General features: G+C 47.8%; 2 protein-coding genes, 2 long non-coding RNA genes and 1 pseudogene across 6 annotated transcripts; 4 read left to right on the forward strand and 1 right to left on the reverse strand.

The window, feature by feature from the left end:
- The first annotated feature begins 4,314 nt into the window (after nucleotides 1–4,314).
- Nucleotides 4,315–23,839, forward strand: LOC140406619 (uncharacterized). The gene is made up of 2 exons (XM_072494621.1): nucleotides 4,315–4,398; nucleotides 22,291–23,839. Exon 2 carries the CDS (start codon nucleotides 22,407–22,409, stop codon nucleotides 23,694–23,696), a length of 1,290 nt encoding a protein of 429 aa, XP_072350722.1. The 5' UTR covers nucleotides 4,315–4,398; nucleotides 22,291–22,406; the 3' UTR covers nucleotides 23,697–23,839.
- LOC140406623 (uncharacterized) lies at nucleotides 18,735–37,712 on the forward strand. The gene is made up of 2 exons (XR_011939212.1): nucleotides 18,735–19,383; nucleotides 34,050–37,712. It is a non-coding gene; the product is annotated as an uncharacterized lncRNA (long non-coding RNA).
- A 1,463-nt stretch (nucleotides 37,713–39,175) lies between these two features.
- Nucleotides 39,176–46,595, reverse strand: LOC140406620 (uncharacterized; annotated as a pseudogene).
- Nucleotides 46,596–54,102: 7,507 nt separating this feature from the next.
- Nucleotides 54,103–54,842, forward strand: LOC140406622 (uncharacterized). The gene is made up of 2 exons (XR_011939211.1): nucleotides 54,103–54,229; nucleotides 54,371–54,842. It is a non-coding gene; the product is annotated as an uncharacterized lncRNA (long non-coding RNA).
- A 2,938-nt stretch (nucleotides 54,843–57,780) lies between these two features.
- On the forward strand, nucleotides 57,781–92,683 carry LOC140406621 (uncharacterized). Of its 3 annotated transcripts, none has more exons than XM_072494624.1 (4): nucleotides 57,781–58,244; nucleotides 60,755–61,700; nucleotides 85,631–86,386; nucleotides 88,339–92,683. In XM_072494624.1, exons 2-4 carry the CDS (start codon nucleotides 61,189–61,191, stop codon nucleotides 88,376–88,378), a joined length of 1,308 nt encoding a protein of 435 aa, XP_072350725.1. In that variant the 5' UTR covers nucleotides 57,781–58,244; nucleotides 60,755–61,188; the 3' UTR covers nucleotides 88,379–92,683. The 3 variants fall into 3 exon arrangements, 2 of the variants coding, with proteins under 2 accessions (XP_072350725.1, XP_072350724.1); XM_072494623.1 differs by lacking the exons at nucleotides 57,781–58,244; nucleotides 60,755–61,700 and adding exons at nucleotides 79,580–79,643; nucleotides 83,638–83,753 and having other exon boundaries at nucleotides 85,489–86,386; XR_011939210.1 differs by lacking the exons at nucleotides 57,781–58,244; nucleotides 60,755–61,700; nucleotides 85,631–86,386 and adding exons at nucleotides 79,580–79,643; nucleotides 83,638–83,753.
- The last annotated feature ends 14,317 nt before the right edge of the window (nucleotides 92,684–107,000 follow it).

The raw sequence follows: 107,000 nt of genomic DNA on the forward strand, positions 1-107,000 counted from the left end.
GCAGACTGACAATAAAATCAATGGGTCTTATTGGGGGTTTGGGGCCCCCAGCAGGTGTTTGTGAATCCTCGCCGCCCACCTGCCAGGGTTTCCTTCCTTGCCAGAGATCAGAGTCCTTATTGATGATTTGAGCCATTGCTGGAACTACATTAATTGGGAAAAAAATATTTTCATGCAGGTTAGGGGCTCCACAAAGTGTTTCCAACTCCTCCTACCCATCTCCTTAACAGGTTGACGCATTTATTTGTCTGACTCAAAGAATGGTCTCTGATCGCACCATGGTTAGCACTGCTGCCTCACGGCGCCTAGGACCCGTGTTCGATCCCGGCCCTGGATCACTGTCCATGTGGAGTTTGCACATTCTCCCCGTGTCTGCGTGTGTCTCACCTCCACAACCCAAAGATGTTCAGGGTAGGTGGATTGGTCACGCTAAATGGCATTTTAATTGGAAAAAAATAATTGGTCACTTGAAATTTATTTTAATAAAGGATGGTCTCTTTCCTAATGTTCACAATTAAAGGGGTGGGTTCCCCAGGAGATGGCTGACATTTCAGGGAACAGTAAATTAATAATGGACATAAATATGGCTAGTGTTGTTATATGTTACAGATTAGATATATTATTTATCGTTCTGTAATAAAGTACATAATTTTTTTTTCTCGCCTTGTAATATAAGACTGCAGCTACGTTATAGATTTCCAGTCATCTCTTCCCTCAGCGGGTTGTTAGTCTTTGGATTTCTCTTCCACAGGGACCAGTTGTATCTGGGGGTCATTGAATATATTGAAGCACAAGTTTGACAGATATGTTATTGACAGTGGAGTTAAGGGTAATGGAGACCAGGTAGAAAATAGAGAGAAAGCTGAGATGAGGAGGGATTTCGTCACTCGAGGATGTGGTGAAGCTTTGGAATTCTCTACCCCAGAGGAATGTGGAGCCTCTGCCATCAAGTATGTTCAAGACAAATATTGATAGGTTTCTAGATATTGAAGAGATAGAGGGATATGAATTGTGTGGGAAATGGTGTTGAGGTAGATCGGCCAAGGTTGAATGGTTGAGCAGACTCGGTGGGCCGAATGGCCTACTCTTGCTCCTATTCTAATCTCTGTGTCCTGGTCAGGAAGCAGTGAGCTGAGCTTGGATCTGTCAATCAACATGAATCAGCACCTTCAGGAGAATTGGGAGGGTGAGTATTAGATACAGCAGAGTGAGAATGGAGGGAGAGTGTGTGGGGTGGAGATTTACAGACTTTAGCGAACAAGATGTTAGGAATGGACTTTCCAATTCAATACTAATTTGATGTCAATTATCCAATGGAAGTCACTGATACATAAAGGGGTTACAGGTGCACTATTTGTTCCTGGAGATTTGTGTGTGAAGTTTATTCTGCAGCAACGGGCATCACGGTAGCACAGTGGTTAGCACTGTGGCTTCACAGTGCCAGGGTCCCAGGTTCGATTCGCCACTGGGTCACTATCTGTGCGGAGTCTGCACATTCTCCCCGTGTCTGCGTGGGTTTCCTCCGGGTGCTCCGGTTTCGTCCCACAGTCCAAACATGCAGGTCAGGTGGATTGGCCAAGCTAAATTGCCCTTTATGTCCAAAAGGATTGGGTGGGTTATGGGGATAGGGTGGGAGTGTGGGCTTAGGTGGGGTGCTCTTTCCAAAAGGGCCGGCGCAGACTCGATGGGCTGAATGGGCTCCTTCTGCACTGTAAATTCTATGTTCTATAATTGTTGTAAAAACCCATCTGGTTCACTAATGTCCTTTAGGAAATCTGCTCTCCTTACGTGGCTTGGCCTACACGTGATTCCAGATCCACAGCAATGTTGTGGTTTATTTGTAAGTGCCCTCTGAAAGAGCCTCGCAAGACATGCGGTTCAAGGGCAATTGGAATGAGCAGTAAATGCTGGACCAGTCAGTGACACCCACTTCCCATGAATGAATAAGGTTGGGCAGCACGGTGGCACAGTGGGTTAGCCCTAATGCCTCATGGCGCCGAGTTCCCAGATTCGATCCAGGCTCTGGGTCACTGTCTTTGTGGAGTTTGCACATTCTCCCCGTGCTTGCGTGGGTTTCGCCCCCACAATGCAAAGATGTGCAGGGTAGGTGGATTGGCTGCACTAAATTGCCCCTTAATTGGAAAAAATGAATTGGGGACTCTAAATTTATTCATTTTTAAAAATAAATGAACGAATAGGTTTAAGAAGGCTCACTGTTCAATTTGAAGACTAGTACAAAACTGTCTCTTTGGTTTGATTTATTGTCACGAGTACCAAGAAACAGTGAAAAGTATTGTTCTGCATACAGTCCAGATAGATTGTTCCATACATGAAAAAACAAAGTGCGGATCTTGGCAGTTTGCTCAGTTTACAAAATAATTGAATGGCTTTGTAGACGTAGATTAATATTTTAATCACTACAAAACATATCTACTTGTAATGTATGCTCATATTGTCATGTGAGAGTACCTTTAAGAAATGGATGTTTAAGCAATGTACCTTTAAGAAAACAGTGATGTCAGAGAGTGGGTGGAGCTGAGCTCAGTTCAGCCATTCTGAAGTTTCAATTTGAAAAAGAGCTTGGGTGTGTGTCTATGTTTTGCAGTGTGCTGGATCTGCTGTGATCTCTGCCATGAAAGACTATCTCTGGATCATTTGGGTGATTTAAACTCATAATAGTAAAGCCTTTAACCTGATGTGTTTCTGTTTTAAGGTATTAAGTCTCATGGATGTTGAAAGGGATAACTGAAGGATTATTTAGTGTAATATTTTTGGGGTTATCTTTGAAGTAAGGGGTGTTAAGAGATCCAATGTTTATTTAAGAGGTTAAGTTGAGTTCATGGAATAAACATTTGTTTTGTGTTAAAAACTACGTGTCCATAATTGTAATATCACACCTGGAGAACAGGCCGTGTGCTCGGAAAAGCAACAAACACATTAAAGGGGGAGGTTGGTTGAACTCCATGATACATTTTGGGGTTCTGAAAACACCTCACCCATAACAATAGACAGACACAAACGATACTGTCACTGAATTAGAGGAAATGGCAGGGATTTAACAACCACATTTTTGAAAGATGCGACCTTAATGATGGAGAAACAGGAAAAGCCAGTCGGGGAGATGAGGAAATCCAGGCTCAGTGCCGATTTGCTGTCACCCCTCCTTTCTTATACATGAACGGTATTTAGGCTGCAGAACGTTTCACACCAAAACACAGAGGGGTCAAATATAAGCAACACATAATTTGGAATTATCTTCCATATAACGATATTTGACTTTATTCAAAAGCTGTCTGCGATGAATCTCAACAAAGTAAGAAGTCTGACATCAGGTTAAAGTCCAACAGGTTTGTTAAGAATCACTAGCTTTCAGAGCACTGCTCCTTCCTCCTTTAACCTGGTGTTGTAAGACTTCTTACTGTGCTCACCCCAGTTCAATGCCGGCATCTCCATATCCGAACTTATGACTGTACACAGAATACTTTTCACTGTATTTCAGTACATGTGACAATAAAACAAATACAATACAAACAAGTCTTGTTTACCCATCCCCTGTGCTCACTTTCCTTTTAAGAAGTACCAAAAGTTGAAATTTCCCATTCTTCGTTTCCTATAGTTGTGATCATCCTGATCTCTGTAGTCTCCTCACACACCCTTCAAGATCTCTGCACTAATTTAATTCTGCCACTACAGCATTCCTGATTTATTCGGTCCACCATTACTGGCCTTTTGTCATTTGACTAGGCCACAAGCTCTGGAATTTCCTCCTTCAAACTCTCCGACTCTCTCACTCACTTTCCTCCATCATGAAATGAAAAATGAAAATCGCTTATTGTCACAAGTAGGCTTCAAATGAAGTTACTGTGAAAAGCCCCTAGTCGCCACATTCCGGCGCCTGTTCGGGGAGGCTGGTACGGGAAGATTCTCCTTAAGATTCTCCTTTAAAGCTAATATCTCCCCCATGTTGCTCAGTGTCAATTGTTATTTTATAACGTTTCTCTGAGATGTGTTAAATTGCTTGATTTTGTCAAGGCACAATAAATACGAATTATTGTCACTGCCCTGGACATGTATCATTGTTCTGCCTCATAAATGAGAATTTGTAACTCAGAGTGAAACAGTGTGTCATGGTGAAACATTCCAAACATATTGCCCTCAACAATGATGGCGACTGAGCATGCGCTCCGCTGCTGCCCTCAATAAAGATGGTGGCTTGCGGTTCGCTACTCCTGCCCCCAATAGAGATGTTGGATGCGCGCGCGCGCATTCATGCTAGTGCCCCAAGAACGTTGACGATTGCGCATGCGCAGCCCCGCTAGTGCGCGCTAGAGAGATGGCCGCTATTTAGTCTCGTCTGTGAGAAAGCTGCAGGCCCCGCTCAGGTCCCCCCCGATACCGGTAGGTTATTTTTCAGGATTTTCGGTTTATATAACATGTTTAAGAAGTGTGTCCAACGACGCGCCTAATTGAGCTCTCCCTCGGTCCGGCCATTCCCACCTTTACGGATTATGGATCCGAGAAAGAACGCCGCCATTATTCGCACTGCGCATGCTTCACTCGGCCCAGTCCCGCCTCCTCGTTCACTCCGATTGGCTGGAGGACCAGACAATTCTGACCGGCCTTTCGAATCCACCCCTTCACCCTATTGGTCAGGAGCTGCCGTCAATCATTGCCCTGGCATTGTGAGGTATCAAGTGAGAGGTCAGTGTCGGGAGGCGGGGTTTACAAATCCTCAGTGCGGCCCGAGAGCCGAATGTGAAACAATGAATGAAAATCGCTTATTGTCACAAGTAGGCTTCAAATGAAGTTACTGTGAAAAGCCCCTAGTCGCCACATTCCGGCGCCTGTTCGGGGAGGCTGGTACGGGAATTGAACCGTGCTGCTGGCCTGCCTTGGTCTACTTTCAAAGCCAGCGATTTAGCCCAGTGTGCTGAACCAGCCCCTATGGACTTTCTCCACTCTCACTATCCGCCGCTTCCGGCTCCTCTCCGCAAACAACCTCATCGAGATCAGGGGGGGAGACACTGACCCAGTAACAATGTCACTGCATTAGTGGAAAAGTCTAATGTAACCCCTCCTGTTCAAAAAGTAGGAAACTAGTTAGTTGATGCCTGTTGTTGGGAGACTGTTGGAATCCATTATTGAGGAAGTAGTAATTGGACTTTTGGAAAGCCAAACCGCAATCCATCAGAGTCAGTGTGGTTTTGTAAAGGGTACATCGTGTTTGACTCATTTGTTGGAGTTCTTGGAAGATGTAACAAGCCAGGCGGAGAATGGGGGTACTGTAGATGTGTTTGGACTTCCAGAATACATTTGATGAGATGGAATTTAACATGCATAAGTGTGAGGTTATCCATTTTGGTCAGAGGAATAAAAAGGCAATTTATTATCTAAATGGAGAGAAACTTTAGAGGACATTGGTTGGGTGTTGAATAACTATTTCACATCTGTCTCCAGCCAAGAGAATGAGGAGGTAGACATGGAACTCAGGGAGAGAGACTGAGAGGTTCTTGAACGAATCGACAGAGGGAGTGACAAGGCATTGGAAGTGTTGGCAGGCTTAAAAGTGGACAAATCTCCAGGTCTGGATGAATTGTGTCCCAGGATGCTGTGGGAGGTGAGATTGCAGGGGCCCTGACCCAAATTTTTAATTGCTCTTTGGCGACGAGGTAGGTGCTAGAGGACTGCAGATCAGCTAATATGATCCCACTATTTAAGAAAGGTTGTAGAGATAAGCCAGGGAACTAAGTACCAGTGAGTCTCGCGTCAGTGGTAGGGAACCTATCGGAGAAAATTCAGGAGAGAATCTATCTCCACTTGGAGAGGCAAGGTTTGATCAGGAATAGTCAGCATGGCTTTGTCAGCGGGAGGTCATGCCTGACAAATTTTGATTGATTGATTGGCACCAGGTATGTCCATGGTGGTAGTGATGTAGTTTACATAGATTTCAGCGGACTTCCGGTTGCAGCGATGCACTGCTAAGCCGCACGTTTCAGCAGCTCCCGTTCTAACGGACTTTTGGGCTCTTTTCGGGAGCCCCAACGGAAATTTTTTCAGACCAAACCCAGTGTGGGGTGATGAAGGAAGGTGTCCCCCCGGGTGTGTATGGAAAGGACCAGTGGCAGTGGCCAGATTGCGAAGGATCCTCTGGAGCAGCGGCAGAGAAGAGTAGGAAGAAGCAAGATGGCGGCGGATGGAGCCCAGACGACATGGGGCACGGACCAGCAGGAATTCCTCCGACGGTGTGTGGAGGAACTAAAGAAGGAGGTGCAGGCACCGATGTTATTGGCAATCGATGGGCTAAAAGAAACACAAAAGGCCCAGGCGATAGAGCTCCGTGGGGTGAAGGCAAAGGCAGCCGAAAACGAGGATGAGATACAGGGCCTTGTGGTAAAAATGGAGACGCATGAGGCGCTACATAAGAGGTGTATCGAAAGGCTCGAAGTCCTGGAGAACAGCTCGAGGAGGAAGAACCTCCGGATTCTAGGTCTCCCCGAAGGAATGGAGGGAGCTGACGTTGTGGCTTATGTGAGCACGATGCTCCATACGCTAATGGGAGCTGAGGCCCCCTCGGGCCCCCTGGAGGTGGAAGGGGCTCACCGGGTCCTTGTGAGAAGACCAAAGGCTGGAGAACTACCAAGGCCGATAGTGGTGAGATTTCACCACTTCACGGACAGGAGTAGCAGGTGGGAGAATGCGGTGAGACGAGTGTATCAGGACTGGAGCGCGGAGGTGGCGAGAAGGAGGGCGAGCTTTAATAGGGCCAAGGCGGTGCTTCAGTGGAAGAAAATAAAATTTGGGATGCTGCAGCCGGCGCGATTGTGGGTCACGCACCAGGGCCAGCACTACTACTTTGAAACGTCGGATGAGGCATGGACCTTCATCCAAGAAGAGAAACTGGACTAGAACTGAGGGACTGAGGTTGGGGGGGGAGACAACGAGGTTGATGTACAGAAGTGTAAATTGGTGAATGGGAGGTTTATAGTATCGAGACGATAGACGGGCAATTTTTCTCCTCTTGATGGGGGGAACACTGAGAAATGTGGGCGCCGGTGGAAAAAGGGACTGAGAGGGGGGATGGGGAATGGGGGCGCTGCGCCATGGGGGGCGGGGCCGATCCAGGAAAGTGCAGGGTTTTTCCCACGCTATGGAGATGATGGCGGGAAGATAGGCGCAGGAAGGAAGAGAGTTCCACGCACGGGGGTCAAGGAGAGAACGGGGGAAGCCGGGGTCAGTTAGAGTTAGCTGACTTTCGGAAGCATCATGGGGGGAGAAAGATGGGGATTTAAAGGGGGGGGGGGTGGATCAACTGGGTTGCTGCTGCTGAGAGCGAAGGGGAGCTGGCAAGAGAAGAGGTGGTCAGGATGGGAAGGCGCCGCCTGGGGGACGGGTGGGTGCACGGGACCCGGACGGGGGGCTGGCCTAGAACAGGGGATGGCTCGTCGGCGGGGGGGGGGGGGGGGGAGACATCCGGCTGATCACGTGGAATGTGAGAGGCCTAAATGGGCCGATTAAGAGGGTCCGAGTGTTCGCGCACTTAAAAAGAATGAAGGCAGATGTGGTCATGCTTCAGGAGACGCATCTGAAGGTGGCGGATCAGGTTAGGTTAAGGAAAGGATGAGTGGGACAGGTGTTCCACTCCGGGTTGGATGCAAAAAATAGGGGGGTGGCGATATTGGTGGGGAAACTGGTGTCGTTTGAGGCTAGGAATATAGTGGTGGATAACGGGGGTAGATACGTGATGGTGAGTGGTAGATTGCAGGGAAAGGAGGTCGTGCTGGTAAATGTATATGTCCCGAACTGGGATGACGTGAGATTTATGAAGCGGATGCTGGGACGTATCCCGGACCTGGAGGTGGGAAGCCTGGTAATGGGGGGGGGGGGATTTCAATACTGTGCTGGAATCAGGGCTAGACCGGTCTAGATCCAGGACCGGAAGAAGGCCAGCAGCGGCCAAGGTGCTTAGGGGGTTCATGGAGCAAATGGGGGGAGTGGATCCGTAGAGATTTGCTAGGCCGCTGGCCAAAGAGTTCTCCTTTTTCTCCCATGTCCACAAGGTATACTCCCGAATAGATTTCTTTGTTTTGAGCAGGGCACTGATCTCGAAGGTGGCAGGAACGGAGTACTCGGCCATAGCCGTATCAGACCATGCCCCGCACTGGGTGGAGCTGGAATTAGGGGAGGACAGGGAGCAGTGCCCACTCTGGCGACTGGATGTGGGATTATTGGTGGATGAGGCGGTCTGTGGAAGGGTGCGGGGATGTATTGAGAGGTACCTGGAGGCCAATGATGATGGTGAGATCCAGGTGGGGGTAGAATGGGAAGCACTGAAGGCGGTGGTTAGGGGAGAGTTGATCTCCATTAGGGCTTACAAGGAGAAACAAGAGGGCAAAGAAAGGGAGAGATTAGTGGGGGAGATTTTGAGGGTGGATAAAAGATATGCGGAGGCCCCGGACGAAGGACTATATAGAGAGAGGCGAAGACTTCAGACGGAGTTTGAACTGCTGACCACAGGAAAGGCAGAGGCACCGTGGAGGAAGGCACAGGGGATGAGATACGAGTATGGGGGAAAGGCGAGCCGGCTGCTGGCCCACCAACTTCGCAAGAGGATAGCGTCGAGGGAAATTGGGGGAGTTAGGGATGAAATGGGAACTACGGAGCGGAGAGCAGGGAAGGTAAATGAGGTGTTTAAGACCTTTTATGAGAGGCTATATAAGTCCCAACCCCCGGAGGGAAAAGAGGGAATGCAACAGTTTCTAGACCAACTAAGGTTCCCGAGGGTGGAGGAGCAGGAGGTGGCAGGTCTGGGGGTGCCAATTGAGGTGGATGAGGTGACTAAAGGGCTGGGGAATATGCAGGCAGGGAAGGCCCCGGGACCAGACGGGTTCCCGGTGGAATTTTACAGGAAATATGCGGACTTGTTGGCCCCGCTGCGGGCGAGAACCTTTAACGAGGCCAGAGAAGGGGGGACTCTACCCCCGACAATGTCGGAGGCGACGATATCACTAATCCTGAAGCGGGATAAAGATCCGCTGCAATGCGGGTCATCTAGGCCTATCTCACTCCTGAATGTAGACGCCAAGCTGCTGGCAAAAGTGCTGGCGACGAGGATCGAGGATTGTGTCCCGGGGGTGGTGCATGAAGACCAGACAGGGTTTGTAAAGGGGAGACAACTGAATGTCTACGTGCGACGGCTGTTGGGGGTGATAATGATGCCCCCAGCGGAGGGGTAGGCAGAGATAATGGTGGCGATGGATGCTGAGAAGGCATTCGATAGGGTAGAGTGCGAGTATCTATGTGAGGTGTTGAGGAGGTTTGGGTTCGGAGAGGGGTTTGTCAGTTGGGTCAGACTCCTATATGGGGCCCCAGTGGCAAGTGTAGTCACAAACCGGCAAAGATCGGAGTATTTTCGGTTACACAGGGGAACAAGGCAGAGGTGCCCCCTGTCCCCATTACTGTTCGCGTTGGCAATTGAACCACTGGCCATAGCGTCGGGCAGGCCGCGGCGGGACGGCGGGGAGGCACAGGTGGGCGGCTGGGGGCCCAGGAAGTGGAGGCGGTGGCGCCGGCGGACGATCCAGAGCAGGCGGCAGTCGCAGGCCAGCGGGTTCAGGCCGAGGCCCAGGCTCTGGAGGGAGGCCAGCGAGCGGAAGGCAGCAGCCGGCAAGCTGGCCAACTGATTGGCCGTGACGTCCAGCAGCCGGAGGTAGATGAGGCCGCGGAAGGCGGCGTCATGGATGACGCGCAGACGGCCGCCTACCAATCGCAGCTCCTCCAGGCGGGTCACATGCTGCTGCAGCGCTCCGCGGATGGCACCGATCGGATTGTGGGAGAGGTTGAGGAAGCGCAGGTAGGCCTGAGCCCTCAGGCTGGCATAGGGGACAGCGCTGAGGTTGCAACGGGTGACCAAGAGCCAGACCAAATTGAGGCCCAGGAGGCAATCGGGGCCTAGTTGAGCCAGCGAGGCCCAGGAGTCGATTTCCAGCAGACGGTGGCGGGAGAGGTCCTGGAAGGGGCGGCCGGGCAGGGCGGCGGCCTTGGGGAAGGCCAGCAGGCGGAGGGCGGTCAGGTTGAGGAGGGGGGAGAGGGCAGGACCGGGTGGCCAGGTCAGCGCGGCACCGCGGACGGTGAGTTGGTTGAGGCCGCTGAGGCCGGCCCAGGCTCGCGGGCCAGCCCAGGCCAGCTCAGGGGAGCCCAGGCTGAGGGTGCGCAGGGCGGCCAAGCCGCGGAAGGTGTGGTCGCCGAGCAGCAGCAGCGGGTTGCCAGCCAGCTCCAGGCTGCGCAGGGCGGCCAGGCCGCGGAGGGTTCCGGGCTGCAGGTAGCGCAGGAGGTTGTGGCCGAGGCCCAGGCGCTGCAGCCGCTCCAGGCCGCCCAGGGCGCCGGCCTCCAGCTCCCGCAGCCGGTTGTGGCCCAATTCCAGCTCCTCCAGCCGGCGGCTCAGGCCCCGTCCCGGGCCCCAGTCCAGCCGCTCCAGCCGGTTGTCGCTCAGGTCCAGCGCCCGCGTGCCAGCCGGGATCCCCCGCGGCAGCGACTCCAGCCCCCGGGACGAGCAGCTCACCATCCGGTTCGGGCTCCAGCAGAGGCAGTCGGAGGGGCAGCCGAGCCCCGTGCCCAGAGGGAGGAGCAGGGGGAGGAGAGGAGGTCTCACCGCCAGCAACAGCGTCCTGCCTCACGGCCTGTAAAACAAACACAACAGGGGGTTAGTGAGGTGAGCTGGACCCCAGACACGCACCCACACACAGGACACCTCCCCCACACACAGGACACCTCCCACACACACAGGACACCTCCCCACACACAGGACACCTCCCCCACACACAGGACACCTCCCCCACACACAGGACACCTCCCCCACACACAGGACACCTCCCCCACACACAGGACACCTCTCCCACACACAGGACACCTCTCTCACACACAGGACACCTCTCCCACACACAGGACACCTCTCCCACACACAGGACACCTCCCCCAGACACCCTCCCCCCAGACACACACCCACACACAGGACACCTCCCTATACACAGGACACCTCCCCATACACAGGACACCTCCCAGACACACACCCACACACAGGACACCTCCCCGCACACAGGACACCTCCCCCACACACAGGACACCTCCCCACACACAGGACACCTCCCCAGACACACACCCACACACAGGACACCTCCCCGCACACAGGACACCTCCCCCACACACAGGACACCTCCCCAGACACACACCCACACACAGGACACTTCCCCCACACACAGGACACCTCCCCACACACAGGACTCCTCCCCCAGACACGCACCCACACACAGGACACCTCCTCCAGACACACACCCCACACAGGACATTGCCCCCAGACACACACCCACACACTGGACACCCCCGCAGACACACACCCACACACAGGACACCTCCCCCTCACACAGGACACCCCACCCCACACACACACACACAGGACACCTCCCCCCAGACACACACCCACAGGACATCTCTTCCCCCCCTCCCTGCCCCCACACACAGGATAGGACCCTCCACACACACAGATACAGGATGCTCCTCCTCCCCTCAGATACACAGTCCTGCGGACACAGGAACCCCTTTCCCCAGACACCCTCAGGAACCCCCTCACACACAGGATCCCCGGTGTCCCAAACACCGCCAACACCTCGCCTTTGGACCACTTATTCAACAGTCTCTCCATCCCAGGTTGTCTTCCCCACCCCCTCTCCAAAGATGTGCAGGATGGGTGGGAGTGGGCCTAGATTCGGGTTCTCTTTCACAGGGTCGGTGCAGAACCAATAGGCTGAATGGCCTCTCTCTGCACTGTAGGGATTCTGCGGATCGACTCTTTTCCCCCAGACCCCATCATGCTGGGGGGGCGGGGGGGATCTCAGTAACTTCCTCTCGTAGAAGGATGGGTGAGTAAATTTGCAGATGACACTAAAGTCGGTGGAGTTGTGGACAGTGCGGAAGGATGTTACAAGTTACAGAGGGACATAGATATGCTGCAGCGCTGGGCTGAGAGGTGGCAAATGCAGTTTAATGCAGAAAAGTGTAAGGTGATTCATTTTGGAAGGAATAACAGGAAGACAGAGTACTGGGCTAATGGTAAGATTCTTGGCAGTGTGGATGAGCAGAGAGATCTCGGTGTCCATGTACATAGATCCCTGAAAGTTGCCACCCAGGTTGAGAGGGTTGTTAAGAAGGCGTACGGTGTGTTAGCTTTTATTGGTCGAGGGATTGAGTTTCGGAGCCATGAGGTCATGTTGCAGCTGTACAAATCTCTGGTGCGGCCGCATTTGGAGTATTGCGTGCAGTTCTGGTCGCCGCATTATAGGAAGGATGTGGAAGCATTGGAAAGGGTGTAGAGGAGATTTACCAGGATGTTGCCTGGTATGGAGGGAAGATCTTACGAGGGAAGGCTGAGGGACTGAGGTTGTTTTCGTTAGAGAGAAGAAGGTTAAGAGGTGACTTAATTGAGGCATATAAGATGATCAGAGGATTGGATAGGGTGGACAGTGAGAGCCTTTTTCCTCGGATGGTGATGTCTAGCACGAGGGGACATAGCTTTAAATTGAGGGGAGATAGATATAGGACAGATGTCAGAGGTAGGTTCTTTACGCAGAGAGTAGTAAGGGCGTGGAATGCCCTGCCTGCAACAGTAGTGGACTCGCCAACACTAAGGGCATTCAAATGGTCATTGGATAGACATATGGATGCTAAGGGAATAGTGTAGATGGGCTTTAGAGTGGTTTCACAGGTTGGCGCAACATCGAGGGCCAAAGAGCCTGTACTGCGCTGTAATGTTCTATATTCCCCGAGGCCTCTAGGACCCCCCTCCTCCTCTGAAATGGATCCTCTCCGGAATCCTCCCCCTCCCCCCCCCCCCCCACCCCACAGCCGTCCCCATGACACAGCCTTGTCCACCTTCCCTCTCAGATCCCCTCCACTACCCTCCACAACATCCCCCCCCCCCTCCACATCATCATCCCCTCTTGTTGCTTCACCTCGCTCCCACAAACGCCTTTGTGTCCTTCCCAAATTTCTATGCAAGGTCGGGCTTCGGGGTACAGAGAGAGATGGGAGGGGTTGAATATATTTGACTGAAAATCGTGATTACCTCATTAGCTTCATATTTATGGCGAAGAGCTTGAGGGTCTTCTTCGGTCCTGTTTCTGCTGACAGTCCGGGAGCAGCTTTCGCTATACAAGGAGCTACTGTCGGTTGTCAGCTTGTTTTAATGCTGCTGGGATCTGGTTACAGGTTACACACCAGCTGTAGCCTGTGGCTCAGGTTCCGGACGAGGGGCTTGATCGGGTTTCAACATAAACATTGTTCCTCCTGAATATTTAAACATTTGACATGGATAACACAGGTGCAGAAAGAGAAAACACTGGTTCAAAGTGTGAAAAGCTGGAGTGTGACCCACATTGATCTACACAGAGCAACGTGCTAGACAGGGAGTAAAGCTCCATCCTTCTACACTGTCCCCATCAAACACTCCCAGGACAGGTACAGCACGGGGTTAGATACAGAGTAAAGCTCCATCCTTCTACACTGTCCCCATCAAACACTCCCAGGACAGGTACAGCACGGGGTTAGATACAGAATGAAGCTCCCTCTACACTGTCCCCATCAAGCACTCCCAGGACAGGTACAGCACGGGGTTAGATACAGAATGAAGCTCCCTCCACACTGTCCCCATCAAACACTCCCAGGACAGGTACAGCACGGGGTTAGATACAGAGTAAAGCTCCCTCCCTCCACACTGTCCCCATCAAACACTCCCAGGACAGGTACAGCACGGGGTTAGATACAGAGTAAATCTCCCTCTACACTGTCCTCATCAAACACTCCCAGGACGGGTACAGCACGAGGTTAGATACACAGTAAAGCTCCCTCTACATGACGAATGTGATATAAAATAGTTAATTTAGAGATATTAGTCAATGTAATGTAGAGGTAGGCCAGTCTAATCCTGGTGAGTTCACAGACAAAGGATTTCAGACCGCATGGCAAAGCAAAGGAAGAGGTGTGTCCACCAAAGGAGGAGAAAAGGATGCTGGGTAATAGGGGCCAGAGGAAGGGATTGGAAGTGAGCCAATCAGAATATATCAACAGGTCAGGAGGGATATAGGATGACCTTTGGGCATCGTGTATGTGAAACTTGATGCCAATTGAATGTATCAGTACAGACTCCATTTGTTCTACATCCTCACTTGATTCCAGAAGTTTACGAAGCAGGATGTGCTTCGTGCTCCTGAGAATTGAGGAAAGCTTGCAAGCTAAATAAAATAACTAATGCTGTACCTGCAAATCCATCTCGACTTTTATTGAGGCCAGACTGACGGGTAAAGAAACTTGGGATTTGACATACACTCTCCCCAGCAAACACTCCCAGGACAGGTACAGCACGGGGTTAGATACAGAGTAAAGCTCCCTCCCTCCACACTGTCCCCATCAAACACTCCCAGGACAGGTACAGCACGGGGTTAGATACAGAGTAAAGCTCCCTCTACACTGTCCCCAGCAAACACTCCCAGGACAGGTACAGCACGGGGTTAGATACAGAATAAAGCTCCCTCCCTCCACACTGTCCCCATCAAACACTCCCAGGACAGGTACAGCACGGCGTTAGATACAGAGTAAAGCCCCCTCTACACTCTCCCCATCAAACACTCCCAGGACAGGTACAGCACGGGGTTAGATACAGAGTAAAGCCCCCTCTACACTGTCCTCAACACTCCCAGGACAGGTACATAGGAAAGGGGCAGGCCATTCAGCCCATTGAGCGTGCTCTGCTCTACAATATCATGGCTGATCAACCACTTCCATGGAAAAATAATTCCAAGTGAAAATGGTTCTCTGAAAATTAACTCGGTTCACTGGTTAATGATTTTCCGCACACAGAGCCACTGGTTAATGATTTGCCGCACACACAGCCACTGGTTAATGATTTCCCGCACACAGAGCCACTGGTTAATGATTTGCCGCACACACAGCCACTGGTTAATGATTTCCTGCACACACAGCCACTGGTTAATGATTTCCTGCACATACAGACACTGGTTAATGATTTGCCGCACACAGAGCCACTGGTTAATGATTTCCCACACACACAGCCACTGGTTAATGATTTGCCGCACACAGAGCCACTGGTTAATGATTTGCCGCACACACAGCCACTGGCTAATGATTTGCCGCACACACAGCCAATGGTTAATGATTTGCCGCACACAGAGCCACTGGTTAATGATTTCCCACACACAGAGCCACTGGCTAATGATTTGCCGCGCACACAGCCACTGGTTAATGATTTCCCACACACACAGCCACGAGTTAATGATTTGCCGCACACAGAGCCACTGGTTAATGATTTGCCGCACACAGAGCCACTGGTTAATGATTTGCCGCACACACAGCCACTGGCTAATGATTTGCCGCACACCGAACCACTGGTTAATGATTTGCTGCACACAGAGCCACTGGTTAATGATTTGCCGCACACAGAGCCACTGGTTAATGATTTCCCGCACAGAGCCACTGGTTAATGATTTCCCGCACACAGAGCCACTGGTTAATGATTTGCCGCACACAGAGCCACTGGTTATTGATTTGCCGCACACACAGCCACTGGTTAATGATTTGCCGCACACAGAGCCACTGGTTAATGATTTCCCGCACAGAGCCACTGGTTAATGATTTGCCGCACACAGAGCCACTGGTTAATGATTTCCCGCACACAGAGCCACTGGTTAATGATTTCCCGCACAGAGCCACTGGTTAATGATTTCCCACTCCGATTTCCGGCTGAGTTTGGTGTTATTGAGTGGAGACGAGCTTAATATACCTCCCCACGGGCCGATTTGAAAGGCAGGCCAGCTTTGGGGGCTTCCTTGATGTGTGGTTTGCGGCAAGGTCCCCATCGGTTCTGTTCCCCGAGGGAAAGGCATATGGCTGGTCCCAAGGGTGCTCCTTTCCCGGGGACACGGTTCAGATTCACTCCCTTACTCTCTGGCGGGCGCCTTAGTTTCCTGTGGAATATATGAAGAACATCTAAAGCTCATCATTTAAATATTTCACTGAGGACCAGAACTATGTAAGGAATGACTAGGCCTGTATTATTGCAGAGCTGTTAAGAAAGTCAGTAAAAGACAATCTGTTGCTGGGAGTTTGATTCTCTGGTGTCTGAAACCACAAGATTCAATGTTTAGAGGCAACAAGATGAACAAGGAAACACATCAAGGCCCAAAACTCCAGCTGGATATTCACAGGAGAAAGTCTGTTATCAAACACCTTGAATGGACAGAACAGAGAAAGATCCCAACTGTAAGAAACTCTCGAATCATTTGTAAATATCTTTCAAATGCTGACAGGTTGCAGCTGTCAGTTTCCATCACATTGAAGGTTAGAGAATGGGTATTCTAGAACTAAAAAACATGAGTTAGATCACAGCTAGAGCACTGAGTACAGTTCTGGTCACCACATTCCAGTACAATCACATTCTTCCTGGAGAGAGTATGGAAGAGGTTTTTCTGGATGTTTCCAGAATTAGGGAATTTTAACAAGAGGAACGATTGGATCGATTGTTTTCTGTGGAACAGAGGAGGCTGAGTGGACATTTAATTGAGGTGTGTAACATTATGAGGGTCCCAGATATAGTGGATCAGACGGCAGAAGGACCTATTACATTAACAGACAGGTCAGTAACCTGGGGGCAGAGTTTTAAGTATCTGTTGGAAGGATTAGAGGGGAATTGAGGATTTTCTTCACCCGGGGTGGTGGGGATCTGGAACTCTGTCTGAAAGGGAGGTAGAGACAGAAACCCTCATCGTATTAAAGACACCCCGATGTGGAGTTTGTGTGATCTGCAGGTTACAGACCAAGGGGTGGAAAGTGGGATTAGACTGGATAAGGAATTTTCAGCCAACACAGACACAATGGCTGAATGGCCTCCTCTGTGCTGTAAATGTCTCGGATTCTGTGATGACAAGTGGTCCTCGAGTTTTTATCCAGGACAGACCTCAGCGCAGTCAGTTCCGCCAAGTGTTGATGTGATGGATCAAGAGGTGTCAGGTGCCAGGAGCAGTGATTCAAATGGAAATATCAGTAAATCCTTATATAGTTTATTTGTATGTGGTTCCATTTTAATAACTTCTCCTGAATGTGACCCTCACCCAGGTTTCATAGATTATCATAGAATTTACAGTGCAGAAGGAGGCCATTCGGTCCATCGAGTCTGCACCGGCTCTTGGCTTACAAACATGCATTTCAGGCTCTGAGCCTGCCTGAGTCTTGGCTTGTCCATTTTACCCGCTAGGCTGTGCGAGTTTTCCTGTAACTAGTTGGAAGTGGCCATCGCAGATGGCTACTAATCCCAGCTGGGCTCCCACATTAAACCTCCCTATGAACCTGAGATCATAAACATTATTGCTAAATCACACCAAGTTTCATTCATCCATCACACCTGTGGTCACAGCCCTAGAAAGGCTCCCAGTTAAGAAGCAGATACATTTAAAAATACTTGTTTTCAAATTTCTCAGTCCCTTCTCTATCTCTCTGTAATCTCCTTCATGCTCTTGTCTCTCTCTCTCTCTCTCTCGCTCTGTAATCTTGCCGGCTCGTTGGTCTCGGGGTAAGATTCTCGCTTCGGGGTCTGTGATACATGAAAATGTGAGAGGTCGCGCGTTCAAATCCCGTACAACCCCTTTGATGTTATGAGGCTGTTTAGCACAGGGCTAAATCGCTGGCTTTGAAAGCAGACCAAGGCAGGCCAGCAGCACGGTTCAATTCCCGTAACAGCCTCCCCAAACAGGCGCCGGAATGTGGCGACTAGGGGCTTTTCACAGTAACTTCATTGAAGTCTACTTGTGACAATAAGTGATTTTCATTTCATTTCCTCCATGCTCTTATCTCTCCCAATCTGCTCCAGCCTCATAACCACCAAGGTCTCTGTACTCCTCTCCTTCTGGCTTCCTGGGCATTCCAGATTTTAATCACTCCATGTTTGGCATCCATGCCTCGAGCTAAGGTCACAAACTCTGGAACTTCCTCCCCAAACCTTGTGACCTCTCTATCTTCCTGTCCTCTTTTCAGCTACTTACTAAATCCTACCTCTGACCATCTGCCCTGCCCTCTTATCTCCTTACATGACTGTTTCAAATATTGCTTTTTAACCCACCTATGGAGCACCTCAAAATGGTCCATTACATGAAGGGCGCTATATAAATACGCAGTGTTATTGATTTTAACATGTATCACTGTTCATTCATCATCACTGGGTGAATAACCTGTAACTCCAGCATTGTGGGAGCACCTTCACCACACAGACTGCAGCGGTTCAAGAAGGTCAAACATCATCTTCTCCACAGGTAACTGGGGATGGGGAATATTTGCTGCTGCTCTTGTTGGTGAAAGGACAGGGGAGTGAGAGGAGCTGATTGGCTCTGGCAGAGAGAGCCAGCACAAACAGGACGGGCTGAATGGCCTCAATCTGCATTGTAACCATTCAATGATTCACTGATAAAGAAGCAATGCTGGAGACCAGGGAACAACCTCTGGAACCAATGGCCAACCTGATACAAAGCAGCTCTTCATTGATCCGAGAGCTGCGGCCCCGCTCGGTGTAAACGGGAGGAGGGGGGGGAATCCGCTGTTTATTCCCGGGGTTTCCAGAGCCTCTCCATCCACCCTCCCCCTTTACCCATAGTGGACCTGTCTGCCTATCACCCGCACTGCGCATGCTTCACTCACAGTGCAGCCCTACCCCTCACTCACTACCATTGGCTGGAAGACCAGCTGTTCCCGTCTGGTCTTCCAGACCCATCCCCTCTATTCCTATTGGTCCGGAGCTGCCGCCAATCACTCCCCGAGCATTGTGACGGTTCGGGCTGTGACCGGCGCATCCGCAGTTCAGGTTGTCGCTGATGGTGCGTGGGGCGGGAAAGAAACAATCAAGCAACTTTCAGGACTGGAGCCGGTGGGTGGCCGGGGAGCAATAGAAGCTGCGGAGTGAGCCGGGAGGCTTCATAAATACCCCGTGGAGGCTTCAACTCCCGAGGAAAATGTTAACGGTCCCGTCTTAAACTGCACCAAACAGAGTGAGAGCTGAGCGGTGACAGGCCCGGAATACCGGCCGCCATCTTTATAGAGGACAAGGAGCCGCAGGGCGCATGCGCTGTGAGCCTGGACCGGATGCCAACTCTCCCGGATTGACTGACTGGAGTCTCCAGCATTTCATTTTAATCATTTGTGGGAGTCACTGGCTGGGCCAACATTTATTGCCCATCCCTAATTTCCCTCAAACCGAGTGGCTTGCTCGGCCATCTCGGAGGACATTTAAAGAATCAACCACATAGCTGTGGTTTGGAATCGTGTCGGCCAGACCAGGTAAGGATGGCAGATTTTCTTTTCTGTTCATTCACGGGATGTGGGTGTCGCTGGCTGGGCCAGCATTCACTGACCATCCCTAATCGCCCTTGAACTGAGGGCATCTCAAAGAGCATTTTAAGAGTCAGCCAGCTGACTGTGGATCTGGAGTCACATGTAGGCCAGACCAGGTAAGGATAGAAGATTTCCTTCACTGAAGGACATGAGTGAACCAGATGGGTCTTTGCAACAATCGACAATGGTTTCATGGTTATCAGTATACTTTCAATGAATTCAAATGTTACCTTCTGTCTTGGTGAGATTGATGCCCGGGTCTCTGTATATTCATTAGGGCAGTAAAAAAGATTTTTGAGTCACTGAAAAAATTATGCGCCCCCTCGTGCCTGCACCTTACACACAAACTAGGAGTCGGCCCCTCGAGCCTACACACAATCTAGGAGTCGGCCCCTCGTGCCTGCACCTTACACACAAATTAGGAGTCGGCCCCTCGAGCCTGCTCCTGACACACAAACTAGGAGTCGGCCCCTCGAGCCTGCTCCTTACACACAAACTAGGAGTCGGCCCTTCGAGCCTGCTCCTTACACACAAACTAGGAGTCGGCCCCTCGAGCCTGCACCTTACATACCAACTGGGAGTCGTCGCCTGGGGTCTGCTCCAGTATTCAATAAGTTTAGGGCTGATCTAATTTTTTTTTTTAAATGTAGAGTACCCAATTCTTTTCTTTTCCCAATTAAAATGCAATTTTACTGGCTAATCTACCTACCCGGCACATCTTTGGGTTGTGAGGGTGAGACCCACGCAGGCATGGGGGAATGTGCAAACTCTGCTGGACAGTGACTCAGGGCTGGGATCAGACCCGGGTCCTCGGTGCCATGAGTCAGCAGTGCTAACCACTGCGCCATCGTGCTGCCCCATTGGCTGATCTCATTTTAACCTCAACTCCACATTCCGGCCAACACCGATAACCTTTCACCCCCTTGCTTATCAAGAATCTATCCAGCTCTGCCTTAAAAATATCCAAGGACACTGCTTCCACTGCCTTTTAAAGATGTGTTCCAAAGTCATAGAATCTCTACAGTGCAGACTGACCCCATTCAGCCCATCGAGTCCGCATCGACCCTCCGAAAAAGCTCCCCACCCCACCCTCATAATCCCTCCCAACTTGCACATTGTTGGAGACTAAGGCCCATTTAAGCATGGCCAATCCACCGAACTTGCAGACCTTTGAATTGTGGGAGGAAATCGGATCACCCGGAGGAAACCCACACAGACACAGGGCAGCACGGTAGCATTGTGGATAGCACAATTGCTTCTCAGTGCCAGGGTCCCAGGTTCGATTCCGGCTTGGGTCACTGTCTGTGCGGAGTCTGCACATCCTCCCAGTGTGTGCGTGGGTTTCCTCCGGGTGCTCCGGTTTCCTCCCACAGTCCAAAGATGTGCAGGTTAGGTGGATTGGCCATGATAAATTGCCCTTAGTGTCCAAAATTGCCCTTAGTGTTGGGTGGGGTTACTGGGTTATGGGGATAGGGTGGAGGTGTTGATCTTGGGTAGGGTGCTCTTTCCAAGAGCTGGTGCAGACTCAATGGGCCGAATGGCCTCCTGCACTGTAAATTCTATGAATGTGTAAACTCCACACAGTCACCCAGGGTTGGAATTGAACCCAGGACCAAAGAGAAAATGCAGGAAAATCTCAGCAGGTCTGGCAGCATCAGTGGGGAGAGAAAGGAGATCACATTTTGACCCTTTGTCAAAGCTAAAAATCATAGCAAGTGGGAGATATGATATTTATACTGTAGGTGAGGGAATGAAAGATGAGACATATACTGGGTCCCTGGTGCTGTGAGGCAGCAGTGCTAACCACTGTGCCACACCCTGTCCTATCCTCAAGAGAAAAAATATCCTTATCCCCAGCTGAAATGGGTGACCCTTTATTTTGCAACAGCGACCCCCTTGTTCCAAATTCTCCCACAAGAGGAAACACCCTCTCCACATCCACCCTGTCAAAACCCCTCAGCATCTTATATAGTTCAATCCAGGTTTTACCCTAAACTTTAAATCTGTGTCCCGACTGCTTGTACGATCAGTGAATAGAAACAGAGTATATTTGTCCACCCGATGGAAACCTGGCATAATCTTGTGCGTGAATCAAATCAGCCCTCAACCTCCTTTGCTGGAACCATTCTGGTAAATCTCCTCTGCACCTTCTCCAAGAATCTTCACATTCTTCCTGAAGAGTGGTGACCAGAGCTTTATAAAGATTTATAGAATAGAATTAGAACCATAGAATTCCCACAGTGCAGAAGGGGGTCATTCGGCCCATCAAGTCTGCGACTCTCTGAAAGATCACCCTGCCTAGGCCCACACCCCTACCCTGTCCCTGTAAACCCATAGCCCCACCTAACCTGCACATTCCTGGACACTAACCGTTATTTATCAAAGCCAATCCACCTAACTTGCCCTTCTTCAGACTGTGGGAGGAAACCTGAGCACCGGGTGGAAACCCATGCAGACACTGGGAGAAAGTGCAAGCTCCACACACACAGTTGCCAAGGCCGGAATTGAACCCGGGTCCCTGGCACTGTGAGGCAGCAGTGCTAATCACTGTGTCACCGGAAGCCTGGCTTCCCTGTTTCTGAATCAATATTACTGTTTATGAAGCTCAAGATCGAATTTGCTTTGCCATTTATTCTCTTCAATATGTCTTGTAGATATACAAAATCCCTCTTCGCCTCTTTCTCTTTCCTCCCAAAGGGGCCAGTTGGGTTTTTGTGACAATCCAGCAGTTTTCATGGTCACTTTTTCCCAGTGCCGGCCCCACAAATGACCAGATTCATTCAGCTCAATTTCACAACCTGCCTTTGTGTTTTGTGGGTTCTCTCTCACTCCCTATTTTCTGTTTTCAATCAGTTTCACAGGGTGTTCGAAGGGGAGTATTCAAAGTCCGGAAATTCAAACCAAGCATCACATCAGGACCTGACAGAGTCCTCAATTTATCATATCCTGAATATCATCGTACTTTGAACATGGAAGAAAAAAGCATTGTTCACAGTGCGGGGAAACCGTACTCGTGTTGTGTGTGTGGACGAAGATTCAGTCAATCATCAGGCCTCGCAAGCCACAAATGCAGTCAGACTGAGGAGAAACCGTGGAAATGTGCAGACTGTGGGAAAGGATTCCCTTCCCCATCCCAGCTGGAAACTCATCGACGCAGTCACACTGGGGAGAGACCATTCACCTGCTCCAAGTGTGGGAAGGGATTCATTCAGTCATCCCACCTGCAGACACACCAGAGAGTTCACACTGGGGTGAGGTCATTCACCTGCTCTAAGTGTGGGAAGGGATTCACTCGGTCATCCAACCTGCTGAGTCACCAGCGAGTTCACACCGATGAGAGACCGTTCCAATGCCCAGACTGCGGGAAGTGCTATAAAAGTTCTGGGGAACTGATGCGCCATCAACGTGTTCACACTGACAAGAGACTGTTTAGATGCTCTCACTGCGGGACTGGGTTCAGACAATCATCTCACCTCACTGTACATCAGCGAATTCACACTGGGGAGAGACCATTCACCTGCTCAGAGTGTGGGAAGGGATTCACTCGGTTATCCACCCTGCTGAGTCACCAGCGAGTTCACACCGATGAGAGACCATTCCAATGCCCAGATTGCGGGAAGTGCTATAAAAGTTCTGGGGAACTGATGCGCCATCAACGTGTTCACACTGACAAGAGACTGTTTAGATGCTCTCACTGCGGGACTGAGTTCAGACGATCATCTCACCTCACTGTCCATCAGCAAACTCACACTGGGGAGAGGGCATTCACCTGCTCCAAGTGTGGGAAGGGATTCACTCGGTCATCCGACCTGCTGAGTCACCAGCGAATTCACACGGATGAGAGACCGTTTCAATGTCCAGACTGTGGGAAGTGCTATAAAAGTTCTGGGGAACTGATGCGCCATCAACGTGTTCACACTGACGAGAGACCGTTCAGGTGCTCTCACTGCGGGACTGGGTTCAGAGACTCATTTTACCTCAATGTACATCAGCGAGTTCACACTGGGGAGAGGCCATTCACCTGCACCCAGTGTGGGAAGGGATTCACTCGTGCATCTACTCTGTCCATACACCAGCGAGTTCACACCGATGAGAGACCGTTCCAATGTCCAGACTGCGGGAAATGCTATAAAAGTTCTGGGGAACTGATGCGCCATCAACGTGTTCACACTGACAAGAGACCGTTCGCCTGCTCCAAGTGGGGGAAGGGATTCACCGCTTCATCCCTCCTGCTGAGACACCAACGAGGCCACAAGTGACGACTGCAATTGAATTTTGCTGTTCCTCACATTCAGGACTGAACCATATTCATTTGGGTTTCTTTCTGCTGATCACAAACTCCAGCCCATTTACAGGGGCTAAGATTCTGGCTAAAAGTCAAATAAATTAGATTTGCATGAAATACGCAGTGTGTTGAAACTTTTTAATATCTCATCCACAAGTTAGTTCCTTTTGAAGTACTCTCGCTTTTCCCTGTCTCTTCCATCCTCACCTCCAACAAGAAGTGTGAGGAGCTTGTGGAGCTTCTTTGTGACTGAGATTGAGTAAATCCGATCAGCTGCCTCTGCTGCTTCCCTCCCACGAGCCCACCGGACCAAAGTGTCTCTAAATTTCATCCTTTCCCAAGCCCTGAACCCACATCTTTCTCTAGTTTCTCTCCCATCTCCCCTCATGCCCTCTCAGAGCTCATCTTGTCCATGAGACCCAACTTCAGCTCCATTGATGCGATTCATACTGAGCTACCGATCAGCCAACTGCCCTGTGTCCATGGATATTGTCAACATTTCTCTCTCTTCAGGTACTGTCCCTCTGTCCTTCAAATCTGCCATCATCACCCCCTCCTCAATAAAACAAACCCTTGACCCGGCCATCCTTATAAATTACTGCCCCATCTTCAACCTCCGTCTCCTCTCCAAACTCTTTGAACATGTTGTCACCTCCCAAATCCTTGCCCATCTTTCCCAGAACTCCCATGTTTGAATCCCTTCAATGAGGTCTCTGCCTTGTTACAGTAGTGAAATACAAGAGACAAACAGAATCTCACCAAGAGAGAAGACTGACAATCCGGGAGCTTGGCTGCAAGGGTAGCACAGTGGGTAACCCTGTTGATTCACAGCACCAGGGACCCGGGTTCGATTCCCGACTTGGGTCACTGTCTGTGTGGAGTCTGCAAGTTCTCCCCGTATCTGCGCAAATTTCCTCCGGGTGCTCTGCTTTCCTCCCACATCCAAAGATGTGCAGGTTAGGTGGACTGATTATGCTAAATTGCCCTTTGTGTCCAAAAAGGTTAGGTGGGGTTACTGGGTTACGGGATAGGATGGAGGTGTGGGCTTAAGTAGGATGCTCTTTCCAAGGGCTGGTACAGACCCGATAGGCCGAATGGCCTCCTGCACTGTAAATTCTCTGATTCTATGATGTGAGATTGGCCTTTCTGAGCTCCAGCCAGGTGATGTTAAACACTCAGGCTGGAAAGACAAAAATCTACAACGTGTTTAAAACAGCTGATTTATTTCACCAATATCGAGAATGTTAAACTCCAGTCCCTTAGAGGTTATTACCATCAGAAACAAACTCCAACTATCAGAGTAAAAACCTGAAAGTTCTGGTCCAGGGAGAGGCCATTTGGCCCATTGTGTGTGTGCTGGCTGAAGTGGAGCTATTCAGCTTAATCCCATTTTGCAGATCTCAGTCGATTGCCCTGTATCCCTCAATTGGATATCCAAGACTTTTATTTTAAAGTGATCCGGATTTCTGCTTCTATGACCCTATCAGATAGCGAGTTCTAGACTCCCACCACTGAAATGATGACCTCCTAGAAGGCTTAGCTTTTGGACTTCCGGTTGCGGCTATGCGGAGCTAAGTCGCACGTTCGGCAGCTCCCGACAGAAACGGACTTTTGCACTCTTTTTAGAGCCCCCAGCGGCATTTGTTCGACGGTTCCCAGTGTGGGAAGGTGATAGTAACATTTCCCCGGCACTGTGTGGATTGGACCAGGAGTGGAGCGGTGAAAAAAGTAGTTTTGGAGTAGCGAAAAGTGCGAGGGAGGAAATTCAAAATGGCGGGGGGTGGAGACCAGGCAGCGTGGTCGCAGGAACAGCAGGAGTTTCTCCAGCGCTGCTTCACGGAATTGAAGGCAGAGCTGTTGGAGCCGATGAAGATTTCGATAGACAAGCTGCTCGAGACCCAGAAGGCCCAAGGGTCGGCGATCCGGGAGGTGCAGCAAAAGGCTTGGAGAACGAGGACGAGATCTTGGGCCTGATGGTGAAGGTGGAGGCGCACGAGGCGATGCATAAGAAATGGCAGGAGAAGTTCGAGGACATGGAGAACCGGTCGAGGAGGAAGAACCTGTGGATTCTGGGTCTCCCGGAGGGAGTGGAGGGGTCGGATGTTGGAGCATACGTGGTCACAATGCTGAACACGTTGATGGGTGCGTGGGCCTTCCCGGGGCCCCTGGAGCTGGAGGGGGCCCACCGAGTCCTGGCCAGGAGGCCCAAGCCCAACTAGCCACCGCGGGGGGTGCTGGTGCGTTTCCACCGCTTCGTGGACAGGGAGTGCGTCCTAATGTGGGCAAAGAAGGAGCGGAGCAGCAGGTGGGAGAATGCAGAGGTCCGGATATACCAGGACTGGAGCGAGGAGGTGGTCAAGAAGAGGGCCGGGTACAATCGGGCTAAGGTGGCTCTGCATCGGAAGGGGGTGAAATTTGGAATGTTGCAGCCGGTGCGACTGTGGGTCACTTTCAAGGACCTCCACCACTACTTTGAGACGCCGGAGGAGGCGTGGACCTTTATCCAGGCCGAAAAGTTGGACTCGGATTGAGGGTCGGTTGCGAGGGGATGTTGGGAGGGGATTGATGTGATTGTTGTGTTTTGGGGGGATGTTTTGTTCTGTTTGGTCCTGTTTTTTTTTTTGGGTGCTGGGTGGGGTAGGGTGAAATGGTTTGTAGTGGGGGTTTGGTGAGAGTGTGGACGTCGGTGGTTGGAAGAGGGGGCCCCATTGGGCGGGAGGCGAGAGGGTAGGCCCGAGGTGGGGGAGCTGGGATCAGGCTGCGAAAAGGAGCTGCGCCAGAGGTGGCGGGGCCGGCTTGGTGGAAAGCGCGGGCTTTTTCCCGCGCTAGGGAAGGAAGGGGGCGGGGTGGGAGTGGGGGAGGGGTGGTGCTGGAGAGGAGCGCCCGCTGATGGACAGGAGGAGGGGGGGAGATTCTCACACAGGGGGGTCGATGGAGTGACGGAGCGGCTGGAGTCAGCAGGTGTCAGCTGACTTACGGGAGTGCTATGGGGGAGCAACGTAGCTCAGGGGGGATCTAGCTTGGGGAGTGGGAGGGGGGGGGAGAAACTGGGTTGCTGCTGCATTGGCCAAAGGGGAACTGGAGACTGAAGAGCGAGTCGGGGCAGGGGTCTGCCGCTGGGGGGAACGGAGAGTGCGGGAGGCGCGGGCACGTGGCTGGCCTAGAAAGCGAGATGGCTAATCGGTAGGGGGGGGGGTGCAGCCCCCTGATCCGGCTGATAACTTGGAATGTGAGAGGCCTGAACGGCCATTCAAGAGGGCCCGTGTGTTCGCGCACCTGAAGCGACTGAAGGCAGATGTGGTCATGCTCCAGGAGTCGCATTTGAGGGTGGCAGACCAGGTTAGGCTGAGAAAGGGGCGGGTAGAACAGGTTTTCCATTTGGGGTTGGATGCAAAGAATCTAGGGGTGGTGATATTGGTGGGGAAGCGGGTGTCGTTTGAGGCGCCGAGCATCGTGGCAGACAATGGAGGTAGGTACGTGATGGTGAGTGGTAAGTTCCAGGGGGTGCGGGTGGTCTTGGTGAATGTGTATGTCCCGAATTGGGACGATGCTGGATTTATGCGGCACATGTTGGGCCGGATTCCGGACCTGGAGGCAGGGAGCTTGATAATGGGGGGGGGGGGGGATTTTAATACAGTATTGGATCCAGCATTGGACCGCTCTAGGTCCAGGACGGGTAAGAGGCCGGCGGCGGCCAAGGTGTTGAGGGGGTTTATGGACCAGATGGGAGGAGTGGACCCATGGAGGTTTGTTAGGCCTGGGGCCAGGGAATTCTCTTTCTTTTCCCACGTCCATAAAGCCTACTCCTGGATTGACTACTTCGTTTTGAGCAGGGCGCTGATCCTGAGGGTGGAGGACATGGAGTATTCGGCCATAGCCACCTCAGACCATGCCCCGCACTGGGTGGAGCTCGAGCTAGGGGAGGAGAGGGACCAGCGCCCGCTGTGGCGCCTGGAGGTGGGTTTGCTGGCGGATGAGGAGGTGAGCGGGCGGATCTGGGGGTGCATTGAAAGATACCTAGAGGTTAACAATATTGGTGAGTTGCAGGTAGGGGTGGTCTGGGAGGTGCTGAAGGCGGTGATTAGGGGAGAGCTAATCTCCACTCGGGCCCACAAGGAGGGGAAGGAGATGAGGGAGAGGTTGGTGGGGGAGATTTTAAGGGTAGATGGGAGGTATGCAGAGGTCCCCGAGGAGGGACTACTCCAGCAGCGACGAAGCCTCCAGGCCGAGTTCGACCTGTTGACTACCAAGAAGGCGGAGGTGCAGTGGAGGAAGGCGCAAGGGGCGGTGTATGAATACGGGGAGAAGGCTAGCCGGATGTTGGCACACCAGCTTCGGAAGCGGGTGGCAGCGAGGGAGATTGGGGGAGTTAGGGATAAAGGGGGGAACACGATGCGGAGTGCGGTGGGAATAAATGGGGTATTTAGAGACTTTAATGAGGGGCTGTATAGGTCTGAGCCCCCGACGGAGGAGGGGGGGATGCGTCGTTTTCTGGACCGGCTGAGGTTCCCGAGGGTAGAGGAGGGGCAGGTGGCGGGGCTTGGGGCAGCGGTAGGGTTGGAGGAGCTGACTAGGGCTGGGGAGTATGCAGGCGGGGAAGGCACCGGGGCCAGATGGGTTCCCGGTGAAATTTTACAGGAAGTATATGGACCTGTTGGGCCCACTACTAGTGAGGACTTTAAATGAGGTGGGGGGGGGGGGGGTCGGGGTCCTACCCCCGAAGATGTCCAGGGCGCTGATCTTGAAGCGGGACAGGGACCCTTTACAGTGTGGGTCGTATAGGCCAATCTCGCTCCTCAACGTGGATGCGAAGGTGTTGGCTACCAGATTTGAGGACTGTGTCCCGGGGGTGATCCAGGAGGACCAGACGGGTTTCGTGAAGGGAAGGCAGCTAAACACCAATTGAGCCTTTGGCGATAGCTCTGAGGGAGTCCAGGAACTGGAGGGGGCTGGTGTGGAGGGAAGGGGGAGGGGGGTGGGGGGGGGGGGGGGGGGGGGGGCGGGGAACACCGGGTATCCCTGTATGCAGACCTGTTACTGTATGTGGAGGACCTGGTGGGGGTGATGCCGGAGGTGATGCGGATCCTCAGGGAGTTTGGGGACTTTTCCAGGTATAAGCTCAACATGGGGAAGAGTGAGCTATTCGTGATATACCCAGGGGACCAGGGAAGGGGGATAGACGAGCTTCCACTGAAGAGGGCGGAAAGGAGTTTTCGGTACCTAGGGATCCAGGTGGCTAGGAGCTGGGAGGTCCTACACAAGCTCAACTTGAAGAGGCTGGTGGGGCACATGGAGGAGGAGTTTGAAAGGTGGGATATGCTGCCACTCTCTCTGGCGGGTAGGGTACAGTCGGTGAAGATGACGGTGCTCCCGTGGTTCCTTTTTATATTCCAGTGCCTCCCCATCCTGATCCCTAAGGCCATTTTTAAGCGGGTCAGCAGGAGCATCATGGGATTCGTGGGCGAAAAAGACCCCGCGGGTGAGAAGGATGTTTCTGGAACGGAGCAGGGACAGAGGAGGACTAGCGTTTCCTAATCTGTGTGGGTACTACTGGGCTGCCAATGTGGCGATGATTCGCAAGTGGGTAATGGAGGGGGAGGGGGCGGCGTGGAAGAGGCTGGAGATGGCGTCCTGTGTGGGCACGAGCCTGAGAGCGCTGGTGACGGCACCGCTGCCGCTCCCGCCGACAAGGTACACCACGAGCCTACTGGTGGCGGCGACCCTCAAAATTTGGGGGCAGTGGAGACGCCACAGGGGGGAGGCAGAGGCTTTGGTGTGGTCCCCGATCCGAGAGAACCATCGGTTTGTCCCGGGGAGGATGGATGGAGTGTTGCTGAGCTGGCACAGGGCAGGTATTAGAAGGATGGGGGACCTGTTTATAGATGGGATGTTTGCGAGCCATGGGGCGTTGGAGGAAAAATTCGGGCTCCCCCCTGGAAATGCCTTCAGGTACATGCAGGTAAGGGCGTTTGTAAGACGGCCGATGAGGGAATTCCCACTGCTGCCAGCACGTAGGATCCAGGATAGGGTGCTCTCGGGGCGGGGGGGGGGGGGGGGGGGGGGGGGGTTGGAGAAGGCAAGGTCTCGGCGATCTACCAGGAGATGCAGGAGGAGGAGGAGGCCTCGGTGGAGGAGCTGAAAGGTAAATGGGAGGAGTAGCTGGGGGAGGAGATAGACGAGGGTACGTGGGCAGACGCCCTGGGTAGGGTAAATTCTTCCTCTTGCGCCAGGCTTAGCCTGATACAATTTAAGGTTCTGCACAGGGCGCACATGACTGGGGCAAGGCTGAGTCAGTTTTGTTGAGTAGAGGACTGGTGTGTGAGGTGTTCGGGGAGCCCAGCAAATCACGCCCACATGTTCTGGGCGTGCCCAGCGCTGGATGGGTTCTGGAGGGGCGAGGACGGTGTCTAAGGTGGTGAATACCCAGGTTAAGCCGAGTTGGGGGGCTCTCACTATTTGGGGTATCGGACTCTTGAGGGTTCTACCATTCACTGTATATTCCCTACCTGCATTAGACCTTCCAAAATGCATTACCTCACATTTGTCCGGATTAAGCTCCATCTGCCATCTCTCTGCCGAAGTCTCCAACCGATCTATATCCTGCAGAATCCTCTGACAATCCACATCGCTATCCACAATTCCACCAACTTTGTGTCGTCTGCAAACTTACTATTCAAACCAATTACGTTGTCCTCCAAAATCATTTGTATATACTGCAAACAACACAGGTCCCAGCACTGATCCCTACGGAACACCACTAGTCATAGCCATCCATTCAGAAAAGCACCCTTCTACTGCTACCCTCTGTCTTCTATGACCGAGCCAGTGCCACACCGATCTTATCAGTTCACCTCTGATCTTGTGTGACTTCACCTTCTGTACCAGTCTGCCAAGGGGCTTACTACCTTCATCAATCATCTCCATCACTTCCTCGAAAAACCCGATCAAGTTAGTGAGACACGACCTCCCCTTCACAAACCGTGCTGCCTATCACTAATACGTCCACATGCTTCGAAATGGGAGCAAATCCTGTCTCGGAAGAATCGTCATAACATTCAAGGCTAGGGGCCAAGTGCTGGCAAATGGAATCAGGTCGGTCAGGTGTTTTGCTTGTGTCGGTGCAGACTCAATGGGCAGAAGAGCCTCTTCACTGTTGCTGATGATGCAAAGTTAGATGGCATGGACAGCCTAGATGATGGCATAAAATTGCAAGGAGATATTGAGACTAGGTGATGGGCAAAATTGTGGCAAATGGAATTCAATGTAATCAAGTGTGAGGTTATCTGTTTTGAATCAAAAAAGAATAGAACAGAGTACTTTCTAAATGGAAAGAGGTTAAGTACAGTGGATGGCAAAGAGTCTGGGGGATTTAGTTGCATAGATCACTCAACTGCCAGGAACAAGTGCAGAAAATAATCAAAAAGGCGAATGGAATGCTGGCATTTACATAGAATCAGAGAATATACAGTGCAGAAGGAGGCCATTCGGACCATCAAATCTGCACCGGCCCTTGGAAAGAGCACCGTACTTAAGCACACACCTCCTATCTGCACCTAACCTTTTGGATACTCGGGCAATTTAGCATGGCCAATCCACCTAACCTGCCCATCTCTGGACAGTGGAAGGAAACCGGAGCACCCAGAGGAAACCCACGCAGACACGGGGAGGAAGTAAACCCTCGACACAAGACAGTCACCCGAGGCTGGAATTGAACCTAGGACCCTGGAGCTGTGAGATAGCAGTGCTAACCACTCTGCTACCATGCTGCCCCATCTGGAGGATTGGCGTATAAAGACTCAGAGGTTATGCTGCAGCTGTACAAGACCCCACTTGGAGTACTGAGAGCAGGTCTGGGCACCACACCTTAGGAAGGATATTTTGGCCCTGGAGTGAGTGCAACACAGGTTTACTAAGATGATACCGTACAATACCTGGACAGGGGTTAAGTTACGAGGAGAGATTACAATTAGGCCTGTTTTCGCTAGAATTTAGATGTTTAATGTGTGATTTGATTGAAGTATTTAAGATATTAATAGGAAAAGACAGGGTCGATGAAGATAAACTATTTCCACTGGTTGGAGAGTCTAAAACTGGGGATCATTGTCTAAAAATCAGGGCTAGACCGTTCAGAAGAGACGTTGGGAAGAACTTCTTCACACACAGGGTGCGAGAGGTTTGGAACTCTCTCCCACAAACAGCAGGTGAAGCAGGATCGGTTGTTAAGTTTAAATCTGAGGTAGAGTTTTGTTAAGCAGATATTCAGGGATATGGAGTTAGGTCACAGATCAGCCTTGATCTCACTAAATGGCAGGACAGACTCGAGGGGCTGAATGGCCTACTCCTGTCCCAATGTGTATTTTTGTGATTCTGAAATTCAGACAACACCATGACGGAAAGAATCCGGATTGGAACCTGAGTTAGTCCGAGCTGCAAACCATCCCTCCAGATCCTTGCCCTTTGTGGTTTTAATGAAGGCCAAGGCATTAGTTGGATTATTGAAAGACTTGACGGAGTTGTTGGATACCATTTTTCGGGTCTCAGGATAAAGCATCACGTAATTCACTCCCCACGGCCTTGAGCTATCTTTGAACTTCATCGAAGCCTCGACGCTTCGTTTGTGTTGCTGCCGAAAAGTCCTTGAAGAAGTAAATCCTCACTCCTTCCTGGTGCCAGGTGCCACCTCGCCGTTCCCTCTCCAGGACATTCTCTCAAGTTGAGGAAGTGAATGATTACAGGCCTGGGATGAAAACTATCCCTCAGCCTCAAAGACCGATGCACCCTTTCTAATTTGGAACGGCCAGGCTTCACATCCAGCATGAGAAATGGTGGCAGTCGATCCTCGAAGAACCTAACGGGAGCCTTATCCTCCACACTAAATGGACAGAAAATAACAATTTATGGGCAGCACTGTAGCACAGTGGTTGGCACAGTTGCTTCAAAGCTCCAGTGTCCCAGGTTCGCTTCCCAGCTTGGGTCACTGTGCGGAGTCTGCACGTTCTCCCCGTGTCTGTGTGGGTTTCCTCCAGGTGCTCTGGTTTCCTCCCACAGTCCAAAGATGTGCAGGTTAGGTGGATTGGCCATGATAAATTGCCCTTAGTGCCCAAATAAAAGGTTAGGTGGGGTTACTGGGTTACGGGGATGGGGTGGAGGTATGGGCTTGGGTGGGGTGCTGTTTCCAAGGCACAGACTCGATGGGCCGAGTGGCCTCTTTCTGCACTGTAAATTCTATGTTGACCATCGGACAGGCCGATGACTCGGATGTTCTTTCTCCGACCCTCGGTTCTCCAAGACCTCCGCCACGCCACTCGGCTGGAGGATTGAATTCTTGCCTCCGTCGAGGAGACATCTTGCTGAATGTTCAGGATTCTCTCCTCCGGATCGTCGAGCCTCTTCATGGCATTTTGCAGCTGGTCCTCATGAGGACACAGATATTGAGTCAGCACACTCAGCCTCTGGTCAGTAATACGGATAATGTCGGCAGTTATCATTTTCGCCGCCTCCCAGAGAGCGCGGGGTCGAGAGACCTCCTGAGGGTCAGGCCGCCATGTTGAAAAGGCTGCTCCATTCCCGCTGAATCCACCTGCGCTGTTTTATTAATGATCTAACCAAACCGAACCCTGAAGTCTTCCAGGGACACGATTACAAATAATGAATTCAAGAATTAGGCAGCTGAGTGCCAGGCAATCAGGATAAGTGTCAGATTATAAATTAGTGGCACCAGAACCTGCGGAAAAGCAGCTACTCCCGCACCCGTAGCACATGCCTGACACCCCGGCACACACAGATTTCTGATTGAGGGTGTCGAGCGTGGGGAACAGGCAGGTAAATGGAGAGACAGCTGAGATGAGAAGGGATTTCTTTATTCGAGGACGTGGTGAAGCTTTGGAATTCTCTCCCCCCGAGGATTCTGGAGATTCAGTCATCAAGTATTTTCAAGACACAGACTGATCGGTTTCTAGATATTGAAGATGTCGAGGGACATGGGGATAGTGTCGGAAAACGGTGCTGAGGTAGATTAGCCAATGATCCCATTGAATGGTTCAGGTTCGATGGCCCGAATGGCCGACTGCAGCTCATATTTGTTATGATCTCCTGGACAGGAAGCTGTGAGCATGGATCTGTCAATCAACCTGAATCAGCACCTTCAGGAGAATTGTGAGGGTGAATATTAGATACAGCAGAGTGAGAATGGAGGGAGTGTGTGGGATGGAGATTTACAGCTTTTGGAAAACGAGAGAGGAAATAATGTTCCATAGGAACTAAAATTGTCTGTTCTGAGTTTCTATCTTGTACTAACAGTGATCAATTTTATGAATTGTTTTTCCAGGATATTAGATGAGGAGGAATTACAGACAGAAATCTCAAAAGTCACGTCTCAAGCTGACAGTCACTCGATTCCCTGGAACCTGAATATCATCAGCCTGTGAATCTAGAAGGAGAAATGTTTACCCAAACTGTCAGCTAGAGATTTCATACATCAGTGTGACTGGAAAAGCACGAAGACCCATACAATACACACCCGAGTGAGAGAGTTCCAGTGAACTGACTGTGGAAAGATCTTTAACCAGTTACACTGCCTGAAAAAATATCACAACATTCACAGTGAGGAGAGACAGTGCACGTGTTCTGTGTGTGATCAAGGCTTCAATGAACCTGGTGACACAAGGTGACCCGCACTATGGAGAAACCATGGAAATGTGGGGACAGGGAAGGGATTAAAAGCTCCATCTGTGCTGGACATTCATCAACGCAGTCACACTGGAGAGAAGCCATTCACCTGCTCTGACTGTGGGAAGGGGTTCAGTGATTCATCCAACCTGCTGATGCACCAGCGAGTTCACACCGGGGTGAGGCCATACACCTGCTGTGATTGTGGGAAGGGATTCAGTCGATCATCCAACCTGCAGTCACAGCAGCGAGTTCACACTGGTGAGAGGCCATTCACCTGCTCTGAATGTGGGAAGACGTTCACTCTGTTATCCCATTTGCAGACACACCAGAGAGTTCACACGGGGAGAAGCCATTCACCTGCTCCCAGTGTGACAAAGGATTTACTAATTCATCCAATCTACAGAAACACCAACGGGTTCACACCAGGGAGAGACCATTCACCTGTTCTGTTTGTGGGAAGGGATTCACACAGCCAGCCAACCTGAAGACACATCAACGAGTTCACAAGCGATTATTGGGGGCGGATTCTGCTGTTAATCACATCCACGACTGACATTCTGACAGTTGAAGTGGGAGGGTTTCTTTCTGCTGGACTGGCTGGTCTCCCAACTTTGCTTCTAGTGGGCTAATGCTGAGCCCAGGAGAGCACATTTCCACTGAAATGATCCACGAACTGATGAAGGACATTTATTTCATCCTGAATAGTGGTGTATTTTCCTACCAGTTTAGGTGGATCTAACAAATACATTTGTCTCTGTTGCATTGAGTCTACAGCACAGGGCCAGGCCGGTCGGATCAATTGGTCTAAGTCAGTATTTCTGCCCCACATGAGTCTCCACCCACCCCTCTATATTTCCCCCCATCAGTATCTCCTAATCGTTCTCCCTCATGTATGTATCTAGCTTTACGTTCAATGTATTCATGCTGTTCACCTCAAGAACTCGCTGTGGTAGTGAGTTCCCTGCTTTTTAATTTTATCCCTCTGGATTGGAACCCTGTATATGGGCCCCGCTCTTTAGGAAAGATGTGAAGTTCTCGAGAGGGTGCATAGGAGATTTAAGAGAGTGGTCCCAGGGATGAGGGACTTCAGTGAGTTGGAGAGACTGAAGCAGCGGAAATTGTTATTTTGAGGTCAGGAGATCAGAGAAGGCCCTTCAGCCTATTGATTCCCTTTTGACTCCCTGGAGCAAACTAGTCAGTCCCATTACCCCAATCTATCCCTGTGGCCCTGCAAGTTTATTCCCTAAATGCCCATTCAGTTTCTGTTTGAAATTTTCCATTGTCTTCATTCCCACCCCCCTCACAGGCAGTGAGTTCCAGGTCATTACCACTCGCTACATCAAAATATTCTCCCTCACATTCCCCCTGCATCTCTTACCCAAAACCTAAAATCTGTGTCCCCCTCATCCTTGTCCCTTCAGCTAATTGGAACAGCTTTTCTTTATCCATCTTATCTAAACCTGTTCTAATCTTGTCCACCTCTATCAATTCTCCATTCAACCTCCTTGATGAATCTGTGTCTGTTCGGAACCCTGGATATCAGTTATCCCTTCTCAGTTCCCAAATAGCAAAGGTCAAGTCTGTGCTTTTTGGCAAAGTCCCCTGGAACTTTATTTTGTCAGCTGTAGTGCCCACTGGTAACTTTATTTTCAATACAACATTTAGAGAGTTCTGACTAGCCCTTTCTCAAGCTAGTCAGATTGATTGTCTTTAGTGAATACAATAGTTGATTTTTAAAATACAGGTCGTGGTAATTCTTCAAATCATAATGCACAGGATAAAATGACAGTGATTTAAACAAAAGAAAGATGGCAATTTTGCAAAAGCAGCAAGGAATTAGGTTTTAGAAAAAGATAGATTGATTCCGGAATGAGTTTTTCCATCCCGGGTAAGTTATTCTGAAAGAGATTATTATCTTAAGGTCTTGCCTTCTTTTCACCCCTGATTGGCTTTAACTAATTTATAATTCAGTCAAACTGTCTGCCTTCAATTTTAAGAGATATATGTATTTAAATATATTGGGTGCCAATTTCTCATTCCATCCCCTGCCAATTTTCCAACTTATCCACACCTGCATCTAGATATTATTGGAGAAACACCGTTTTCGCTCAGAAATGATCAGTCCGAGGCTGACTGATGCTATAGGGACGGAACTACCAGTTCTTTACTGTATAACAATGGGACCTTTTAGCTAGTTGACGTCACTGTTCTTACAACCTTAAACAAGTCTCAAGCAACTTGCAAAATGTAAAACCTGAGAAAGAAATTAGAGACTGTTATCTGGATTAACCCTTAGTGGGTTCCCAGCTATTTGTTGCACTGAGGTAATGCCTAATATGATTATAGTTAATTTCTTCTCAATGAGTTCTCATATAAACCTCTTATATCTGACAAGAAGTCAATTTCTATAACTCCTTTACTCCCAAGGTAACAACCCCAGCCCGACAGCGACCATGAAGGACAAACAGAATATGTTAATGTCTGAAATCAATTGGAAATGTTTAATGTCTCTTTTAAAGATATTGTGAATATATTGTCCTGGACAATAAATGAATTGGAATACTGTCCCTCGGGTACGTCCGAATGGAATATATCAATCTGGTATCCACCTATGTTCTAGTGAAAGTCTGGAATGTGTAGATGGGATGAATAAGTTGATCACTTTCTCTTGGAAATATTTACATCCTTGCCCATGAACTTTGTTTTAGAGAAGTCCAGCCACGACATCAAATATCAGCACTTTCACAGGGGGAGATCAGAAAGACAGACTCACTTTAGTCTTTTCATCAGCACATCTGAGAGTTAAGAATGTGTGACATGATTTTAGGATACCATAGATAGAATTTACAGTGCAGAAGGAGGCCATTCGGACCATCGAGTCTGCACCGGCTCATGGAAAGAGCATCCTACCCAAGGTCCACACCTCCACCCTATCCCCATAACCCAGTAGCCCCACCCAACATTAAGGGCAATTTTGGACCGGTGTGAGTGTGCAGATGTGATTTGTTACATGTGAAAAATAGCAAGTGTAAATTCATGGTGAAACGGGCTGAAGACCGATCGCAAACACACACACAGCTACTTGAGACACAGCAGGAGATGAAATGGTGAATGTGTCCAAGGGATTGAGACAATATTGTGACATCATCAAGGCATTGACATACTCCAGAGAGAAACGGACTTTAAAACAACCAATGGAGATGGTGTTTCTACCCAGAATGCAATGGTAATGCTGCTACACTTTGATACTACTGCTCAGACATTAGACTGTGTCAGCTCTTATTGACACTGAATAAAATCTAACCACTGCCACCAATAAGGACTATCACTGAATCATTTCAGAGTTTGGGAAAGTGGGGGTGCTAAGGGTCAATACAAATTAGGAGTTGACCATTCGGCCCCTCGATCCTGCTCCATCACTCAATGAAATCAGGGCTAATCTGATTGTGGTCTCAACTCCACTTTCCTTCCTCCACCCTTTCACTCCCTTGTCAATCAAGAATCGATCAAATTCAGCCTTAAAGCAGATTCAATGGCCCTGCCTCCACCACTCACTGGGGAAGAAAGATTAACAGACCCACAGCCATCAGGGGAAAAACAATCCTGATCGATATTTTAAATGGGAGACCCCTTATTTGTAAATGGTATCCCCTCGTTCTAGCCTCTGCCACAAGGGGAAACATCCTCTCAGCATTCTCTCTATCAATTCCACTCAGCGTCTCTTAACATCATCTCTCATTCTTCTAAATTGCAATGGATACAGGGCCAACCTGTCAAACCTTTCCTCAGAGGATAACCCCCTCAATCCAGGAATCTGGAGAGTCAACCTTCTCTCTACTGCTTCTAATGCACTTATCTCATTTCTGAAATAAGGAGACCCATACTGTACACAGTGCTTGAAATATGGTTTCACTAAAGACCTTGTACAACTGCAGCAAAACATCCCTATTTTATATTCCATTTCCTTTGCAATAAACAATAATATTCCATTGACCTTCCTAATCACTTGCTGTACATGCAGACTAACTTGGGATCAGGCACCCCCGATCCCTCTGTACCTCAGAGTTTTGCAATCTCTCCATTTAAATAATATTGTTTTATTTTATACTTTCTGACAAAGTGGACAATTCATATTTTCCAAAGTTATACTCCAACTGTCAGTTTTTTTACCCACTCACTTAACCTGTTCGTAGTTCTTTGCAGAGTCCTTAAATCCACTTCACAAATTACTTTCCTACCGGTCTTTGAGGCATCAGAAAATTTAGCCACCAGACAATCAATCCCGTCATCCAGCACATTCATACAGATTGTAAATGGTTGAGAGCCCAGCACTGATCCTGGTGACATTCCACTTGTCACATCATACCCACCCACAAATGACCCATTTATACCTACTTGCTGCTTCCTGTTCGCTAACCAATCCTCTATCCATGCTGATATGTTGCCCCCAAACCACGAGCTCTTATTTTGTGTAATAACCTTTGATGTGGCACCTTGGGAAATACCTTCTGGAAATCCAGATAAAGCACATCTACAGGTTCCCCTTTATTGACATCCCTTGTTACTTCCTCAGAGAACCTTGATAAATTAGTCAGTCACAACTGACTTCCTGAACTCCATTTTCAAACACTGTCAAAGAAAATTCAAATTTCCTCTACCCCTCTGGCTCCTTTGCCAACTACCTTAGAGGGACTCACTTTCTGTTAAAGAGCCTGTCAACCCCTCTCACCCACTTACCCGAAAGTGAACAAATTTAATCAGGAAAAGTCCAACCAATTCAAATATTTTCCTGTTCAAAGTTTATTGATGAAACAGAACGTGGTTAAAAAAAACTAACAGAAAATTACTTGAGGATCAAAGAAAACACAAGTAACAGGATGTTCACAATGTTCTGGTCCCAAATGGTCCTCTTTGGCTCCTCTGTACCGTGTTCCTGTGACTCCTGCTTTGGACACTGGGGCACTGAATCCTGGGGGTCACATCACCGTCAGCCCCGGTGACCCTCGCCCTTGAACCCTGATTGGTTGGAGGTGTAGTTCCCAGTCAGTCCTCCAACACCTTCCGGTCTCTATTAGCGACACCCATGGCAGTTTCCCAACTGGGACACAGGCCCTGTTATTCTCAGCTAAATTCAGCCCTCAGCTCCATCACCTGGCTGTCATTGACACGAGCAATAGAGACAGAAAGGTGCCCGAGGCTCAAATAGGAAATCAAAACTTGTGGATTAGGATCTCCATAAAGGTCAGCAACTTCATATAAAAAATCAAATTCCCAGTCCACAAATTGAAGGACCACACGACGGGACTTCAAGTTTTATGACTTTTAGTACAACAAACAAACTAGAAGCTACTTTAACTCGAAAACCTATACATTAAACTATAAAACAGAACTTTGCCCTTTTGCACAATCTAAAATCACACTCCACAAATATAGTTACTCTGTCCTGGAAGTCAAAACTTAATTGTCTCAGAATCTGTCCAAAGTGATGATTCATTCCCGAGGATTTACTTCAGTTCTTCAACCAAGACACTGAGAAACAAAGGGAGAATAGAATAGAATGTTAATTGGCAAAATACATAAAAATGGACTGTTAAACCTTCTGTGGCTACGTAAAAAGGAAATGTTTGGCTCAGACAAAAGGTTTGTCCGTTACCGATAGAGTCAAGAGAATGTAGAATGTGAAATAGAGATCTCGACAGCCACCTCGTTCAACACTCTGGGATGTAGATCAGCAGCTTTTGGGGATTTATTCACTTTAAAGCGCATTAATTTCTCCAGTACTACATTTTCACCAATACTAATGTCTGCCAGTCCCTTGGTTCTCTGGTGTTTTGGGGACAATTTCTGTATCTTCCTCTGTGAAGACAGACACACATTTCTCTGCCATTTCCTCATTCCCCATTATGAACTCTCCTGACTCTGCCTGGAATGGACCCACATTGGTCTTTGCTAATCTTTTCCTTTTCACATTCCTGTAGAAGCTATTCCAGTCGGTTTTTATGTTTCTCGCCAGTTTGCTCTCATCAGTTTCTTGGTCCTCCTTTGCTGAATTCTAATGGATCTCATGGAATCTTTAACTTTTCTTGGTAACCAAGGTTACATCACTTTTCCTGTTGGATTTTTGTTCCTTAAAGGAATCTATATTTGTTGTATATATGTGAAATAAAAGTCACAAAATCCCAGAGGACCATAGGCTGCTCTCCCCTTTGACAGAGAGAGAGCTGACTGGAGGTGATTTAACCCGAGGGTCAGCACACCTCAGGCGAGGGGCCTGGTTGAGAAGGCGGGGCCTTCATGAATAAACCCAGCCAGTACAGGGGTTGAATCCTCACTGTAAGCCTTGCTCTGCATCACAAACCAGTCGTGCAGCCAACTGAGCTAACCGACCCCCTGATAAATATGTAATAATTCCTTAAATATTAGGCATTCCCTGTACCAATCAGTTTCCCAGTCCACCTCTGACAACTTGCCCCTCATACCGTGTTGTTTTCCTCTGTGAGGAACACCCAGATAAATTAAACAAAAGAACCTTGTAACCACCAGGGCCCATCTCCACGGTAACGTGGCATGCTCTAGGGGGTCTGAAATAGAAATGGAAACTAAATATCTTCACACTTCCAAACACCCTTTCACTCTGTGATCCTTGTACAATTCGAAGCCAGGTATTAGCAACAAGGCTCAAAGAGTATCAGCCCATTGGAGGCAAAGTTGTGAGATCGGCCTGTCCAGCAGAAAGAAACCCTCTGACCATCCCCACTGACCACCTGTCAGAATGAACAAAATGCAGTCCTGGATGTTGGGCAGAAACAATAACAGCAGAATCCAACCCCTGTAATCGATTGTGAAATTGTTGGTGTCACAGCAGGTGTGGTGAAACATGCAATCCCGTCTCACAGTGAGAGGTGGACGGCCTCTCCCCAGTGTGAACTCGCTGGTGTGTCCGCAGGTTGGATAATTGAGTAAATCCCTTCCCACACCGAGAGCAGGTGAATGGCTTCTCCCCAGTGTGAACGCGCTGGTGTGTCTGTAGTTTGGATACTCGAGTAAATCCTTTCCCACACTGAGAGCAGGTGAATGGCTTCTCCCCAGTGTGAATTCGCTGGTGTCTACGCAGGTTGGATGAATCACTGAATCCCTTTCCACACTGAGAGCAGGTGAATGGCCTCTCCCCAGTGTGAACTCGCTGGTGTGTCTGTAGTTTGGATACTCAAGTAAATCCTTTCCCACACTGAGAGCAGGTGAATGGCCTTTCCCCAGTGTGAACTCGCTGGTGTGTCCGCAGGTTCGATGAATCACTGAATTCCTTCCCACACTGAGAGCAGGTGAATGGCCTCTCCCCGGTGTGAACTCGCTGGTGTGTCTGCAGGTTGGATACCTCAGTAAATCCCTTCCCACACTGAGAGCAGGTGAATGGCCTCTCCCCAGTGTGAACTCGCTGGTGTGACTGCAGGGTGGATAATTGAGTAAATCCCTTCCCACACTGAGGGCAGGTGAACGGTCTCTCCCCAGTGTGAACTCGCTGGTGTGTCTGCAGGTTGGATAATTGAGTAAATCCTTTCCCACACTGAGAGCAGGTGAACGGTCTCTCCCCAGTGTGAACTCGCTGGTGTTTCCGCAGGTCGGATAACTGAGTGAATCCTTTCCCACACTGAGAGCAGGTGAACGGCCTCTCTCCAGTGTGACTACGTTGATGAGTTTCCATCTTTGACGGGGCTTTAAATCCCTTCCCACAGTACCCACATTTCCACGGTTTCTCCATGTTTTGGGTCTCTTCGTGTCTCTCTAGGCGGGACAATCAGTTGAAGCCTTGTCCAGAGACACAACACGTGTACGGTCTCTCCCCACTCTGAATGTTCTTATGTTTCTCAGGCTGCGTAACTGGTTGAAGCTTTTTCCACAGTCAGTTCACTGGAACACTCTCACTCGGGTGTGTGTTGTGTGGGTCTCGGTGCTTTTCCAGTCACATTGATGTTTAAAATCTTTAGCTGACAGTTCGGGCAAACATTTCACCTTCTAGATTCAAAGGCCGATGATATTCAGGTTAAAAGGAATCGAGTGACTGTCAGATCGAGACATAACATTTGAGATTTCTGTCTGTAATTCCTCCTCGTCTAATATCCTGTAAAAACAATTTACAAAATTCTTCAGTGTCAGTACAGGATAGAAACTCAGAACAGACAATTCTATTTTCTATGTCACATTTTTTCCTCTCTCTTATTCCCCCAAAGCTGTAAATCACCATCCCACACACTCTCCCTCCATTCTCACTCTGCTGTATCTAATATTCACCCTCCCTATTCTCCTGAAGGTGCTGATTCAGGCTGATTGATAGATCCAAGCTCACAGCTTCCTGTCCAGGAGATCACAACAAATATGAGCTGCAGTATGCCATTCGGCCCATCGAGCCTGAACCATTCAATGGGATCATTGGCTGATCTACCACAACACCGTTTTCCCACATTATCCCTCATTTCACAGTGGTTAGCACTATTGCTTCACAGAACCAGGTTCCCAGGTTCGATACCCGGCTTGGGTCACTGTGTGTGCGGAGTCTGCACGTTCTCCCCGTGTGTGCGTGGGTTTCCTCCGGGTGCTCCGGTTTCCTCCCACAGTCCAAAGATGTGCAGGTTAGGTGGATTGGCCATGCTAAATTGCCCTTAGTGTCCAAAAAGATTAGGTGGGGTTACTGGGTTACGGGGATCGGGTGGAGGATTGAGTTTAAGTAGGGTGCTCTTTCCAAGGGCGGTGCAGACTCGACGGGCCAAATGGACTCCTTCTGCACTGTAAATCCTCTGGGGTACAGAATTTCAAAGCTTCACCACATCCTCGAGAAAATAAATCCCTCCTCATCTCAGCTTTCTCTTCATTTACCTGCCAGTTCCCCATAACCCTCGGCACGTTCATCGATCAGAAATCTGTCTGTGCCGGGGTGTTGGGCATGTGGTGCGGGAGTAGCTGCTTTTCCGCAGGTTCTGGTGCCACTCACCTATAATCTGATCTTTAAATTAATATTGTTATCATGTCCCTGGAAGACGTCAGGGTTCAGTTTAGTAGGATTCTGCCAAATAAAGTGAAGAAATCTGTTGACAAAACAGCGCAGGTGGATTCAGCGGGGGTGGAGCCACCTTTTCAACATAGCGGCCTGACCCTCGGGAGGTCTCTCGACCCCGCGCTCTCTGGGGCTCTCATGGAAGCGGCGAAAATGATGACTGCCGGCATTATCCGTGTTACTGACCAGAGGTGGAGTGTGCTGACTCAATATCTGTGAGCTCATGAGGACCAGCGGCAAAACACCATGAAGAGGCTCGATGATACTGGCAGCACGGTGGCGCAGTGGATAGCACTGCTGCCTCACGGCGCCGAGGTCCCAGGTTCTATCCCAGCTCTGGGTCACTGTCCGTGTGGAGTTTGCACATTCTCCCCGTGTTTGCGTGGGTTTCGCATCCACAACCCAAAGATGTGCAGGCTAGGTGGATTGGCCACACTAAATTGCCCCTTAATTGGAAAAAATGAATTGGGTACTCAAAATTTATTTTTTTTAAAGAAAAAAAAAGAGACTTGATGAAGCGGAGGAGAGAATCCTGAACGTTCAGCAAGATGCCTCTGTCAAAATGCAATCCTTTGAAGACCAACCAAGTGGCTTTCGGAGGTCCTGGAGGACTTGGAGGACCGAGGGTCGGAGAAAGAACATACGAGTCGTCGGCCTGTCAGAAGATGTGGAGGCTAAGGCTCCCGTTAGGTTATTCGAGGACTGGCTGCCATGTTGGGTGCCATGGTAGCACAGTGGCTAACACTGTTGCTTCACAGCGTCAGGGACCCAGGTTCAATTCCCAGTCTGTCTGTGCAGAGTCTGCACATTCTCCCTGTGACTATGTGGGTTTCCTCCGGGTGCTCCGGTCTCCTCCCAGTGGTTGGAGGACTTCCACAAGTCCCAAAAGACGTGTTTGTGGGAGGAATGGGACATTCAGTGTGCCCGAACAGGCGCCGGAGTGTGGTGACTAGGGGATTTTCACAATAACTTAATTGCAGTGTTAATGTCAGCCTACTTGTGACAATAATAAAGATTATTATGAATGCGCTGAAGGGCCTATTTCCGTGCTGTAAAACTCTCTGACTCTAAAGATAGCGGTGGTAGAGGGAGCGAGGGAATGACATTATAGAGAAACTGCCAAAGCCACAACATTCATAAGAACATAAGAACTAGGAGCAGGAGTAGGCCTTCTGGCACCTCGAGCCTGCACCACCATTCAATGAGATCATGGCTGATCTTTTGTGGACTCAGCTCCACTTTCCGGCCCGAACACCAGAACCCTTAATCCCTTTATTCTTCAAAAAAACTATCTATCTTTATCTTAAAAACATTGAATGAAGGAGCCTCTACTGCTTCACTGGGCAAGGAATTCCATAGATTCACAACCCTTTGGGTGAAGAAGTTCCTCCTAAACTCAGTCCTAAATCTACTTCCCCTTATTTTGAGGCTATACCCCCTAGTTCTGCTTTCACCCGCCAGTGGAAACAACCTGCCCGCATCTATCCTATCTATTCCCTTCATAATCTTATATGTTTCTAGAAGATCCCCCCTCATCCTTCTAACTTCCAACGAGTACAGTCCCAGTCTACTCAACCTCTCCTCGTAATCCAACCCCTTCAGCTCTGGGATTAACCTAGTGAATCTCCTCTGCACACACTCCAGTGCCAGTACGTCCTTTCTCAAGTAAGGAGACCAAAACTGAACACAATACTCTAGGTGTGGCCACACAAACACCTTATACAATTGCAGCAGAACCGCCCTAGTCTTAAACTCCATCCCTCTAGCAATGAAGGACAAAATTCCATTTGCCTTCTTAATCACCTGTTGCACCTGAAAACCAACTTTTTGCGACTCAAGCACTAGCACACCCAGGTCTCTCTGCACAGCAGCATGTTTTAATATTTTATCATTTAAATAATAATCCCTTTTGCTGTTATTCCTACCAAAATGGATAACCTCACATTTGTTAACATTGTATTCCATCTGCCAGACCCTAGCCCATTCACTTAGCCTATCCAAATCCCTCTGCAGACTTCCAGTATCCTCTGCACTTTTTGCTTTACCACTTATCTTAGTGTCGTCTGCAAACTTAGACACATTGCCGTTGGTCCCCAACTCCAAATCATCTATGCAAATTGTGAACAGTTGTGGGCCCAACAATGATCCCTGAGGGACACCAGTAGCTACTGATTGCCAACCAGAGAAACACCCATTAACCCCCACTCTTTGCTTTCTATTAATTAACCAATCCTCTATCCATGCTACTACTTTCCCCTGAATGCCATGCATCTTTATCTTGTGCAACAACCTTTTGTGTGGCACCTTGTCAAAGGCTTTCTGGAAATCCAGATATACCACATCCATTGGCTCCCCGTTATCTACCGCGCTGTTAATGTCCTCAAACAATTCCACTAAATTAGTTAGGCACGACCTGCCCTTTATGAACCCATGCTGCGTCTGCCCAATGGGACAATTTCCATCCAGATGCCTCGCCATTTCTTCCTTGATGATAGATTCCAGCATCTTCCCTACTACCGAAGTTAAGCTCACTGGCCTATAATTACCTGCTTTCTGCCTACCTCCTTTTTTAAGCAGTGGTGTCACATTTGCTAATTTCCAATCCGCCGGGACCACCCCAGAGTCTAGTGAATTTGGTAAATTATCACTAGTGCATTTGCAATTTCCCTAGCCATCTCTTTTAGCACTCTGGGATGCATTCCATCAGGTCCAGGAGACTTGGCTACCTTTAGCCCCATTAGCTTGCCCATCACGACCTCCTTGGTGAAAACAATCCTCTCAAGGTCCACACCTGTCATAGCCTCATTTCCATCAGTCACTGGCATGTTATTTGTGTCTTCCACTGTGAAGACCGACCCAAAAAACCTGTTCAGTTCCTCAGCCATTTCCTCATCTCCCATTATTAAATCTCCCTTCTCATCCTCTAAAGGACCAATATTTATCTTAGCCACTCTTTCACCAGCTGCAGCTTTCACCACCAGCTCTGAGGACACACCTTAGCTCCCTTTCCAATCTGAAAGCAGCCTGAGCTGGATTTACATTCCCCTTAATTGATCATTGCTGGGTGATAATCCTGTACTTCCTCACCTCACACCACTGTGACAGCACCTTCACTACACAGACTGCAGCAACTGACCAAACATCACCTTCCCAGTTATTCCTGAAGGCACCGCCTTCCCAACCTGGCCCCTTGCCTGAGGTGCGGTGATCCTCAGGTCACATCACCGCCGGTCAGCTCTCTCCCGGGACCAGGCCCTGTTTCACAGCCGCCATCTTGGGGAAACAGAGCGCATGCGCTGGCGTCTTGGTGACGCAACAGCTTATTGGGGGGGGGGGGGGGGGGGCGGGGGGTGGGAACAAGGTTTCTGATCCCAGCTGGGTCCCAGTGCCGGTTAACTTGTTTTTAAAAAGTTTCTCCCACGCCTGGGCTGAAGCTGATGTTTGTGGCCTGGGGGTCCCGTGGAGCATGTAGACATTCAGTGTGAGAGGCTGCAGCCTCTGTATAGCTACCTGAAGGGGTTATACAGCGTTTGATTATAATTCGTGCTCCTTTCCACTCCATTATCAGGATGTTTGTGTGATATTTTCTTACCCTCTGGGTGATTTTTCTTTATTTAAAATACATTTCAGCAGCAGGCTTGCTGGTGATTTTTAAACCGAAGATGGTTATTTATTGTCACACAATTTCCCTGGATGTTTGAACATCTCAGTCTCTCGTCTCTTTCACACTCACTGACACATGCACAGAAATTAGGTACAGATCAAGTTGAAGCTGTAATGATGAAAATGGAATGGAGACTGCAGTCTTTATATCTCTGCAGGTCTACTGTCTTCTTGTTGAGCAGGTCCTTTAGTTGGAGTGAAGCGTGTTTAGAAACAAATAATTCTCATGAGTCTCTGAAGCTTCTTGTAGGTGAATAGCCAGGAGGTTGGTTCTCAGGTGGCCTTAGAAGCTGGAATAAGTACAGTACTGTGGCTGCAGTGGGAGACATTCAGCGCTGCTGTTTCAGCTGGTTCCTGGTACTTCAGGTGCTTCTCACACACACATTTGCTTTGTTCAGGGTTTATTATACTGCATCCCTGACTATTAACTGCAGGGTTAAAACTCAGACCCAGAACACCGCGATACAATAGCAGTTTACGATGCTCACTCACGCTTATCTCTGCCCCAATTCGAGCTCATTCTCCTGTGTTCAATATGACACTTGGAGACCAACAGTCCCGAGATTTCATATTCCTCAAATGCTGGTTCATCCTGACACAACGAGACATTTAAGCTTCACAGGTGGCTGCAAAGTTTCCTTACTCAGATCCGTGTTAACTAAATATTGGTCACAGAATCGAATGTTGCCCACAGTTTAATGTCCATAATAACCTGTTAAGTTGCAGCCATCTTGGCAGAGTTTGTGGATCTTACAGTCTATAATATCTAGTATCCTTGTGCTGAGCGTGACATCTTGAATCTACTCTTGGGTCTGATTAAAACAGTGCATTGTCGCTGGGTGGGATCGGAGGCATGGTAGCACAGTGTATAGCACTGCTGCTTCACAGCTCCAGGGTCCCAGGTTCGATTCCCAGCTTGGGTCACTGTCTGTGGAGTCTGCACGTTCTCCCCGTGTCTGCGTGGGTTTTCCTCTGGGTGCTCCGGTTTCCTCCCACATGTCCCGAAACGTGCTGTTAGGTAATATGGACATTCTGAATTCTCCCTCTGTGTACCCAAACAGGCACCGGAATGTAGCGTCTAGGGGTCTTTCACAGTCACTGGCACTGTTTATTTAAAAAATTAAAAATATTTTTTTTATTCTCCTCCTTTTTCACATTTTCTCCCAAACTTACACCCACCAACAATAAACAATAATCAGTAACAAATATGTCAATCCCCATATCAATAACAACGATCCCATCCTCCCACCAAACCCCAAACATTAGCCCGCATGTTCACACAAACAAATGACAAAAAGGAATTAGGAATCACCCATAGTCGCCATTAACACACACACACACACCCTCCCCCCAACCCTCCCACCCACCCGCCCCAACTAATGTTCTATGTTATATGCTTCTTGAAAGTGCATAATGAATAATGCCCATGAATTGTAGAACCCCTTCATCCTTCCCCTCACTTCAAACTTAACCTTCTCAAGAGTCAAGAATTCCAATAGGTCCCCCGTCACGCCAGGGCACAGGGTGGAGTGGTTGATCTCCAACCTATCAGGATCTGCCTTCGGGCGAGCAACAAGGCGAAGGCTACAACATCTGCCTCCGCACGCGTTTCCAACCCTGGGTGGTCTGACACCCCGAATAGGGGCCAGTTTCACGTGCACCACTTTAGAAATTATCCTAAAATCCTCCTTCCAATAATCCTCTAGCTTTGGACAGGACCAAAACATATGAACATGATTAGCAGCCCCCCCCCTCCCCCCGCCCGCCCGCAACGTTCACACACATCTTCTACTCCTTCAAAGAATTGGCTCATCCTCGCCCTCGTGAGGTGTGCTCTGTATACCACCTTCAGCTGTACCAGCCCCAAACTTACGCATGAGGTGGAGGCATTCACTCTCCGGAGCACCTCACACCAGAACCCCTCCTCCATATGCTCGCCCAACTCTTCCTCCCACTTTGCTTTGATCCCTTCCAGTGGTGCCTTCTCCTCTTCCAAAATAGCTCTGTAAACTGCCGACACTACCTCCTTCTCCAGTCCCCCTGTCATCGGCACCTCCTCCAGCAATGTGGAGACCTGCTCCACCGGGAAGCTCTGTATCTCCTTTCTGGCAAAATCCCGAACAAGCATGTATCTAAACATTTCCCCTTGCTCCAGCCCATACTTCGCTTCCAGCTCCTTCAAACTTGCAAACCGACCCCTAAGAAACAAATCTTTTGGTGTCTTAATCCCCTTCGCCACCCATTTCCGAAAATTTCCATCCCACTTCCCTGGCTCAAATCTGTGGTTTCCCTGAATCGGCATTTCCCTTGACCCTGCCCCCAACCCGAAGTGTTGGCAAAACTGCCTCCAAATTCTCAATGAAGCTATTATTACGGGACTCCCTGAGTATTTCCCCGGGGCCATCGGGAGCGGCGCTGATGCTAGTGCTTTCAATCCTGACACACTGCACAAACTGTCCTCCATTCGTCCGTTCTGATCCACTGGGAATCAACCCCACTGACCCAGCTCCGCACCTTCTCCACATTCACCGCCCAGTAGTAATACATCAGGTTCGGAAGACCCAAACCCCCTGCCTGCCTTCCCCTCTGTAGCAGCACCTTTCTAACTCTGGCCACCTTCCCTCCCCATATGAACAAAGTAATCCTTCCCTCAATCTCTTTGAAAAAAGCTTTTGGCAGGAAAATCGGCAGGCATTGAAAAATAAACAGAAATCCCACAAGGGAAAACAACCTCCTAAGAAGCTCTCTGAGAATCTTTCATGTCTCGATTCGGCTGCCTTCATTCCTCTAAACTCCAATAAGTACAACCCAGCCTACTTACCCTCTCCCCATAAGAAAATCCCTCCATACTCGGGATCAACCTCGTGATCCTTCTCTGGACTGCCTTCAAAACCAATTGTCTTCCTTAGATAAGGGCACCAAAACTATTCAAAGTATACCAGGTGCAGTCTAACTAATGCCTTGTATAGTTTTAGCTCGACTTCCCCATGTTTATATTCTATTCCCTTTGAAATAAATGTCAACATTCAATTTGTCTCCATATTACCTGCAGAACTTGCTTTGTGTGGTTTCTGCACGAGGACCCCCAATTCCCCCGTTCCTTTAGCTTTCTACAGTCTTTCTCCATCTAAATAATATTCCGTTATGTTCTTCCTCCTACCAAAGTGTCTAACCTCACATTTTCCTACATTATGTTCCATCTGCCAAGTTTTTACTCAGTAAGTTACGCTGTCTCTGTCCCTCTGTGGATATTCTGTAATCCTCACCACTTGCCTTTCTATTTTTGTATCTGCAGCCATGGCAATAGTACATTCACTTATTAAACACAGTTTTGAAATTCATGTATATCACATCTACTGGTCCCCCTCTCTCTCGCCTTCTCGTTATCACCTCAAAGAATTGCAATAAATTTGTCAGGCATGATTTACCCTTCACGAAGCCGGGCAGACCCAGCTTGATTCCACTCTGTATGCTTAAATGCTCAGCTGTTAATGTCCCTGGCCTATAGTTACCTGTTTTTGATTCCCTCCCTTTTCAATAAGGGTGTTACATTGGCAGTTTCCCAATCCTCTTGGGGTAAGGTGGGAGGAGCCTGGAGTGGAGTTTGTACACCAGCACAGAACAGGCCTGTTTCCCTGCTGTACACTTTCTGAAACTTTCGAATCCAATAACCGTAAATTCTCAGGGTAAAGGCTTGTGTCCACCTCAGCTCCGAGCTGGGAAACCGGACAGATCCCAAACAAATGGAAACCTTTAAAATCCAACAAAAACACATTTCTCCCACATCTAACCCGCGGTTCCATTGTCTCCGGAATTCCCCATTTTATTGACATTTATTGTACATTTTCTGCCGATCCCAATCCGCGGGAACCGTCCGTCTCTGTCCTCCTGCCCTCGGCTGAAGACGTCTCCGCTCAGAGATTCGTCTCCCTCAGCTGCTTAGTGAGAGGTTTCTCCCCCCGAGAGATCTTCGTCAAGTGGACCGTCAATGACAAGCAGGTGAATCCCGGGAACTACAAGAACACCGAGGTGATGGCGGAGAACGGCAATAGCTCCTTCTTCATGTACAGCCTGTTATCCATTGCAGCGGAGGAGTGGGCCAGCGGCGCTTCTTACTCCTGTGTGGTGGGACATGAAGCCATCCCCTTGAAGATCATCAACAGAACGGTTGATAAATCCAGCGGTAACCCCAGTTTTGTGAACATTTCCCTCGCTCTGATGGACACCGTTAATTCATGTCAATAATGAGTATCTATTGGTTATATTTGCAACTAAAATAAAAATAATAAAGGTGTTTTCCTCCAATTGTGATTTAAATGCACAGCCACTTAATTAATGGAGCTTCCACTTTGCTAAGGTCAGATCTGTTCAATGAGACCCGGATTTCTACAGGTCTGGTCCCCAAGTCTCATACAACCAGTGCTCCCAGCTCAGATACACCCTGGGTTAGAGACAGAGCAAAACTCATTCATTCCAGGATTCAGCAAAATATCTTCATTGACTTTCCTCCCGCTGAGGAGAAATCGGATACTTTCCCATTTCAGACAAACAAACACATCATATTTAGATCTCGGTGTTCCTGCTTCTCTCATTGTCCATCCCATTAAAATTAATGTCAGCTTTAAGTTGCTGCATCACACCCACTGGGAACTGAATTGAGGGTCACACAGAAACACAGACCAATAATCCCTAGTCAAAGAGAGGGGAAAGGGAAATTGTTAATCCACTGTCTCCCCACTTCCCCAACAAAGAGAGGTGGGTGGGCATTATTTAATCCACTGTACCCACACTTCCCCAACAAAGAGAGCAAAGGGGCAATACTGACCCATTTTACCTCCACTTTCCCGACCAAAAGAGGAGGAAGGTGATGAGTGAACTTTCTGTATCTCCACCTCCAGCAGGGAGAACCCAAAGGCAATTTGCTGAGCTGACCAGAGAGAGGGACATTATTAACTCAATATCTTCCCAGTCCCCAAGCAGGGAGTTTGGAAGTAAACGGTTCTCTAGACTAAGAACTCAGTTACTGACATTACAAGACGGCACTTAGCTTACTGGCTGAAGGGTTTAAAAGGCCATAATGATAAAGATGTCTGAAAGTATCTATTTGTGCAACATAATTGTTTTAGCACTCTTGTTCGTCCTATCAGTATGCTAAAACCGATTCCCCATAATCCAAACCCAGACTGGTGATTGAATTCGCCCTGGGTTTTCACTGTTCTCTCCTGAGGCACCTCCTTGTATTTTTGCATTCGGTCACCTGATGTCAGCTTGCAACTCACAGAAAACACATTTATAAGCAGAAAGTTCAACATATTCTACATCGGTATCAATAATACCCACAAATGGCAACGCTACAGGCATCTGATACAAATACACAGACAGATTAAGACACAAACACTACACATACATGCACACAGACCCACACACGCTCACACGTAGACACAAACACACACATAGACACACATAGAAACACATGCATAAACATACACCCAGGCATAACGAACCACACATATTTTGACACAAAAACACACGCAAAAATTCACAAACATGCACCTAAACACAAGAAAGCACATGTTTATACACACGTGCACATACACACACACATCCACACACACAAGCGGGTACACAAATGTACACAGACACATACAACCACATGTCCACACAGATACACAAACATATGAAACGAGACAAGCAGATTGACAGAAGAATATGGAACACAAATATAACCAATAACATATACATTAGCAGAATTTCACGATGACAGAAATATTTCCATTCAAACAGAGACAATAATCCACGTTAGCACACTAATCAGGTGGACACATATTAGCATACACTTACACTCATTAACACGAACACACATGAATACACAGAGAGTCATCAATACACATCAATAGATAGTTATAAACAACCATCAACGCTCAAATAGCACTGCTGCCTCACAGCGCCAGAAACCCGGGTTCAATTCCAGCCTTGGGGGATTGTCGGTGTGGAGTTTCCACATTGTCCCGTGTCCGTGTTTCCTCCGCGTGCTCCGGTTTCCTCCCACAGTCCAAGGATGTGCAGGTTAGGTGGATTGGCCATGCTATATTACCCCTTAGTGCCCACAACGTTAGGTGGGGTTACGAGGTTCTGGAGATAGGGCAGGGGCAGGCGTCCAGGTAGAGTGCTCTTTCGGAGGGTCGGTGCAGACTGAATGGGCCGAATGGCCTCGTTCGGAACAGTAGGGATTTTACGATAATGATTCTATGATGAAACACACGCATCAACAAACACACAAACGCATTTATCCAGACACAAACATTAAGACACTGACATGCATGTTGAACGTATAAAGACACATTAACACTTTCATTACTGGGCAGTGAAGTATAAACTTATATACAGTAGGGATTAATATATAAACATAGACTTCAACACACAAACACACACAATAAAACACTCATACATACAGATTAACAGAAGATAAACAAAGTTCACAGACAGGCGCTGACACACAAATACACAGATCAATACTCATTGACACATGAACACACAATGACACTTACAAAGACATCGGGACACACAAAAGAAGAGTAAAGCAAAACACGAATTTCGCATCTACACAGACACAAAAGATAAAGAACAAACACAAACGGCAGGCAATGGCGGCACGGTGGCATAGTGGTTAGCACTGCTGCCTCACGCCACCATGGACCTGGGGTTGATCCCGCTCCTGGGTCTCTGTCCCAGTGGAGTTTCTCCGTGACCCGTGGGTCTCACCCCACAACCCAAAGATGTGCAGGAGAGGTGGATTGGCCACGCTACCTTGCCCCTTACTTGGAAGAAACAAGTCACAGAGATCGATTTCTGAGTGTCACAAACTCAACAGTAGATATGCAATGACAAATATATTAAAGAATGAATTAGCAGCGGGAGAAAATGAAGCGAGAATATTAAAAATATATCCTGGATTAATAAACAATCTGATTATATTTATTTGCTCTATCCTCGTAGATACCACAGACCACACCTGGACTGAAGACTATGAGGATGATAACGGGAACATCTGGACAACCGCTTCCACATTCATCACCCTGTTCTTCCTGAGCATGTCCTACAGCGCTGCAGTCACTCTGGTGAAGGTGAGAAGATTCAATCCACTCACACTTCAAACTGACAGAAGCCCGTTTCAAAAATCTCTAAATGTTTGATTGATTAAAAACTCTAACATCAATGTCCCAGATTATAAACATCTGCTTCGTAATTTTCTCTCTCTTTTGCAGATCAAATGATCGGTTGACTTTCGGACGCTGTAGATTTTCCTCAACTGTTTATTGTGATGTGCGTGTGACACAAATACAATACCTCCTCTTGGTGACTCTCACAGTAAAATTCTCTCAGTTTATTATTCTGCATCTGTAACTGAGACAATCATGGACAGTATTTCTGTTTTTCAGTTTGAAATGTACGAGGTAATTTTGGCTGTAATGTAATTGTAGCTAATAATTTCTCTCAATGTCATGTCTAAATAAGTAACTTATCTCGTACCTTATTTACAACAGTTGCCTTCCCTTTATGTTGAGCTCCTGTTCTCTCTTTCTGATGTCTGTTACAGTTGTACATACATTTGGCAGCTCAGAGGGCATGTGTTCTGTTCTCAGTGTGACCCTCAATCGTTATGTTCCCTTTTGTTAATTCAAAATAAGCTTTTCTGTAATATTTTCTCTGAAATTGTAATAAATATTGAATGAAAAATTAAGAAAATAAGACTTTGCCGAACTCCTTTCTCTCAGGTCCTTCGGGAGCGCTCCATTTCCCCGATTATATAGTTTTCTCCCCTTTCCCAGACAGATATTTCTCACCAGTCCCGTCTGGGATGTTACTGAACTCATGGCCCCTCAGTGAAAGCGCCACTGCGCCACCAAGCGGCCCATCCGGGTAAAGCCAACTTCACCTTTGCCTTATTTTGGTAAACTCCAGAGACAGAATGCCAGCTAAAGAATTCCAGATTCACTGCCCTCTGAGAGAAGAAATGTCTCCTCATCTCGGTCCTAAATTTGAGATCCCTTACTCTGAGATTATGCCCTTTGGTCTTAGACTCTCCCACAAGAGGAAACAAGATGATTTTTCAGGCTGTGTAACTGGTTAAAGCTCTTTCCACAGTCAGTTCACTGGATCACTCCCACTCAGGTGTGTGTGTGTCTCGGGGCTTTTCCAGTCACACTGATGTTTGAAATATCTTCCCACAGTCAGAACAGACAAGCACATTGACAGTTTGTGATATTTAGATCCTAATGAATTGAGTGACTGTCAGATCTCGATGTTATATTTGGTTCGAGTTGCCAGGCTGCCAATCCTCCCGTTCTAATGCCTGAAAAAGAAGTTTACAAAAATTATCATTTTAAGAATAGGATAGAAATTCACAACAGATCATTCTAGTTTCTATCGAACCTTCTTTCCTCTCTTGCTTTTCCCAAGCATGTGGTCCAGTCAAAATAAAAGACCCAAATCAGCTAGAAGTCCCAACAAAAGTGTTGGGAACCTTCCTAACTGAACCAGAATATTGTTCCCAGTGTCTCTGAAACACTCTGTCCGCTGAGGTGTCCACTGGTTGTGGAAGGTGTCAAACATTCTGGTGGATAGCGCATGCTCCCTCTGCAGGGCCATTGGGAATAGACAAGACCACAGAACAGCGGTCGGCAGCCAGAGTAACCACCCATCCGCCTCCATAATAATATTAATAATAATCTTTATTGTCACAAGTAGCCTTACATTAACACTGCAATGAAGTTACTGTGAAAAGTCCCTAGCCACCACACTCCGGCGCATATTTGGGTACATAGAGGGGGAATTCAGAATGTCCAATTCACCCAACAGCATGTCTTTCGGGACTTGTGGAAGGAAACCGGAGCACCCGGAGGAAACCCACAGGGAGAACTTGCAGACTCCACACAGACAGTGATCCAAGCTTGGCATCGAACCTGGGACCTTGGAGTTGTGAAGCAACAGTGCTAACAGTGCAGGGGCTGTTTAGCACAGGGCTAAATCACTGGCTCTGAAAGCAGACCAAGGCAGGCCAGCAGCGCGGTTCAATTCCAGTACCAGCCTCCCCGAACAGGTACTGGAATGTGGCGACTAGGGGCTTTTCACAGCAACTTCATTTGAAGCCTACTTGTGACAATAAGTGATTTTCGTTTTAATTTCATTACCACTGTGCTACCGTCCCGCCCACACCACCCAGCTACAATGCACTGTTTTAATAACACCCAAGAGTAGATTCAGGATGTCACGCTCAGCACAAGGATACTAGATATTATAGACTGTAAGATCCACAAACTTTGTCATGATGGCTGCAACTTAACAGGTTATTATGGACATTAAACTGTGGGTAATATTCGATTCTGTGACCAATATTTAATTAAACACGGTCCCGAATAAGGAAACTTTGCAGCCACCTGCGAAGTTTAAATGTCTCGTTGTGTCAGGATGAACCAGCATTTGAGGAGCATGAAATCTCTGGACTGTCGGTCTCCAAGAGCCATATTGAACACCGGAGAATGAGCTCGAATTTGGACAGAGATAAGCGTGAGTGAGCATCGTAAACTGCTATTGTATCGGGTGTTCTGGGTCTCAGAGTTTTAACCCTGCAGTTAATTGTCAGGGATGCAGTATAATAAACCCTGAACAAAGCAAATGTGTGTGTGAGAAGCACCTGACGCACCAGGAACCTGCTGAACCAGCAGAGCTGAATGTTTTCCAGTGCAGCCACAGTACTGTACTTATTCCAGCTTCCAAGTCCACCTGAGAACCAACCTCCGAGCTATTCATCTACAAGAAGCTTCAGAGACTCATGAGAATTATTTGTTTCTAAAAACGCTTCACTCCAACTAAAGGATTAGCTCAATAACAAGACAACAGACCTGCAGCAATATAAAGACTGCAGTCTACATTCCATTTTCATCATTACAGCTTCAACTTGATCTGTATCTAATTTCTGTTCATGTGTCAGTGAGTGTGAATAAGACAGACTGAGATGTTCAAACATCCAGGGAAATTGTGTGACAATAAATAACCATCTTCGGTTTAAAAATCACCAGTCAGCCTGCTGCTGAAATGTATTTTAAATAAAGAAAGATCACTCTGAGGGTAAGAAAATATCACACAAACATCCCGATAATGAACTGGAAAGGATCATGAAATGTAATCAAACGCTGTATAACCGCCTTCAGGTAACTATACAGAGGCTGCAGCCTCTCACACTGAATGTCTACGTGATCCACAGACACCTCCAGGCCACAAACATCAAATTCAGTTTGGGAGTGGGTGAAATTTTTTGGAACCTGTTTACCAAAGACCAACTCTGCAGGCGCTAGGACCCGGCTGGAGAACAGAAACCTTCAGGCCCCGCCTACTAACTGTTGCATCGCCAAGACGCTAGCGCATGCGCTCTGCTTCCCCAAGATGGCGGCTGTGAACCAGGGCCTGGTCCCGGGAGAGAGCTGACCGGCGGTGATGTGACCTGAGGATCACCACACCTCAGGCAAGGGGCCAGGTTGGGATGGCGGTGCCTTCAGGAATAACTGGGAAGGTGATGTTTGGTCAGTTGCTGCAGTCTGTGTAGTGAAGGTGCTGTCACAGTGGTGTGAGGTGAGGAAGTACAGGATTATCACCCAGCAATGATCAATTAAGGGGAATGTAAATCCAGCTCAGGCTGCTTTCAGATTGGAAAGGGAGCTAAGGTGTGTCCTCAGAGCTGGTGAATGTTGTGGCTTTGGCACTTTCTCTGTAAAGTCCTTCTCGTTCATTCCCTCTCTTTACAGCACGGATAGAGGCCATTTGGCCCATTCATAATAATCTTTATTATTGTCACAAGTAGGCTTACATTAACACTGCAATGAAGTTACTGTGAAAATCCCCCAGTCGCCACACTCCGGCGCCTGTTCGGGCACACAGAGGGAGAATTCAGAATGTCCAATTCACCTACTAAGCTCATCGTTCGGGACTTGTGGGAGGAAACCGGAGCACCCAGAGGAAACACACGCAGACACAGGGAGAATGAGCAGACTCCACACAGACAGCGAACCAAGCTCGGAATCGAACCTGGATCCCTGGTGCTGTGAAGCAGCAGTGCTAACCACTATGCTACCGTGCCGCCCAGTAAGTTTATTAGATTACTAGCTCTGGATGAATTGTGTCCCAGGATGCTGTTGGAGGCGAGTGAGAGATTGCAGAGACTCGGACCCAAAGTTTTAACCACAAATTAGGCCTGTTTTTGCTGGAATTTAGACATTTAAGGTGTGATCTAATTGATGTATTTAAGATATTAACAGGGAAAGACAGGGTAGATAAAGATCAACTATTTCCACTGGTTGGAGATTCTAAAATTAGGGATCATTGTCTAAAAATTAGGGCTAGACCGTTCTGGAGAGATGTTCGGAAGAACATCTTCACACACAGGGTGGGAGAGGTTTGGAACTCTCTCCCACACACAGCAGGTGAAGCTGGATCAGTTGTTAAGTTTAAATCGGAGGTAGAGTTTTGTTAAGCAAAGATATTCAGGGATATGGAGTTAGGTCACAGATCAGCCATGATCTCACTAAATGGCAGGACAGATGCGAGGGGATGAATGGCCTACTCCTGTCCCTGTGTGTATTTCTGTGATTCTGAAATTCAGACAACGATACCATGATAGGGCGAAGAGTCCTGATTAGCACCTGAGTTAGTTCGAGCTGCAAACCATCCCTTCAGATCCTTGCCCTTCATGGATTTCATGAAGGCCAAGGTAATAGTTGGATTATTGAAAGACTTGACGGAGTTGTTGGATACCATTTTTCGGGTCTCAGGATAACGCACAACGTAATTCACGCCGCACAGCCTTGCGTTGCCTTTGAACCTCATCGAGGCCTCGACGCTTCGTTTGTGTTGCTGCCGAAATTCCTGGAAGAAGTAAATCCTCACTCCTTCCTGCAGCCAGGTTCCACCTCATCGTTCCCTCTCCAGGACATTCTCTCAAGTTGTGGAAGCGAATGATTACAGGCCTGGGATGAAAACTATCCCTCGGCCTCAAAGACCGATGCTCCCTTTCTAATTTGGAACGCCCAGGCTTCACATCCAGCTCGAGAAAACGTGGCAGTCAATCCTCTAAGAACCTAACGGGAGTCTTACTCTCCACACTAAATGGACAGAAAATATCATAATTTATGGGCAGCACAGTAGCACAGTGGTAGATCCAGGGTCCCAGGTTCGATTCCCAGCTTGGGTCACTATCTGTGCGGAGTCTGCACATTCTCCCCGTGTCTGCGTGGGTTTCCGCCGGGTGCTCAAGTTTCCTCGCACAGTCCAAAGATGTGCAGGTTCGGTGGATTGGCCACGATAAATTGCCCTCCGTGCCCAAATAAAAGGTTAGGTGGGGTTACGGGGATGGGGTGGAGGTATGGGCTTGGGTGGGGTGCTGTTTCCAAGGCGCAGACTCGATGGGCCGAGTGGCCTCCTGCACTGTAAATTCTATGATGACCATCTGACAGGCCAATGACTCAGATGTTCTTTCTCCGAACCTCAGTTCTCCAGGACCTCCGCCAGCCACTCGGCTGGTTTTCAAAGGATTGAATTCGACGGAAGCATCTTGCTGAATGTTCAGGATTCTCTCCTCCGGACCATCGAGCCTCTTCATGGCGTTTTGGAGCTGGGCCTCATGAGCTCACAGATATTGAGTCAGCACACTCCGCCTCTGGTCAGTAACACGGATAATGTTGACAGTCATCATTTTTGCCGCCTCCCAGAGAGCCCCAGAGAGCGTGGGGTCGAGAGACCTCCTAGCGGTCGAGAGACCTCCTGAGGGTCAGGCCGCCATGTTGAAAAGGCGGCTCCATTCCCACTGAATCCACCTGTGCTGTTTTATCAATGCATTTCTTCACTTTTTCCAGCATAATCCTACCAATCCGAACCCTGAAATCTTCCAGGGACACGATAACGAATATGAATTCAAGGATTAGGTAGATGAGTGCCAGGCAATCAGGATAAGTGTCAGATTGTAGGTTAGTGGCACCAGAACCTGTGGAAAAGCAGCTACTCCCGCACCTGTATCGCATGCCTGACACCTCCCCACTCCCAGTCAGAAATCTGATTGATGAGGATGTTGAGTGTTATGCGGAACTTGCAGGTAAATGGAGAGAAAGCTGAGATGAGAAGGGATTTCTTTACTCGACGATGTGGTGAAGATTTGGTATTCTCTATCCCCGAGGATTCTGGAGCTTCAGTCATCAAATATTTTCAAGACACAGACTGATCGGTTTCTAGATATTGAAGATGTCGAGGGATATGAGGGATAGTGTGGGAAAACGGTGCTGAGGTAGATTAGCCAATGGTCCCATTGAATGGATCAGGCTCGATGGGCCGAATGGTCGACTGCAGCTCACATTTGTTATGATCTCCTGGACAGGAAGCTGTGAGCTTGGATTTGTTAATCAACCTGAATCAGCACCTTCAGGAGAATTAGGAGGGTCAATATGAGATACAGCAGAGTGAGATTGGAGGGAATGTGTGGTATGGACATTTACAGCTTTCGGGGAATAAGAGAGAGGAAAAAAAGTGACATAGAAACTAGAATTGTCTGTTCTGAGTTTCTATCCTGTACTGACAGTGATGAATTTTGGAAATTGTTTTTACAGGATATTAGACGAGGAGGAATTACAGACAGAAATCTCAAACATTACGTCTCGATCTGACAGTCACTTCTTTCCTTAGAACCTGGATATCATCGGGCTTTGAATCTAGAAGGAGAAATGTTTCCCCGAACAGTCAGCTAAATATTTCAACCATCAGTGTGACAGGAAAAGCACCGAGACCCACACAACACACACCCGAGTGAGAGAGTTCCAGTGAACTGACTGTGGAAACATCAGTGTGACTGGAAAAACACCAAGACCCACACAACACACACCCGAGTGGGGGTGTTCCAGTGAACTGACTGAGGAAAGAGCTTTAACCAGTGACACAATCTGAAAAACATCACAATATTCAGAGCGGGGAGGGACCGTACTCGTGTTGTGGACGAGGCTTCAACTGATTGTCCTGCCTGGAGAGACGTCAGGAGACCCAAAACATGGAGAAACCGTGGAAATGTGGGGACTGTGGGAAGGGATTCAAAGCCCCATCTCTGCTGGAGCTTCATCGACGCAGTCACACTGGAGAGAGGCCATTCAGCTGCTCTCAGTGTGGGAAGGGATTCACTCAGTTATCTCACCTGCAGACACACCAGCGAGTTCACACTGGGGAGAGGCCATTCACCTGCTCTCAGTGTGGGAAAGGATTTGCACATTTATCCACCCTGCAGTCACACCAGCGAGTTCACACTGGGGACAAGCCATTCACCTGCTCTCAGTGTGGGAAGGGATTCACTCGGTTATCTCACCTGCAGACACACCAGCGAGTTCACACTGGGGAGAGGCCATTCACCTGCTCTCAGTGTGGGAAGGGATTCACTCAGTTATCTCACCTGCAGATACACCAGCGAGTTCACACTGGGGAGAGGCCATTCACCTGCTCTCAGTGTGGGAAAGGATTTACTCTATTATCCAACCGGCGGAGACACCAGCGAGTTCACACTGGGGAGAGGCCATCCACTTCTCAATGTGAGACGTGATTGCATGTTTCATTGGACTTGCTGTGACACCAACAATTTCATAATCGATTACAGGGCTTGGATTCTGCTGTTATTGTTTCTGCTCTACACCCAGGACTGCATTTTGTTAATTCTGACAGGTGGTCAGTGGGATGGTCGGAGGGTTTCTTTATGCTGGACTGGCCGGTCTCACCACCTTGCCTCCAGTGGGCTGATTCTCTTTGAGCCTGGTTGCTAAAACCTGGCTTCAAAATTGCACAAGGATCACAGAGTGAAAGGATGTTTGGAAGTTTGAAGATATTTAGTTTCCATTTCTGTTTCAAACCCCCCAAAGCATGCTTCGTTGCCATGGAGATGGGCCCTGGTGGTTACATGGTTACTTTGTTTAAGTTATCTGGGTGTCCCTGACAGAAGGAAACTATCAGGTTATCAGCGTCAAGTTGCCTGAGGTGGACTAGGAAACTGATTGGTACAGGGAATACCTAATATTTAAGGAATTATTACATATTTATCAGGGGTCGGTTAGCTCAGTTGGCTGCACGGCTGGTTTGTGTTGCAGAGCAAGGCCAACAAAGAGGATTCAACTCCCATACTGGCTGAGTTTATTCATGAAGGCCTCGCCTTCTCAACCAGGCCCCTTGCCTGAGGTGTGTTGACCCTCAGGTTAAATCACCTCCAGTCAGCTCTCTCTCTGTCAAAGGTGAGAGCAGCTTATGGACCTCTGGGATTTTTGCAACTTTTATTTCACATATACACAACAAATATAGATTCCTTTCAGGAACAAAAATCCAACAGGAAAAGTGATGCAACCGTGACTAACAAGAAAAGTTAAAGATTCCATGAGATCCATTAGAATTCAGCAAAGGAGGACCAAGAAACTGATGAGAGCAAACTGGCGAGAAACATAAAAACCGACTGGAAAAGCTTCTGCAGGAATGTGAAAAGGAAAAGATTAGCAAAGACCAATGTGGGTCCATTTCAGGCAGAGACAGGAGAGTTTAGAATGGGGAATGAGGAAATGCAGAGAAACTAAACAATGTCTGTCTTCACAGAGGAAGATACAGAAATTGTCCCCAAAACACCAGAGAACCAAGGGACTGGTGGAGATGAGTATTGGTGAAGAAGTTGTACTGGAGAAATGAATGGGGTTATAGAACAATACAGCGCAGTACAGGCCCTTCGGTCCACGATGTTGCACCGAAACAAAAGTCTTCTAACCTACACTATACCTTTATCATCCATATGTTTATCCAATAAACTTTTAAATGCCCTCAATGTTGGCGAGTTCACTACTGTAGCAGGTAGGGCATTCCACGGCCTCACTACTCTTTGCGTAAAGAACCTACCTCTGACCTCTGTCCTATATCTATTACCCCTCAGTTTAAAGCTATGTCCCCTCGTGCCAGCCATTTCCATCCGCGGGAGAAGGCTCTCACTGTCCACCCTATCCAACCCCCTGATCATTTTGTATGCCTCTATTAAGTCTCCTCTTAACCTTCTTCTCTCCAACGAAAACAACCTCAAGTCCATCAGCCTTTCCTCATAAGATTTTCCCTCCATACCAGGCAACATCCTGGTAAATCTCCTCTGCACCCGCTCCAAAGCCTCCACGTCCTTCCTATAATGTGGTGACCAGAACTGTACGCAATACTCCAAATGCGGCCGTACCAGAGTTCTGTACAGCTGCAACTTGACCTCCTGACTCCGGAACTCAATCCCTCTACCAATAAAGGCCAACACTCCATAGGCCTTCTTCACAACCCTATCAACCTGGGTGGCAACTTTCAGGGATCTATGCACATGGACACCTAGATCCCTCTGCTCATCCACACTTTCAAGAACTTTACCATTAGCCAAATATTCCACATTCCTGTTATTCCTTCCAAAGTGAATCACCTCACACTTCTCTACATTAAACTCCATTTGCCACCTCTCAGCCCAGCTCTGCAGCTTATCTATATCCCTCTGTAACCTGCTACATCCTTCCACACTATCGACAACACCACCGACTTTAGTATCGTCTGCAAATTTACTCACCCACCCTTCTGCACCTTCCTCTAGGTCATTGATAAAAATGACAAACAGCAACGGCCCCAGAACAGATCCTTGTGGTACTCCACTTGTGACTGAACTCCATTCTGAACATTTCCCATCAACCACCACCCTCTGTCTTCTTTCAGCTAGCCAATTTCTGATCCACATCTCTCAATCACCCTCAATCCCCAGCCTCCGTATTTTCTGCAATAGCCTACCGTGGGGAACCTTATCAAACGCTTTGCTGAAATCCATATACACCACATCAACTGCTCTACCCTCGTCTACCTGTTCAGTCACCTTCTCAAAGAACTCGATAAGGTTTGTGAGGCATGACCTACCCTTCACAAAGCCATGCTGACTATCCCTGATCATATTATTCCTATCTAAATGATTATAAATCTTGTCTCTTATAATCCCCTCCAAGACTTTACCCACTACAGACGTGAGGCTCACCGGTCTATAGTTGCCGGGGTTGTCTCTGCTCCCCTTTTTGAACAAAGGGACCACATTTGCTATCCTCCAGTCCTCTGGCACTATTCCTGTAGCCAATGATGACATAAAAATCAAAGCCAATGGTCCAGCAATCTCTTCCCTGGCCTCCCAGAGAATCCTAGGATAAATCCCATCAGGTCCCGGGGACTTATCTATTTTCAGCCTGTCCAGAATTGCCAACACCTCTTCCCTACGTACCTCAATGCCATCTAATCTATTTACCTGGAGCTCAGCATTCTCTTCCACAACATTATCTTTTTCCTGAGTGAATACTGACGAAAAATATTCATTTAGTATCTCGCCTATCTCTTCAGACTCTACACACAACTTCCCATCCCTGTCCTTGACTGGTCCTACTCTTTCCCTAGTCATTCGCTTATTCCTGACATACCTATAGAAAGCTTTTGGGTTTTCCTTGATCCTTCCTGCCAAATACTTTTCATGTCCCCTCCTTGCTCGTCTTAGCTCTCTCTTTAGATCCTTCCTAGCTACCTTGTAACTATCCATCGCCCCTACTGAAACTTCACACCTCATCTTCACATAGGCCTCCTTCTTCCTCTTAACAAGAGATTCCACTTCTTTGTTAAACCACGGTTCCCTCGCTCGGCACCTTCCTCCCTGTCTGACCGGTACATACTTATCAAGAACACGCAGTAGCTGATCCTTGAACAAGCTCCACTTATCCAGTGTGTCCAACACTTGCAGCCTACTTCTCCACCTTATCCCCCCCAAGTCACGTCTAATGGCATCATAATTTCCCTTCCCCCAGCTATAACTCTTGCCCTGCGGTGTCTACTTATCCCTTTCCATCCTTAACGTAAACGTCACCGAATTGTGGTCACTGTCCCCAAAGTGCTCTCCTACCTCCAAATCCAACACCTGGCCTGGTTCATTACCCAAAACCAAATCCAACGTGGCCTCGCCTCTTGTTGGCCTGTCAACAAACTGTGTCAGGAAACCCTCCTGCACACACTGTACAAAAAAACGACCCAATTAATGTACTCAAACTATATCTTTTCCAGTCAATATTTGGAAAGTTAAAGTCTCCCATAATAACTACCCTGTTACTTTCGCTCTTATCCAGGATCATCCTCGCCACCCTTTCCTCTACATCCCTAGAACTATTTGGAGGCCTATAGAAGACTCCCAACAGTGTGACCTCTCCTTTCCTGTTTCTAACCTCAGCCCATACTACCTCGGAAGATGAGTCCCCATCTAGCATCCTCTCCGCCACCGTAATACTGCTCTTGACTAGCAGCGCCACACCTCCCCCTCTTTTGCCTCCTTCTCTGAGCTTACTAAAACACCAAACCCCGGAACCTGCAACATCCATTCCTGTCCCTGCTCTATCCATGTCTCCGAAATGGCCACAACATCGAAGTCCCAGGTACCAACCCATGCTGCCAGTTCCCCTACCTTATTTCGTATACTCCTGGCATTGAAGTAGACACACTTCAAACCACCTACCTGAACACTGGCCCCCTCCTGCGACGTCAAATCTGAGCTCCTGACCTCTATACTCTCATTCTCCCTTACCCTAAAACTACAATCCAGGTTCCCATGCCCCTGCTGCATTAGTTTAAACCCCCCCATAGAGCACTAACAAATCTCCCCCCCCCAGGATATTTGTGCCCCTCAGGTTCAGATGTAGACCATCCTGTCTGTAGAGGTCCCACCTTCCCCAGAAAGAGCCCCAGTTATCCAGGGGTTGAAAGTGAATAAATCCCCAAAAGCTGATGATCTACATCCCAGAGTGTTCAACGAGGTGGCTGGAGAGATCTCTATTTCTCATTCTAAATTCTCCTGACTCTATCTGGAACAGACAAACCTTTGTCTGAGCCAAACGTTTCCTTTTTATGTAGCCACAGAAGCTTTAACAGTCAATCTTTATGTATTTTGCCAATTCACATTCTATTCTATTCTCCCTTTGTTTCTCAGTGTCTTGGTTGAAGTACTGAAGTAAATCCTCGGGCAATGAATCATCACTTTGAACAGGTTCTGAGACAATTAAATTTCGACTTCCAAGACAGATTAACTATAATCGTGGAGTGTGATTGTCGGTTATGTAAAAGGGGAAAGTTCTATTTTATAGTTTATGTGTAGGTTTCCAAGTTAAAGTAGCTTCTAGTTTGTTTGTTTGTTGTATTAAAAGTCATAAAACTTGAAGTCCCGTTGTGTGATCCTTTAATTTGTTGACTGGGGATTTGAATTTTTTATAAGAAGTTGCTGAACTTTATGGGGGTCCAAATCCACAAGTTTTGTCTTCCTATTTGACCCTCTGGCACCTTTCTGTCTCTATTGCTCATGTCACTGACAGCCAGTTGATGGAGCTGAGGGCTGAATTTAGCTGAGAATGACGGGACCTGTGCCACATTGGGAAACTGCCACATTGGGTGTCGCTAATAGAGACAGGAAGGTGCTGGAGGACCGGCTGGGAACTGCACCAACAACCAATCGGGGTTCAGGGGCGAGGGTGACCGGTGCTGATGGTGATGTTACCCCCCGGGTTCAGTGCCCCCTTGTCCAAAGTGGGGAGTCATGGGAACAGGGTACAGAGGAGTCGAAGGGAAACCATTTGGGACCAGAATATTGTTAACATTCTGTTACTCTGGTTATCTTTGATCCTCAAGTAATTTTCTGTTAGTTTTTTTTAACCATGTTCTATTTCGTCAATAATCTTTTAACAGGAAAATATTTGAATTTGTTGGACATTTCCTGATTAAATCTGTTCACTTTCAGGAAAGTGGGTGAGAGGTTAACAGAAAATGAGTCCCTCTAAGGTAATTGGCAAAGGAGCCGGAGGGGTAGAGGGGATTTGAATTTTCTTTTGACAGTGTTTGAAAATGGGTTCAGGGAATCAATCGTGACTGACTAATTTATCAATGTTCTCTGAGGAAGTAACAAGGGATGTCAATAAAGGAGAACCTGTAGATGTGCTTTGTCTGGATTTGCAGAAGGTATTTCCCAAGGAGCCACATCAAAGATTATTACACAAAATATGAGCTCATGGTGTGGGGGCAACACATCAGCATGGATAGAGGATTGGTTAGCTAACAGGAAGCAGCCAGTAGGTATAAATGGGTCATTTCTGGGTGGGTAAGATGTGACAAGTGGAATGTCACCAGGATCAGTGCTGGGCTCTCACCCATTTACAATCTATATGAATGTGTTGGATGACGGGATTGAATGGCGGCTAAATTTTCTGATGCTTAAAGACGGGTATGAAAGTAATTTGTGAGGTGGATTTAAGGAGTCTGCAAAGGACTACAAATATGTTAAGTGAGTGGGCAAATGACAAATGGAGCATAACTTTGGAAAATGTGAATTGTCCACCTTGTCAGGAAGTGTAAATAAAACTATTATTTAAATGGAGGGAGATTGCAGAACTCTGAGGTACAGAGGGATCCCGGTGCCCGATCCCAAGTTAGTCTGCAGGTACAGCAAGTGATTCGGAAGGTCAGTGGAATATTGTTTATTGCAAAGGAAATCTAATATAAATGTAGGGATGTTTTGCTGCAGTTGTATAGAGTCAGAGAGGTTTACAGCATGAAAACTGGCCCTTCGGCCCAACTTGTCCATGCCGCCCAGTTTTTACCACTGAGCTTGTCCAAATTGCCCGCATTTGGCCCATAACCCTCTATACCCAGCTTTCCCATAGAACTGTCTGATACTCGCAAGCCTCTGTATGAAAAAAATTCCCCTCTGTACTCTTTTATATCTCTCCCCTCTCAATTTAAACCTATGCCCTCTAGTTCTAGACTCCTCTACCTTTGGGAAAAGATGTTGACTATCTACCTTATCTATGCCCCTCATTATTTTACAGACCTCTGTAAGATCACCCTTAAGCCTTCTATTCTCCAGGGAAAAAAGTCCTAGTCTATCCAGCCTCTCATAACTCAAACCATCAAGTCCTGATCGCATCCGAGTAAATCTTTTCTGCGCTCTTTCTAGTTTAATAATATCCTTTCTATAATAGGACCAGAAATGTACACGGTGCTCTAAATGTGGCCATACCAATGTCTTGTACAAGTTCAGCCAGACGTCCCAACTCCTGTATTCAATGTTCTCACCAATGAAACCAAGTATGCCGAATGCCTTCTTCATCACCCTGTCCACATCTGACTCCACTTTCAAGGAGCTATGAACCTGTACTCCTCGATCTCTTTGTTCTTTCACTCTCCCCAACTCCCTCCCATTAACTGAGTAGGTCCTGCCCCGATTCGATCAACCAAAATGTATCACCTCACATTTATCTAAATTTAATTCCCATCTGCCATTCATCGGCCCACTGGCCCAATTGATCAAGTTCTGATGCAATCCTAAATAACATTCTTCACTGAATCTTGGTGTCATTTGCAAACTTACTAACCATGCCTCCTACATTCTCCTCCAAATCATTAATTTCAATAACAAATAACAGTGGACCCAGCACTGATCCCTGAGGCACATCGCTGGTCACAGGCCTCCAGTTGGAAAAACAACCTTCTACAACTTGGCTTCTGTCGCCAAGCCAATTTTGTATCCAATTTGCTACCTCATCCTGGATCCCGTGAGATTTAACCTTGTGCAACAACCTACCATGCAGTACCTTGTCAAAGGCCTTGCTAAGGTCCATGTAGACAAGGTCGACTGCACTGCTCTCATCTACCTTGTTGGATACCCCTTTAAAAAACTCAACCAAATTTGTGAGGCATGATTTTCCACTCACAAAGCCACGCTGGCTGTCCCTAAGCAGTCCTTGCCTCTCTAAATGCCGGTTGATCCTGTCTCTCAGAATACCTTCCACCAACTTACCCACCACAGACGTGAGGCTCACAAGTCTGTAGTTCCCAGGCTTTTCCCTCTGGCCTTTCTTAAACAAAGGCACAACATTTGCTACCCTCCAATCTTCCGGCACTTCACCTGTGGCTGTCGACGATTCAAATATCTCTGCTAGGGGACCCGCAATTCCACCCCCCCCCCCCTAGCCTCCCACAACGTCCTGGGATACATTTCATCAGTTTCCAGGGATTTACCTACCTGGATGTGCTTTAAGCTTGATCTAACCCCATTCCCCCACTCCACTTTGTGGGTAATCTGCGATCCCAAAACCAAATTTTAACAGTCCCAGCTCGCCATACCTTCCATACTGTCTCTCCTATCCTTGGCATCCAGGAATGGTTTTGAAAATGAAATGAAAATGAAAATCGCTTATTGTCACGAGTAGGCTTCAATGAAGTTACTGTGAAAAGCCCCTAGTCGCCACATTCCGGTGCCTGTTCGGGGAGGCTGGTACGGTAATTGAGCCTTGCTGCTGGCCTGCCTTGGTCTGCTTTAAAAGCCAGCGATTTAGCCCAGCGTGCTAAACCAGCCGCTTGGTTTTGCTAACCTGCCTGTGTATCTGCACCTGGCAGTGTTTGAGGATAGAGGGGAACTGGAGCTTTACTCCGTATCTAACCCCGTGTTGTACCTGTCCTGGGAGTGGTTGATGGGGGTCAGTGGAGAGGCAGCTTTACTCAGTATCTAACTCTTGTGTTGTACCTGTGCTGGGAGTGTTTGATGGGGTCAGTCTATAAGGAGATTTTTTCTGAATCTAACCTCGTGCTGCACCTGGCCTGGGAGTGTTTGATGATAAAGTGTAACTGAAGCTTGAATCTGCATCTAACTCTGTGTTGTACCTGTCCAGGGAGTGTTTGGTGGGGACAGTACAGAGGAGGATATACATTGTATCTAACCTTGTGTTATACCTATTGTGGGAGTGTTTGATGGGGACAGCATTGAGGGAGATTTACTCTGTATCTAACACCATTTTGTGTCTGCCTTGGGAGTGTTTCATGGGGCAATGTAGAGGGAGCTGTGCTGTAACTGATTGGAGAATGGTTCAAGCTGGCACTTGGTACTCAGCTTTTCCAGTACAGACACCCTTCACTTTAAAAATAACATTTCATTCAGAGCTAAGAGAAACCATCACCGGTACGTCCACTGTCGTCACCCCCCCCCCCCCCCCCCCCCAGTCCGTCCCGTCCCCCCCTTCCCACAAACACAAACATCCCGCAGGCCCAGAGGGACAGTGAGGGTCTTGAACATTGTTGTACAGTCTGATTGATATTTCATATGAGCCTTTTTCAGTTCCATAGAATCACTATGGTGCAGAAGGAGGCCATTTGGCCCATCAAGTCTGCACCAACCCTCCAATGCGGCACCCCACTCGGGACCACTCCTCCACCCTATCCCCAGAACCTCACCTAACCTTTGGCCACTCAGGGGAAATCTTTTAGAATGGCCAATCCACCTAACCTGTGCATCGTTGGACTGTGGGAGGAAACCGGAGCACCCGGAAGGAACCCACGCAGACAAGGGAGGAAGTGCAAACTTTACACAGTCACCCAAGGCTGGAATCGAACCCCCCACCCTCTGATCTACAGTCAGCCTTTGTTCGAATGAAAAGAGCCCCAGTTTCTCTAATCTCTCCTGGTAACTAAAGCCTCTCTTCCCTGGGATCTTAGAGTCTTAGAAAATACAGCACAGAACAGGCCCTTCGGCCCACGATATTGTGCCGAACCTTTGTCCTAGATTAATCATAGATTATCATTGAATTTACAGTGCAGGAGGAGGCCATTCGGCCCTTTGAGTCTGCACCGGCTCCTGGAAAGAGCACCCTACCCAAACTCAACACCTCCACCCAACACCAAGGGCAATTTTGGACATTAAGGGCAATTTATCATTGGCCAATTCACCTAACCTGCACATCTTTGGACTGTGGGAGGAAACCGGAGCACCCGGAGGAAACCCACGCACAGGGAGGACGTGCAGACTCCGCACAGACAGTGACCCAAGCCGGAATCGAACCTGGGACCCTGGAGCTGTGAAGCATTGTGCTATCCACAATGCTACCATGCTGCCCTTGAGAACAAATAAATCTACACTATATCATTTTACCATAATCCATGTACCTATCCAATAGCTGCTTGAAGGTCCCTAATGTTTCCGACTCAACTACTTCCACAGGCAGTGCATTCCATGCCCCCACTACTCTCTGGGTAAAGAACCTACCTCTGATATCCCTCCTATATCTTCCACCTTTCACCTTAAATTTATGTCCCCTTGTAATGGTTTGTTCCACCCGGGGAAAAAGTCTCTGACTGTCTATCTATTCCCCTGATCATCTTATAAACCTCTATCAAGTCGCCCCTCATCCTTCTCCGTTCTAATGAGAAAAGGCCTAGCACCCTCAACCTTTCCTCGTAAGACCTACTCTCCATTCCAGGCAACATCCTGGTAAATTCTCTTTGCACCTTTTCCAAAGCTTCCACATCCTTCCTAAAATGAGGCGACCAGAACTGTACACAGTACTCCAAATGTGGCCTTACCAAAGTTTTGTACAGCTGCATCATCACCTCACGGCTCTTAAATTCAATCCCTCTGTTAATGAACGCGAGCACACCATAGGCCTTCTTCACAGCTCTATCCACTTGAGTGGCAACTTTCAAAGATGTATGAACATAGACCCCAAGATCTCTCTGCTCCTCCACATTGCCAAGAACTCTACCGTTAACCCTGTATTCCGCATTCATATTTATCCTTCCAAAATGGACAACCTCACACTTTTCAGGGTTAAACTCCATCTGCCACTTCTCAGCCCAGCTCTGCATCCTATCTATGTCTCTTTGCAGCCGACAACAGCCCTCCTCACTATCCACAACTCCACCAATCTCCGTATCGTCTGCAAATTTACTGACCCACCCTTCAACTCCCTCATCCAAGTCATTAATGAAAATCACAAACAGCAGAGGACCCAGAACTGATCCCTGCGGTACGCCACTGGTAACTGGGATCCAGGCTGAATATTTACCATCCACCACCACTCTCTGACTTCTATCGGTTAGCCAGTTCGTTATCCAACTGGCCAAACTTCCCACTATCCCATGCCTCCTTACTTTCTGCATAAGCCTACCATGGGGAACCTTATCAAATGCCTTACTAAAATCCATGTACACTACATCCACTGCTTTACCTTCATCCACATGCTTGGTCACCTCCTCAAAGAATTCAATAAGACTTGTAAGGCAAGACCTACCCCTCACAAATCCGTGCTGACTATCCCTAATCAAGCAGTGTCTTTCCAGATGCTCACAAATCCTATCCTTCAGTACCCTTTCCATTACTTTGCCTACCACCGAAGTAAGACTAACTGGCCCGTAATTCCCAGGGTTATCCCTAGTCCCTTTTTTGAACAGGGGCACGACATTCGCCACTCTCCAATCCCCTGGTACCACCCCTGTTGACAGTGAGGATGAAAAGATCATTGCCAACGGCTCTGCAATTTCATCTCTTGCTTCCCATAGAATCCTTGGATATATCCCGTCAGGCCCGGGGGACTTGACTATCCTCAAGTTTTTCAAAATGCCCAACACATCTTCCTTCCTAACAAGTATTTCCTCGAGCTTACCAATCTGTTTCACACTGTCCTCTCCAACAATATCGGCCCTCTCATTTGTAAATACAGAAGAAAAGTACTCGTTCAAGACCTCGCCTATCTCTTCAGACTCAATACACAAGCTCCCGCTACTGTCCTTGATCAGACCTACCCTCGCTCTAGTCATTCTCATATTTCTCACATATGTGTAAAAGGCCTTGGGGTTTTCCTTGATCCTACCCGCCAAAGATTGTTCATGCCCTCTCTTAGCTCTCCTAATCCCTTTCTTCAGTTCCCTCCTGGCTATCTTGTATCTCTCCAATGCCCTTTCTGAACCTTGTTTCCTCAGCCTTACATCAGTCTCCTTTTTCCTCTTAACAAGACATTCAACCTCTCTTGTCAACCATGGTTCCCTCACTAGACCATCTCTTCCCTGCCTGACAGGGACATACATATCAAGAACACGTAGCACCTGTTCCTTGAACAAGTTCCACATTTCACTTGGGTCCTTCCCTGCCAGCCTATGTTCCCAACTTATGCATTTCAATTCTTGTCTGACAACATCGTATTTACCCTTCCCCCAATTGTAAACCTTGCCCTGTTGCACGTACCTATCCCTCTCCATTACTAAAGTGAAAGTCACAGAATTGTGGTCACTATCTCCAAAATGCTCCCCCACTAACAAATCTATCACTTGCCCTGGTTCATTACCCAGTACTAAATCCAATATTGCCCCTCCTCTGGTCGGACAATCTACATACTGTGTTAGAAAAGCTTCCTGGACACACTGCACAAACACCACCCCATCCAAACTATTTGATCTAAAGAGTTTCCACTCAATATTTGGGAAGTTAAAGTCGCCCATGACTACTACCCTATGACTTCTGCACCTTTCCAAAATCTGTTTCCCAATCTGTTCCTCCACATCTCTGCTACTATTGGGGGGCCTATAGAAAACTCCTAACAAGGTGACTGCTCTTTTCCTATTTCTGACTTCAACCCATACTACCTCAATAGGGTGATACTCCTCGAACTGCCTTTCTGCAGCTGTTATACTATCTCTAATTAATAATGCCACCCCCCCCCCCCCACCTCTTTTACCACCCTCCCTAATCTTATTGAAACATCTATAACCAGGGACCTCCAACAACCATTTCTGCCCCTCTTCTATCCAAGTTTCCGTGATGGTCACCACATCGTAGTCCCAAGTACCGATCCATGCCTTAAGTTCACCCACCTTATTCCTGATGCTTCTTGCGTTGAAGTATACACACTTCAACCCATCTCCGTGCCTGCAAGTACTCTCCTTTGTCAGTGTTCCCTTCCCCACTGCCTCACTACATGCTTTGGCATCCTGAATATCGGCTACCTTAGTTGCTGGACTACAAATCCGGTTCCCATTCCCCTGCCAAATTAGTTTAAACCCTCCCGAAGAGTACTAGAAAACCTCCCTCCCAGGATATTGGTGCCCCTCTGGTTCAGATGCAACCCGTCCTGCTTGTACAGGTCCCACCTTCCCCAGAATGCGCTCCAATTATCCAAATACCTGAAGCCCTCCCTCCTACACCATTCCTGCAGCCACGTGTTCAACTGCACTCTCTCCCTATTCCTAGCCTCGCTATCACGTGGCACCGGCAACAAACCAGAGATGACAACTCTGTCTGTACTGGCTTTTAACTTCCAGCCTAACTCCCTAAACTTGTTTATTACCTCCACACCCCTTTTCCTACCTATGTCGTTGGTACCAATGTGCACCACGACTTCTGGCTGCTCCCCCTCCCCCTTAAGGATCCTGAAGACACGATCCGAGACATCCCTGGCCCTGGCACCCGGGAGACAACATACCTTCCGGGAGTCTCGCTCGCGACCACAGAATCTCTTATCTATTCCCCTAACCATTGAATCTCCTACAACTATTGCTTTTCTATTCTCCCCCCTTCCCTTCTGAGCCCCAGAGCCAGACTCAGTGCCAGAGACCTGGCCGCTAGGGCCTTCCCCCGGTAGGTCATCCCCCCCAACAGCATCCAAAACGGTATACTTGTTTTGAAGGGGAACGGCCACGAGGGATCCCTGCTCTGTCTGCCTGTTGGTTTTTTCCCCCCTGACTGCAACCCAGCTATTCTTGTCCTGTACCTTGGGTGTGGTTACCTCCTTGTCACTCTTCTCAATCACCCCCTCTGCCTCCCGGATGATCCGAAGTTCATCCATCTTCAGCTCCAGTTCCCTAACACGGTCTTTGAGGAGCTGAAGTTGGGTGCACTTCCCGCAGGCATAGTCAGCGGGGACACCGGTGGTATCCCTCACCACCCACATCCTACAGGAGGAGCATGCAACTGGCCTAGCCTCCATCCCTTCTTACCTGACAGAATATAGCTGCCCTGTGGACTAACTAGATCTCCTCCCTCCGACTCTGCTCCCAGTCAGCTACACTTTCTGTAAACTCCTGGCTCTCTTTGCACTCTTGGCGGAAATGTCGGAAACAAAATGAAAGGAGCACCTTACTCCCTCCTCACCTAACTCCCTCGGTCACCAAACTCTTACTATAGCACTCAAAAAGCACCAAATTCAGCACTCAGTGCAAACCTATCATCTCAGTGAATCTCTTCTACACCCTCTCCATGGCCTTGACATCCTTCCTGGTGTAAGATCCCCAAAACCTGATCTAATATTCCAACTGCAGCCGAACCAATGATTTGTCCAGGTTTACATGACCTCTGTCCTTTTGAACCCCACACCCAGAATTATAAAACCTTGGATCCCATGAGTTTTTTAAACACTTTATCAACTTGTCCTCCCACATTTAAAAGTTTGTGTATCTGAAACTCCTTTTAGGGTTTGGGAGATATTAACATAACATGGCTGAAATACATTGACATCCAGTGTCTGATATAATGTGTGTTATGGGAGAGAGAAGTTTAGTCTGAATTATAAACTCAAGCAGGCGCTTCACTGCAGACAGGTCACCATGGAAACGCTGATAAGACATTCCTTCACTGCAGAAAGGTCACCGTGGAAACGCTGATAAGACATTCCATTCCACAGAATCGACTCATTGGAAACTAATCGGATCGGGGAGAGGACAGAGTTTGTCTGTTATCAAGTCAAAAGGTAACAGGGGCATGGATGAGGTTTCAGCAGCAGTTGGGGTGGGGATGGACACAGGTGACATGGAGATTGAAATATCTGATATTAGTGATGGTGTGGATATGGGGTCAGAATCTCAACTTGGGGTCAGATCTGACCCGGAGATTATGCAGAGTGTGGTTCAGCCTCAGACAGTTCCCAGGGAGAGAGATGGACTCGGGAGTTAGGAAACGGAATTTGTAATGGTGACTGAAGACAATGGCTTTGGTCTTCCCAATTTTTAATTGGAGGAAATTTCTGCTCATCCAGTACTGGATGTGGGATAAGCAGTTTGATAATTGAGTAACAGTGGAGGAATGGAGAGGGATGGGGGTGAGGGAGAGCTGGGTCTCGTCAGTGTACATGTGAAATCTAACACGGTGCTTTTGGATGATGTCACCTACTGGAAGCGTGTTGATGAGAAAATGGAGGGGCCGAGGATAGATCCTTGGGGGACACCGAGTACAAGGAGTTGGAGAGGAAAGGGAGGTTTTGATGTGGTAGTTGCAATGATGGTGGGGTTAAATATTGTTTTAGGATGGGTGATGATGGTGCATTTAAAGATGAGCGACAGGACGAAGAGAGAGAACTATGAACAATATCACACAACATGGAGAAGGTGAATGGTCAGCAGTTTTGTGAGAATGTGGTTAAATAGTAATAATCAAACAATCTTTATTAGTGTCACAAGTAGGCTGACATTAATACTGCAATGAAGTTACTGTGAAAAACCCCTAGTCACCACACTCCGGTGCCTGTTCGGGTACACAGAGGGAGAATTCAGAATGTCCAAGTCACCTAACAAACACGTCTTTCGGGACTTGTGGGAGGAAACAGGAACACCCTGGGAGCAGACACGGGGAGAACGTGCAGACTCCGCACCGACAGTGACCCAAGCCGGGAATCGAACCCAGGACCCTGGCACAGGAGCCAGGTCTAATGGAGAAGATGAGCTCTGATGAAGATAGAGGGTAGGAGAGAAACTGGAGAAAGAGGAGTTCAGAGCTCAGACCAGGTGGAATTTTCGAGACAGTTTGGCCCATTGGTAGAGAGGAAAGCAGCAGAGGCAGCTCATCAGATTGTCTCAATCTCAGTGAGAAAGAAGCTTCATGAACCACACACTTGAGGTGAGGATGGAGGAGACGGGGCGAGGGAGAGACCTTCAAACAGAACTAACTTGTGATGGGATGTTAAAAGATTCGACACACTTGTGTTAAATAATTGACTTTTATCCAGAATATTATCCCTTATAACTGGATTAGAGTTTATAAATATGAGTCCATCCCGAGTCCAATGAACATGCTTCAGTCCTGGATGTGATTAACAGCAAAATCCAATCACATCAGTTACTTGTGAACCCACTGGTGTCTCAGCAGGTTGCCTGAGTGAATGAATCCCTTTCCACACTGGGAGCAGGTGAATGGCCTCTCCCCAGTGTGAATCCGCTGGTGTAGAGTGAGTTGAGATAATCGTCTGAACCAAGTCCCACAGTCGGAGCACCTGAATAGTTTCTCGTCAGTGTGAACATGTTGATGGGACACCAGTTCCCGAGAACTTTTAAAGCACTTCCCGCATTTAAAAGGTCTCTCATCATTGTGAATCGGCTGGTGTGTCAGCAGTTGGGATGACTGAGTGAATCCATGCCCACACTCTGGACAAGTGAAAGGCCTTTCCCCAGTGTGAACTCACTGGTGCATCAACAGGCTGTATGACTGAGTGAATCCACGCCCACACTCTGGGCAGGTGAAAGGCTTCTCTCCAGTGTGAATGTGTCGATGGGTTGCCAGGTCAGATGGGTAATTGAACGCTTTGCCACGGTCCCCACACTTCCATGGTTTCTCCCTGCTGTGACTGCGCTTGTGTTTTGACAGACCAGATAATTGGCTGAAGCTTCGTCCACACACAAAACACGTGTCCGGTTTCTCCCCACTGTGAATTGTGCTATTTCCTTCCATGTTCAAAATCTGATGATATTCAGGTTCCGATCAGTTATACAACAGTCAGATTTTGATGTGGTGTTTGGTTGGAGTTTCCCAATTGCACATCCTTCCCTGCTGATACCCTGTGAAATTGAGTTAAAACAAACAAAAGGGAGAGAGAGATCCCACAAAAACACAAAGGCAGGTTGTGAAATTGTGCTGAATCAATCTGGTAACTTGTGGGGCCGGCACTGGGAAAGTGACTACGAAAACTGTTGAACCTTTTGTGAAAAGTGAACTAGTTTGTTAATGTCCTTTAGGGAAGGGAACCTGCCACCCGGTCTGAGCCCACACAAGATTTGGGCCTCTGCAAGAACACAAGAAATAGGAGCAGAAGTAGACCATTTGGCCCTTCGAACCTGCTCTGCCATTGAACACATTTGTGGCTGATCTCAGTCTTCAATTCCACTTTCCCGTTAGCTCCCTTTGTCCTTTGACTTCCTGAGAGACTAAAAATCTCACCATCTCAGCCTTATATATATTCACTGATGGTCACAGTAACTTCATTGCAATGTTAATGTAAGCTTACTTGGGACAATAATGATTATTATTAACATCCACAACCCTCTGGGCTAGAGAATTTAATATGAGAAACAGAGTGAGAGAAAGAGAGCGAGTAGTGGGGGAGAGAGAAAATCAAAAAGATTGATGGAAAGGGAGAGAGTGAGAAAGGAGTGAGGGTAACAGCAAGCAATGGACCAACAACTGAATCACAATTTGACAGAATCTCCTGAACCCTTAACCTCCACCACCTGGATGGAGCAGGACAGCAGATGTATGTGAACATCACCACCTGCAAGTTCCTTTCCAAGACACACACTGTTGAACTTGTCTGACATCTAGTGCCGGATGAGCAGAACTTTCCTCCATTTAAATATTGATAAGACTGAACCCATTCCCTTTCATCCCTGCTACAAACTCCAGTCCCTTGCCACCAATTCCATCCCTGTCCAATGTCTGAGGCTGAAGCAGACTGTTCACAACCATGGTGAAATATTTCACCCCTCGATGAGCTCTTGACCACAGATCCACACCATCACCAAGATTGCCAATTTCCACCTCAGGAACACAGCTCGACTCCACCTTTGTCTCTGTTCATCTGCTGCAGAAACCTTCATCCATTCTTCTGTTACCACTTAACCAAATTATTCCAACGCACTCGCAGCCGGACTGCAACATTAAACAACCCCCTCCATCCCATCCCAAACTCTGCTACCCATGTGCATACTCACACCAGCCCCTGTGCCCACTGATCTGCAAATGCTTCCTTTTAAAAGGCACACAGTTTAAATTTCTCATTCTTTTCCTCCATGATAATGATCATCCTGATCACTGTAATCTCCCCCACACACACCCCTTTGAGATCGCTGCACTCATTTAATTCCAGCCACTTGAGAATTCCTGATTTTAATCTCTCCACCATTACTGAGTTGCCAAGGCCTCAATTTCAGGAATTTCCTCCTTAAAACTCTCCGACTCTCCGACTCAATTTCCTCCATTAAGATTCTCCTTAAAATCTAATATCTCCTCATGTGGCTCAGTGTCAATTGTTATTTTGTAACGTTTCTCTGAGTCTCAAAAGTTATATTCTGTTCAAGTCACAATATAAATTCGAATTACTGTCACTGCCCTCGGCATATATTCTGCCCCATAAATAAGAATTTGTAACTCAGTGTGAAAGTCTGTCATGAAGACACATTACAAAAATGTTGCCCCCAACAATGATGGCGACTGAGCCTGCGCTCTGCTGCTCGTGCCCCAAGAAAGATGGTGGGTGCGGGCGCGCGTGCGCACTACTGCCAGTGAGCCAAATAACGAAGGCGCATGCGCACCGCTGCCAGTACCAAATAAAGATGGCGGGTGCATAGTCTGGTCTGTAATAAAGCTGCAGCCTCCGCTCAGATCCTCAGGTACCGGTGGTTTATTTTGTCAGATCAGTTTATATAACATGTTTACGAAGCGTGCCTAACAACCCGCATGATCCAGCTCTCCTTCCGTCCTGCCATTCCCACCTTCACGGATTGTGGATCCGAGAAAGAAACTTCTGCGTCGCCAGTAATCACACTGCGCATGCTTCACTCGGCCCAGTCCCGCCCCTGATTCACTCCGATTGGCTGGAGCACCAGTCACTTCTGCCCCCTCCCGGACCCGTCCACTCTTCTCCTATTGGTCGCGTGATGCCGTCAATCATTGTCCGGGAATTATGAGGTGTCAGGTGAGAGGTCAGTGTTGGGGGCGGGGTTTACAAATCCCGAGTGCGGCCCCAGAGCTGAACAATGAACATTCTCCACTCTCACTGTCCGCCACTTCCGGCTTCTCTGCACAAACAACCTCACAGAGACCAGGGGGGAGACACTGACCCAGTGACAATGTCACTGCATTAGTCACCCAGAGAGACAGGAAAATGTTCTGGGGACATTACATTAATAAAATCTGGAATTTAAAGTTCGTTTCAGTGATGGTGACTGAGGGTCACTGAGAAAATCTCCAATGTCACTGGATTAGGTCAAAAAGGCAGAAAGTAGGAAACTAGTTAGTTTAAAGTCTGTTGTTGGAAAACTGTTAGAATCTATTATTGAGGAAGCAGTATCTGGACATTTGGAAAGTCAAACTGCAATCCATCAGAGTCAGTGTGGTTTTGTGAAGGGTATATCGTGTTTGACTCATTTCTTGCAGTTCTTGGAAGATGTAACAAGTCAAGTGGATAATGGGGTCCTGTAGATGTATTTGGACTCCCAGAATTCATTTGATAAGGTGTCACACAAAAGGTAATAAGGTAAAATCCCACGGGGTTGAGAGATAATATATTAGCTTGTATAGAGGATTGGCTAACCAACAGACAACAGAGAGTGGGGTTAGATTTATTGACACATGTACTGAAGAAAAAGTTTTTACGCAGAGGGTGGTGAGGGTCTGGAATGCACTGCCTCGGAGGGTGGTAGAGACGGTTGTCTCACATCCTCTAAAAAAAGTACCTGGATGAAGACTGGCACGTCATAACATTGAAGGCTATGAGCCAAGTGCTGATAAATGGGATTAGGTAGGTGGGTCATGTTTATCATGTGATAGTGCAAACTCGATGGACCGAAGGGCCTCTTCTGCACTGTGAAATAAATGAAATGAAAATTGCTTGTCACAAGTAGGCTTCAAATGAAGTTACTGTGAAAGGCCCCTAGTCGCCACATTCTGGCACTTGTTCGGGGAGGCTGGTAACGGAATTGAACCGTGCTGCTGGCCTGCCCAGTGTGCTAAACCAGCACCTCTGTGTTGCTGATGATACAAAGTTCGGTGGCATCATAGAGTAACTCCCACTTAACTCTTGCATTAAATTGCAAGAAGATATTGACAGACAAGGTGAATGGGCAAGATTGTGGTAATGTAAACAAGTGTGAGGTTATCTGTTTGGAACCAAAAAAGGTTAGAACTGAGTACTTTCTAAATGGAAAGAGGTTAAGTATAGTGGATGTCCAAAGAGATTTGGAGTTCATAGAATCTACAGCACGGAGACTGGCCCTTCAGCCCAAACTGGTCCATGCCAATCAAAAAGCTCATCTAAGCCAATCCCATTTGCCTGTATTTGGCCCACATCCCTCTGAACCTTGCCTATCCATGTATCTGTCCAAATGCCTTTTCAATGTTGTCAATGTCCCTGCCTCAACTACTTCCTCCGGCAGCTCATTCCGTACTATCCTCTGTGTAAAACCGTTGCTCCTTAGGTTCCCATTAATTCTTTCCCCTCTGAACTTAAACCAAAGCCCTCTAGTTCTTGATTCCCCAACACTGAGAAAAAGACTGAGTGTATTCACCCTGTCCATGCCTCTCATGATCTTATACATCTCGATAAGATCACCCCTCAGTCTCCTACGCTCCAAAGATAAAGGTCCTGGCCTGTCCAATCTCTCCCTTTCACTCAGTCTCTTGAGTCCTGGCAATATCCTTGTAAATCTCTTCTTCACTCTCTCCAGTTTAATAACATCTTTCCCACAGCAAGGCGACCAAAACTGAACACAATACTCCAGGTGCGACCTCACCCACGTCCTGTACAACTGCAACATAACTTCCCAACTTGTATACTCAGTGCCCTGACTGATGAAGGTCAGCACGCCAAAAGCCGTCTTCAGAGAATTTATAGTGCAGAAGGAGGCTATTCGGCCCATCGAGTCTGCACCGGCCCTTACAAAAAGCACCCTACTCAAGCCCATTTATCTACCCTATCCCCGTAACCCAGTAACTCCCACTTAACCTTTTTTTTGGACACTAAGGGCAATTTAGCAAGGCCAGTCCACCGAACCCGCACATCTTTAGACTGTGGGAGGAAACTAGAGAACACAAGCAGACACGGGGAGAACGTGCATACTCTGCACAGACAGTGACCCAGCTGGGAATCGAACTGGGGACCCTGGAGCTGTGAAGCAACTGTGATAACCACTGTGCTACCGTGCTGCCCTATCTACCTGTGACTCCACCTTTAGAGAACCGTGCACCTGAACTCCAAGATCCTTCTGTTCCATGATACACCCTCAGGCCCTACCATTCACTGTGAAAGTCCTACCTTGATTTCTGAAATGCAATTCCTCACACTTATCTGTATTGAATTCCATTTGCCATTTCTCGGCCCACTTTCCCAGCTGATCAAGAGCCTGCTGCAATTTTTGATAACTTTCCTCACTGCTGACAATACCACCTATTTTAGTGTCATCTGCAAACTTACTGATCATGTCATAGATGTCATAGAATTTACCATGCAGAAGGAGGCCATTCGGCCCATCGAGTCTGCACCAGCTCTTGGAAAGAGCACCCCGCCCAAGGTCAACACCCCCACCCTATCCCCATAACCCAGTAATCCCACCCATCACGACGGGCAATTTTGGACACTAAGGGCAATTTATCATGGCCAATCCACCTAACCTGCACATCTTTGGACTGTGGGAGGAAACCGGAGCACCCGGAGGAAACCCACACACACACGGGGAGGATGTGCAGACTCCGCACAGACAGTGACCCAAGCCCCAACAGCACGGTAGCATTGTGGACAGCACAATTGCTTCACAGCTCCAGGGTCCCAGGTTCGATTCCGGCTTGGGTCACTGTCTGTGCGGAGTCTGCACATCCTCCCCGTGTGTGCGTGGGTTTCCTCCCACAGTCCAAAGCTGTGCAGGTTAGGTGGATTGGCCATGATAAATTGCCCTTAGTGCCCAAAATTGCCCTTAGTGTTGGGTGGGGTTACTGGGTTATGGGGATAGGGTGGAGGTGTTGACCTTGGGTAGGGTGCTCTTTCCAAGAGCTGGTGCAGACTCGATGGGCCAAATGGCCTCCTTCTGCACTGTAAATTCTATGAATGTCTTGTACATTCTCATCCAAATCGTTGATTATAGATATAAACAGCAATCTCCTAGTTACTGATCTCCGAGTTACTCCCTACTTAGTTAATTACTCCAGTTTCTCAAATTTAGAACAGATTCCCAACAAGCCAATCAGCTTTACTCTGAGGTAAGTTATTTATATTTACTGTTCAAAGCTCCTCCTCCCCGGATTCGGGCCAAATCCGCTCTCTGCCGAATAGGCCGTGAATCCCTGAGGTAAGTTATTTATATTTACTGTTCCGAAGCTGCTCCAGCCTGAGTTTGCACCAACTCCACTCCCTGCGTTCGTGAGATTCATACCTGGGTGTCTGGAAAATCGTTAGGACAGTAACTGTCCTGTTAGGTAATGAGTCATTTTGCTTCCCAATTGGCCGAGGAAGGCAGTGTGTCACAAGGATGGATGTGTTGACCGATTAATGGCTGGAGGATGGGGGCAGATCATGTGATCAAACCTCCAGGAATACGTTTAATCAAAGTTGGAAGGAGAGAATGTTGTGAATTTCTATCCTAAACTGACTGTGAGGTTTCTGTAAATTTACAGGATACTGGAAGTAGAGGTTTAACAGACAGGAAATGCAAACCAAACGTCACATCGCGATCTGACAGAGTCACTTGATTCATTAGAGACTGAATTTCAGCAGCATCTGGGTGTGGAAGGTAAAAGGTTTGACTGTTCTGTCTGTGAGGGAAGATTTCAGGTCTCCGTGTGACTGGAAAAGCCCCGAGGTTCACAAACCCTGGTTTGACCAAACCTGGAGAACTCTGTTCAGTTCTGGGCAATAAACCTGAGGAAGGATAGAATGGCCTCGGAGGGAGTGTAGCACAGATTTACCTGAGTGATATCTGAACCCCCTGGGGTTAAATTACAAAACTAGATTACACAAAGGAGTCAGAGACATGATGGCACAGAGAAGGGCATTCGGCCCATTGAGTCCATGCTAGCTCTCTGGAGCAATCCAGTCAGTGCCATTCTCCTGCTCTATCCCTGTATCCTCGCAGGTTTATTTCCCTCAGATGTCTATCCAATTTCCTTTTGAAATCAAATCGTTCATTGTGTCTATTTTCAAACTCCCTCATAGGCAGCAAGTTTCAGGTCATTGCCACTCGCTGTGTAAAAACATAAATCTCATATCACCTCATATCTCCCGTACCTTTGACATACAATCTAAGAACAGGCCACTCGGCCCCTCGAGCCTGCTCAGCATTGATTAAGATTGCAGCTGATCTCATTCTAACGTTAACTCCACATTCCTGCCTACCCCTGATGACCTTTCACCTCCTTGCTCATCAAGAATCTATCCAGCTCTGCCTTAACAATATTCAAGGTCTCTGCTTCCACTGCCTTTTAAGGACGCGAGTTCCAAAGTCTTCCAACCCTCAAGAGAATACAAAATCCTCATCTCCATCTGAAATGGGTGACCCCTTATTTTGCAACAGTGATGCCCTCGTTCTCGATTCCCCCACAAGAGGAAACATCCTCTCCACATCCACCCTGTCAAAACCCCTCAGGATCTTATATAGATCAATCCAGGTTTTACCCAAAACTTTACATCTTTGTCCCTGGTTCTTGGACGATCAGTGAATGGAAACAAAGTTTCTTTGTACACCTGATAGAAATCTGGCATAATCTTGAGTTCCTGAATCAAATCTCCCCTCAACTTCCTTTGCTGGAACCATTCTGGTAAATCTCCTCTGCACTTTCTCCAAGAACCTTCAGATCCTTGCTGAAAAGTGGTGACCAGAGCTTTATAAAGATTCATCGAATAGAATTGGAATCATAGAATTCCTACAGTGCAGGAGGCCACTCGGCCCATCGAGTCTGCACTGATTCTCTGAAAGGGCACCCTGCCTCGGCCCACACTCCTACCCTGTCCCTGTAACCCCATAGCCCCACCTAACCTGCACATCCCTGGACACTAAGGAGCAATTTATCAAGGCCAATCCACCTAACTTTCCCTTCATTGGACTGTTAGAGGAAACCTGAGCACCGGGTGGAAACCCACGCAGACACTGGGAGGAAGTGCAGACCCCACACAGTCACCAAGGCCGGAATTGAACCCGGGTCCCTGGCGCTGAGAGGCAGCAGTGCTAATCACCATGCCACCAGAAGCATAGTTTTGATGTCAATATTACTGTTTATGAAGCTCAAGGTCGAATTTGCGTTGTCAACTAGTCTCTTTAGTATGACTTGTAGATATACAAAATCCCTCTTCACCTCTTTCTCTCTCCTCCCAAAGAGGCCAGTTAGGTTTTTATGACAATCCAGCAGTTTTCATGGTCACTTTTTCCCAGTGCCGGCCCCACAAATGACCAGATTCATTCAGCTCAATTTCACAACCTGCCTTTGTGTTTTTGTGGGTTCTCTCACTCCCTATTTTCTGTTTTAAATCAGTTTCACAGGGTGTTCGAAGGGGAGGCTTCAAAGTCCGGAAACTCAAACCAAGCATCACATCAGGATCTGACAGAATCCTCAATTTATCATATCCTGAATATCATCGTACTTTGAACATGGAAGGAAAAAGCATCGTTCACAGTGCGGGGAAACCGTACACGTGTTGTGTGTGTGGACGGGGATTCAGTCGATCATCAGACCTCACAAGCCACAAATGCAGTCACACAGAGGAGAAACCGTGGAAATGTGCGGACTGTGGGAAAGGATTCACTTCCCCATCCCAGCTGGAAACTCATCGACGCAGTCACACTGGGGAGAGACCATTCACCTGCTCCAAGTGTGGGAAGGGATTCACTCGGTCATCCGCTCTGTCCAGACACCAGCAAATTCACACTGGGGAGAGACCATTCACCTGCCCAGAGTGTGAGAAGGGATTCAGTGATTCATCCAACCTGCAGAATCACCAGCGAATTCACACTGGGAAGAGGCCGTTCACCTGCTCAGAGTGTGGGAAGGGATTTGCTATTTTAGCCCACTTGCTGAGACACCAGAAAGTTCACACTGATGAGAGACCGTTTAAATGTCCAGACTGCGGGACGTGCTATAAAAGTTCTGGGGATCTGATGAGCCATCAACGTGTTCACACTGACGAGAGACCGTTCAGGTGCTCTCACTGCGGGACTGGGTTCAGACGATCATATCACCTCACTGTACATCAGCGAATTCACACTGAGGAGAGGCCATTCACCTGCGCCGAGTGTGGGAAGGGATTCACTCAGTCATCCGCTCTGTCCACACACCAGCGAGTTCACACTGGGGAGAGACCATTCACCTGCTCAGAGTGTGGGAAGGGATTCACTACTTCACCCAACCTGCTGAGACACCAACGAGGCCACAAGTAACCACAGTGATTGGATTTTGCTGTTCCTCACATTCAGGACTGAACCATATTCATTTGGGTCTCTTTCTGCTGATAACAAACTCCAGCCCATTTATAGGGGCTAATATTCTGGCTGAAAGTCAAGTAAATTGACTGAAGACCATAAGACATAGGAGCGGAAGTAAGGCCATTCGGCCCATCGAGTCCACTCCACCATTCAATCATGGCTGATTTCATCTCCATTTACCTGCTCTCTCTCCATAGCCCTTAATTCCTTGAGAAATCAAGAATTTATCAACTTCTGTCTTAAAGACACTCAACGTCCCGGCCTCCACCGCCCTCTGTGGAAATTAATTCCACAGACCCACCACTCTCTGGCTGAAGAAATTTCTCCTCATCTCTGTTCTAAAGTGACTCCCTTTTATTCTAAGGCTGTGCCCCCGGGTCCTAGTCTCCCCTGCTAATGGAAACAACTTCCCTACGTCCACCCTATCTAAGCCATTCATTATCTTGTAAGTTTCTATTAGATCTCCCCTCAACCTCTTAAACTCCAATGAATATAATCCCAGGATCCTCAGACGTTCATCGTATGTTAGGCCTACCATTCCTGGGATCATCTGTGTGAATCTCCGCTGTACCCGCTCCAGTGCCAGTATGTCCTTCCTGAGGTGTGGGGCCCAAAATTGCTCACAGTATTCTAAATGGGGCCTAACTAATGCTTTATAAAGCTTCAGAAGTACATCCCTGCCTTTATATTCCAAGCCTCTTGAGATAAATGACAACATTCCTTGCCCAGTGAAGCAGTAGAGGCTCCTTCATTAAATGTTTTTAAGATAAAGATAGATAGTTTTTTGAAGAATAAAGGGATTAAGGGTTATGGTGTTCGGGCCGGAAAGTGGAGCTGAGTCCACAAAAGATCAGCCATGATCTCATTGAATGGTGGAGCAGGCTCGAGGGGCCAGATGGCCTACTCCTGCTCCTAGTTCTTATGTTCTTAAAACCCTGCTGATATTAGATCCGAGGGTGTCCAACAACCCAAATGGGTAAATTGGAACTCCGGGTAACTTGAAAGTGCCTTGGGAATGTATGCTGGCACAGTCTACAGCCGCGTAACTCTGTATTTAAACCCATGCTGTGCCTGCACCGTAAGCGTTTGACTGCGACAGTGTACAGGCAGTTTCAATTTTCCAATTTCCGTTCTGTATAGTGCTGCAATGGATCAGTGTGTTGCTCTTTGCAAGAACCTGCCATGTGAATTTGACGAATAATCATATGAGAGAGTTCAGAGAGGTTCTTCTGGCTGTGTGGTCATTCTGCCTCTGCATTTTCTGATAAAATCATGTGAAAGTGATGGGCCGCCATGATCCAGCAGTGTGTGTGTGCGCGAGGGAGGGAGGCGGGGGGGGGGGGGGGGGCGCTTTACTAGGGAAACTAGAGAGCTGGGGAGGAACCGTAGGAAAAGAAATACAAAGAATTTGAAGTTAATTAATGTAACACTTTATTGCCAAATTCATACAGAGTATGTTCGGGAGAACGTCTGTTTCAAACTTTCACAAAGAGGATACAACAGCTTAGAAAGTAATTGAGAAATGAACACATGGGCTCTGAGCGGCCAGCACTATCTACACCTGTAACATACCAGGGAGCACATATAACTGCGACATAAAAAGAAGAAACATCTGAGCACAGGAGTGAGAACAGCTATTTATTAGCACATTAACTGAAACTAAAGTGAAAATCTAAGTTACGTTAACGGTATAACGATAACTCCCTCCCCAATACCAAAGTGGGTGAATCTGCACCCCATGGACTGTTAACGGATCAAGAAGATGGTTCACCACCACCTTCTCAAGGGCAATTATGGTTGGGCAACAAATGGTGGCCTTGCCAGCAAAACCGACATGCCGTAAAAATGAACAACAAAACAAAATCACGCAAGAGGTCCAATTCATGATTCTTTTCAACTACAGATTACGAATCCAAACAGTCGCTTGGTCACACCGGACTTGAATATTGCTGAAAACACAGGTATGATTCCGAATATTCTGGATGTGCAAAATGGAAATCTTCAGCAGGATGTTTCTCTCTTCACAAAAAAACCTGGCATCATAAAATAAAAACCGCTTTCTTTAAGAGTGATCAAGAGAATATGTTTATTATTGTAATCCAGAGGTGCCTATAAACACTGAGGAAAATGAACGGCGGCCGAACGTCAACTGATCACTCGATCTGTATGAAAAATAATAGAATGAAGCAGATATTTAATGATCCGTTGCAGTTATCTAATTTCTTTTTAAATGAAACTTGTAGAAATGTGGACAGATGGTAGAGTGAATGGATTGAACCTTCTCACCTTCACCAGAGTGACTGCTGTGCTATAGCATATGCTGAAGACAAACAGGGTGATGAATGTGGAAGCGGTTGTCCCGATATTACCATTATCATCCCCGTCGTCTTCAATCCAGATGTGGCCTGTAATGTCTACGGAGATGGGAAAGTGGAAATGTATTTCAGTCGGTTATAATCCAAATGTTGTTCTACTTCCTCTTTTAGTTTCCTTAAGATGCAATTTGTTCTATAATTAAACTTTCAAACGGTATCAACATGCTAAGTTAATCTCTCTTATCAATACATACCTAATACTTAACACCACTGTATTCTATAAATATGTTCTGTTATGATCCTAGATCAGACCACCAGGGTTTTGGTATGATTCGGTTTAAAGTTTGCAAAGTTTCTTATCCCATGTACACCCCAAGCCATAAAAACCCACAGTCTTTGCACAAACAAATTAAGCATCACTCCACAAAGTCAAAGAAGTGTGGTTATTTGCAATACCTATCTTAATCAAAAACATTCAGAATCAACACATGGCACATTTGAATTAACAGGTAATCTGCAGTCGAACACATAAAATTGCACAATGCATGGTCGATGCGACGAACATAGACTCCACAGAACCCTGCACAACACAGCCAGGCGGCCTTATTAATTACGTGTTACACAATACTGGTTCACACTATCTCCCCTCAAGAGGGAAATCGAGCACTCTCTTCCAAATATCGAACCTCTGAATTGCCTTTAAAAATCGCTCCTTCTAATAATAGTAATCTTTATTATTGGCACAAGTAGGCTCGCATTAACACTGCAATGAAGTTACTGTGTAAATCCCTCGGACTGCTTCCACGACTTCTCACCTGACAGGTTTTCAATCGCACTTCTTGCGACAACGTTCCCCTGGATTCCTGAGGCTAAACTCCAGCACCAACTCTCAGCCAGATATAGAAGATCGCCATGTTTCCAAAGGGTAACCGTTGGCTTCTCGACGTGCATCAGGAAGCCACCACACATCTGCTGCCTTTTCAGCTCTCCAGGTCTTCTCCCGAGCTATGCATCCTGGGAACTGGCGGAGGTCCCTCAACATCGACCACCTGCTCGGCCATTAAATGAGATCATGGTCGATCTGACTCTATCCTCACCCCCATATTCCTGCCTCATCCAATAAACGTATTACTCCTTGCTTCTCAAGAATCTATCTATCTTTGTATCAAAGACATTCAAAGACTACGTTTCTATCGGCTTTTGAGGCAGTGAGTACCAAAGACTCACGACTTTCTGAGAGACAAAACAATCCCCCTCACCTCTACCTGAAATTGGCGACCTCTTATATCTGAACAGTGACCTTCGTTCCCGATTGTCCCAGAAGAGTAAATATCCTTTCCACATCGACCATGTCAAGCCACCTCAGGATTATATGTGTTTCAATTAACTTGTTTCTTATGCTTTTAATCTCCAGTGCATATAACATTAGCGTATATAAACTTTCATCATAAAATGACCGGTGGTATTCATGGTAGTCTCTGGCAAACATTGCTTCTATAGAACTTACATCCTTCCTTCAGCAAGGAGCGGGGGTGGCGTAGTCGTATTGTCACTGGGCTAGGAAACCAGGAATGTGATCTGCGGTCCCAGGTTCGAATCCCACCATGACAGGTGGTGAAATTTGAATTGAATAAAAATATGAAATTAAAAGTCTAGTTATGACCATGAACCGATTCTAGGGAAGGATAACTCCTGTCCTTATACAAAGGATTGTGCGCAATTGATCTCGCAAATGCTCTGTAAAACTGATGCTTCGCCTCGCTACTTTTCTATTCAATTACCCACATGATAACATTATATTCGGTTTTTTCTGATTACTCGCTGTAACTGCATACTAACAGTTTGCATTTCATACTCGAAGAAAAACAGAAATCTCTTGTGAGAAATCTCTCACACTTTCGATAATATGCTTATTTTTAATTTGTTCCTCAAATATTTGACAATTTCCCAATTACCATTATATTCTCTGGTCGTAACGACAGTCACTTAACCTATCTATAGCCACCTGTTCCTCTGTATATCCTACTCACAACTTATATTCCGACTTACAATCCAAAGATGTGGAGGTTCGGCGCGTGCTCTAACATATATTAAGTCCACTTGCCTGTGGTTCTGCCTTCCTAGTTTTGAGCCTGTCAACTCAGCTTCTCGTGATTTACAGCAGCAGTTTATGTGCATGGAACCTATTATCCTGTTGCAGATTTTCTGGATTCGTTCGTGGGATGTAGGTGTCGCTGGCTGGGTCAGCATTTGTTGCCCATCCCAGAGGGAGTTTAAGAGTCAACCACATTTCAGTGGGTCTGGAGTCATATGTAGACCCACGTAAGGATGATAGATTTCCTTCCCTGAAGGACAATAGTGAACCAGGTGGGGTTTTTGCAACAATCAACAATTGTTTCATGGTCGTTATTAGTATTTTAATTTCAGATTATTATTCAATTCATTTTCCACCATCTGCTCTGGTGGCATTCCAACCCACGTCCCCAGAGCATTACCCTGGGTTTCTGGATTGCTAGTCCAGTGACAATACCGCGACGCCTCTGCCTCCCTTGCACGGATCTTCACTGACCCTTGAACGGATCTGGGTGACCCATCAAAACGCTGCAATGAGTCCCGCTCTTGTTGCTGCTGGATCAAATGTAGCACATATAGGAACATCCTGTAACCTTGCATCTTCCAATATCTACAGGCGCTGGCTCACAAAACAAGCAGTAACAGCAAACAATGATACATCTGTGTTCGAACATGTATTTTTTCTTCACCTTCAGGTGCAACTTCATTGTGAATCAATTGTTAAATGGTCTATCATCAGGGAATATTATGGTGAGATACAGAAGAAGGTTTACACATTGATAATGGTCACCGTAATGATAGTTTCAGATCACTACTTAAGACAGTGAGTGAATAGAGCTATTCGAACAGAGTTTCACGCATGCTTTTTTGTGTGATGGAAATGGTTGGTATATCATTAAATAAAATCAGTTGTTATCTGTTATCTGGGTTTTGCGCATCAGTGTCATTTAACGCCAATTGTTGTCGAATGTTGCGGTGAAAAATGTCCGTCAGAATTCTGATATTGCCCTTTGTCTTTCTCTCTCTCTCTTTCTCTCTCTCTCTCGCTCTCTATCTCTCTCTCTAATATGCATCAGTATCGTTTCATTTCATTATTCTGCACTTGTGTTTGTATGAGTTCTAATGAGTGTCGGAAACATTCTAATGAGGATTGATGGATATATTCATGCATCTGTGTGTGCGCATTGTGGTAGCCTATCAATGAACATGTATAATTTGAATTATGTGTTTCTCGTTACTGTGTTTCTGTGCTGATATATGTTTACAAATTGATCTTTGCATTTACCTCTGTTTATGTGTCTGGATTTGCAATAATGACTTTTTGTACGCAGACGAGTTTCCATTTGTGTGTATGTTAATATTTTTGACCGTATGATCCTGTTAAATTGTTTATTCATAGAAGCCCGAAAGGGCTGAAGGAGGCCATTCGGTCCATCGAGTCTGCACCGAACATCCGAAAGACCACCCGACCTAAGCCGATTAACCTGTCCAATCCCTGTAACCCCACCTAACCTGCACATCTTTGGACACTAATGGGCAAAGTAAGCATGGTCAATCCACCCAATCAGCGCATCTATGGGCTGTGGGAGGAAACCGGAGAACATGGAGGAAACTCACACAGACAAGGAGAGAATGTGCAATCTCCCACAGACAGTCATGCAAGGCCATAGCCCTGGCGCTGTGAGGCAGCAATGCTAACCACTGTGGCAATTTGTGCCGCCCCTTGGACTTATGTGGTAACGTCTGTTTTTGCCATATATATTTGTGTGCTTCTGCATGTCTGTTAACATTTGCGCCTATGTGTGTCACTGTGAATTTGTTAATGTTAGTTTATCGATTAAATGCATGTCGCTGTGTGTGCCTCTTCGTGTCCATGCATCTGTGTCCACATATATGTGTTCATTTCCCAAGATAGTATTTGTCTTCATGTCTACATTATTGTGTTCGTTCGGGTTTGCAAGTGCATTTGTTAATGTTTACTTTTGTGGGTCCCTGCATGCGTGCATGCTTGTGATGGCATATTATCTGCGGTCGTGTTTGTGCGTGTGTTTGCATGTGCGTGTTTTTGATTTTTGCTACAAGTTTCACCAACAGCTATGCCTGGTCCTGGTGGCGTGCATTGTAGGGAATAGTATTCACAGCTCTGTGCAAAAGTGCATTATTTGAGAGATGCATTATGACATCTGCTGAAATATCCCAAAATAATCACAGGACTAGCTTTGGAAACATAAATCACAGAACTGTGAAAAGGCCCTGGAGGATAGACTATTGGAGTTCAACCGGTTGGAATATGATTATCTGTGATAAGATTTTTCAAAATTACTGGAATGTTTAAATATGAACATCTCTCCAACACAAGTGGAAAGGTTGGGATCGTCGGCCGCATAGTGAGCTAGAAGCCGATTATGTATCGAGGGAGTGTTTGTCTCCTTCAGTAATAATTGTCCTTTCCCCTCCCTCTGGTGCAGAATGCGAGTTAAGTGATTAACTCCTTCGTAGGGAATTCGAAAAACATTGTGTAAACATTTGCCCTTCTTCGTTACTCTGATGGGGAAATGTGATTACAATGGGTTGATAATTGCTGTCAACGCCCCCGACCCCGATCAAGGAAGTGTTAGTGCACTGGGTTAATTTTCATAGAATGTACAGTGCAGAAGGAGGCCATTTGGCCCATCGAGTCTGCACCAGCTCTTAGAAAGAGCACCCCACCCAAGGTCCACACCTCCATCCTAACCCAGTAACCACACCCAACACTAAGGGCAATTTTGGACACTACGGGCAATTTATCATGGCCAATCCACATAATCTGCACATCTTTGGACTGTGGGAGGAAACCGGAGCACCCGGAGGAAACCCACGCACACACGGGGAGGATGTGCAGACTCCGCACAGACAGTGACCCAAGCCGGAATCGAACCTGGGGACCCTGGAGCTGTGAAGCAATTGTACTATCCACAATGCTACCGTGCTGCCCATTTCCAGCCGGGATGAAGAATTGTATCCTTTATTGCGTTCCTCACATTTCCATGGTTTCTCCATGGTGCCAGTTTCCTTGTATTTCTCCAGTTTGGACAATGAGTTGAAGCTTTGTCCACACACACAGAACACAATTACACTTTTTGCCCTCTGCGAATCGTGTAATGTTTTTTTACAGGCTGTTTAACTGGTTAAAGCTCTTTGTACAGTCCATGTACTGGAAACTCTCACTCCAGTGTGTGTCTTGATGGTTTTCCAGTCAGATGTTTTAGATGGTGTCGTACAGGCAGAATACGCAAACATTTCTCCTTCCTAATTCAATTACTGATGATATTCAGGCCGTGGTGACTCTGTCAGATAATGCTGTGATGTTCAGTTTGAGCTTCCTGTTCGTAAATCCACCATTCTAATGCCCTGGAAAAGGAGTTTACAAAACTTTAAAGAGAGGAGAGAAATTCTGAATGTCCAATTCTATTTTCCATTAAAAATATTTTCCTCATTTGTACCTGCAAAGCAGTAAATCCTAATCCCATGCACTCTCTTACCTCCCTGTGCTGGATGCAAATCCCACAGTGACTAACAGTCCCGTATTTTATAGGAATGTATTTGTGTCCACTGTCCCAGGCTGCATGCTGCCTGGATGTTGTCTGTCACATAAATTGGACCTTTCTCAATGCACAGGATCATGTTCCTTACTGTTTCTGTGTTCCAACAGCTCTGGCAGACACTTACCCCAGGCGGACTGGTCCCAGCTCTGGCAGAACGCCAGCCTTTCAGTGCAGGCTGTGCCATAATTTTCACCATGAGAGTTGGTCAGCCCGGCAAACCCTGCACACCACCTTCACAATTCTTTTCCTTACAGCTCACCCCCTCCCTCCCCTCTGGCTGGGTTCAGTTCTCAAGCCCCTCTGTGCAAAGTGAGAATAAAATCAATTAATCAATCATTTTTCCACCTGGTCACTGGGACCCTGATGTCTCGCCCACTCTATGGCCCTTCACCAAGATGGCCGCACCTGAAGCCAACAATCCCCCCTGAAGCCAACCATCCCCCAAGAGCTGGAAACCCTGGACCTGCAGGTGGGGTTTTGGGGCCTCCAGCGGGTGTTTGTGAACCCTCCCCGCCCACCTGCCAGGGTTTCCTTCCTTGCCAGAGATCAGAGTCCTCATTGATTTGAGTGCAAAGTGGAAGCTCTTATTTCTTGTCCCCCTCCCCCATCCTCTGATATGAACCATCCTCCAGTGTCTGAAGCAGGATGGTGCCCGTTAACCTGGGCCTGTTCCCGGGAGGGAGGGAGAAGCTCCGCAGCTGCAAACCAGGGAGCTGACAATGATGGTGAAGGGTTTGCGGATCCACAAAGTGTTTCCAAATCCTCCCACCCACCGCCTGGCACTGACTCCGCTTCTCCAGGACAAAAGCCTCTCCCCAGTCCAACACTGGATTTGCGCATGCTCCAAACTCCGTCCGTGCGCCTGCGCAGTGGTGTCTAACTACAGTTGCCGCACTGCGCATGCTCTGCATCACGCCAGGCTGACTGACGGAAGGTCAGGATGAATAGGAAGAGGGGGCGGGTCTGGGTGACCGAGCAGGAGCGGCTGGTCCTCCAACCAATCTGAGTGCATGAGGGGCGGGGCTGAGCCCGGATCTCCCTCTTGGCTGAAACTCTGCATCATTTTCAAAACTGATTTGTCTCAAACTCCAGGAGAAAACTGGACCTTTGTGTTTGTGGCTTTAATCAGATGTGGGTGTGGGGCAAACATTTCAACATTTGTTACTGAAATGTAGAAATCTGAAACTATGTTCACACAATTCAGGGGCTGGTTTAGCACACTGGGCTAAATCGCTGGCTTTTAAAACAGACCATGGCAGGCCAGCTGCACGGTTCAATTCCCGTACCAGCCTCCCCGAACAGGTGCCAGAATGTGGCGACGAGGGGCTTTTCACAGTAACTTCATTTGAAGCCTACTTGTGACAATAAGCGATTTTCATTTCACTTTCATTTCAAAAAGGAACAGAGCAGAGAAGAAGTACAACAGTGTCTTGTTTTTGGGTTACTGTGCATCAGATGGCTCTCACTATCTGTTACTTGATTAAAGGTATGGTTTGAATCACTCCTTCCTTCCAATCACCTGAGGAAGGAGCAGTGCTCCGAAAGCTAGTGATTTGAAACAAACCTGTCGGACTTTAACCTGGTGTTGTAAGATTTCTTGCTGTGCTCACCCCAGTCCAACGCCTACATCTCCACATCTTGTTTAAAGGTGTAGAAGGAGCTCAGGAGCTTTTAAAGAATGAGACACAGTGGGCGGGATTGTCTGTTCCTGAGACTAAGTGTTCACTCCGGGGAAGAATTTGTGGACTCCCATGACAGCAAAGCTGGCGCTGAACCTGGACTGACTCAGTGACTTTGGAGGGGCGAGCACCGCCACCACATGAAACACAATCCATTCCAATGAAAAACGGTGTGGGATTCACCGGGTCTGTGATTGACTCTCAGGAGGCTGACAAGCTGCAGCCGTATATGCACATTACACTCCCCACACACATTCATCCCAGTCAACAAGATGGCACTGATTGTGCTGGAGCATTCCCATCCCACTGATGGGTCAGCTGAGGCCAGAGGTCACCTAGCGGAATGCCCAAGGGGACACACATATGATCTGTGGCCCTAATTTCACAGCGGGCAGTCTCCTCCGTGCGCAGCTGCATGGCTGCCTTGCAGTCTGCAGCAATAGTGCTCTGTGCCCATCCATGCTGACCCCACAGCCCACCTCCTGGCCATACCCCACTACTCCCCCGAACTTGGCAGGATTCCCCCCGGCCAGCGGCACAACTGTCAGCAAACTATGGCGATGTTGGACACTTTCTGAACCCCTTCTCACTCATCAGCCATGATGCCTGTTTCAAGATTTTTAACAACACAAGCGAACCTCGCCATCGGGATTTTGGCCCATCGAAGGCGGAGAATTGCAGAGGCCCCGGAGAATACCGGGTCGGGCCCGCCAATGATATTCAAATGCTGTTTACTGTATGTGCATTCCGGAACGCTGCTGTCAAGGCAATGGAGAATTGTGATATGGCATGAAATTGGTGCCCATCGCGATTTCGGAGTTGGAACTGATTCGCCACCCAATCGCGTTTCGCGTTTCCGGCGTCGGTTGATGGAGAATCCCACCCAGTAACTATCACCCTGTTCAAAATGAAATAAAACTAACTGGTTGTCTTTACCAAGGAGGTAGAACAATAGAACATTTCAGCGCAGTACAGGCCCTTTGGCCCTCGATGTTGCGCCGACGTCTGAAACCACTCTAAAGCCCATCTACACTATTCCCTTATCGTCCATATGTCTATCCAATGACCATTTAAATGCTCTTAATGTTGGCGAGTCCACTACTGTTGCAGGCAGGGCATTCCACTCCCCTACTACTCTCTGAGTAAAAAACCTATCTCTACCATCTGTCTATAGTTACCGGGGTTGTCTCTACTCCCCTTCTTGAACAAGGGGACAACATTTGCTATTCTCCAGTCTTCTGGCACTATTCGTGTACACAATGACGACATAAAGATCAAAGCCAAAGGCTCTGCAATGTCCTCCCTAGCTTCCCAGAGAATCCTTGGATAAATCCCATCCGGCCCAGGGGTCTTATCTATTTTCACACTTTCCAGAATTACTCACACCTCCTCCTTATGAACCTCAAACCAGTCTAGTCTAGTAGCCTGGATCTCAGTATTCTCCTTGACAACTTTGTCTTTTTCCTGTGTGAATACTGATGAAAAATATTCATTTAGCACCTCTCCTATCTCCTCGGACTCCACGCACAACTTCCCACTACTGTCCTTGAATGGCCCTACTCTTACCCTAGTCATTCTTTTATTCCTGAAATACCTATAGAAAGCTTTAGGGTTTTCCTTGATCCTACCTGCCAAGGACGTCTCATGTCCCCTCCTGGCTCTTCTTAGCTCTCTCTTTAGGTCCTTCCTAGCTAACTTGTAACTCTCAAGTGCCCTAACTGAACCTTTATGTTTCATCTTTACATAAGCCTCCTTCTACCTCTTGACAAGTGATTCAACTACCTGTTACTTTTGCTCCTATCCAGAATCATCTTTGCAATCCTTTCCTCTACATCTCTGGAACTTTTCGGAGGCCTATAGAAAACTCCCAACAGGGTGACCTCTCCTTTCCTGTTTCTAACCTCAGCCCCCCATACTACCTCAGTCGACGAATCCTCATCAGACGACCTTTCTGCCACCGTAATACTGTCCTTGACTAACAATGCTACACCTCCCCCTCTTTTACCACCTTCCCTGAGCTTACTGAAGCATCTAAAGCCTGGAACCTGCAACAACCATTCCTATCCCTTCTCTCTCCATATCTCCGAAATGGCCACAGCATTAAAGTCCCAGGTACCAACCCATGCTGCAAGTTCACCTACCTTATTCTGGATGCTCCTGGCGTTGAAGTAGACACACTTCGAACCACCTTCCTGCCTGCCGGTACAGTCCTGCGACCTTGAAACCTTACTCATGACCTCACTACTCTCAATCTCCTGCACACTGGAGCGACAATTCAGGTTCCCATCCCCCTGTTAAATTAGTTTAAACCCTCATGAAAAGCATGAGCAAATTTCCCCCCCAGGATATTGGTACCCCTCTGGTTCAAATGTAGACCATTCCGTTTGTAGAGGTCCCACCTACCCCAGAATGAGCCCCAATTATCCAGGAATCTGAATCCCTCCTTCCTGCACCATCCCTGTAGCCACGTGTTCAACTGTTCTCTCTCCCTATTCCTCATCTCGCAAGCACATGGCACAGGTAACAACCCAGAGATAATAACTCTGTTTGTTCTAGCTCTAAGATTCCACCCTAGCTCCCTGAATACCTGCCTTACACCCCCATTCATTTTCGTACCTATGTCGTTGGTGCCTATGTGGACCACGACTTGGGGCTGCTCCCCCTCCCCCTTAAGGATCCTGAAAACACGATCTGAGACATCACGGACCCTGGCAGCTGGGAGGCAACACACCAACCGCGAGTCTCCCTCATTCCCACAGAATCTCCTATCTGTCCCCCTAACTATGGAGTCTCCAATGACTAAAGCTCTACTCCTCTCCCCCCTTTCCTTCTGAGCAACAGGGACAGACTCTGTGCCAGAGACCTGTACCCCATTACTTACCCCTGGTAAGTCGTCCCCCCACCAGTATCCAAAACGGTATACTTGTTTCTAAGGGGAACGACCCCAGGGGATCCCTGTACTGACTGCTTCCTCCCAGCCCCTCACACCGTCACCCATCTATCTTCATTCTTCGAGTAACTACATCCTTGAAGCTTCTATCTATGACCACCTCTGCCTCCCGAATGATCTGATGTTCATCCAGCTCCAGCTCCAGTTCCCTAACGCGGTTTATGAGGAGCTGGAGATGGGTGCACTTCCCACACGTGAAATCAGCAGGGACACTGACAATGTCCCACACCTCAAACGTTCTGCAGGAGGAACATTGCACTGCCTTCCCTGCCATCCCCTCTAGATCCCTTGTCGATAAAACAAGAAAAAGAAAGAAAGAGCTCACCTGATATTCACTCAACCCCTTAGGTTAGATACTACTGAGGCCATGTAGACAGGTTAGTAAGCCTTGTTCCTACATATGTTCAAAATTGTTAAGAATGAAGGGTTGAACTGAAAATGTAAATTATAGCGGCAGTGGAAATGAGCTCTCAGTCTTTCCTGGAGGTGCCAGACTGGAGAATTCCAAATCTTATGCTTTTATACAAAGTGGGTTGTAAGGATAACCCCAGCAATTACAGACCAGCTAGTTTAACACCAGTTGTTAGGCATGCTTCAAGAACCAATTATTCCAGATAGAACTGAAAGGCACATGGAAAAATTAGGGCTTATTTGGAAGAACCAAAGGGGAAATCATGATTCATTAATTTGCTGGAGTTTTTTAGGAACATAGAACATTACAGCGCAGTACAGGCCCTTCGGCCCTCGATGTTGTGCCGACCTGTGTAACCACTCTAAAGCCCATCTACATTATTCCCTTATCATCCATATGTTTATCCAATGACTATTTAAATGCCCTTAATGTTGGCGAGTCCACTACTGTTGCAGGCAGGGCATGCCACGCCCTTACTACTCTCTGAGTAAAGAACCTACCTCTGACATCTGCCCTATATCTATCTCCCCTCAATTTAAATGTATGTCCCCTCGTGCTAGACATTACCATCCGAGGAAAAAGGCTCTCACTGTCCACCCTATCTAATCCTCTGATCATCTTGTATGCCTCAATTAAGTCACCTCTTAACATTCTCTCTAACGAAAACAGCCTCAAGTCCCTCAGCCTTCCCTCATAAGATCTTCCCCCCCATACCAGGCAACATTCTGGTAAATCTCTTCTGCACCCTTTCCATTGCTTCCACATCCTTCCTATAATGCGACAACCAGAATTGCACGCAATACTCCAAATGCGGCCACACCAGAGTTTTGTACAGCTGCAACATGACCTCATAGCTCCGAAACTCAATCTCTCTACCAATAAAAACTAACACACCGTACGCCTTCTTAACAACCCTCTCAACCTGGGTGGCAACTTTCAGGGATCTATGTACATGGACACCGAGATCTCTCTGCTCATACACACTACCAAGAATCTTACCATTAGCCCAGTACTCTGTCTTCCTGTTATTCCTTCCAAAATGAATCACTTCACACTTTTCTGCATTAAACTCCATTTGCCACCTCTCAGCCCAGCGCTGCAGCTTATCTATGTCCCTCTGTAACTTGGAACATCCTTCCGCACTGTCCACAACACCACCGACTTTAGTGTCATCTGCAAATTTACTCACCCATCCTTCTACGCCCTCCTCCAGGTCATTTATAAAAATGACTAACAGCAGTGGCCCCAAAACAGATCCTTGGGGTACACCACTAGTAACTGGACTCCAGGCTGAACATTTCTCATCAACCACCACCCTTTGTCTTCTTCCAGCTAGCCAATTTCTGATCCAAACTGCTAAATCACCCTGAATTCCATGCCTCCGTATTTTCTGCAATAGCAACCGTGGGGAACCTTATCAAACGCTTTACTGCAATCCATGTACACCACATCAGCTGCTTTACCGTCTTCCACCTGTTTGGTCACCTTCTCAAAGAACTCAATAAAGTTTGTAAGGCACGACCTACCCTTCACAAAACCGTGTTAACTTTCTCTAATCAAATTATTCCTTTCCAGATGATTATACATCCTATCTCTTATAAACCTTTCCAAGATTTTGCCCACAACAGAAGTAAGGCTCACTGGTCTATAGTTACCGGGGTTGTCTCTACTCCCCTTTTTGAACAAGGGGACAACATTTGCTATCCTCCAGTCTTCTGGCACTATTCCTGTAGACAAAGATGACTTAAAGATCAAAGCCAAAGGCTCAGCAATCTCCTCCCTAGCTTCCCAGAGAATCCTAGGATAAATCCCATCCGGCCCAGGGGACTTATCTATTTTCACACTTTCCAGAATTGCTAACACCTCCTCCTTATGAACCTCCAGCCCTTCTAGTCTAATAGCCTGTATCTCTGTAACAGAAAGGATTGATGAGGGTAATGCTGCTAATGCCATGTACATGGACTTTCAGTAGGCATTCAATACAATGCAACACAACAGACTAACAGTCAATGGATATTTTTCAGGCTGGAGGATGGTTTGTAATGGTGTTCCCCAGGGGTCGGTATTTGGACCCCTATTTTTCCTGGTGTATACTAATGATCTAGATCGTGGTCTGTGGGGGACAATTTCAAAGTTTGCAGATGACACAAAACTTGGAAGTATTACAAACTGTGAAGAATACAGTGTAGAGCTTGCAATTGGACATAGGTTGGTGGCGTGGGCAGATGGGTGACAGATTAAATTCAATGTGGAAAAGTGTGAGGTAATACATTTTGGGAGGAAGAGCATGGAGAAACAATATAAAATAATGGGTAAACTTCTTAAGGGAGTGCAGGAGCAGAGGAACCTGCGTGTATAGGTGCAGAAGACATTAAAGGTGGCAGGATAGGTGAAGTGAGCAGTTAAAGCATATAATATGAGCTTGATTAATAAGGGCATAGACTACAGGAACAAACTGGTTATGCCAAACCTGTACAAGAAAGGGCAGCATGGTGGCCCAGTGGTAGCACTGCAGTCTCCGAGGTCCCACGGTCGATCCCGGCTCTGGGTCACTGTCCGTGTGGAGTTTGCACATTCTCCCAGTGTTTGCGTGGGTTTCGCCCCCACAACCCAAAGATGTGCAAAGTAGGTGGATTGAACACGCTAAATTGCCCCTTAATTGGACAAAAATGAATTGGGTACTCTAAATTTATTTTTTAAAACTTGTACAAGACGCTAGTTAGACCGCAGCTTGGAATATTGTGTACAGTTCTGGGTGCATTACTTCTTCCAACTAACAACAGGAGACCCAGGGACAGGTAATAACAGTTTATTCATGATTCCAGCATGGCGAGAACTATCGCAGAGGAACGTCTTGAGCAGCACCTTCCCCTGATTCTGCTCTTTGTCTTTCCCACCTATACGTTTAATATCACCTGGCTGGAGCTCAGAAGAGTGGGTGGTGTAGGGGAGGGTGATGGTCATATGAGAAGAACAGAATTTCAACCTGGACACAGTCCACGAGCACAGTGACCATCAAGCATGGTATTTATTCTCAATCTAGTTATCAGACTTATTTTTATTTTGCCCCTCACACACTTATCACCATGGTAACACAGATACTGTACTTCCTTCCCTCATTTGTGAATAGCCAACAAAAGACTTGTTCCTCCCAGTTTATCCAGATCATCATGTGGAACTTCCCAATTCGTCTTCCTGTCGCATGGCCGGATTAGTTTGGACACAGGTTCAAGTGGTGATGAGCATCCTGGTGTTTCCTCAGCCACCAGTAGCAATTATGAACATATGGGGACAAGAAAGAGAAACACTCCCCCAATATGATCCCAAAACAAAATTAATTCTTTTGCAAGACAGCAAGATGTAATGCAAGACAAATTAGAGCCATTTTGTGATAGAAAACCTCATCATGTAGGATGGGTGAGACCTTACTTGCTGTGAAGGATGAGAGAAAGTCTTTGCAATGGTGCACCACCTCTTTGAACACACTCACTTCAGGGTCAGGGTCCTGACAAGTTTTTAAATGAGTTTAACTGGAGTCTGACACACCAGTGCCAATGATTGTGCTTTATCTTTTGGGTGGATCGCATGGAGTCTCCTCTAAAGCAGCTTTCCTGGTGAGTCAGCCTGCCTGGTTATTACCATCACCCTCTTCACTTAACTCCTGCTGCTGATGTACCTTCACCTTACAAATAACAATTTGTCCTGGATTTTACAAGCATGGAGAGAGCTATCACAGAGGAACCTCTTGAGTAGCACCTTGCCCTGATTCTGCTCTTTGTCTTTCCCACCTACATGTTTAATATCACCTGGCTGGAGCTCAGAAGAGTGGATGAGGTAGGGGAGGGTGGTGATCATATGAGATTCTAAATTCTCCCTCTGTGTACCTGAACAGGCGCTGGAATGTGGCGACTAGGGGATTTTCACATTAAATTCATTGCAATGTTAATGTAAGCCTACTTGTGGCAATAAAGATTATTATCATCCCAAATCATTCAGAGTTTGGAGTGGAGGGTGAATAGTTTCCTTCCTGCTGTGCAGAGGCTGTATGTGAAATGAAAATGGCTTATTGTCACAAGTAGGCTTCAAATGAAGTTACTGTGAAAAGCCCCTAGTCACCACATTCCGGCACCTGTTCAGGGAGGCTGGTACAGGAATTGAACCATGCTGCTGGCCTGCCTTGGTCTGCTTTCAAAGCCAGCTATTTAGCCATGTGCTAAACCAGCCCTGTGTATTTTTTTGCCAGAGAAGTATGTTTTCAGCGAGGGTGTTACAACTAATGGAGCTTTCAGAATTGTTGTAATTTTATCAGGAACAATTTCAAAGGCTGTGATTATTATGATGTCCTGATGTTTCTGGGCTAAATACCATGGTGGGTGTTTAATAAGGACACTACAGCTGTTATTGGGAATCAAAGGCACAGCACCAGACTGATACAGACCTTTTTCATAAAACCCAGATTCATTCACAAATCACAGTACAGTCTAAGAGTGATGTGGGTCTATTAGAATTGGCTTGTTTCGACTTCTGGGTGCGGCGATGACCAGCTAAGTCGCACGTTTCGGCAGCTCCCGGTGGAAAGGACTTTTGGGCTCTTAATAGGAGCCCCAACGGCAATTTTAACGGCTAAAAACACTGTGCGGTAAACCAGAAGGGAATCCTCCCTGGACACGGATGGAAAAAGGAGAGGAAAGTGGCCGGATTGAGCTGGATCCTCTAGAGCAGCGGCCAGGAAGGCAGGCACAAAGCAAGATGGCGTTGGAAGGAGGCAGTTTAATATGGGGCCCTGACCAACAAGAGTTCCTGCGGCGTTGCGTGGAAGAACTTAAAAAGGAGATGAAGAAGGAGCTGTTGGCCCCGATATTACAGGCGATTGAAGGGCTAATGGAGGAGCAAAAGACCCAGGAGCAGGAGCTTCGGGTCGTGAAGGCAAAGGCTGCTGAGAATGAGGACGACATACAGGGCCTGGTGGTGAAGATAGAGATGCACGAGGCACAACACAAAAGGTGTGTGGAAAGGCTGGAGGTGCTGGAGAATAATGCGAGGAGGAAGAATTTAAGGATTCTTGGTCTTCCCGAAGGCGCAGAAGGGGCAGACGTCGGGGCACATGTGAGCACGATGCTGCACTCGTTAATGGGATCGGAGGCCCCAACGGGCCCGCTGGAGGTGGAGGGAGCCTATCAAGTTATGGCGTGAAGACCAAGGGCTGGAGAAATTCCTCGAGCCATAGTGGTGAGATTTCTCCGATATAAGGACAGAGAGATGGTCCTCAGATGGGCAAAGAAAACTCGGAGCAGTAGGTGGGAGAACGCGGTGATCCGCGTATATCAAGATTGGAGTGCGGAGGTGGCGAGAAGGAGGGCAAGCTTTAATCGGGCCAAGGCCGTGCTGCACAAAAGGAAGGTTAAATTTGGAATGCTGCAGCCGGCAAGACTGTGGGTCACACATCAAGGGAAACACCACTACTTTGAAACGGCAGAAGAGGCGTGGACATTTATTGTCGAGGAGAAACTGTAATAAGCGGGCTAGAAAAAGAACGTTTGGGACAAAGTGGTGGGGTGAATATGTGGAGTGAAGGGGGGGAAGAGATGATTTCCCAAGTTGTTAATCCTGCGACCCTGTAACTTTTCTCTCTTCCCCATGTCGTGGGGGAGGAGGGGAGGGAGGATGAGGAGCTGGGGGCGCCGGCCATTGGGGGCGGGGCCAAATGGGAAGCGCTGGCTTTGTTCCCGCGCTATGGTAATCATGGCGGGAACAGGGAAGCAGGAAGGAGGGGGCCTCACACAGTGTGAGCCGAGGTCACGGGGAAAGCCGAGGTCGGCCAGAGTTTGCTGACTTCTGGGAGCAACATGGGGGGTGCAATTACGCTAGTGAGGGATCTAGCAGGGGGGGGGGGTTAACAGGGTTGCTGCTGCTGGGGAGAAGGGGGAGCTGGTATGGGGTGGGGTGGTCGGGGCGGGAGGGCGCCGTTGGGGGGAGATACGGCTACGTGGGAACCGGGTGAGGAGCTGGATTGAAAAAGGAGATGGCTAGTCGACAAAGTGGGGGGGGGGGCGTAAAGAGCCCCCCAACCCAGCTGATCACGTGGAATGTGAGAGGGCTGAACGGGCCGATTAAGAGGGCACGGGTACACGCACACCTAAAGAAACTTAAGGCAGATGTGGTTATGCTCCAGGAGATGCATCTGAAACTGATAGACCAGGTCAGACTACGCAAAGGATGGGTGGGGCAGGTGTTTCATTCGGGGCTAGACGCAAAAAACAGGGGGGTGGCTATACTAGTGGGGAAGCGGGTAATGTTTGAGGCAAAGACCATAGTGGTGGATAGTGGGGGCAGATACATGATGGTGAGTGGCAAATTGCAAGGGGAGGCGGTGGTCTTAGTGAACGTATATGCCCTGAACTGGGATGATGCCAACTTTATGAGGCGTATGTTAGGACGTATCCCGGGCCTAGAGGTGGGGAGGTTGGTAATGGGTGGAGATTTTAATACGGTGCTGGACCCAGGGCTGGACAGATCGAGGTCCAGGACCGGAAGGAGGCCGGCTGCAGCTAGGGTGCTCAAGGACTTCATGGAGCAGATGGGAGGAGTAGACCCCAGGAGATTTAGTAGACCGAGGTGTAAGGAGTTTTCATTTTTCTCCTTTGTCCACAAAGTTTATTCACAAATAGACTTTTTTGTTTTGGGAAGGGCACTGATCCCGAAGGTGACGGGGAGGGAGTACACGGCTATAGCTATTTTGGATCACGCGCCACATTGGGTGGACCTGGAGATAGGGGAGGAAAAACAACAGCGTCCACACTGGAGAATGGACATGGGATTATTGGCAGATGAGGGTGTGTGTTTAAGGGTGAGGGGGTGTATTGAAAGGTACTTGGAACTCAATGATAATGGGGAGGTTCAGGTGGGAGTGGTCTGGGAGGCACTGAAGGCAGTGGTTAGAGGGGAGCTGATATCTATTAGGGCACATAAAGGAAAGCAGGAGGGTAGGGAAAGGGAGCGGTTGTTGAAAGAACTTCTGAGGGTGGACAGACAATATGCGGAGGCACCGGAGGAGGGACTGTACAGGGAAAGGCAAAGGCTACATGTAGAATTTGACTTGTTGACTACGGGTAATGCAGAGGCACAATGGAGGAAGGCACAGGGTGTACAGTACGAATATGGGGAGAAGGCGAGCAGGTTGCTGGCCCACCAACTGAGGAAAAGGGGAGCAGCGAGGGAGATAGGGGAGGTGAGAGACGAGGAGGGAGAGATGGAGCGGGGAGCGGAGAGAGTGAATGGAGTGTTCAAGGCATTTTATGAAAGATTATATGAAGCTCAGCCCCCGGATGGGAAGGAGAGAATGATGTGCTTTCTGGATCAGCTGGAATTTCCTAAGGTGGAGGAGCAGGCGAGGGCGAGACTGGGAGCACAGATTGAGACGGAGGAAGTAGTGAAAGGGATTGGGAGCATGCATGCGGGGAAGGCCCCGGGACCAGACGGATTCCCAGTTGAATTCTATAGGAAATATATGGACATGCTGGCCCCGCTACTGATGAGAACCTTCAATGAGGCG

Source organism: Scyliorhinus torazame, unplaced genomic scaffold (assembly GCF_047496885.1).
Source record: "Scyliorhinus torazame isolate Kashiwa2021f unplaced genomic scaffold, sScyTor2.1 scaffold_721, whole genome shotgun sequence".
Classification (NCBI taxonomy): domain Eukaryota; kingdom Metazoa; phylum Chordata; class Chondrichthyes; order Carcharhiniformes; family Scyliorhinidae; genus Scyliorhinus; species Scyliorhinus torazame.

What these genes read in the sequence shown, in the direction of transcription:
- LOC140406619 (XM_072494621.1), top strand. Translation starts at nt 22,407, where the DNA reads ATGGAAGAAAAAAGCATTGTTCACAGTGCGGGGAAACCGTACTCGTGT.
- LOC140406621 (XM_072494624.1), top strand. Translation starts at nt 61,189, where the DNA reads ATGGAGAAACCGTGGAAATGTGGGGACTGTGGGAAGGGATTCAAAGCC. An exon ending in CGAGTTCACACTGGGGAGAG is followed by an intron (nt 61,701 to 85,630) that starts GCCATCCACTTC and finishes CATCGTTCACAG; the next exon opens with TGCGGGGAAACCGTACACGT. An exon ending in AGACACCAACGAGGCCACAA is followed by an intron (nt 86,387 to 88,338) that starts GTAACCACAGTG and finishes TTTCAACTACAG; the next exon opens with ATTACGAATCCAAACAGTCG.